This window comes from Pongo pygmaeus, chromosome 1 (genome assembly GCF_028885625.2).
Source record: "Pongo pygmaeus isolate AG05252 chromosome 1, NHGRI_mPonPyg2-v2.0_pri, whole genome shotgun sequence".
NCBI lineage: Eukaryota > Metazoa > Chordata > Mammalia > Primates > Hominidae > Pongo > Pongo pygmaeus.
The window spans coordinates 36374559-36479406 of NC_072373.2; the positions used below are offsets into that span (position 1 = coordinate 36374559).

The window sequence follows — 104848 nt, forward strand, 5'->3', positions numbered from 1 at the left end:
CGAGACCAGCCTGGCCAACATGGTGCAACCCTGTCTCTACTAAAAATTCAAAAATTAGCCGGGTGTGGTGGCTCATGCCTGTAATCCCAGCTACTTGGGAGGCTGAGGCAGGAGAATCCCTTGAACCCGGGAGGCGGAGGTTGCAGTGAGCCGAGATCGTGCCATTGCACTACAGCCTGGGCGACAAGACCGAAACTCCATCTCAAAAAAAAAAAAAGAAAGTTTATTTCTGTTTCTTTAAGACGAAGGTCGGGTGTTTTGCCCTCTTCAGAAATGGTTGCTCGCGCGTCCCACGCTCTGCGCATGCTCCTTGAGCAGAATTCCGGGTTAAGGCATTCAGGGACTCTCACTGCGCAAGATGGAGTGTAGGCCGGCCGGCAAGACTGCACCTCCCAGCATGCCTTGCAGCCGGGACTGGAGTCCGTACTTAGAGTGATGGGGTTCCCTAGGTACTTTAGGCCGTCGCATCGGTTATAGAGATTGAGGTGGAACCCGGGGCTTGGGAACTGGACGCACGCGGAGGGCGAAGATGGAAGCCTGGCGCTGTGTGAGGAAGGGCTACGGCCACTGTGTGGTGGGAAGAGGCCGGTCAGTAGGGCTGGATACTTGGAGGGAGGAGAGAGGGGCGGGCGGCCTGAGGGCGCGGGCGGGCGTCCGGGACTAACCCGGGGAGGGGCGGGGCGGGGCGGGCTAGGGGAGGAAGGAAGAGGAAGAGGGTCTGGGCGATGGTGCATCCGGGACGAGCCTCCAGAGACCAAGTGGGATAGGTAAACCCGCCGCTCAGCCGGCGGGACGCTGGGCCAACGAGGTCTGGGGTCTTGGCGCGGAGTTCATGGGCCGCCGGCCAGGCTTGTGCCAGTGGCTTTGGATCCCTGGCCTGCTTCCCCCAACCCAGCCTCCAGACCAGCGCTGGCCTGCTCCACACACTCCGCAGCACTGTCCCGGGAACCGAGCGTCGGCGGGGAGGCCGCCTCTCCGCAGTAGGTCTAGGCGGGCCTGATCCCTTGGAGGCGCGTGTGTGGCACACGCCCAGGAGGGGCTTGATTTTTGCTGATGTGTTAGTGTCTTTCAAACTTTAGTCACTTGTATGTCATCCGTTACTGTTATGGCCAAGTTCTTGTTTCACGTGTATTATTTACTGGATATTTTTCTTTAAATTGACTCAGTTTTTTAAAAAAAGCACTTCAGTAGGTGCTGCCCACATTAGCTTCACCCTAAGCAGTGTCTGCAGAGTCTTGGATTTGATGTGCGATTATGTTTTTTCCTAATAAACTAACATAAGTATTTAGATATTACAATCAAGTAATTTAACTGTGTACCCTATGAAACCGACTCGTGTACCACCCACTACGCTTGGGAAACACAGCATGTATTATTACATAAGTGATGGGGATTTGGTTGTAACTCCCATAGGCCTGGGACTTGATGGTAATTCAGTTCAACAATGTTTCCTGAGTACCAGCTGTTTGCCAGGCACTGTGCTAGGCACTTGTGAAGATAACGGAATTAAAATGAATAAGACGGTTCCGGCCCTGAAGGAGCTTAACATCTTAAGAGAAAAAAAAAGTCTGAATAAATAACTGCAAATATAGAGAATAGCTTTTGTAGTACAAGTATTATATTTCAATACAGTGGCTTATTAGGATAGAAAATGCGTGGACCAAGTGCCCAAATTCCTATGGCTTTCAGAGTTATCACAAAGCAGTGTAGAATGCCCATGTTATGCCTTTAAAGATTTACAATTAAGTAGATTTTAGAGAACAACTAGCGAATACTTAAACTGTAAAAATATATAATAAAAATTTATTATATATAATAAATTCTTATTCGTTAAATAAGAATTTATTATTTAAATAAGAATTTATTCGTTAAATAAGAATTTATTATTAACGTTAAATAAATTCGTTAAAACGAGAGTAGCGTATAAAGTTAAATAACAGTAAATGCAACTTAAACAAAATTCCCTTAGGGATGGGAGCGCACATTATTGATACTGTGGTAGAAATGTAGCTGTTAAGAATTTTGGAGGAAAGGATAAAAGTCCTTCTCTGAATCTTAACATTTTGCCAGAGTAGTATAGTGAGAGGAACATGGTGCTTTATTAAGCTGAAGTGTTTCTTGAGAGCCTAAGAGCAACATATCTATTAAAAATGTTAGCGCCACTTTGGAGATGTTTTGGATGATGGGTTAAATTGAAGCTGTTGGTTTGGAGTGTTGGTGCATTCTTAGTACATAATCCCCATCCTCTTTCATTTCCCCCAAGGGGAATCATGCTTAAAAAAGAGTGGAGAAATAAATTATCCACCCGTTGATTAGTAAGAGAAGTAGTTTTGTGAATTTATGAAGTTGTAGATAGGGTTTTGTTTTCCTAGCTATACAAGTGTTTGGAAAAATCTGCCTTTGGTATAAAAAACTGTTCAGAAACTTATTACTCCAAGTGGGAGGAGAGATTTACTTTAATTGTAGTGTGATATGAGTTCCTTATTCGATTTCAGTATAATATTTGTTGTGTATTTTATTTTCTCATTGAGTTTCGTAGGTGCTTGAAAGCTACTGTGAATATCATTTTGATAGTTGATTCATCTCTCAGTTGAACTATGTACGTTTTGAGGGGTATGTGGTATTTTGGGAGCCTGGGAGGCATTCTGTGTTAAGTATTCAGAATACCATTCATGGTTTTTTAGGACGAGAGTATTGAGATATTGATGCTAATAGGTAAATCATGGGTGCTTTCCCCTTCATCCTTCACAGATTTAGAAGCCAGATTTTAAATATTAGACATTATCTTCCCTTGAGGAAACAGGCTTAGATTTTGTAAACTATAGCTGAACAAAAAGTGGTGCCTCAAGGAGTGTATTTATTTCTTTTAGATACCCCATGTTTCCCCATCACTCGAGGAGTCTGGGCAGAGACTGGACTACACCGTGGGAGAATCTGCAAAGGTGTTGCTGGAACAGACATATTTCTAGTTGTATGAGGTGGCCTGGACATTACTCTCGAGCTCCTTACCCATACTTCAGTAGTAGGCATTTTTCACTAAATTGGAGACCACCCTGTTTGTTTGAGTCTAGAACTCAGTTCCAGTACTGTAACTGGAAACCTGACAACCTGAGCCAGACATCTTTGATTCATCTCTCTAGTTACGTCATGAACGCTGAGGGAGATGAGCCTTCATCAAAACGAAGAAAACACCAAGGTAAAGGTGACATTTATCTTGGTGTAGAAATAGATACAAGTAATAGACTAAATTGAAACTTTCATATCTAATCCTTTAAACCTCCTAAGGTTTTAGAGTTGTTTGGTGTTGATTTTTAGCCAGTAGTTTTATGTTAGAAAAGAATGATTCTTCCTTAAATGAAGTCTTTATTTTTATCTTCAACTAATTGTGTATTTCTGACTATAAAAATAGAAATGAGTCTACAGATAGAATAAGATTGGCAAAGAAAGGAGAAATAGATTACAAAAGTAAGTTTTATTTAAGGATAATTTTTAAATCCAATGTTTTTGAAACAAAGGCCCTTAGACTTCTTAGAAATTGATGGCTATATGCTTAGAAGTCTAGAGATCTAAAAAAATTTTAGTGTTTTCATTTTTAAGCTAACATTTTGATGTAAGACGAAAGGACTCATAAATAGAAGCAATCAAATGAAAGACATGGTCTTATAGGATAAGATTTTCGTTTATTACATCTATATATCTCAAACTAGGGTCCATAGATAAAATCTTGAGAGTTTTCCAGAAGTATTATCTTTTAGAAAGGGAACCACATCTTATTCCACTTTGAGAAACAGTTTTTTAAAATGTGTTAATTTACTTCTATTTTTTCCGTATTCTTTCTACTCTGAACAATTCACTAGACTCCCTCTGTGCTTCCAGTCTTGCCCCCACCACAACCCCATCTCCTGAAAGTATAAGTGAGGTGTCTAGGTAGAATTTGGAATTGTCTTTCTTATTGAACCATAATTTTCAGTGAAGATAATTCCTCTGAAGATACTTGAGAGAAGGATGTGTGGGTGTTAATGTTTAGGGAGCTGACATGTGAGTTTGTCAAAGGAAGGCATTCAAGGTGAGTCTCATCTGGAAATCAAAGCTAGAATTAGTGCTCTTCAGGTTCCCTCTGGTTTTGTTATCAGAAAGTAGTCTACAGGCTTCAGCTGGGTCCCAATGAACTTTGCTAAGCTAATATTCAAATAAATGTGTAACTTATTGCTACACAGTTACAAAGAACCTAGTCAGAAAAAAACAAACACTTATAGAAATTCTTAACTATCCAAAAGTGAAAATCTGTTTGTGTGTAGTACTTAACCACAGCATAGGGATATAAACAAGAAATATTTGAATGAATGAAAGGTGTATTTAGAGGCATTAAAATTAGGTTTCTAAGAACAATCCTAAGATCTATAAATATAGGGCAGTATGATGATACCAGATTGCTTTTCATTCATAAAAATTTGTTCATCAGGTCAGCACACTCCTCTTTTGTTCAGCACACTCCTCTTTTGTTTAGCCTCTTAGAAATCTGGGATGCTTTCAGATGGAGCTGTGGCATAGCTACATAAGCATTGATTTAGGAACCACTCCCTGCTTTCTTTTCTGCCCCACCACTAATTATATGAACTTGGACAGCTTACTTAACCTCTTTGCTCCTTGATTTTTTCGTGTAAAATAATGCCTACTTGAAAGTCTGTTGAATGAAATGAGATACTGTATGTCAAAGTGCCTAACACACTGTTGGCTTCATAGTAGGTACTCAGAAAATTATGGTATTGTTTTCCCTTAATGGATGGGGAATTACATTTACCTACTGATAAAGCTTGATTACAACCTGACTTTCTATATGTCCATTCTTCCTAGGTGTTGTGAATAAGGAAAATGCTCTTCGTTAAGCCATATTTGTGACTTCCGATATTTCACTAATACTTTTCAATCAAGAAAACAGCATTGCTAACTTGCCTATCACTTTAAAGTGGTATTTGAAGGATTTGTGTGATACAATTATGACTTTGTAATTAGGCACCCTAAAAACCTGATCAGGCCTATTGCTTACTTTCTTTGATTCATCTGTCTTCTCTGCTGTGATCACCTTGTTCCTCCTGATATGGAAGGTATATAAGCTTTTGTAGTGTGAATTTATGTTGTGAAGCATATGAAGGCCAGAGACTATCCACTCTTATCAGTGGTTTTCAAATTGTCTTCCATGGAACCCTCACATTTGAACACATTTCTGTAAGTTTATTAAAAGCAAATATGGTCAGTATAAAATATGTGTTCACCCCATCATCCCAGCCCCAGTCCCAGCATGCCAGGGATTGGTGTTCCATGACATGAAAAGTAACGCAGAAGGGTTCTACAAGCTGTAGAAGTTTGAAATCCACTGTATTAACCAGATAAACTAATGGTCCTGGTTGTTTAAAAAATGGAATTGCAAAAAGAGTTGGTTACAAACTTTAATGACCAGGACAATAAAAATCTTAATGCATTTATATGCCATTACATGTACATGTTTTCTAAGGAAATATGAATAAGGTTTTTAGACCTTAACTTTCATATTTTAATATGGCAGTGAAACCAGGGTAGTGCTCCATCTGTGATTATAGCTTGTATGTTGTTTGCATGACTAGAACCCTTTCCATCTTGTATACATAAGAAGACTTTGATTTGGCTAAAACCATCATAGACAGTCTCCAGTTTATGAATGGTGTTCTACACATGATCAGTTCTTTTGTTTTTTTTTTTCTTTGAGATGAAGGCTCGCCCTGTTGCCTAGGCTAGAGTGCGGTGGCGCAATCTCAGCTTACTGCAAGCTCCGCCTCCCAAGTTCATGCCATTCTCCTGTCTTAGCCTCCCAAGTAGCTGGGACTGCAGGTGCCCGCCACCACACCCGGCTAAATTTTTGTATTTTTTAGTAGAGACGGGGTTTCACGGTGTTAGCCAGGATGATCTTGATCTCCTGACCTTGTGATCCACCCGCCTTGGCCTCCCAAAGTGCTGGGATTACAGGTGTGAGCCACCACGTCCGGCCAATCAGTTCTGTTTTCCCTATAGAAATTTTGTTATAAATCTGAATGGTTCTGCAGAGCCAGTACAATTAGCCTTAGTTCTGAGCCATTGGGGGTAGGATTCCTATCTTCAGTGAATGATAGGGAAGAGGACAGTTTCCTTTCCTGGGCATAGGATAGGCTCTAGGCAAAATTCTTCATAGTTGAAGACTTTTGTTTAGTTTAGTTTTGTTTCTTTCCATCTTTTTTTTTTTTTTTTTTTTTTTTTTTGAGATGGAGTCGCACTCTTGTTGCCCAGGCTGGAGTGCAATGGCGTGATCTCAGCTCACTGCAACCTCTGCTTCCCGGGTTACAGCGATTCTCTGGCTTCAGCCTCCTGAGTAGCTGGGATTACAGGCGCATGCCACCACGCCCAACTAATTTTTGTATTTTTAGTAGAGACAGGGTTTCACCATGTTGGCCAGGCTGGTCTTGAACTCCTGACCTCAGGTGATCCACCCGCCTCAGCCTCCCAAAGTGCTGGGATTACAGACATGAGGCACTTTGCCTGGCCTAATCATACTTTAAAATGGTTACTTCATTGGCATTTTTAAATAGCATATTGATATTTTGATTGTAAATGTATTGTGCAGAAGATTTGCAAAAATATTTCACAGTCCTAACACTCAGAGATAACTACTCTTAAAAATACTGATGTGTTTCCTTTTAGTCTTTATTTCACCCTCTGTATAAGTGTATAGGATATTTTAACTTCAATTTAATTTTTGATTGGTGGAATTCCAGGCATTGTATTCCAGTGAAGTGAAAACCTTTGCAGGGTAGAGGGAGATATTCTAGGGGCTGAAATTTTTTATATAATTTAATCATACTTAGAAGTCCATTTCCAAATCTGTTTTCCCATGTTCTTCCCATTTTTTGTTTTCTCTTTCTTTTGAGCTCATAAATTCTCAAAAAATTCCGTGTTTCTCTTCATGGTTTCCATGGCAGTAAGAGCATGCTCTTTAATGATGGGATGTAGGAGACAAGGTCAAAGGTGAATACACACACACACATCACACACACGGTTATTTCTAAGTCAGGGACTGCCTATGATTGCAAAGTCTCATTTTTTTAATTCTCTTTTCATCACTTTTGCAGAATGCGTGATGTGTTTGCAGAATATGAACTATGACACACTCGTGGTTGTTGCATGCTAGGTTTGTTGGTTAGCCATCATTTACTAGCATTCTGTAGCTATGTCATATTTAACTTTTTCTTTGTTGTACATTTAAAAGATTTCTTTTGTTATTTTGTTTGCATGTTCCACTTTAGTGTTTTAAACACTAAAACTTCTTCCATATATTGCCATTATATACACTTCTTTCATGTATAAACTAGAATTCTGAACTAAAGGTTGCTTCTGGAACTTAGTTAATCATTTGATGATCTTATCTCATTAATAGGGAATAAAATACAATGTAAAATCATCTTATTGAAAAGCCAACTTTGACATACAAATATGTTGTTATGGTTATAAAACTGCCAATCACATCTGTGGCAGAGCCACTTCTTAACTGTAGAGAAGTGAGAAACCACAACCTCTGTATAGTCTTAGCTTTGTTAGCACATACTCTCAGCCTCCAGAATGACTTGCAAGATTCTTTTAAACCTGTTTGTCAGTCAGTATATTGTGTTACCGCATTTGTAACCAATTTGATAACAGTTCTAATTATTCAGTGCTATATTGCCACTTCCTAGGGAAAAACATTCTATTCATTGCTTATGGGAATTTTTAAGAGGCTGAAAAATACATATATGTGGGAAACTGTATGGTCTGCTTTTGATTAATTCCTTATATTTGTGCAATATATTTTAACAGGCGTGATAAAGCGGAATTGGGAATATATATGTAACCATGATAAAGAAAAAACGAAGATCCTAGGAGACAAAAATGTTGATCCCAAGTGTGAAGACAGTGAGAACAAGTTTGACTTTTCAGTGATGTCCTATAATATACTTTCACAAGATTTACTGGAAGATAACTCTCACCTTTATAGACATTGCCGGCGGCCAGTATTACACTGGAGTTTTAGGTTTCCCAATATTCTGAAAGAAATTAAACATTTTGATGCAGACGTAAGTGCAAAATATTATTGAAATTCTTCACATAAGAAAAAGTTGGGGCCGGTCACAGTGGCTCTTGCTTGTAATCCCAGCACTTTGGGAGGCTGAGGCAGGTGGATCACCTGAGGTCAGTAGTTCGAGACCAGCCTAACCAACACGGAGAAACCCCATCTCTACTAAAAAATACAAAATTAGCCGGACGTGGTGGCACATGCCTGTAATCCCAGCTACTCAGGAGGCTGAGGCAGGAGAATCACTTGAACCCAGGAGGTCGATGTTGCAGTGAGCTGAGATTGCACCATTGCAATCCAGCCTGGGCAACAAGAGCGAAACTCTGCCTCAAAAAAAAAAAAAAGAAAGAAAAAGTTCGGTTAAATGTTTCATTTGTGCATTTATGAACTAAGTGGTTTTATCCATTTTATTTGTGGGGTAAGAAAGGAATATGTTTAAGAATAATGATGGAATAAGTCTTAATAAGGTATAACTTTCAGAGAGGCATTTGTTAGTGGTAGCTGGTAGGAATAATCATCTAACTTTTCAAAGAGGGTCCAAAAAGTTTTTAAGTATGGGTCAGTTTTGAGACAGAAACTGGCAACATATTAAGTATTCAGTAAATATTAACTTTGATTTGAAATTTCAGTAATTCATGCAAAAATGTCACCTACCCGATAGCATTCAAAGAAATCAGCCTCTTAAGACCTGAAAGATAGTACCAATGAACATGTAAAACCCGGAAAAGTATCCTGACATGTAAGCTAAGAATATTTCCTTTTGGAAATAATAATTTTGAGTACTAAGGGAGCTCCATGTGGTTGAGGGCCAGAGTTTTGAGATTGATCAAAATTTGGAAACATTAATTTGGTAGATCTGTAACAAGAAAAACGGGTAAGTCTTTTATTTCAGTTCTTATCAGGTGTGGAATTTTAGAAGCTGCTTTTAGATATTTTAAGATAAAAGCACCAGGAAATTCATGATTGCATCTCTGTGTTCTAATTCAAGCTATATTTTTCTTCCAAGGTACTTTGTTTGCAAGAAGTTCAAGAAGATCATTATGGAGCAGAGATCAGGCCAAGTTTGGAATCACTGGGTACAATGCAACTCTTTTTTTTTTTTTTTTCTTTTCTGAGGCAGGGTCTCACTCTGTCGCCCAACTGGAGTGCAGTGGCACAGTCATGGCTCACTACAGCCTCAACCTACTGGGCTGAAGTAATCCTCTCATCTCAGCTTCCTGAGTAGCTGGGACTAGAGATGTGTGCCACTGTGCCCGGCTAATTATTTAATTTTTTTTGTAGAGACAAGGCAATGTAAATTTTAGCCAAATTTACTTTTGAAAATTCATGTGTCATTAAAATATAACTTGCTAACAAAGATGTGTGGCATATTTTGGCTAAAAATCTTAATTTTAAAAACTTAATTTCAAAGAGGAAAATTCATGTGTCATTAAAATATAACTTGCTAACAAAGATGTGTGGCATATTTTGGCTAAAAATCTTAATTTTAAAAACTTAATTTCAAAGAGGAAAAGATTGAGGTACTCACTGGAAACTTCTGTGTTGGTGTATAATTTTAATTCAAACAGAAAGATGTGTAAGAATATCTTAGTAGCTCCCTTTCCTAGGAGTTGTTCTCTCCACCTCTAGACCTATAAGATTCTGAGCTCCAGGAGACCATTTTGTCTCGTTCATCATTATAATACCAGTGCCTGCCAGTGTCTACCTAATGGATAGATGCCAAAAACCTATTTGATAAATAAACACTTCTAGAAACAAGTTATCTGTGGTCCCATATACTTGAGAAGTGTGCCTACTTTGCATTCATTCATTCAGCAGTTTTTTTTTTTTTTTTTTTTGAGACAGAATCTCTCTCTGTTGCTCAGGCTGGAGTGTAGTGGCACAATCTCGGCTCACTGCAAGCTCCACCTCCCAGGTTCACGCCATTCTCCTGCCTCAGGCTCCCGAGTAGCTGGGACTACAGTCATCCGCCACCATGCCCAGCTAATTTTTTGTATTTTTTTAGTAGAGACGGGGTTTCACGATGTTAGCCAAAATGGCCTCGATCTCCTGACCTCGTGATCCACCCACCTTGGCCTCCCAAAGTGCTGGGATTATAGGCGTGAGTCCCCATGCCCGGCCTTCATTAGCAATATTTTTTTGAGTGCCTACTATATACCATGCACTGTTCTAGGGAATGAGGATATAGCGTTGGGCTAAAAAGATTAAAAAAATTTCTCCCTCGTGTGGAGTGTGCCTTCTGGTGGAGAAAGGCTAACCAAATAAATAAGTAAATAGCATATTAAGTAATGATGGTTTTCTGGAGAAAAGCAGGAAAGTGGAATGGGAGAGGTTTCAGTTTTAAACAAAATGATCAGACAAGGTAACATTTGAACAAATATTTGAAGGAGGTGAAGGAATAAGCCATGCCTAGAACATTCTAGGCAGCAGAAATAGCAAAGGAAAGGCCCTGAGGTTGGAGTGTGTTAAGGCAAGTGAGGAGGCCAGTGAGATTGGAATGAAGTGAGGGGGAAGGAGTTACAGGCAAAAAGATCAGGAATATAGGGTGGAGAGAGTGAGAGAATAGATTATTATAAGGCTTTACTGTTACTGCCATGACTGAGTTTTACTAGGATGGCAATGGGAGACTGATAGTACACATTAGCATATCAAGGGCTGAAGTCTGCGCATAAAGAGGCCTGTTAGACCCAGTGTCAAACGTTTTTTATTCCAATGTTTATTGACATCCTACATTACTAATGTTTTGCAGAAGACACATTGTTCAGAAGTATCAGGTGAGCTGTGTTTTGACAAATATATAAAAGCAGTCATTTGTTTTAAATTCATTTGTTTCTTGTAGGTTATCACTGTGAATATAAGATGCGGACAGGAAGGAAACCTGATGGCTGTGCTATTTGCTTCAAACATTCCAAATTTTCACTCTTGTCAGTGAACCCAGTGGAGTTCTTCCGCCCTGGTATTTCTCTGTTGGACAGAGACAATGTTGGATTAGTTTTACTCTTGCAGCCCAAAATTCCATGTGCTGCCTCTCCTGCGATCTGCGTAGCAAATACGCATCTGTTGTATAATCCAAGACGAGGTGATATTAAGCTGACGCAATTGGCAATGCTACTGGCAGAGATTTCCAGTGTTGCCCACCAGAAAGATGGCAGCTTCTGCCCTATTGTTATGTGTGGTGACTTTAATTCTGTTCCTGGTTCTCCATTATATAGTTTCATAAAGGAAGGAAAATTGAATTATGAAGGACTTCCCATAGGAAAGGTAAGTGCTTTCTTCATTGTTATTAGGGAGTGGACATAGTTGCTCTGCTCATGATAATGTGAAGATAGTCATTACATGGCTGTTTGAAAACCTTGGATGATCCAGTACCCTCACTGTATCAAACTATGATTTTCCATGACTTCTTTTTTTTTTGAGACGGAGTCTCACTCTGTCGCCCAGGCTGGAGTACAGTGTCATGATCTCAGCTCACTGCAAGCTCTGCCTCCCGAGTTCAAGTGATTCTCCTGCCTCAGCCTGCCGAGTAGCTGGGGTTACAGGTGTGTGCCACCACACCTGGCTAATTTTTGTATTTTTAGTAGAGACAGGGTTTCAGCTTGTTGACCAGGCTGGTCTCGAACTCCTTAATTCGTGATCCACCCGCTTCGGCCTCCCAAAGTGCTGGGATTACAGGCATGAGCCACTGTGCCCAGCTTCCTCTAGTAAGTAATTATTTTCACTTGGTTGATTTATATATTTTTCATCTATCTGTGGCAACATACTGCTTGGAGGAATTAACAGGCAGCAAAAAAAAAAAAAAAAAAGTATTGACAGACATGGATACTTCACAGATAAGTAACACAAGGTGGCAGGATAGAATTTTGAATGCTGGTTATGGGCAAAATGGTAATTTAACATTTATTATATAAGTTTCCGTTGTATAATAATAAATATTTTCTTTAGCTTAGCACAATTTATCTCATGTGATTATTTTTATTGTGCTGTCCTCTCCTTACTTTAGATCATTTGATCTTCAGTATATTTACCAAAATAAGCTCTCCAACACTGGAGTTTTGATTAATAGTTTAAAATTATTTATTTATTTATTTTATTTTTTTTGAGATGGATGGAATCTTGCTCTTTCACCAGGCTGGAGTGCAATGGTGGGATCTCGGCTCACTGCAACGTCCGTCTCCCAGGTTCAAGCAATTCTCCTGCTTCAGCCTCCCGAGTAGCTGGGACTACAGGCGTGCACCACCACGCCCGGCTAATTTTTTGTATTTTTAGTAGAGACAGGGTTTCACAGTGTTAGCCAGGATGGTCTCTAACTCCCAACCTTAGGTGATCTGAAGGTTCACCTCAGCCTCCCAAAGTGCTGGGATTATAGGAGTGAGCCACTGTGCCCAGCCAATAGTTTACAATTTTATAAGAGTTAATCTCTCTTAGTATAGGTATACCTTATTTTATTGTGCTTTGCTTTATCAAGCTTCAAACATACTGCATTTTACAAAATTGAAGTTTCGTAGCAACTCTACCTTAAGCAGCTCTATCATTGCCATTTTTCCAACAGCATGTGCTCAGTTCCTGTCTCTGTCACATTTTGGAAACTCCTGCATTACTCAAACATTTTCATTATTATTACATCTATTATGTTGATCCAAGATTAGTGATCTTCGATATTACTATTGTAATGGTTTTGGGGTGTTATGAACTGTACCCATATAAAATGATGAACTTAATCGATAAATGTGTTCTGACTGCCCCACTAATCATCTCTCTCCCCCTACTTGGGCCTCGATATTCCCTGAAGCACAACCATATTGAAACTAGGCCAAGTAATAGCCCTGCAGCGCTCTCTAAGTGTTCAAGTAAAAGGAAGACTCACGTGTCTCACTTTGAATCAAAAGCTAGAAATGATTAAGCTTAGCAAGGAAGGCATTTTGAAAGCTGAGAGAGGCCAAAGGCTAGGCCTCTTGCACCAAACAGCAAAGTTGTGAATGCAAGGAAAAGTTCTTGAAGGAAGCACTTCTTGAAGGAAGTTAGAAGTGCTACTCCAGTGTATGAAGGCATAATAAGAAAGAAAAACAGCCTTATTGCTCATATGGAGAAGCTTGAATGGTCTGGATAGAAGATCAAACCAGCCACAGGATTCCCTTGAGTCAAAGCCTAATCCAGAGCAAGGCATTAAGTCTCTTCAATTTTATGAAGGCTGAGAGAGATGAGGAAACTGCAGAAGAGAAGTTGGAAGTTAACAGAGGTTAATTTGTGAGGTTTAAGGAATGAAGCCATCTCTATAACATAAAAATGCAGGTAAAGCAACAAGTGCTGCTGATGTAGAAGCTGCAGTAGGTTATCCAGAAGATCTAGCTAAGATCATTATGAAGGTGGCTGCACTAAATAATAGATTTTTTTTTTTTTTTTTTTTTTAAGACAGGGTCTCGTGCTATTGCCCAGGCTGGAGTGCAGTGACACGATCTCGGTTCACTGCAACCTCCACCTCCTGGGTTCAAGCGATTCTGCTTCAGCCTCCCAAGTAGCTGGGATTACAGGTGCATGCCTCTACACCGGGCTAATTTTTTAATATTTTTTGATAGAGATGGGGTTTCACCATGTTGCCCAGGCTGGTCTCAAACTCCTGAGCTTGAGCAGTCCTCCTGCCTCAGCCCCTCAAAGTGTTGGGATTACAGGTGTGAGCCACCACACCTGGCCAACAATTTTTAATGTGGATGAAACCACTTTATGTTGCAAGAAGATGCCATCTAGGACTTCATAGCTAGAAAGAATAAGTCAGTGCCTGGTTTCAAAGGACAGGCTGATTCTTTTGTTAGGAGCTAATATAGCTTGTTACTTTAAGTTAAAGTCAGCATTCATTGACCATTCTGAAAATCCTAGGGCACTTAAAAATTATGTGAAATCCACTCTGCCTGTGCTCTGTCAGTGGAAAAACAAAGCTTGGGGATGACAGTGCACCTGTTTATGGCATAGAATATTTTAAGCACACTGCTGAGACCACTACTCAGAAAAACAGATTCCTTTCCAAAGATTACTGTTCGTTCACAAGGCACCTGGTCACCCAAGAGCTCTGATGAAGATGTACAAGGAAATGAATGTTGTTGCATCCCTGCTAACACGGCATCCATTCTGCAGCCTATGGAATCAAGGAGTAATTTTGTACCTACAGGTCTCCTTATTTAGCGCACCAGCATGGCACATGTATGCATATGTAACTTACCTGCACGTTGCACACATGTACCATAGAGCCTAAAGTATAATAATAATAATAAGAAAAAGAAAAAAAATAAAATAAAAGAAAACCAAAAAAAAAAAAAACAAAAAAAAACAAAATATGGTACATATACACCATGGAATACTATGCAGCCCTAAAAAAGAATGAGATCATGTCCTTTGCAGGAACATGGATGGAACAGGAGGCCATCATCCTAAGCGAAGTAGCACAGAAATAGAAAACCAAATACCACATGTTCTCACTTATAAGTGGGAGCTAAATGATGAGAACACATGGACACAAAGAAGGGAACAACAGACACTGAAGATTACTTGAGGGTGGAGGGTAGATGGAGGGAGAGAATCAGAAAAAATAACTCTTGGGTACTAGGCTTAGTACCTGAGTAATGAAATAATCTGTACAACAAACCCCCATGACACGTGTTTACCTAAATAACACACCTGCATATGTACCCCTGAACCTAAAATAAAAATTCAAAGAAAAAAAAGAAAAAAAAAAAAAGAAATACATTTCATAGGCTATAGCTGCCATAGAAGTGATTTCTCTGATGGATCTGGGGAAAGTAAATTGCAAACCTGGAAAGGATTCAGCATCCTAAATGCTATTCAGAACATTTGTGATTCATGGGAGGAGGTCAAAATATCACCATTAAAAAGAGTTTGGTAGAAGCTGATTCCAGCCCTCATGGATGACTTTGAGGGGTTCAAGACTTCAGGGGAGGAAGTAACTGTAGATGTGGTGGAAATAGCAAGAGAACTAGAATTAGAAATGGAGCCTGAAGAATTAACTGAATTGTTTCAATCTCATGATAAAACTTAAATAGATGAGTTGCTTCTTATAGATGAGTAGAGTATTTTCTTGAGATACAGTCTATTCTTGGTGAAGATGCTGTGAACATTGCTGAAATTACAACAAAGGATTTTAAATGTTACATAAATTTAATTGATAAAACATTGGCAAGGTTTCCAATTTTGAAAAAAAGTTCCGTGGATTAGGTGCTGTCAAATAGCATCACATGCTACAGAAAAATCTTTTATGAAAGGAAGCATCAATGGCTGCAGCAAATTTCATTGTCTTATTTTAAGAAATTGCCACAGCCAACCCCCACCTTAAGCAACCATCACCCTGATCAGCCAGCAGCCATTAATATCTAGGCAAGACCCTCCACCCGTAAAAAGATGATGACTCACTGAAGGCTCAGATGATTGTTAGGATATTTTAACAATGAAGTATTTTTAAATTAAGGTATGTATTTTCTTAGGCATAATGCTATTGCACACTTAGTAAACTACAGTATAGTATAAACACAACTTATATGCACTGGGAAACTGAAAAAATTATGTGACTTGCTTTATTGAGATACTCACTTTATTGTGGTGGCCTGGAACCAAACCCGCAGTATCTCTGAGCATGCCTGTGTTTGATACAATAGGAACTATACTGCACATAGTAAAAAATGAGTAGTGTTAGTTCAAAGCGATAGATCATTTGTATGTCCAAATTAAAGAAAAACATGTATGGGAAAAAGATTGTCATTTTTATGTAAATGATAAGTGCTTTCTGAATCGTATTTGAAGAAAAGAAGATTTTATAAGTCCAAAGAATCACTTAATATAATGAATAAAGGGTAATAATTTACCACTTTTGGATTACCTTTTATTTAAGACATAAACTTTTCAATTCATAAACTATTTAAAATCTTTTCACTTAAGATACCTGTTGAAATTTTGTTTAGGTATCTGGCCAGGAACAGTCTTCACGGGGACAAAGAATTTTATCTATTCCAATTTGGCCCCCAAACCTAGGTATCTCACAGAACTGTGTGTATGAGGTACAGCAGGTACCAAAAGTAGAAAAGACAGGTAAGTGTTTGTAATACATTTTGGCAGTCTGCTGGGTAATCATGTTCCCTTTGAAGACATAAAACTAAGTTTTTAAAAAGAAAAAATCTCAGAGATGAATATTCATATATATAAATATATTGTTATTCATTCTTTTTCTGAAGACCTCTAAATTTACCTTTTTAAAGTTGAACTTCCAGAATTATCTGTGCATGATTTACTTGCATGTTGCTTTGGAATTGTTTGCATTTTTCTATTTTTCCTAATTCTGGAGGCCATCGAAATATATAGATTCCAGAATGAATTATGTAACTAGGCATCTTTCTAACCTAGATAAGTCTTAAATATTGTTTCGAGAGTAAGATGATGGTATTAAGGCAAACTAGAACAATAACATTAATATATTTTCCTGTATTCTTACAGACAGTGATCTGACACAAACACAGCTGAAGCAAACAGAGGTCCTAGTGACAGCTGAAAAGTGAGTTCTGGAAAGCAAAAGGAGACATTTGCTTACTTTAGTTGAATAAAAAACCCATTTCTCAAAAATCACTTGGATAAAAGAATGAAGGTGATAATATTCCGTGCTGGTGAAGAGTGCTGGCCCTTAAGTCAGACAGGCCTGAGTTCCAGTCCTGACTCTGCTGTGTTTTAGCCGAATGATTTTGAGCAAGAAACTTAACATCTCTGAGGTTCAGTTTCTTTGTCTATAGTTTGGATTGTTGTGAGGATTAGATGAGACAAAGCATATAAAGCATAATGTTTGAAACATAGTTAAGTGCCTAGGTAGTGTTAGGAAGGGAAACAGCTTTTCTGTGGACCTGGACCAGCTCAAATACTCTTTGAAATTCACATACTTAAACAAAGGTCAAGATCACATAAAAATGTCTTTCAGATCTCAGGAGGATCTTTAGTTGTCTTTGATTTACTAAATCTCAAAACCATCTATAAGAGAATTGATCCAAAAATGAATATGCCAGTTGAAAATATGATCATTTTAATTTATCTCTTGAACTGTAGGAGAAGATTGTCAGAGGAGTGAAGATGCTGGGGTTCTTCATTAAAGAAATAGGAATATTTGGGGCTATGGTTGAGAAATTGATACATGTTAATAAAACAGGACAGAAACTTAAATCTTGTCTCAGGGAGATTCTTGAAATATCTTGATTGTTTTATATTGTGGCTGTTTTATAGTTTTTTGTTTTAACATTTAAATTTAGGGACCAATTCTCATTTATTTTGTCTGGTTCTCAATCTTTATTTTGTATACCTTGTTTTGAGAAAATATTACTACATAAATAAGAACTAGTAAGAATGGAAGCAATTTAAAAAAATTTTTTAAAAATATTTAAAAATTCATGATTAAACCTTTCAATATAGTAAAAACTTCTTTGAATAAGATTAATAAGGAGGCTAATCTAACAAGTACTTTGTTTTGAGTAATTCTTAAATCTTTTTATAACAATATAGGATATAAAAAAGATATTGGCTGGGCGTGTTGGCTCACGCCTGTAATCTCAGCACTTTGGGAGGCCAGGGCGGGAGGATTGCTTGAGCCCAGGAGTTTGAAACCAGCCTGGGCAACACAGTGAGACCCTGCCTCTATTTAAAAAAAAAAAAAAATTAAAACATTCTGGCCGGGCGTGGTGGCTCGTGCCTGTAATCCCAGCACTTTGGGAGGCTGAGGTGGGTGGATCACGAGGTCAGGAGTTCAAGAGCAGTCTGGCCAAGATGGTGAAACCCGATCTCTACTAAAAATACAAAAAATTAGCTGGGCGTGGTGGCAGGCACCTGTAATCCCAGGGAGGCTGAGGCAGAGTATTGCTTGAACCTGGGGGGGCCGAGGTTGCAGTGAGCCGAGATCGCCTCATTGCAGTCCAGCCTGGGCGACAAAGCAAGACTCCATCTCAAAATAATAATAATAATTTTAAAAAATAAAACAGATACCTTACTTGCCCTTGGTGTCTAAAAATTAAAAGAAAAAAAGAGGCCGGGCGCGGTGGCTCACGCCTGTAATCCCAGCCCTTTGAGAGGCTGAGGCGGGCGGATCATGAGGTCAGGAGATAGAGACCATCCTGGCTAACATGGTGAAACCGCGTCTCTACTAAAAATACAAAAAAAAATTAGCTAGGTATAGTGGTGGGCACCTGTAGTCCCAGCTACTCGGGAGGCTGAGGCAGGAGAATGGTGTGAACCTGGGAGGTGGAGGTTGCAGTGAGCTGAGATCGTGCCACTGCACTCCAGCCTGGGTAACAGAGCAAGACTCTGTCTCAAAAAAAAAAAAAGATACTTTTTTGTATCTTCATGTAAATACAGAGTGTTTATATGCATAGCTTATATCTGTAAACTGAAAAATTGATAGATAACAGTTTGCAGAAGACCTATTTTTATTTATTATTTTTATTTAAGAGTCTATCTCACTCTCATCCAGGCTAGAGTGCAGTGGCATGATCTTGGCTCACTGCAGCCTCCACCCAGGCTCAAGCAATTCTCCTACCTTAGTCTCCCAAGTAGCTGAGACCACAGGCATGTGCCTCCATGCATAGCTAATTTTCTTGATTTTTTTTTTTTTTTTTTGTAGAGATGAGGTCTCTCTGTGTTGCCCAGGCTGGTCTTGAGCTCCTGAGCTCAAGCAATCTTCCTGCCTTGGCTTCCCAAAGTGCTGGGATTACAGGTGTAAGCCACCGCGTCCGGTCCCATTTATGTTTAATATTATAAATCCTTAGACATAAAAAGTTGCTAATAAAACTTAGAGGGCATTTTTAAGGATTTACCTTTGTTCCTGACATATGAACACTTTAAAAGCAAGGGAAACATCTTCATCTATGTATTCTCAGCACGTGACATATTGTATGTATCTTCATCTATGTATTCTCAGCACGTGAACTTAGAAGATGTTTGGTAAATGTTTGTTGGATAAGTTTTTTTAAATTTTATTTGCCTTCAAGGCATAAAAGATCCTTAAGATTCATAAAGTATCACTAGAAAATAATCTTTAAACCTTTTACTCATAACATCACATATATTTGTGCATGGGGCAAATATAAACCATTAGAGAGCTGTTTTAAGATGCAGTACAAAATTATCTCATATGTCATAGCAAGAAAAATTAGAGAATATGGCCTCTCTGTGATCAAAAGTCTAGAGGGTTCCAAATAGTGTTCCTGAAGACCCCCTTGATTCTCTTTCTTAAAAACACAATAAAACTTGTAAGTTGTTTTAGAATACATGTTCTTTAGTAAGTGGAGGCATTCACACATGTTATAAATAATGAAAAAACACATTAGTATGTTAATTATTGAGCTTTTTTTAAAAACCACATTTATAATGGCTTTATTGATGGGTTTTAGATATCACTGCATAAATAAATTAATACTAAATTATGATATGGTCTATTTAAATAAAGCTTGTCCTAATGTCTGGTCTTAGTCTAGAAATTAAATGAAAAAGAACTTCAGATAGGAGGAATTCTTGAAGTTACAAAAAACTTGGATTCTAAACACTTCTTCTTTTCTATTTAGATTATCTTCAAATTTACAGCACCATTTCAGCTTGTCATCTGTTTATTCACATTACTTTCCTGACACTGGAATTCCAGAAGTGACCACCTGTCATTCCCGAAGTGCCATAACTGTGGATTATATTTTCTACTCCGCAGAAAAGGAAGATGTTGCTGGGCACCCAGGTAAGGAATGCATGTAGTCTTAAATTCTGCTAGAGAGCACAGTAGCTAAAACCTCAAGGTTAAAGTTAAGAAAGCTCTCTAAACATCCAGTTGAAGTTCTAGATCTAGAAGGTAAAAATATTTCGAAATAGATTGGTAATGTATTTGAATAAATCAGTTGATTGCTTGCATATGAGGGAGGCAATAAAACAAATCCAAGCAAATTATTACCCAAGAATTACATTATCAGTACTACCCTCCAGTTCCAGTCAGCCACTGAGTTATAGGTCTTTCATATTGCCCTTTCTTTTTCCTTGCCATAAATTTACTGTTTTTCCTGTGACAGGAACTGAGTATGTTGTTAATGGTCATCATAGTTTTGTGCTTAAATTTTACTGAGGCGTGCTGCCTTCATTGGAGGACCATAGTTACACTGCCAGCAACACAGCTTATGCTGTCACGTTGACTCTGGAATATTGGATTTTTCTGAAGAGGAAAATTATATATATATATATATATATATATATATATATATATTTTTTTTTTTTTTTTTTTTTTTGAGACAGAGTCTCACTCTGTTACCCAGGCTAGAGTGCAGTGGCATGATTCTCGGCTCACTGCAACCTCTGTCTCCCGGGTTCAAGTGACTTTCCCACCTCAGCTTCCCGAGTAGCTAAGACTACAGGCACAAGCCACCATGCCCACCTAATTTTTGTATTTTTTGTAGAGACAGGGTTTCACCATGTTGCCCAGGCTGGTCTCAAACTCCTGGGCTCAAGCCGCCCACCTCGGCCTCCCAAAGTGGCTTGGATTACAGGCATCAGCCACCACATTCGGTCAGAAAAGTGTATATAATTTTTTTTTTGAGACAGTCTTGCTCGTCACCCAGGCTAAAGTGCAGTGGCGCTATCTCGGCTCACTGCAAGCTCCGCCTCCCGGGTTCACGCCATTCTCCTGCCTCAGCCTCCCCAGCAGCTGGGACTACAGGTGTCTGCCACCATGCCCGGCTGATTGTTTGTGTTTTTAGTAGAGACGGGATTTCACTGTGTTAGCCAGGATGGTCTCGATCTCCTGACCTCATGATCCGCCCACCTCGGCCTCCCAAAGTGCTGGGATTACAGGCATGAGCCACTGCACCTGGCCGAAAATCAGGTTTTAAACATTAGCCAAAGGATTTAAAGTGGAGAAGAAAATGCAGTTTAAGATTACTGGTAGTACGAAAATATCATTAAGAAAACTTTGGAATATGAGCAGCTGTTTTTTTCTTTTCTGATTTTTTTCATTTTTTTCTCTTCCGTTTTTTTTGATGCTTCTTTTTCTTTACCCTTTTCCCCTCTGTTTGTTCCCCACTCCTTTCTTCTGGGAATAACCTTGTTAGTAACACTCAGGAGATGACTTACTCCTGCCAATAGATCTACTCTACAAAAAATAACATGGATGAAATTGGAAATCATCATTCTCAGTAAACTATCGCAAGAACAAAAAACCAGACACCGCATATTCTCACTCATAGGTGGGAATTGAACAATGAGAACACATGGACACAGGAAGGGGAACATCACACTTCGGGGACTGTTGTGGGGTGGGGGGAGGGGGGAGGGATAGCATTGGGAGATATACCTAATGCTAGATGACGAGTTGGTGGGTGCAGCGCACCAGCATGGCACATGTATACATATGTAACTTACCTGCACATTGTGCACATGTACCATAAAACCTAAAGTATAATAATAATAATAATAAAAGAAAAGAAAAAAAAATAAATAAATAAATAAATAAAAAATATGCCTTCTGCTTTGAATTTATAGTAAGGTTTTTGTAGTTGTCATGCTGACAGAAGTTCACTAGGTGGCGGGAGAGTGTTACAGCATTTCAAAAAGAGCATGTCATCTTTACTTCTGTGGGTGCTGACTCTCTGGGACTAAATTATACTAATTTATTCTCCATTCACCTTATAAACTTCTATGGGGCTGTGGCCCGGTGTCTCTGGCTTTATGCAACTACAGAATGGTTGCTGGATGAGTTTCTTATGTAGTTGTCAACCACAAATTACTCTTAACATTCTTAAGTATTACATTTATATTTTCTTCTAAAGATTGTTCACAGAGCTGGAAATAGAAAAAATATCTCAAACTGCTGTGTGTTTGATAATTATAATTAGGTTATAACTCAATAAAGCTTAAATATTCTAAAAACTGTTTCATAGTTTTTAGTCTTCTGCAGGGGCCTCAAGTTCTACATTTGTTTGGAGAAAAGACTTGTATGATTTATTTACAATAACTTGTTGACAGTTTTACTAAATATGTATGTGCTTCTTTAATGTAGGAGCTGAAGTTGCTTTGGTTGGTGGCTTGAAACTTCTAGCTAGACTGTCACTTCTTACAGAACAAGACTTGTGGACTGTTAATGGACTTCCAAACGAAAATAACTCTTCAGATCATCTGCCTTTATTGGCAAAGTTCAGACTTGAGCTCTGACTCTCTTTGATCACATACTAATTTTCTTTCCAATTTGTATTGTTTTTCAAAGAATGTAAAGTTCTTAAGTGTATGCATGTCGTTTATTTTTGCACTGTGGAGATTCTGAAGCAGTTATGTTAGATGCTTTGAAACTCCATATCAGAAGAAACAACTTTATAACAATTTTTTTAATAATGAAAAATATTTTCCTGACAAGTGAGATCCAAATACTCTTTATTGTAAAAGAGATGTAAAGGTTTTATATTCTAAATCCTAGTAAAATTGACAGTGATTTTTAAATATAATGCATCTTCCTTTGTCTGCTTAGTAAAAAATTTCATTTCATAATTTTGGCAAGCTCTGTAGTGGATCCAAAGTATCTTTGAGTTCTTGCAAACTACAAGTTGTTTCCTTTCCAGAAGGCTTGATTTCATTAGGAGATCCCTCTATTGAGTTCTAAATAGTTTATCTTAGAAATCCTTGGGTCATTCACAGGTATCCAACCAGCCATTGTTTAGTTTGTTTTTGAAGGGGTTTGATAATGCTTTTTAAGTTGTACAGAATGCTTAATCCATCTTATTACTGTCCTGAGCCATGTAATATGCCTGCATCATGTTGGGGAAATGTTTGGGAAATGTAAGTCAGCAGAATGTATAAAGCTTACTCTTTCATCCTGGAGCAGACAGAGGTGGGCTTAATAGAGGCAGAGACTGGGGATATACCTTTGTTTCCCTAGCATTTTTATTTATTTATTTTTATTTTATTTTATTGTTTTGAGATGGAGTTTCACTCTTGTTGCCCAGGCTGGAGTGCAATGACATGATCTTTGCTCACTGCAACCTCTGCTTCCCGGGCTCAAGCAATTCTCCTGCCTCAGCCTCCTGAGTAGCTGGGATTACAGGCATGCGCCACCACTCCCAGCTAATTTTGTATTTTTAGTAGAGACAGGGTTTCTCCATGTTGGTTAGGCTGGTCTCGAACTCCCGACCTCAGGTGATCTGCCCACCTCAGCCTCTCAAAGTACTGGGATTACAGGTGGGAGCCACTGCACCTGGCAACATTTTTTAAAAATTCAGTTTTAAGATCTCTGGTTTAGGGGAGAGATTTTATTTTACTGAACCAGTTCTATAGAAATTTATTTTATTAGGAAATTTGTCTTTGGAACAAAGTGGCAGCTATAAAATTATTTTTGTTATGCCTCAGAAATATGAGGAAGCCTGTAAAACTCTAGTGGGGAGATATTAACTTGGAGACCTAATACTCTGTAAATAGTCATTTAAACTGTTGGTGTTAGTGGTTTTGTTTCTAAAATGTTTTCTTTTACAGTGATGCACCAGTATGAGATGGTGCTGACACTTTCTATGAAGTGGTTATGAGCAGGTTTAATAAATCCTCTATACAAGTGTTTGAATCAATTTTAAAACATAAAAAGTGGAAATTTCCTTTTTTGTAGACAGTAGGAACAAGGAATTATATGCATTTTTACTAAGTAGTAATTTTACACTGAATTATAAATGTTTTTACAGTGAGTTTTATTAATAGAATGCTTCACCTTAAATTGGAAAACAATAATAGTCTTGGACTAAGTCTTTGTACTAAAGCATTTGCTATAATTATTTTTTAAAAAACCAAACAGATGAAAACCTCAAAGAAGGCATGTGGATTATAAGATTTGTCTAGTAAAACTTGTAATTGAATATGTTTAAATATTTAATTTCTCACTTTGGGGGGGTTTTATTTTTTTATTTTTTAGATGGCATCTCACGCTATCGCCCAGGCTGGAGTGCAGTGGCGTGAACTCAGCTCACTGCAACCTCCGCCTCCTGGGTTCAAGCAATTCTCCTTCCTCAGCCTCCCAAGTAGCTGGGATTACAGGCGTGCACCACCATGCCCAGCTAATTTTTGTATTTTTAGTAGAGATGGAGTTTTGCCATGTTGGCCAGGCTGGTCTTGAACTCCTGACCTCAGGGGTGATCCACCCGCCTCGGGCTCCCAAAGTGCTGTGATTACAGGCATGAGCCACCATGCCTGGCCTTTGGGGGGATTTTAATTACAGTATTAATTATAGTTCCAGGATTTCCCACATTTTATAGTAGTAGTTTGCAGAATATTATGTGCCCTAATTAGCAGATACAGACATTATCAAATTATAATGATAGTATAATTATCCCTTTTTAATACTGGGGAAAGAAAAAATGAAAATTCATTAGTTAATTACTGCTTTGTGTTGTGTGAATTTATTAACAAATAACATTATTACATATAGGTCATTGTTAACAAACATCCCTGAAAACCTCTGTGAAAATTTAATTTTTTATATCCTGATTAATATATTGTGACTTTAGGCCCATTTTTCATGTGCTTCACTTTGATAGAGTTAATCCATAAAATTGCTGCCTACTTTAGCTTATCAAATGAAGTATTATTTTGTGGACTGGAAGCCAAAAAGTCAATGTGAGCTTCTCACAGGTTTTTAAAGCTCCACTAAAAATAATTATCCACTTGTCTTTACTTTTGTTGACCAGAATAGTTGTTAACTCTGCCAGAGCCTGTACTTACCTGCCAAAAACAATTAAATCTGGTTAATGCCTGAAACCAAATCTCTCAGTCTCAAGTGTTATACTATCCAAGTTTTAAATGGAAAGGTAAACTGTGGAGTAATGAAATTTTGGTTTTACTGTACCTTTTGCTATCAAGATAATATGCATGTTTGAAATCTTGTCTTTATTTGGAATTTAGTTACTGTCTGCTTTTAACCATTTGCTTTCCTAAAGAAAGTTTGAGATCCAGAGAGTTCAAGGGATTGGGGAAAGAGAGGCGTCAAGTCATTTGCACTTTGTACCTGTAAGTTATGTAATAAACTATTATACTCGTACTTCTGTGCCTGAAGGTTTTGTGGTAGGTATACTGAGATGTATAAGCTGTCCTGTTGCCTTTACTAAACTATTTCATTGTTCTTTTCAGCCATTTTTACTTAGGGGTGATGCTAAAAGATGAGTGAATTGAGATGTGTCAAAATAGAGTAATAGAGTAGTTTTTAATATAGAGTCTGCAGATTGTGAAAGAAGGGTGAAAGAATGATAAATAGGTTCACTAGAATAAGTATATAATAAGAGGACCAAAAAAAAATCACATCATCTTACTTTTTTTTTTTTTTTTTGAGACTGAGTCTCGCACTGTCGCCCGTCCTGGAGTACATTGGCGGGATCTCAGCTCACTGCAACCTCCGCCTCCCAGGTTCAAGCGATTCTTCTGCTTCAGCCTCCCTAATACCTGGGATTATAGGCACCCGCCACCATGCCCAGCTAATTTTTTGTATTTTTAGTAGAGACGGGGTTTCACCATGTTGGTCAGGCTGGTCTCAAACTCCTGACCTCAGGTGATCCATCCGCCTTGGCCTCCCATAGTGCTGGGATTACAGGCTTGAGCCACTGAGCCCGGCCACATCTTACATATTTAGAAGAAAAACAATCCTTAAGTTTCCAGGATGGTTTTATTAAAGTCCCATGCTGTGTTAGAAACATACAAGTGATGAGAAAAACATTAACTCGAAACATGCACTTATCTGGCATTCTCTAAAATACCATTATACAAGTTTTCATTTACTTAGAAAAATACCCACTAAAACAATCACAGTTCTTCTTAAAGATTTAAAAAAAATGTATTGGCCAGAACAAAGTCCAAGAGAATAAACAAAGTTCTGAATTGTATGTCAAAAAAACTGTACAAGGTTGTACATAAAACTATAGCTTACAAAAGCCTCAGGTATAGTAAGAATTCTGAATTAAGATTTCCAAAGTTCTATTTACCAATATCTATTAATAAAATCCTTATGAAATAATTGACTTAGAAAAAGTGAAATGCTCATGATTTCAGAGTGTATAGAAAATACTAAATACCACTTTCCGAAATAAAGTGTACTCAAAACAGCACAACATACAGTCTAAAATCAAGATTTCTGTCATTCATTTAAACTTTGCATATATTGCCATGATGGCTTAAACATGAAATTTCTCTTGCACTAAGAACTTTTTAAAACCAATTTCAAATCACTTCATAGTTTTATTTTTTATATGTTGAATTCTAGCCAGTCTTAAAATCAGCTTTGGGAGGGGAGTGCATATAACATGTTGGGTTTTTTTGTTTTGTTTTGTTTTTTAATTATTGCACTAGAATTTAGGGGTTTGGTGCCTTTCCCATATTTTTTTTAGAAATTAGCATATTCCATAGGCAATAAAAGTAGGATGACAACTAAGAACATTTTAAATGTACTTTCAAGTTTGTGTGACTAAACCTTGCTTTGGGAAAATTAGTCTAAAAATCAAGGAGCGGGTGTGGGAGAAATTAGCTTACTAATTGAACCATCAAGCCAGTTGGCAGTTCTAAGGCTTCTATATCAGCATATTACAGAGTTTGTTATTCCTGTTCTTTTCCTCCTTGTTGTGGGAAACAAGGTATGCAACCATTTGACATTCTGTATTTTAGATGTAACAGTACTTAATACTTGGCAAAAATAAATTCTAACTCTTAGAATGGTTGCAGTGTTATAAGAGGTCTACTTATTAGATGTAAGCAAGTTTCAGATTGACAAACAGAAGGTATATGGCTAAGTCAGTATTGTTTTAGAATGAAAATGAAATGATTCACTATTTCAAACATCTGAATACATGTGGCCAAGGGGCTGTGAATGGGTTTTCTGTGTGAAGATAAACAGAGCTAACTCATTTTAAACTCTGATAATACTGTTCTTAAAGAGATTAAACTGATAATTTTTAACCCTGTGCTACATTTTAATCTAATGGAGATGTATACTTGAAGGTCTTGTTCATCTAAAGGACATTAGACTTCTTTATTTTAAGAAAACAGTACTTTTCATTAATAATACTGATTTTCAGGGTGAAGTAAGCTCTTTTTGCTTTGAAGTCCTTCTGCTTTCCCTGTCACTCCCAGAAATCTTGTAAAGAATTGGTAAAGAATCTCAGTGAGGATTTTTTTTTTAACTTCCTTCCTATAAACATCTTCAGTCAAAGAAAGCCAGAGGAGATGCACTGAGACTGAAATAACATCTGTTGACTACCAGACTTCACTGAAATCAGCCGTCTGGTCTCCTGAGTTGGCATTGTTGCTAAGATAAAGCAAATGAAATCGAAGCTGTACTCTTGATACTTATACCATACAAGACTAGGCTGTTAGGGTTGTCCTGTGTGGTCTGCAGCCAGAGGTTACACTAACTACCATATGCAGGCCAGACATTCATTCTGTGCTTAGGGATTTAATCACACTATAAGGTGTAACACTGGACCGAAGACTTTTCCATTTAAAAAAAAAAAAAGTGCTGCTTTTCTAATTCTTTATATTTTCCAATACTCATTCCTAAAATGTCATGAAATGGTACCTAAAAGCAAAGTACTGGAAGATAATCACATCATGTCACATTTGGTCTTAATATAAGACATCAGAACACATCTTTAACAGTGAGTCCTCCCTTAGTTTGATTCTTTTCATCCTTCAGAAGAATCAAAGCCTGCCTCAGTTTAAAAATCAGATGATGAAATGTGAACAGAAAGGTTTTTTGGTTCTGAAGACCTGCTGATCACTCCTGGTCTCTGCCTGAGTGTGTTAGTGTCAGAGGTAATCCAGTAGTGCTAAATTTGTATAATAGTACGTGACCTCTTGTGCTTTTTGCTAGAGTCTGCAAAGTTTAAATGTTAGTGACAGAACACAGACTAGCTTCTCAATGTGATATTTTTGTTTCATTTTGAAAAAACAAAAACATCAGTGAATGCTTTAAGAAGGATTAAGAAGGAAGTAACTCCAAGATCCTGAAAATGGTTCTTGTATTGCCAGAAGAATTTCAGTGCTTTTTAGTAAAACACTTGCATATAGTACCTTAAATCTCCTCACGTGTGTGCACCAGGAAAAAACTCCAAACTTGTGGAGATCCCCATGGGAAATACTGGGGAAAGAATACAAATAGAATATAAAAAAACAAAACGCCATTAAGTTTGCATATCTGATGTCAAAATGCTGAGGTAATAACTGCTTAAAAAAAACCCACCCATTTTTGCTTTCTGTTATTGCTGAAAAAGACAGTAATACTGTTAGAGTTACCTTACTATACCAAAAGTTCAAGAGATTATTTCATGAACATTTACTATTGGTGAGGCATAATGTTCAAAGCAAGTAAAAGAAAGTAGGTAAATGGAAAAATATAAAACTTCAGTTATGGTTGTTATCCTTAAGATCTTGAGTGAGGGACATAGTCCAACCCCAGTGGGGCTTATTACTTCAGCCTTTTCATGGTGCCTTTTAGTGAATTTTTTAAAGCTAATGGTTACCACCCACTCAGATTCTATTTCCAGGTGAATCCTTAAAAATAAAATTCACAAGTTCTTAATAAATAGTTGCAGTTCCTCCTGAAGATGCTGGGTAAAGTGCAGAGAGAAGCACCACAGAAACCCTCTTGCTGGCCGGTATGGCTTGGCTAAATTCGGATTTGATAGCCCACTTCATTCAGAGTGCTCAGATCAGCCACCTTCTTTTCAGGCAGTGCAGGCCTAAGGGTAAAAGACAGAAATATGGTGGAGGAGAGGGGATGGGACAAAGAAAGACAACAGCATTTTCAAGGTCCTCTACTCGGTTTTCCTAATCCTTCTGGTATTTGTCTCATCCTCCCATTCCCCCACCCTGCCAGCCTTAGCTCACAACTCTACTTCTTGTTCAAGTCCACCTTTAAAGGTTTTAAGGAACATTTTAACAGACTTTCAATGTAGAGTTCAAAAAAGTTTTCAGGGTGTCGAATGAGCTTCTGCAGCTTTAAGCCTAAATTTGGTCACACTATAGCTTTTGAAACCCAGTACTCTTGAACCTTGCAAGGGTCTAAAAGTCACATACACTACAGTAGAGCCAACAATCTGAGTCAAATTCTCCTTGAAACATTGGCTTCCTAGTGTTCATGTCCTGGAGGAAGCCCAGGAATCAAAGGTGACTCACGTTCCCAGGGAAAGGGTTAATGTTCAGGCTTGAATGTATAAAATCAAGGTGAATCTTAGGATTCATCTGAAAAACCATGTCAGTGTGGAAAATCACTCAGTGGCAAAACATCTCTTCCCTAAAAACGTGCTAAAGTCACTTCCAACATAAAACTACAACTAAGCAATTATGCAAAGTCATGTGAGAAAGTACTTCAAGCTGGGAAATACAACATTCACATCAATAGCACATCATCTGTCTTCATTAAAGATGCGTCCTAAATGACTTCCAATATACATTTATGCCTCAACAATCTCACAATGTATCTTACAACTTTTCCATTTCTTAATGAGCCTCTTCTCACCTTAGATAAGAGAACTGAGATCATGAATCAAGTTTAGGATGTTCAATATGGCTAGTGAGTTCTAATTCAAAAGTTTCACATCCATTTTTGCAAGAAAAAGACATGTTTAGGTTAAATATAAACCTTGTTTTTGTTTTTGTTTTTTTTGAGACGGAGTTTCGCCCTTGTTGCCCAGGCTGGAGTGCAGTGGCGCAATCTTGGCTCACTGCAACCTCTGCCTCCCCGGTTCAAGCGATTCTCCTGCCTTAGCCTCCTGAGTAGCTGGGATTACAGGCATGTGCCACCACACCCGGCCAATTTTGTATTTTTGTAGACATAGGGTTTCACCATGTTGGTCAGGCTGGTCTCCAACTCCTGACCTCAGGTGATCTGCCGGCCTCGGTCTCCCAAAGTGCTGGGATTACAGGCGTGAGCCACCGCACCCAGCCGAACCTTGTTCTTAAGTATTTAAAAAAAAAAAAAAGACCAAAGAGAAAATATAATTGTTAGAAGGTTTCTTATTTTATGCCCTTGAAAGATTTCCTAACATCTAATGGTTTTTCCCTGGCATAAAAGTGGTCCAACTAATTCAATGTTGATAGAACTAGAAATCAACAGCTAGCTTCTATCTAAAGCACAGCTCAGTGAATGGCATTAATCTCTGCCAGCAATTCCACTACCCCTTCTTTCTCTCTCTCTCTCTCTCTCTCTCTCTCTCTTTCTCTCACTGTCTCTCTCTCTGAAATGGGAAGGAATAGTCATCAATAGTCTGATCATTCCCTCTGAAACCTGACTGCTCAAGGTGGTCAAGAAACCATCCCTGACTAGGCCCTACTCAAATAACTTGTAACCTTACTTATCTGTTGCATGGGCCTTATTTCTTAGCTTGACCATGTGCCCTCCTTTATTGGTCAGGAATTATGCCTCTTATTTCTTTGTGTCTCTCCCCATAGCGACTGACATACACATGATGCTAATTAACACAGCTGACTGCCAGTAGAAATCCCTACACTTCAGTGTGTAGGCTCCTGCTCATTGTATCAGAGCTCAAGGCTTCCATCCTTCAGGGGATGGTGTCCTCCAGCCTCTGCATGCCCTGGAGATTAGCCATTCCCTTAAACAAAGCCACTGCTACAGGCCTGGAGGAGTGGCCCCCAGAGGACACTATGAGGACCATTTTTGGATTGACAGGAAAAGGAACACATGTTTGCTTGGGGATTCAAACTTATATTCCTACCCTAGCCCTCAGCCCACTAATGTGGACAGAACTAGGGTTCTTACACACAAGTCAGGTTTAAAGAGTCCATATGCATCTGGTTCTCTCATAAAGCCTGAAGTGAGCCTCCATTTTGTCTCCTTGCCTGAGGTGGTGTCATCTTTACAAATAGCTAATTTGAGACTTTCTCAAGTAGACTCCCCATACATTAGCATCAGCCTGATGCAAATATGGTTAGAAAAGTAAATCACTTCTCCACAGTGTGCCCCACTTGTAGAAAATTCAGCAATCAAAAATTCAGTTTGCCTGCAGGATGAGGCAAAAGGGTAAACCTGCAGTACCTATGTAGTCCTTGCTTTAGAAAAAGATTAAATGCGGGTCATTTCCTAGAGCTAGTAAAATATTATTTCCACACTACATTTCCTGGTTTTGTAATTAGGTAAGCATATTTTTTTATCCAAATATAAACTACATTTGTATTAGACTTTCATAACTGATTTATCTAACGATCTGTGTGCAGCAGCATCTATTAGTTGCCCCTCAACATCCACTCTTCCCTTCTTTAGTATAAAACACCCCTGTCTCCCATCCCTGATTTTTAGCTAGGTACATAGCTGCCTTGAATACAAAGTACATCTTCCAGCCTCCCTGTACCCAGGCATGGCCTCAGACTAAGTTGTAGCCAACTTAAATGGAAGTGTGGTGTGGCAGTTAGCAGGACACATCTTCAAAAGACAACTGGTATGTGCCCTTCATCTTTTTCTTTCCTTTGTTCTTCCTGCTGATGGGAACATGGAAGCAATGGCTGGAGTGGAGACCTCAAGATGGTCTCTAGGGCTGGGCACAGTGGCTTAGGCCTGTAATCCAAGCACTTTGGGAGGCTGAGGTGGGTGGATCATTTGAGGTCAGGAGTTTGAGACCAGCCTGACCAACATGGTGAAACCCTGTCTTTACTAAAAATAAAAAAAAACAGCCAGGTATGGTGGCGCATTCCTGTAGTCCCAGCTACTTGGGAGGCTGAGGCAGAATCACTGGAACCTGGGGCGGAGGTTGCAGTGAGCCAAGATCACGCCACTGCACTCCAGCCTGGGCAACAGAGTGTGATTCTGTCTCAAAAAAAAAAAAAAAAGATGACCTCTAAAGATGGCAGCGCAGCAGGAAGCCTGTTTCCACCTCTGTTGAGCTGCTTTTACATAAAAGTGAATCATGGCTGGGCATGGTGGGTCATGCTTATAGTCCCAGCACTTTGGGAGGCTGAGAAGGGAGGATCACTTGAACCCAGGAGTTTCAGACCAGCCTGGGCAACATGGTGAAACCCCTTCTCTACAAAAAAATGCAAAAAAAATTAGCCAGACATGGTGACGTGCGCCTGTAGTCCCAGCTACTTGGAAGGCTGAGATGGGAGGATCGCTTGAACCCAGGAGGTGGAGGTTGTGGTGAGCTGAGATTGCACAACCGCATTCCAGCCTGGGCAACAAAGCAAGACCCTATCTCAAAAAAGAAAAAAAAAAGTGAATTATGTTTAAGCTACAGCTTACACCTAACCTTAGCCAAACCTGATCCACTAACAGTGGGTGCTAAGTCAACCTGAGGAAGGTTACTGTGTGGAGTATGGAGAACATGTTCCTAGCAAGTTCTAATTCGGGAGGAATGGCCACAGTCCAAATGAAGTCAGGAGTCATACTCACTTCTAAGAGTCAGTCTTCTTCCCTGTAACCCTGCAAACTATGTAGGACGTAAGCCATGGTAGCTGTTTAAATCTCCTGTTGTCTCTGAAAATTAAGCAGTGCATGTGCTTAACAAGAGACTCTCTTGTTCCATGGTCCTTGTAGGACCTACCAGTTAGCTCATCCCAGTTGCTGAAGCTTTCTTACATATGCTTCCTTCCTGGCCTGGCATCTTCCTCAACACCAAGTCACACCTCTCCTCCTTCTGAAACTCTAAATATGCTGCCCTTCATATAAGAAAATAAGACACTAGCTTCATAGTATTTTCAAGTTTTTGGACTAGATCTGCACTGACCTGTTCTCTCTCCCTCAGTCCTGTGCCTGACAGTCTCTCCTAGAAAGTCAGTGGCAAGAACAGCCTACAGGGTAGGCTCAGGGAGAAAACAAAGCCCATCTGCTCATCCCTGTCATAGAGGCTCACTGGGATCACTGTAGCTAACTAGCCACAGGCCTGCCACCTCCTTGAGAAGCCACTTTTTGGCCACTCACCTTAATTCCTCACTTTGGAGCCCCTCAGCCCATAAATTTTTGTAGTTTGTGTGTTTCTTAAACTTCACTCTTTACCATTACCTGTGTTCTGCTACTGGCACATTTGAAAATAGATGAAATTTAATTTGGGAACCTTTGAACTCCTTTTTTTAGTCTTTTCCCTCACACTTGCACCAGTCTTCCCATGCCTTCCAGGTACCAGGAAATCACCATTATAAATAGCTTTTATTTATTAGGCACTTAATGATGTGCCAGGCATCGTTCTAAGAGGTTTCTGTGGATTAATTAATCCTCACCATAACCCATGGGGTTGATAATGGTATTGTCCATTTTATAGAAGAGAAAATGGAGGTACAAAGGTAGGGAATTTGCTCAAAGCAAAGTCACGCAGTTAGCAAGTGTTAGAGCCAGAGTTGGTCCCCAGAATCTAAAGCCCACACCCTGAACCACAATGCAAACTTCCCCCTTCCTCTGCCACCTCAAAGCATCTTTCCAAGTATCTGAGAAGGACACCATGGCCACTCCTGCCTCTGCACCTTGGCCTATGCTGTCTCCTGTCTAGAATGCTCTCCCCGACATCTCCTCATCCTTAGAAGGCAATCCCAAATGTCACTTACCTCAGGAAGTATTTTCTGACTCCCACCATCACAATCCACTACTTGCTCCGTATGCTCTGGCATTTTCTTTGGTACATTTGCTATGGCTTAAATGTGTCCCCCAAAGTTCCTGGGTTTAGAAACTCGATCCTCGGTGCAGTGGGGTTGGGAGGCAGGGCTTAGTGGGAGGTGTGTGGATCCTGGGGCGTCACCCTCATGAATAGATTAGTATTTTCTCAAAAGTGGGTTTCTTATAAAAGGATGAGTTTGGCCCCTTTGCACACTTGTGCTTGCTCTCTTTCTTTCCTCTCTCCCTCTGTTTGCCCTTCTGTCATGGGACAGTGCAACAAGAAGGCTCTCACCAGATGTCAGCCACTTTATCTTGGGTTTCTCAGCATCCAGAACCATGGGCCAATACATTTCCTGTTCATTATAAAGGACTCAGTCTCAGGTATTCTGTTACAGCAGCACAAAATGGACTAAGACAACATCTGTTCAAGAATCCTGCCAATTCATAATCCTTATGCCTGCCTCAGAGACTGTGAACAATTTGAAAGGAGGGACGAGGGAAATTCATCTATGAATCCCACTGTGGAATATGTACTTATCAATCAAATTCTCACTAACATGTAAATGGATAATAGGGAATCATCTGTTACCTTTATCATGAGATATTTTATTTTAGAGACAAAGTCCTAAGCCAGGAATTCAAGTTACCATGACAACATTTTCAGAATTAACAAGCAGGAAGAACATTTATTTTCTGTATTGGAGTGGGTTTGCTTTACCCCTGAAAGCCATGTGGGGAACCTGCCTACTCATTAAGCTGAATGCATCAACAGCTTGAGCGCTTCCAAAGGAAAGGGACTAGGTCATCTTCTTCTTCTGTATCCCCACCCCTGCCACCTTCCACTAAGTACCCATAACCCAGGAGAAGAAAAGGGCTAATACTGGCAGAAAATGAGCTAAACTGAGATTCCTGGTGAACTGCCCAGAAGACGAAATCCTTTTCTTTTACAGCAACCGTGGCTGCAATTTCCTTGGCTGGCATAGGGCAGAAGTAGGTTATCACAGCATGCCACCTGCCTGTGGGGCCCAGCCAGAAATGTCGTTCAGTCCTTGCCAGCTCATCTCAGGGCCAGAGTTGGGTGAGCTATTGTGTATAGAGAGGACTCTTCCAAGTGCTCCCCCAGCTATAATTAGAATATTGCAAGGGGGTTTATTTTTAAGAAACACGAGCACTAGGATGATGATTCAGCCAAGTCTGCACTTGCCCAGAACCTCTCATCAGATCCAGGGTTATTATTTTAGACTAATATATTTCTCCAACCCCACCTCCCTGCCATCCTCCTCCAAACAAGGCAAAGAAATGAAATAATTTTCTTTTTTCAAGGTTCTCAGGCAACATTTTGTTTTAGGGGAAAAAGAGTAGAAAACTTTACTTTGACTCACTTTGCAGGAGGAAGGATATCCACATGCACGGACAGTCCCAGCCTCACCTGTTGTGGTGTAAATGGACTCAGAGTGAACTAGGGTGAAAGCTTGATGGCCTGGCCCCAAGGCTACGCTTAACCCCAATGACAGGTCTGCATTCCTGGAGCCAGCTGGACGGAGGCTGCTCAAAGCAGGAGGTAGGCTGGGGAGAACAGGGTGGTGGTTCCACAGAGAAGTTATTCTGTCAAAAATCCTACTACTCTCCGCCACTGCTGTCTCAACTTTGACAGCTGCACACCAAGTCCTTCACACTCTGAGGCAGCCTCGGTGCAGAGGGGGAGCTCGGCCTGACCAGATGGTGCCATCTGTGCAGCCACAAGAAGCCTCAGAACCAGAAAATGATGGAGTGGAGACATCACCACATCCCAAGGCTGAACATGCATAAGGGTGTATCTGGGAGAGATGAGGTTTAAGAAAAGAAACAGGACGGAGAGGAAGTTCACAGGGTTCCCTCAACCACCCAGTCTCTCTTCCGCACCTCTGACTGAGGGCCATGTCTGGGCACATGTGCCAGCAGGCGCTCACCCTCACACAGAAACACAAAGGCCAGACTGGTGGTACAGCCTGCAGGCTGGGGAGTCCAGGAAGGGAAGTGTGGGAAAAGTGCCACTCTAAACGTTAGACTCTTAATCCCGGATGTTAAGAGTGTGGAAGAGACTAAACCAGGGGTGCTCTCGGTCCAGCATTTACAAGTTTAAGCAAAGACCCCAGGGCCCCCCTTCTTGTGGAGTCTGGCCAGAATCAGGTCAGACCAGGCACCGATTTAGGATTCACGGCCTGTCTGGGTAGGCCACCGAGGCAGAGCATGGCCTCAGCTGGACGGACACAGGGAAAGGGAAGCTTCATTCACACCTGTCACCTTCATTCCAGGCCAGTCCGCTCCTCTCTCACATTCCTTGCTTCCCCTGATGGAAGGCACCGCTGCTGGCAGCTGCCAGGGCAGACAGCTGACGTTCTATGTAAACGGAGGTCTCAGCCAAGACAGATTCAGCCCAGAAGAGCTTTTTCAGCCGGTGCCCATCCCTTTGAGCCCTCCCCAGGCAGGAGACTCTGGCCATAGGCCAACTGTTGGAGATTCCAGGGCACAGTTTCCAGGCTCTGATGTCACTTCTCCTTTCTGGGACAAGAACCCCTCAGCTCTAGGAAACCTCACCCTGTCTGCCCCTGTCTGACCCTATGTGACCCTGGGGAGCTCACAGAGGCTCCTGGCTCACTCTGCCTGAGGTGGTCTTTTCTGATGAGGCCCATCATTCCATCTTGGTTTCTGCAAGCATCCCTGGAGACTCTGTGTCATATGAATTTCCCTGGGGGAACTGACCAGGCAGTCATTGGAGTAGAAACTGCCCCTTCACCATCTTGGAGGTTTAGCTTTTCCCTTCATAGCCTTCCTAGTGTTCTTTTTTGTTTGTTTGTTTCCCTCTACTTTCCACCCTAAGGAAATCTCCTTTTCCCACTGGGGATATTTCTCATTTGGGATCTAAGGAGAATTACTTCTTGGGCACCAGTCAATGTGATTAGACCATGGAATCAAATTTGTTTTCAGTGACTTCATTAAACAACCTCTGCCCTTACTCAACCAGATGTCTGGACATACGTAATCCTTCCTGACAGAATGGAGCAGGAATTCCATTGTCCAGCTCAAGGCCCTGCATTGAAAGGAGATGGGCTTTCAGGGCTTACTAACCTCTGGGACCCCCAGGGTGTCCAGCAGGGCAGACAGAGCCTGCTGGAGCCATGAACTGCCACAGAGATCAATGATGAAGAAGGGAAATCAAAGAGAAAGAAAAGGGGAGGCAAAGAAAGATGACCGGCAAAGAAAACAGGAGAGACAGCGGGGAAAAAAAGCAGCTGCACAGAGAGAGAAGATGAAGAGGTTCTCATGGGTCCTCAGGAACACTGGCCTCAATTGAGAAGAATGTTCCACGTGGTCGCTCTGGCTGCAAAACCAGAAAATCACTATCTGCTCACTCCAATTCACCCAGGGCCAGGTCATAGGCAGCAAGCCAAGAGTCATGAACTGCCAGAAATGGAAAGGACCTCAGAGAGCGCTGAAGCTTCCCAGTGAGGGCGCTGTTGGCATTTGAGGTGGAACGGTTCTTTACTGGGCAGGGTGGTCCTGGACTTTGCGGGGCATTTACCATCTCAGGCCCCCGGCCCTAACAAGGAGCCTCCTCACTTACCAAGATGTGAGAAGCAAACACTTCCACCCCCCACCACACTTCTAACCCTCCTCTCCCAGAGCTGACCCAGTTGAGAACCCCTGGGAACACCCCTCATTGAAGAGCTGCAAGGGTTCTGAGGCCCAGGGCTGGGAAGGAGTTGGTTTAAGTTCACAGATGGACTTTGAAACATGAATCTCAACCTCCCTCTCCCTTTCTCTTTACGAACCACAGGAAAAAACTTGACAATTCAGTGTAGTAGGTGCTTTAAACACTCCCAGAGGAGAAGAGTGTGAGAAAGGACCCGTGGGTGGAAGGGTGGGGGAGTCCTGGTTTCCCTCGTGAAACTTGGTCTCAGCGGATGCTACGCAGTCATCGTCACCTGCCCTCCCACTCAGCTGATTCTTGTCAACCCAGTGACACTGATCCTCCTCTCCAAAGGGATTATTTAGACAAGTGCAAAAATGGAGAGGAATTCAAGGCTGGAAGTCGCTCCAGCTGGAAGGAGGAGGTGGATGGGGATATAATGCCACTAAAATTATCCATGGCAGACAGGGACTGGGACCCTACAGTTGATGGGCCTCTCGCCTGTTATGGTAATTTTCCACCCTTTGGGCCCCTCCCAAGCTTCCTCATGACACCCAACACATTTAGAAATGATGCGATGGCCTTATGTAATGCTGACAGAATAGCACGGGGACAGAGTCACCAAACCCTAGTCCTGGCCATCTTACACTAAGATTCCCAGAGTTTGTGGAGTGATTGGGTCAAGACCATATTTGTCACTTTCTCATTTCCTCGCCAAAAGCAAGATTACCTGGAGAAAAGCCTGCTTGGTGAAGGCCATGGGTGGAAGCTGAGGAGCTGCTTCTCTCCAAACATACCTCCAGGAACGCAGCTGTCCTGAGTTCTAGTGTGGCAGAATGGCCGGAGCTGGAATCTAGAGAGGGAAGCTGGGGCTTGGCGCTCCAGTGCTTGTGGCCTCTCACAGCCCTTCTTCTTATTCTCATGTCCCGCACCTCTCTTCCCTCTCCTCCTACACAGTAGCCCCTGCAATCCCTTCCCCAGCCCTGCAACTCAGAAGTCAAGGTTTCGGAGGAATTAGGGAGAGAATCTTCCCTCCTCAAACACCTCAATCCATTTGAAACTTCAGCTGAGAGATCTGCCCTCTAGAGTTCCCTCCCAACCTCCAAGTGCTGGAGAAAGAGAAAAGAAGTGGCAAGGGTTTCTGCCACCAAGAATAACCATGGTCTTACTGGATTTGCTCATACAAAATTGTCCACAGGCACCTACAAGCCAACTGGGCTCTGTGGATGGTCAAACTGTTCCAAGGCCACTCGGCCCTAGTTGTGGGGAAAAAAACCCCAAAGACTCTGACCTACTGAGTGCAGTTTAGGAAGGAGGACTTTTGGGAATCAATGTTTACCCGGGAGGAAGGGCTCCAGGGCAGGGGCATGAGTCAGGGGGATTCTGAGGCAGGTGGCAGTCACTCTTCACCTTTTTTGAAAAGTTAATGATTTCACTGAACCATGAGCCATCATCTCCGTGCTCCTGGGGCTTTCCCCACTGGGGCTGGGATCGACTTTGGGGCATGGAGGGAGGAGGGTGATGGAAGATAATTCCCCTCTTCCTGCAGGTCTTCCTTCCTTACCTCAAGTGACCGACCACTCCCTTCCCCCAGTCTTTCTCCCCACTCCCAGGCCCACTCTGATGTGCCGGCAGGGTAGGAGGGGAGCGGGAGAGTGGATAACTTTGCACTCACAACTGACGCAGTCTAGCAGCTGTCCTCTGCAGGCACAGGGGTGGTCACTTGCCTTGGCTGCATGACGAAGTAGTCAGAGATTAGCATATGGGCATGGACTAGGGGATGAAGGACCGGAGGCCCGGTCTGGCACCCAGGAGAGTGACCAGCTGGGCTCCTCCCAGAATAACTTCACTGGGGCCCAAACATGGGAGCCAGCGCAGGGTCAGACCCCCTAACTTCACCTCCACAACCTCGTTATCCAGAGATCCAGGCGACACTGGACAAGGCTGAGCCCCTAAATAACACCCAATGGCTTTATCTGACCCTCTCAGCAGACCCAGTACTTTCAGCCAGTGACTGTTATTTTTCAGGGCCAACCGCCAACTCAGTTTTCCCATTCTGATTCATCAAACACAGGTGGAGGCCTGCTGCTGAAGCAAACGGTAGATGTCAAAGTGTGGTCCCCGGACCAGCAGGATCAGCATCATTAGAAACACCAGTTCTCAGGCTCCATCCCATATGTGCTGAATCAGAAGCTCTGGGAAAGGGGTCCAGCAGTCTTCTATTTCAACAAACCCTCCAGGTGATGCTGGTGCACACTCAGAGTTGAGAAGAGGACTGCAGGGCCTATCTATCTGTCCTCAGCTGGGCCCTTTCTTCAACTCCTTCACTGGCAGGATAAAGGCCACTTAAGGTACAGTCCTTCAACTTCTACCTCCTCATGTATGTCAAGCTCTCCCTAATGTCCCCCCTTCCTTTGCCCTACCCTCTCCCCCACCCCCACCACCTTCTAAACCCTCTCTGTAGCCTTCCATACCATGTGACCCCAGCTGCTCATGTATCTTCCTCCATTAATCCCTTTGTTCTTGAACATTCATTTCTTTCTCCTGGTTATTTTCTCTGTGTGTCCAAAGACACTCTGGTCTCTTCCAATTCTAGAAAGACAAAAGCCCCAGGAGAACTCTATAGAGTTTACAAACTACCTAGAGTAATCTGCTCTAAGTCCCCTGTCCCCTTACACAGGTATAGGCACAGAGAAGCAGCTTGCTCAAAGCCGCAAGCTGGTTCATGGCAGAGTTGGAGTCAGAAATCAGGTTACTGCATCTCTGTTCAGGGCTCCTTCTTGATAAACGAATCCTGGCCTGCATTAGCTCCATCAGCTCTCACTCTCACTCCCTTTCGCAGGCTGGTTCCAGCCCCTCAGCCCTCTCAACACTGCCTCTCTAAATGTCACCCCAGTCCATAGCGCTTCTCCTTCCCCCACTACTTTCCCTCCTCCCCCTTGAAACCCACCCCTCCTCACCTTGTTGCAGCCACTTCTCATCGTTTTTGAAAAGCTTATGTTTTCACTGCTGAGCCCTGAGCCATCACCTCTGTGCTCCTGTGCTTCCCCCAGTGGAGCTGGGGTCGACTCCGAGGCATGCGGGACAGAAGGTAATGGAGGAGAATGCCCTCTTCCTGCAGGTCTTCCTTCCTGACCTCAGGCGACCACTCCCTTTCCCTGGTCTTTCTCCCCATTCCCAGGCCCACTCTGGTGTGCCAGATGGGCAGGAGGGCAGAGGGCAAGTGGTGCCTCAACACCAGAAGGTAGCTTTGCACTCACGGCTGCGGCACTCTGACAGCTAGCTGTCTTCTGCAGGTGCAGGTGCGTTCACAGTCCTGATCCATCCTCTCCCTCTTTGACTGTTCCTTTTCCATCTTCTGTTCTGGCTCTTTTTCTTGGGCTTCCTCAGGGCCTTGACATCACTTTTTTTTTTTTTTTTTTTTTTTTTTTTTTTTTTACAGGGCCTCACTCCTTCACCCAGACTGGAGAGCAATGGCGCTATCCAGGCTTGAAACGCCAGGCTCAAGAAATCCTCCCATCTCAGCCTCCCAAGAAGCTGGGACTACAGGCATGCATCACCATGCCTGGCTAATTTGTTGTTGTAAAGACAGGGTCTCCCTATGTGGCATACTCATGCTGGCCTCAAACGCCTAGACTCATGCAATTATCTCTCCTTGGCCTCCCAAAGTGTTGGAATTACAGGCGTGAACCACCATGCCCAGCCATTTCTTTTTTCTCTTCCTTCTTTGCTCACAGACTTATCTGGCTGTCATTTCAACTGGCAATTCCAAGTAGATGGCTCCAATACGACTTTTATCCCCCAGCTTCCTCAAACTCCAGGTCTGCATTTTTAGCAGCTCCCCTGATGCCGAAGATGCACCCCACATCCCATCATCCAAACTCAAACTCTCCTTCCTCCACATTTCCCAAACCAGCCACCACCACCTCCTGACTCCTGACATCATCCTGTTACCATGGTTTCTAAGATCTTTACCATCCCCTCGCATTTATGGTCACGTTTCCTGGTTAAAAACTCAACAATGCCCTGTGAATGCAAAGTCCCTGTGGATCCAAGTAAAATGGATCCACCAGGACTAGTCTTCAAAATCAATAGCCACCATTCTGTGCAGGAATCCATTGCCATGCGGAATGCTTGGGCCTTCATGTCCTCTGGACTCTAGAGTCTAAAGGGAAGGGCAGGCTTTTATAGACTCTGCTCGACATTTGCTGAAGACTGGGAGCTCCTCAGGGAATGACTCAGCCCTCCTTGGGCAAAACAGATAATAAATCAGACAAAATCAGTTGTTGTATGAGCAACTTGCTATTGCTGGGTCACTCACTCTATGCTAAATGACCCTCTGGGAAGAGTTTCTATGTTCATAGTCCTCTGAGACAACCGCTACTTTGTGCAGTGACAGCAGTTAATGGATGTTTGAATCAAAGACAGAGAGAGAGAGATAGGGTAAGGGCTAAGGTTAGGGTCAAGGGTCAAGGGCAGTGGCCAGCATCAGGGAGAGGATTGGGGTCAGGAAGCCATGTGTGAATGGTTGGAAGCCATCCTGCTCCCTGCAAGGACAAACCTATGCCAAAACCGTTCTCATCTTCAGCCTCTCTTGCTACCAGGAACACCTGACCTCTCACTGCTTCACACCTCACACCCTCCTTTCCAACCCAGAACGACAGCCATTGTCACCAAGGCCCTCGTGGCAGTACCTGCTGAACCCAGGACTGGCTGTAGGACGTGGAATGGGGCAAGTAAAGAACCTTCCTTGGAAATGAAAATACTTCATCCCGTCCTGTTCTTCCGAAACAGAACCCTCCCCGACTCTGCCCTGCCACCTCCCAGAATCAGAAGACCTGGGTTTCAGCCCCATTTCTCACTGACCAGCTACAGAACTTACTACAAGATAACAAGCCCTTTTTGTGTCCTGGTTTCTTCACCTGAAAACAAAACTCGTAAAATGTTCCCTGCTCACTGTACAGGATTGATGTGATGATGATAACGTGCTTGTGTGAAAGCAGTTCACTGTTGACAAGTCACTCTCGTTACATCATCTACTTGGATCTTTACAAACCACCGTGTCAGATAGGCAAGGAGAGCATTTGATACTCTTTTATGGATGAAGAAACCAAGACTCCCCAAGGAGGAAGGATGTGCCCAGCTGCACAGCTAACACGTGGCAGAGTTGGGATTCAACCAAGCCCCCTATGCACTGTGCCACATGGTCCCAGCATGGCAAGAGGCTGGGTGACACAGCATGCTGCTATTATTAAGAAAAGCAGTATTTTTTCCCAGGATGGCTATAGTTCAAATATTTGCCAGCGGATTATCACTGGTGAATTTGGGCATCCCCAGCATCTCCAATCTGTCATTGCTTTAGTGGGTTATTTTGATCTAAGAAGTAGATGTGGGATCACTGGCCTCAGGGCTGAAATGGAGAGTGTAGAGTTAGCCAAGGAAGAAGCTTAGCCAGCGGGTGTCTCTGATGCCACCGTCCACTGATGGTAATCACACTTTCTGCTGGGTACAGAGGACTACAGAATTTCAGGAAAGTTCATAAATTCTAACAATCCCATTTTATGGGTGAGAAAACTTATGCCCAGAAAGATAACAAAGACATCCCCAAGCAGTTGAGCTGGTTCCAGCCCCAGTTTTCCTAATTCTAAGTCCAAGCCTCCCTCTGGACCACCTGCATTTCAGACTATTCTTCACCTCATTCTGCCTGGGGCTTATCCCTCCGTTTGTGTGCAACTAACAGCAGAGAAGTGGCAATGGGGGTGATGTGCACAGCGGATCCTTTTCCACAGACGTCCCCTGAATGAGGAGCAGTCCTCTTGGAGATTGCTGTCTAGTTCAAATGCCAGGCCCAAGACACAGCTTTGCCCCCATGGGCCAGGACAACCCCTTGAATGTGTGTGTTGGGCTTTGAGTTGGGGAAGAGGAAATATTACTCACGATTTGTCTCGCTGGCTGAGCCTCCTCGGGGGGCTTGCCTGTCTCCTTCTGGGGGACAGGGATTTTCCCCGGCTTCTCACTTGGGTCGGAGAGTGGGCACTTGCAGGTTTCAGGATCTGAAGGAGATGTGAGGAGTTAATCACCCTGGTTCCTAAGGGATCTCCACCCTCAGGTCTTCTTCCAGCACCACATTCCACCCCCCAGCCCAATCATGATGCCATGGTTTAGAAGGCATTGAGCAGGAGGACTTCTAAAAAAGGAGGCTGGAGACACACACATTCCTCTCTGGTCCTGTACTGTCAGGCAGCAAGGGCACCACTTCCAAGACAGATATACAGATGGTCACATTGTGCTCCCTGTGCTGTGTAGAGAGAGGAACACCGCCCAATGCCTCAGTCTCCCCGGGGCTGTGTTTGTTTGCTTGGCAAGTTCCTCTCCTCATGAAGGCAAAGTCCCATCTACATTGCCCCAGAAACCAGCTTGTTCTTCCTCTGATGCTCCCATCCCACACATATGACAGAATGGTTTTAATTGATCAGGAATCTCCACTCCAGGTCCTGCAGAGTGAAGATGAGAAGTCCACAAGTGCTAAACATAGCCAGGCCTGAAGTCAGCATAATCCTTTTCTCTTAGTGACTGCACAAGCCCTGGAGGGACATGGACAAGCGGGAATCACATCACTTTGGAGGTAAAACTGAGAGAGAGAAGAGGGACGTATGAGTATAGTCTATATAAGGCCAGCATATAAGGTTTTCCAGGTTTTAATACTGAAAATCTCATGTCCTGGGAAAACCCGCAGTTCCAGGCAAACTAGTACAATTGGTCACCCTATTACATCGACAAAACAAAACAAACTAGAGCTTCAATATAAAATGACTAACACTTTAGATCTGATTTCATAGAAGGAATTGCAGGACAAGACGTTGTTTTAACTGTCACATCTAAATTGATTTTAGATGGCTTTCTTTGCAGTAGTATGTGCAAAGAGAGACTTTAACCTCAAGAAATTTTTGACCATCCTAGAAAAAGGAGGCCTGGAGCAAGAGGCAGAGAGAAAGGAATGGGAAAAGAGCTCTCCTGCATGGCTTCCTTGTCTTCCCAGCACCCACCTTCATTCTCATGTCCCTGGCATATTTCTCCAGCTCCTTCCTTATGTCAGCCCTCAGCATCTTTGAGACGTTGAGGACCAGCTGCTTCCACTCAATGGGCTGGAAGCTATGAGGCTCATGGGGGACGTACAGCCCAATCTTGACCTTCTTGACTGTGTGCAGGTATTTCTTGTAGGAGTCCTCAAAGTCAAAGATGAGGTCACTCAGAGTCCGAAAAGTCAATGGCTTGTCCATCAGCTCAGCCCTGCGGCTCATGCCCAGTGAGCCATAGCGGCCATTGCAGTAAATCCCCAGCACAACATGGTGAAAGTAGTTTCCTGAGAAGTAGGTTTTAAAGCTGATGGGGAACCGCTCGATGGAAGGCTGTCCATTGGTTAGGTAGCTTAGACGATCTGAGTCAAGGAAGAGAAAGGAGGCCTTGAAAATTCGGAGCCTGGATGCAAAGGAAGGGAAAGTGTCTCATAGGGGTCAGTGAGTCCATCCCCCTGCCTCTGAGCAGGCCTACATCTAACTTTTCCAGACTAATCCTTTTATAAAGGATTCGCTTGTTATCTTTGACTGTCTACTATATGTTGTATATCCAAACCAAGTTAATATGAGACAAAAAGAAAAACTTGTCATTTTCTTCAGTAATTACATACATGCAAAACAAAACAATAACAAGGCACTTTTTCCTCTGCTCCTGGGGCTCACATAGGCTGCACCCCGGCCTGGAACAGCCTCGTGACCATCCCTTCCCCTCTCTTGGGTGTCTTGCCTGCCTGACCTTCCTCGTTCTACCTTAGGTATTCTTGCTCCCCGCCCCGCCCCAAGTCAATTGGTAAAGCCTTTGGACCTGGAACAATTGGGAATGCAGAAGGAGGTGACAAGGAAGTGTGAACGCAGGCAGGGGAGTATAACCTGAGCTTTTCCAGGGAAGGGGGAGCAGCAGCACCAAGCCTGGGTTCATCTTTCCAAAACACACAAGAACCCCCATGGCACTTGGTGCTTAACCCATCCTGTACTGTAATTGTTTGTATCTTGTGAGGGCAGGGGTTGTGTCTCACATCCTGGCATTCCCTGGGCACAGCACTGGCCTGGTACACAGACAGGTTTGTTTAATGCTTACAGAAAGAATGAACCTTAGATTATGGATGCGCACTGCCTTACACTTAAAAGGGGTGCTCTTGGTGCAGAGCTAATCCAAGTGTCCTGAAGAGAAGGATGCTGACAGAATCCATCCACAGCACTGGTGGCAGCCTTGTCCTCTGCTCTCGGTTTAATCACGGATGCCTCCACTCTCTAAAAAGAAAGCAGTTTTGTACCTGCTTTCTCTTCACTTTATCATGTGAGATCAACTGGCAGTTAGGGAGTGAAATCACATCCTTCTGAGTCCTCTTACCTAAATTCCTAGCTGCTTTCTGGGGCAAGTTCTCTGGGGCTGGAACAAGGGCATTCCTTAGCTGCTTAAGTCAGTGTGACAAACACTTACCCTGAGTGTCTGCTGTGCCCGACAGCCTGCCAGGTAGGGCTGTGGAGCCAAAGATAAGAACACAGCCCTTCTCTGGAGGTCTGGTGGGAGACGGACTCAGAATGCACACAATGTGATCAGTATGGCAATTCCTCAAATAATTCAACAGGATTACCCTAGGACCTGGCAATTCCACTTCTGGGTGCATACCCAAAATAATTGAAAGTAGCGACCCCAACAGGTATTTGTACACCCATGCTCTGAACAGCATTATTTGCAATAGCCAGAAGGTGGAAACAACGCAAATATCCATCGATGGATAAAGGGATGAACAAAATGTAGTGTATACATGTAATAGAATTTATTCAGCCTCATAAGGGAAGGAAATTCTGCAATGTGCAGAATGAGCCTTGAAGACATGCTGAGTGAAATCAGCCAAATACAAAAGGACAAATATGGTATGATTCCACTCATCTGCGGTACCTGGAGTAGCAAGTGCATAGAGACAGAGAGTAGAACAGTGGTGGGCAGGGGCTGGAGGGGGGAAATGGGGAGTACTGTTTAACGGGTATGGGGTTTCATTTCTGGGGAGGAACGGTGGCCTGTTTAACGGGTATGGGGTTTCATTTCTGGGGAGGAACGGTGGCCTTTTTTTTTTTTTTTTTTTTTTTTTTTGAGACATTGTCTCACTCTGTCACCCAGGCTGGAGTGCAGTGGTGCAATCTCAGCTCACTGCAGCCTCTGCCTCCCAAGTTCGAGTGATTCTCCTGCCTCAGCCTCCTGAGTAGCTGGAATTACAGGCACCCGCCACCATACCCGGCTAATTTTTGTATTTTTAGTAAAGACGGGGTTTCACAATGTTGACCAGGCTGGTCTCGAACTCCTGACCTCAGGTAATCTGCCCTCCTTGGCCTCCCAAAGTGTTGGGATTACAGGCATGAGCCACCGCGCCTGGCCGGAATGGTGGTCATTTTGCAGAGCATTATGAATGTACTTAATGTCACTGAACTGTGCCCTTAAAAATGGTTAAAATGGTAAATTATGTTATAAATATTTTACCACAATAAAAACCAAAACACAATGTGAAGTGTGCTATAAGAAAGGCAAGTCCAGCAACCTCTGGGTGGACAGAGGAGGGGCCTCAGCAGAGTAACACTGGAATTCGTCTTACAGGATAAGTAGTCAGTCAGGTGGAGAAGTGGGGAGGAGACAAGAGAGAGCACCAGTCCCTCATGTCACGAGTCACTGATCTTGAGGATTTCTCCCATCATGATGTTAACTGGTAAAGCCTTGGGACCTGGAGCAACTGGGAATGGAGAGGGAGGTGGTGAGGTAGTATGGAGGCAGGCAGGGGAGTAACCTGACCTTTTCCAGGGAAGTGGGAGCAGCAGCGCCAAGCCCGGGATCATCTTTCCGGCATCCAGCCTCCTGGGGCTATTCCTAACCTGCCTCTCATAATGAACCTGTTTCTTTAATAAACCACAGTGCTTTAGTACTACAAGCGAGCCCCACCATGGCCAGTGAGGCCTCCCCAAAATACCTGCCATAGTTCACAAGATAATTTGGAAGCAAAGATCTACCTTTCTAGCATGCATGCAAAAGCATGCACATGCCCTTACACAAGATAAAAAGAAGCGGCTCAGAACTAATGAATCCTGAACTCTGGGCCAAAGTCAAAAAAAGAGAAAGCAAGGAAGGGCAGGCCAATGGACACAGGCGTCCAAGCAGCCAAGCCAACCAGTTTCAAAGTTGTTGAACCAGGACCTGCAGAAGGGCCTGTGGGAGACACAGATGGATGAACCCATTCATATCCTTCACTATCCCCGAGTGGAAAGCAGGACCCAGGGATGCTGATCAAAGCAAAGAGAAAATACAAAGATGCTGTAACTTTTAGAATCCAGGTCTGTTTGGGAGGCTGAGGCAGGCAGATCACCTGAGGTCAGGAGTTCAAGATCAGCCTGGTCAACATGGTGAAACCTCATCTCTACTAAAAATACAAAAACTTAGCCGAGATCATGCCACTGCACTCCAGCCTGGATCACAGAGTGAGACTCTGTCTCAAAAAAAGAAGAATTCGGGCCAGGCACGGTAGCTCACGCCTGTAATCCCAGCACTTTGGGAGGCCGAGGCGGGTGGATCACGAGGTCAGGAGATTGAGACCATCCTGGCTAACGCAGTGAAACCCCATCTCTACTAAAAATAAAAAAAATTAGCCGGGCGTGGCAGTGTGAGCCTGTTTGTCCCAGCTGCTGAGGAGGCTGAGGCAGGAGAATGGCGTGAACCCGGGAGGCAGAGCTTGCAGTGAGCCCAGATCGCGCCACTGCACTCCAGTCCGGGTGACAGACCGAGACTCTGTCTCAAAAAAAAAAAAAGAAGAATTCGGGTCTGTGTTTCCTGTCTGTGTGCAAGAGTCAAATTTCCCTGAGTTCAGCAGCGTGAACTGAAGCTTTCCACCTTCCCGCACTTTTCTGAAATGTCAGAAGGATAAGAACAAAGGAAAACCACGAGCACACTGTCTTTGATTTGGACAGGCTCAAAAGTTGTTCCTGGGTCTATCCCCACAATTCCAAAAGGTTGTGGGTGATTCCAATGGCATGATGCGCAAATGTATAAAATTGTGCAGGGATGAGACTATTGTGTAAGGGAGGTGGTCATTTCAATGAACTAAATCCAGAGGCACTCAGACACCCCTCAACAAAGAGTCTGAAGTTAGCTTGTCTACCCCATGAAGGGCCTGGGCTTGTGTTCCCCTTCATTGACCTCTTCCACCAGCAAATCCCCAGCCAGTCATCTGCCCCCATTAAACTTGCAGGAGGCTTCGCTGAACAGCTGTGGCTGACTCCTGCCACTAAAGAGTTGGGGCCCTGAGCCATCTGCTGCCCCGACCCCCATTCCCAGCCTCCTGCTGGGTTCCCCAGGCACATGTTTCATCTCCTTTGTGGGAAACAGGGAGGAGGATGACAAGAGGGTTCAAGTAAGGTTCAAGTTTCCATTTTTCAAATGTCAGCCAAGGCACCTGTGGTCAATCTGGTTTCAGATCAGGGCTGCAAGTGTTCCACAGACTGCAGAGAGGTACAGAGATTCTCCTTCCCACAAAGATGTCCAGGAGACCCAGAAAACGGACTAGACCAATCCTCTGTCCCCAGTCTAATTCTGAGCCACATGTCCTTCCACTGACCTCTCCATCCTCTTTCTCTCCCGGTTTTCTTTGTACCTCTCTGACTTTCCTTCTTAAGTCTCTTTCATGGGCTCTTTGTGCCAAACTAGACCAAAAAATACTGATTTCATCTTTGATCTTTTTCTCCTCTCACTTATTGAACAGTAAGCACAACCTCCTAATCACAGCTCCTAAATTCGCATTTCCAGTGCAGATTCCCCTGTGAGCTCCACATTGCAAATACCTCATCCCGACATCCCACAAGGCACCTCAAATTTAACATGTCCAAATCTGAGCTCATCTTTTTCTAAATATGATCCTCTCCTTGAAGTCCTTCCCTTGTGGCATTATCATGTAAGCCAGAAATGTGGAGTCACTGCCTTTCTCCAATAACTCCTCCTATCTAAGCAGTCCCCCCGTGGTGGTGATGATGTATGCCTCCATCCCTTCCCTCCACCTTCACCAGCACTGTGTTAGTTCAGGTCTGCATTGACGCATATCCTTTCTCTGCCACTCTCATTCCTCCAGCTAATCCCGCAGTCGATTGCCCAATTCAGAAACCTGGAGACGTTGACTCCTTCCTCATCAACTCTTGTGTCTGGTTGGCCTGCAAGTCCTATACACTCTAACTCCTTGATAGCTCTTCAAATCATTCCCTGAAATCCATTCCCATCCCCAGGGCCATGAGTCTAGCCTCACCGTTCCCTCATGTAACAGCTCCCAACGGGCTTTGCTGATCGAGCCCAGCCTTTCCCAATCTGTCCTTCAGCCTGTCCTTTGGAGAACTACCTCTCTAGAGCATATACCTAAGCATGCCGCACCTCTGCTTCAGAGCTTTCATCTGGGTTGCCCATTGCCTTTTGGAAAAAAGTCATTTCTCGGCACAGAGCTCAAGGACCTAACTGATCTTCCCTGGGACCATCTCTCAAGCTCCTGTCTTGCAGTGTTTCCTTTTCCACTGTCCCTTCCAGCCAGCCATCCCATAGGACTTCGGAGCATCTTTGCTCTTCTATCTGATTGTGGCAGATCAGGCTCAAAGGCTGTTCCTGGGTCTATCCCCACAATTTCAAAAGGTTGTGGGTGATTCCAATGGCATGATGCTCGAATGTATATAATTGTGCAGGGCTGAGACTATTGTGTAAGGGAGGTGGTCATCACCACCAATATGTTGATGCCATCACAGTTTCTCTGCACCATATTCCTCTCAGGCTGAAGAGCCAGGAGTCTGGTGAAAAATGGAACAGAAAGTGTAGGAGAAGCTAGACCCTTGTTTTAGCTGTAGGTTCTGTCATGTCAGGATACACCACCACTGCTTGGTCTCCTCCACACGCCACTCTTAGAATTTTCCCTGGCAGGCCAGGCGCGATGGCTCCTGCCTGTAATCTCAACACTTTGGGAGGCTGAGGTGGGCAGATCACTTGAGCTCAGTTTGAGACCAGCCTGCTGGTGAAACATGGTGAAACCTCATCTCTACCAAAAATACAAAAAAAAAAAAAAAAAATTAGCCAGCCATGGTGGCATGTGCCTGTAGGACCAGCTACTCAGGAGGCTGAGGTCAGAAGGTCACTTGAGCCTGGGAGGCGGAGGTTGCAGCAAGCTGAGATCACATCACTGAATTTTCAAAGACTTTTCCCTGGAGATGGGTTTGGATACTAGCACTCTTGGCTCTGATTGCATTTCCCCTTGACTGTCTTTCCTGCTGCAATGTCATGTTAATGCAAAGAACAGCCACATACACATTCTCTCTAGTCCCTCCAAGTTAGAATTCTCCTTGTGATTAGTGAGTCTGCAAGGTCACTGGCCTGAGAGCTGGCCCTGATGGAGGCTGCAGCTCACAGGTTAGACTAATATTGGTCCAAGAAGCCAAGCATTGATTTGATTCAATTCTACAGGGTGAAAGTTAAAGAGGTGAACCAGAGGAGTTTGACACTTTCCTCAAAGGAGATAATAGGCATCATCTCTGTGAATTTACTATGTTAAAGGCACAACCAGCCCCACTGTGAAGCCGCCATTTATGGAGTAAACTAAGCATACAAAACTTAAAGGATACATGCCCAGGATGACAGCTTCAAGGCATTTGATAGGCAAGGACTCTCGGGTCATTTCTTTTGCTGTTTCCATTAACCTGTAGGATAGAGCACAGCAGAGGATCTCAGAACCTATTTAATTACACACTCGGTCAATCTGTCAATCCATCAGTATGCCTGTCCCCACACCAGGAACCACGCAGGAGCACGGAGGGAAAAGGGAGAAGTCGTCTCACAGGAAGGCGCCAAAGCACAAGAGTTAATTCCTGGAGTTAGTGCCAGTATTCCATAGCACCCTCCCAATGCCCCAGGACGGGGACATTACAATAGAACAAATAAAGGAAGCCTCGAAAGGCACAGTTTACAAGCCTCCTCCACCCTGGAAGTTAGAATTCACCACTGAGCTCCACTGTCAGAGTTGCTCAGTCCTCAGTCCCACCTCCAACCTGGCCCTGGGGCACCCTCCGCCTCCACCCCTTACAGACTAGGATACCTGAGCCATGGGCTACGGGAATAGTGGTTGGGAGAGGAAGCTGGCAGCTCGAAGGTAGGAGAGAGGTCATCTGGCCCATAGATCATGCACCACTTACCCGCTCAGCGGTCTCATTTTCCTAATTTCAAAGAACTGGGTCCCTGTGTGATTATATCTGTGTAAAGTATGTAAAGGGAAAGTGACAGAAAACTCCAAAGGTCCCAGTAATGTGGCAGAGAAAGCTATGCATTCTGATTTCTCAATGAAATGAGGATGTGAGGGCTTTCAGAAGTCGCCAGCACCCGGAGGGTAGCTAGTAGCCTCTAACTCCTCACTATCCTGCCCTGGAAATCTAATTTCTAACTTAGGCTTCAAAGTACCATGGACCTTTATAATAGCTCTTTTCAATCTGCTCTGTATTCTGGGTAGTTGACTATTTGTCTTAATTCACCTACTAGACTACAAGCTCTTTGAGAGCTGGTACTATTCTTTTTAAAAAAAAAAAACAGTTTTTTTAAGACATGAGCTTGCTATGTTGCCCAGGCTTGTCTTGAACTCCTGGGCTCAAGTGATTTTCCTGCCTCAGCCTCCCAAGTAGCTGGAACCTCAGGTATACACCACCATACCCAGCTAGAACTATTCTTTCATTATCTTTATATCACCCATAAAACCTAGCAGAAGGCCAGGTGCAGTGGCTTATGCCTGTAATCCCATTGGGAGGCTGAGGCGGGTGGATCACCTGAGGTCAGGAGTTCGACACCAGCCTGGCCAACATGGCAAAATCCAGTCTCTACTAAAAATACAAAAATTAGCCAAGTGTAATGGCATGGGCCTGTAATCCCAGCTACTCAGGAGGCTGAGGCAGGAGAATCACTTGAACCTAAGAGGCGGAAGTTATGGTAAGCCGAGATCTCGCCACTGCACATCAGCCTGGGCAACATAGTGATACTCTGTCGTCTAAAAAAAAAAAAAAACCTGGCAGAAACCCAACATATGCAAGTTAACAAATGTTACTAAATGAATGAGGAATACATGAATGGATGGATGAATATATGGATGGATGGATGAATGAGTGGATAGATGGAATGGAAGGGTGGATGGGGACGGATGGAAGCAAGGATGAAAGGGTGGATTGTTAGCAGTAGGGCTTTTCAGTAGTCCATAGACTCTGTAGCAGGGCTTACTGTGGAGATGTCACTTTTTTTCATGCCTGTGCTGGCACTTGGCATTGATTACTAAATCTGAGAAGCTGCACCATTATTCACTATCTGGCATTTATCTGACTACCCAGAAGGTCTCAGGGACTGACCAGCTTGCACCAAGTTGTTCTGAAGGAGATGGAGAGTTCCCTGATGCCGTGCTCTCTAAGGACCGGGTTTTGATTTTTCTGAGCCTAATGAGAAATTGCTTTGTAGGTTTTGCTCTTCTGCCTCAAACAAAAGCCTATAGGAAAAGTGCACATCGGGAAGGTGCTAATGAAGCCTGAACTTCTATGCCCAGAGCTGCTGCAGGCCAAGTGGGGGTGGGAGAGTCAATGGGTGCCCCACAGTGACAGGGGCGCCTAGTGGCACTTCGATCCCTCCTGAAAAGGGCTGGGATTCCTCTCCTGGCACAGCTGTGCTTGGTCACTCAGACACGAGCACACGTAACCCCTTGAAGAGCTCCGTATAAGCAGATTCTGGGCTCCAGCCCTGGAGAGTCTGATTTCAGGCTGTGGTTCATAACCCCGGATGCTACTCAGAGTCACCTCACCTTAGATGACTGAGCAGGAAGCTCCAGGGTGAGGGCTGGGGGGCCTCCCAAGATCACCGGTTTGAGAGTTACTGACCTGGGCCATAAGAACAACAACTAACCATACAGGCTTGACCAGTTTTTAAAACATACAACATACAAGATCCTAGAGGTAAAAGAGGAAAATGAAGGGCTAAATATTCTCATTGTGAAATGATTTCTTTACCTCACCAAAAATTTTATACAAGCAATGAGGTTCCTGGTACATAAAGTAGAATTCAATTGGCAAAAATTCAGTTCTATGCCCAACTTTCCTCCGCTCACATATCTAATTTATACATCTAGTGTAACAAATGAGACAAACGTAGAGTAAAATAATAAAAAAAAGTGTACCTGAACGTCTTCTTTCAGTTCCTTAGAGTTAATCATTGAGTCCCTGAAAGTGGGCTGGGGAGAAGTCTGCCCTAAACACGCCACTGAGCCCGAATTTGCTGTTAGAAGGCTTCTCCCCAGTCCAGCAGAGCTCACATGGCACCTCTCCCGCCAGAACCCCATGCAACACCAGCACTCTTGTTGGTTGCTGCTGAGGATGTCTGAGGGGAAGGCAGGATTTGTCCTTTCCTATCCCCACTGCCAGCTGAGCACATTCACAGTCAGGACTGATGCCAACCAGTCCCCATATCCTGGCACCTGTCACTGTGTCCAGGACAAAGCAGTAGGAAGTCCCAAGGAACTAAATAAAACTCAGGTCAGCAGGTAGAAGAGTGGGTGTCCTGCCTTCCTCGTGCAGTGGCCCCAGTGGGCAGGGGGCTGGGAGCAGGTCCCCGCAGCCTGCTGGTGCTTCCCTTCTCTGGCCCTCTCTGCAGTCAGTGATGCTGTTGGTCATTCACCTTCGCAGTCATAATGGGTCAGAGAAGAGAAAAATGGAAAAACAGATCCTTCAGGGTAACCATGAAAACGTGGCAGAGAATATGCTGTCAGGTTTACAGCAGTGTGAGCAAATGATATGTAAAGCACATGCAAATTTGCCCCATCAATGCATCCCAGTTAGGCTAATTCTCTTAACTCTCAGACAGATGATCCTTGTGAAGACCATGTCCTAGATAGAAGTGGGGAGCCTTAAAGCCTATAATCAGTTGACTTTAAGTTAAAAAAAAAAAAAAGAGGTGGGGAGGCATTCTAATTGCTGTCACATTCTAGAATAGCCTATGAGGAGTCAGTCATATCCAGAAAGGGCCAGCTCTTGGGGTCCCGGTCTGCTCTGGCAGGAGTTTGTGCCTTGGGACCATGTGGAACTCCCCATGCAGATCCCAGAGTGGGGATCAGCACAAACACCAGATAGCCTTCCAAGGGCTAGGGCCGCCAGCCTCACTCTTGGAGACTGGCGCTACCTCCTCCTCCTAATATTGCCTTAGGATTTTACTGGAAAGATGCCATGTTGGGGAGTTGATGATCCACGAAGTGAAAACAGAGAAGCCAATCAAGTAATCTCCCTACCCAAATGAGCAGAAATTGGTGTTTTCCGATCTAGTAACACCAAGCCCTGTGGGGGAGGTGCTAGTGTTTGGTCCCTGCAAGGAAGACACAAAAATCCGCCAGAAAGATTTTTGCCATAACACAGAACGGAGGGGCTTTTATGGGACACGTGGGACATGTGCGCAGTGCCCCCTGAAATCCTTTCTGCCTTAGGGCTGGGTATGGACAGACAAACAGAAAGCCAGTCAATGGGCCTGGGACCTTGTAGAACAGGCTATGTTTTATACATTTACGGAGGAAGGATAGCGGTCCACAGAAGCTTGAACTCCTGGGCGATGTGCTAGGGTCCAGCTTCCCATCTGACTCCTCTATAAAATACCAGAAGGGGCAGGTGGACCACCCGCTCCTGCCCCTCTGTCCCTACAGCATTGCTCCTGGGAGTTCTCAGAACTGATCTAATCCTGACTGCGAACAACCTGCGGATATGGAGAAGAAAGGGACCAAACCGGCTGGTCTGAACTCAGACTGAACCCAGTGAGTTTCTTAGGTCTTCTTCAAGCTCGAGTCAGGGGAGAGGGCCCCCAATCCCAGAAGCTGAACCATTCATGTAGAACCAAGCAGGTCACTGAGGAAACAAAGGCAGCACCAGGTGGGCCTCTCGTAGATCATGAGCAGTTAGGGATGAGGGCAAAACAGAGAAAGAGAAAAGGAATGGAAGAGTAGGAGGGAAGAAGGCAATAGACAGTGGAGGGCTGGGTGTGGTGACTCACACCTGTAATCCCAACACTTTGGGAGGCCAAGGTGGGCGGATTACTTGAGGTAAGTTTCAGGCCAGCCTGACTAACATGGTGAAACTCTGTCTCTACTAAAAATACAGAAATTAGTCAGGTGTGGTGGCAGATGCCTATAATTCCAGCTACTCAGAAGGCTGAGGCAGGAGAATCACTTGCACCCAGGAGGTGGAGGTTTCAGTGAGCTAAGAGTGCACCAACGCACTCCATCCTGGGTGACAAAGCAAGTCCTCATCTCAAAAAGAAGGACAGTGAAGGAGAACAGGAAGAGGGGAACAAAGATGCCCAAGAGAAAGGAAGTGGAGAAAGAGGAGAAGATAGAAGGAAGAGGGGTGCTCAGGGGAAAAAGGGAAAGGACAGGGAAGAGGAGGGAGAAAGAGAAGCCAGAAGGGCTCAAGGGGAACCAGCCTGCCCTATGGGGTCACTGCAATTACAACCTCCACGCACACTCTTTCTAGACTCCCACCTGAGACATCCCTCCATGCCTGGCCTCACCAACCTTAGAGAGCTTTGGATGACCAGCTGGGGACAGATTTGCCACCAGGCTTGCGATCACCATGCCTGTCCCCTGGCTGGGTGTGCTCAGACCTTGGTTGGAAGGATACTGTAGGGTCTTCATGTAATTCTGGATTGCCTGGAGCCAGTCTGGGATCGTCATCGACAGCCTGTAGTTTGGGACCTGGGGTATTGAAGGCTGCAGAAAAATAAAGAAGAGGTGTTTATTAAGGAGGTGCTCTGGGGCCCAGCTTCTGGGGACAGGCAGAGGGCTGAAGCCACCAGAGAGAGAGGTGCTCCTGAGAGCTGATGGCAGCATGGTCACCCTGGTGTGGCTACCTGATTGAGCAGTGCTTCCTCCATGAGGTCTCCCAGGAACAGTGGGTCCCTCATTGAAGCTCTGCCTTTCTGAGTTCCCTCTGAGCCATGGTGGTTCTCTATGGCCCTCCGTGCTGTGTGAATACACCTTTTTCCCTGCAGGAGGCTAATGCCTCCTTGAGGCGAAGGACTATGTTCTATTGTGTCCCCCCACCGAGCCTGGCCCAGGACGGACACGAAAGCATTCTATCAATGATTGCATAATGCCTGCTGCATGGCAAATGGTGATCCACTACAAGTGCTCTACTGCAGGGCAACATTAACACAGAATATAAAGTGAATGGATGCCCGGCACCGTGGCTCATGCCTGTAATCCCAGCACTTTGGGAGGCCAAGGTGTGTGGATCACGAGTCCAGGAGTTTGAGACCAGCCTGGGCAACATGGTGAAACCCCATCTCTAAAATTTAAGTAAATAAATAAATAAATAAAGTGAATGGTGCCCTAGAGAATTGCAACATGGCACTACGAGTGCCACATCTCAATACTACCCTCCCTGCAACACCTAGTGTGTCCGTTTCCCTGAGTCCCACGTCAGAAGGATTAGGGAAGATCCCTCCTCTTGCCTTGACTCTCCCCAGACAAGTGCAGCTCCTCTGACTCACACGCCATCTTACCACTTTACCCCTCACAGCAGCTCCATCAACACACTCACTTCCTAGTCCGTCCCTCAATCAACACTCCCTGAATGTCTACAACATAGCAAACGAAGTCCTAATCCCTGCCAGGAAGAGAAAGAACCAAAGTCAGGCAAGGACTGGAAAGGGGGAAGCAGGTCCCTCTTCTCAGGAATTTAGAGCTAAGACACCCACTCGGCTCTGAGCAGCTGTACCCTGAAGGCCAACAGCAAGAACGGACAGGGACGTCCAATCAAGTCACTGCTGAAAAGCCAGGCACGATTTGGGGTTTTCTTGGCTGGTTTTGTTTTTTGCTTTATTTCCCCTATATGTTTCTCAGTCTTCTGACCTCTGTCTCCCTGGGGTCCTTGGTGACAGAGAATCTCAGCCCACGTGGGTGGGGCTCCGGCAGTGCTGCTGCTGGGAAGGAGAAAGGAGGCTCCTCCAGGCCAAGCCACTTAAGGAGAAGCAGAAAGGGCCTGAGGACAGGTGAGGCCCATCCTCAGAGCAAACAGGGCAAGGGCGGCCCTGGGGATTTGGTGCTCCACTGATGGAAGGGGACTCTGCTGGGGAGATGCGGGGATGGCCCTGTGCAGCCAGGCCAGGCAGCAGAGCCAGACACTGCCTAAGGCTGTTCGAGGCTCTCTCCCTGGCTCTCCAGTCGCCAGCCCCGGTGTGAGGCTGAGGGCACGCTGCCCCCCGCCTGGGCATTGGGGTCTTTCCATACTTTCACCCCGCTGGCTGCACTTACTGCAAATACTCCTTGACATTCCTTTCCTCTCACTGCCTCAATTCTCTCTTGGCTTTGAAATGTCCTACTTCACAGCAACTGCCTCCTCAGCTGGAAGGAAACTCATCAGAATCACGCTTCCTGCATTACAGCCAAGGTATTGTGTGTGTGTGTGTGTGTGTGAATGTGCATGTGAATGTGAGTGTGTGTGCACACTCAGGCACAGCTATTCTGCAAGCTCCATTTTGTTTACAACATGTCAACCCAAATCAATCACATTGCTGTTTGAGAGAGTCATTTCAGGGAGCAAGGCACTGAATATTTGCTCCCATGACACTCACACAGACACACACACACACACACACAGAGCAAGTCAAAATGTAAAGTGTATTCTGTGTTTCTGCCCTAACATACACTAGAAAGTGTCCTATGTAAAAAATGTGCCAGAGATTTCACAAAGTGAGGAGAGAAGGGGAGACGCGAACAAGTATGTCTTTAGCACCTCCTATGTTTCAAGCTTTAGGCCCTGTAAGAACGGGAGAGAAAGCCCAGGAGCAGAGGCAGAGAGGAGGGGAATTCTGACCTGCGTAAGACATACGCAGGTCAGGCGCAGTGGCTGATGCCTATAATCCCAGCACTTTGGGAGGCCAAGGTGGGCGGATCACTTGAGCCCAGAAGTTCGAGACCAGCCTGGACAACATGGCGAGACACCATCACTAAAAAAAAAAAAAAAAAAATGAAAAAAGAAAATTAGCCGAGCATGGTGGTGCACGCCTGTAGTTTCAGCTACTCAGGAGGCTGAGGTAGGAAGATGGCTTGAGCCCAGGAGGTCAAGGCTGCAGTGAGCCATAAATGGGCCACCACACTCCAGCTTGGGTGACAGAGCAAGACCCTGTCTCAAAAAAAAAAAAGACATAAACATTTCTGCACAGAAAAGCACAGTCTGAACCTCTTTAAGAGAAAAGCTGGTAAGCGTGGGAAAATGCCCTGAAGAATCACCAGCCACCTAAGAGACCCCCAGAGGAGTGTCCCTAGGCCAGAGCCTTACTGTAGCCAGTGACTTGGTTCAAGAGTCTGCTGAAGGACTGACCACCAAATTATTTCAACCCCCCTCAAGCCCAACAGAGCCCACAAGAGCTGGATGGCACGGTGGGAGCAGACGGCAGCTGGTCCTCAAAATAGCAACCCGATGGCGCCCAAGGGCTTTTAAAAACAGCTGCATGGTTACCTCAGCCTGGCTGTGAGCAGAGTGCAGGAGCTGTGGCCACACTTCCTGCCCAATGGGAGGACAAACGTATACATTCCCCAAGTCCCAGCTGGGGGCAGGGCAGTGGCGGGGAGGCGCTGAGCGACCACAGAGGGAATGATGTCATAGGCTACAGCTCACTCTGATGTCTGGGAGAGCTGGCTGGGCTCAGCCTGGGGGGTCCACTTCCAACCAGCATCTCAGGCTCCCAACGTTCCCACTGGCCATGGACTGTAAACCAGGTGGGCTTCCTGGAGTGTCATTAGGAGACACACACAACCAGGTCCAAAGCCCTGCTCCGCCACCTACTAGCTGTGGGCCCTGGTCAAACTGCATGACCTCTCTAAGCCTCTGTTTTCTTCCTGATAAAATAGGAATAGTATCACCTACTTCCAACCTTCCAAGCTGGTTGTAAGCATTACATGACCTAATGCAAAAGTAGGCAACTTGGGGCTTGGCATATGGTGCTCATTAAGTGTAAGCTGTGTTGGCCGGGTGCTATGGCTCACACCTGTAGTCCCAACACTTTGGGAGGCCAAGGTGAATGGGTCACTTGAGGTTGGAAGTTTGAGACCAGCCTGGCCAACAGGGCGAAACCCCGTCTCTACTAAAAATACAAAAATCAGCTGGGCATGGTGGCGGGCGCCTGTAAACCCAGCTACTCGGGAAGTTGAGGCAGGAGAATTCCTTAAACCTGGGAGGCGGAGGTTGCAGTGATTGAGCCACTGCACTCCAGCCTGGGTGTCAGAGCAAGACTCCATCTCAAAAAAAAAAAAAAAAAAAAGTGTAAGCTGTGTTATTATTCATCACCAATATATTGTCAGGGGTCTAGGCTGGGGAAACCTGAATGATCCATACTTTCTGGAACTGGGAAACAGAATCAGCAGCAGCAGAGTCCCTGGACACTCAACTTGGGAGCTTCACATCATGAAGATACCTTCTCACCTTAATGGAGAGGATGAAAACGTTCACTGCTCCCTGGGGATGCATTGGTGACAATGAGTTAATATCCTTAATTCATTATGAGCTCATGCAAAGTGACAAGAAAACTCTTTAGGCCTCAGTGAAAATAAAAATGGCCCCCAAAGGTGGAAGTAACCCAAGTGTCCATTGACAGATGAATGAATAAACAAAATGTGGCGTACCACGGAATATACGATGGTATACAACGGAACATGATTCAGCCTTTAAAAGGAAAGACGTTTTGACACATACTATCACGTAGATGAACCTTGATGACATTTTGCTAAATGAAGTAAGCCAATCACAAAAAGACAAATATTGAATAATTCCTCTTATATAAGGTTCCCAGAGTAGTCAAAGTCATAGAGACACAAAGTAGAATGGTGGTTGCCAGCGGCTGGGGAGACAGGGAAATGGAAAGTTAGTGTGGAATGGGTACAAGGTTTCAGTTAGGAAGATGAAAAACGTCTGGAGACGGATGGTGGTGATGGCTGCACAACAATGTGAAGGTGCTCAATGCCACAGAGTTGTACACTTAAAAACGGTGAAAATGGTAAATTATATAATATCTCTCTCCACAATTTTAAGAGTCATGAAAAGACAATTCACAAAAGAAGAAACGCAAATAACCAAATACTTGAAAAAATTGTTTAAGTGCTCTAATAATATAAGAAATGCAAATTAAAGCCACTGCAAAATGTCATTTTTCACCTCTCCAATTAGCAAAAACATGCTGAAATGCAGATACCCAATGCTGGTAAGGATGCTCTCCTACAGGACTGAAGCAAACATAAATTGGTGCAGCCTTTTCAGGAAAAGCCCAGGGCATATCCCTTTTTTCTGTTCGTGACTGGGGTCCGCAGAGTCCCTCCTCATGCTATTTTCCTGCCAGATTTCATCAATTGCTGTACTACCTGAAACTCCAACTTTGATTTTCTGTAGCCCTTCCCCTCAGGGGTCTCACCACCTGCTGCCTACATTAGCCCCACAGCCGTGGCCAGGCTGATGAAGGCAGAATCTAGAGGAAACAGATTGAAACCAACCTCTTCACACAGGCACTGTGCCTGTTTTCTAGGGGTGGGGGCCCCAGAAAACTTGGAGGCTACGGGGCAGGAGGAGGGAGTGGAGTGGACAGAAAGATGGTGTTCAAGAGAAAGAACAATGAAACAAACCACAGGCAAGGCTCTTGTGAGCAGCCTCTCTTCCACTCTGTTCTTGTAAAGCACAATTGACCTGTGGGAAGAATGCAAGGGAAGTGATATGGATGGACAGTTGTGTAACTGACACTGCCGTGTGGGAGAGAAGGGAAAGACCAGGAAAGGAGCCAGAGAGGCAGCAAGAACCCCAGGCACTAGGAATCTTTAACAAGAGCAAGGAGAATTCAAAAACTTTTGTCATCCCTACTCTGAAAACACTATGCAGGCACCAGGCAGAAGAATCTTCTTTGGCAGCTTGGGAAGAAAAGCACAAAACAGTACCCATGAGCCCAGGATGAGCCCCAGGCTCCTGCAACAGAGGCAGCCAGGAATCTGTGAAGGGCCTGGGACAGAGGTGCAGGACAGACAGACAGACAAAAGGTTCTCAATCCAGGACTGGGGAGGGAAGGAGCAGCCCGCAAGAGCTGGCAGCAGGCAGGGACAGCCCTTGACTGCAGCCAGGTCTCTAGTACCAAACACTCCCGTGTCTTCACTCAGGTGAAGCTCAGTCCCCTAAATGTGAATTATTTTCCAATTGGGAATCAACTCGAGAATAAGGCACAAGAAGTGAGGTCTGCAAGAAACCGACTGCTGCTTCTTGCTGAATCCATCCTGGTTTTCTGCCCCAAGGAGAGTCCAGTTCCAGGCTGTTAAGAAACAGGAGGATTATCCTAGAATTTTCCTAGAATGCCCACTGTTTTATTCTGGGCTGGCCACTCTCTCTGAGCCTCGCTTCCCATCTGCTATTATCCTCCAACTGACTCTTGCTGTTTCCTTAAAGTCTGTCTGAAAAATCCTGCCTTTGACCTGGTCAACTGCTGACTTCAGACCCAACAACCACCAGGGGAGAGACCTGCAGTCACAAATTTAGAAGGAGGCTCTCAAAGCAGGGGAACCCCTGCAAGATGGGGACATCTGGACCTTCAGGCAGAAGTTACCATGGCTGCTAAGGGAATGTCCTGTAGTCAAATGAAGTGTCATTTAGTCCTCCATGCAGGCCCTTGAAAACCTCCCCCATCCACTTCTTTTGCTTCTTAGCCTATATTCAATGGCCAAAAATAGTTAATCCCCCTGAAGCCTGTCAAACTTTTACCACCACCGCCACCCTACCACCCTTCTTCTGTACAAATTCCTCAGTAAGATATTGATTTGGTTGATGGAGAAAAGGACTTGACCACAGAGGGAAGAGTGCCATGCTGAGCACAGGAACAACCCTCTAACCCAAGACGAGTGGCCCCTGGAAAAGGGAGCTTTTGAGGCTCTTCTCATGTTAAGGCCTAGGCAGGGGTCAGGGCTTGGGGAATGTCAGGGCCAGGGGAGATACCATGATAGGATTGGGGATAGAGAACCAACCATTAAGATGCAATGTGAGAGAAATGTTAAGTTCTTTATATTTAGGGCCAAAAAGCTGACTATCCACATTTGGGCTGGGGATTCCTGGCTTGAAAGCAGTTTTCACGTGACCTTCTAGTTACTATGAAAAGTACAATATGATGTGGCCACTGTGTAAAAAAGGGAAGACCGGCTGGGTGCAGTGGCTCACACCTGTAATCCCAGTACTTCGGGAGGCCGAGGCAGGCAGATCATGAGGTCATGAGCTCGAGACCAGCCTGACCAATATGGTAAAACTCCGTCTTACTAAAAATACAAAAAATAGCTGGGCGTGGTGACATGTGCCTGTAATCCCAGCTACTCAGGAGGCTGAGGCAGGAGAATTGCTTGAACCCGGGAGGCGGAGGTTGCAGTGAAACGAGATCGCGCCACTGCACTCCAACCTGGGTGACAGAGCAAGACTCCATCTCAAAAAAAAGGGAACACTTTCTTAAGAACACAGCATTCAGCTACAATAATGGAAAAATCAGGTACAGGTCTCAGGAAGTAGCAGTCTGTGTTCTAAACTGCTCAGACATGATTTAGAATACTGTGTTTCATATGTGCTTGCAAATGACTAATGACAAACTAGGAATTGTCTCAGAAGGAGGAGGGTGAGTTGGTCTGGGAGCTATGACATATAAGAAAGGGCAAAAGGCCAGACACAGTGGCTCACGCCTGTAATCCCACCACTTTGAGAAGCCAATGAGGGAGAATCGCTTGAGCTTAGAAGTTCGAGACCAGTCTGGGCAACACAGTGAGACCTTGTCTCTACAAAAAAATTTTTTTAAGTTAGCCAGGTTGGGTGGTACGTGTCTGTAGTCCCAGCTACACTCAGGAGGCTGAGGTGGGAGGATTGCTTGAACCTGGGAGGTTGAGGCTGCAGTGAGCCATGATCACACCTGCACTCCAGCCTGGGTGACAGAGGAAGGCCTTGTCTCCAAAAAAAGAAAAAAGAAAAGAAAAAGGGCAAAAGGAGCTATCTGTGGACAAAGAAGGCCAAAGGAAGAAGCAGAAGCAGAATGATAGAAAAAGTCACAGTCCTGAGGGCTCATAGTCCAGCAGACCTCTAGCATCACATAGATCAGCATTAGTGACCTGGAGACTCACGGGTCATAACATCATGAGATTTTAGAGTTGGAAAGAACTTACAAAGTCTGGTCTATTCCCATTTTGTAGATGAGAAAACTAAGGGCAGAGATTTTAAGTGAATGACCTCACTTAAGTGAGGCACAAGGCTAGATGTCATACAACCAAGACTAGGATTCAGTTCCTTGATTTTTACACCAAGTCCCTTCCATCCTAAGAGCACTCTCTCATAACATTCAAGGGTGCTGTGAGTAGCAAAGGAAGTTGACAATGCTCTGCCCTGATTCAAAAGGCAAGAGGAACACAACAATCAGTGATGAAATGTGATTTGGGGGTGGGAGGGTGCTGCGAGGAGGATTTATGGTTGGTCTAAGAGCTTCCTAACAATTAACTCTGGCCAGGCCTAAGATCAGCTGCCCTGGGAAGCAGCAAGCTCCCCATTCCCAAGAGGTCTTCAGAAAGAGGAGGGGATTCTGTTGAGAGGTGGGAGACTGGTCTCTACAAACAGCAAAAGTCCATGATTCCCACATAGAGAATGCACCCCTCCGCGCGCCCGCATACATTGTTGGGGGAAGGATGAAAGCACAATTAGAGGCAGGGCTGGTGCTGGTGCTACTAAGAAAGGCAGCATGGGACAGTAGGAACAGGCGTTTTTTTCCTTGTGGTCACTTTTCTTCCAAGTTTAAGGGCTCTCGGCTCCTCACTGGAGGAAAAATTCTCAAGTCAGAACTGCAAACCAGGAACAAGATTGTTCTCATGTTCAAGAACTCAGCAAGGGTAATTATGGTTGACACTAAAGCAGGCAAGATTCTAGTTGGGCACAATGAAGATCTCCTTGACCAGCAGAGTAATAGAACACTGTAATTGACTGCAGCAGGAAGTTTAGAGGCTCTGTCACTTCCCCAAGGACACACACAGCTTTCTGGCCTGCAGGCTCAGATGCTCAGCTGTCACCAGGCTGGGGACTCAACCAGATGGCCTTCCGGGTCTCAAGTCTGGCATTCCTAGACCTGCCCAGGAATCTTCTCAGCCGTACCAACGTCCCCAGGGTCCAGGGGAAACCATCCGCCACGCTAAAACCCCGAGGCTCGGCAGCATTTCTCCCCAGTTTGCATTTTGATGTTTCATATAACATATCTACTCCCACCAGGGGACATCTCCCTCCCTCGGTAAAGATATCCTTAGCCACCAAACCCAAATGGCTCACTGGCTTCTCTCCAAGGCAAAAAGAGAGTTTCACTCCTCAGCCTCTTTTTCTATCCAGTGAGACTAATTCATCATGTGTAGTGGAAAGTCCCTTTTAAGTCTCAGCCAAAAGTCTTTCTTTTTTCTTGGAGCCCAAATAAGCTGGGAAGAGAGAGAGAGAGAGAGTTCACTGTTTTGCAAGTTTCAGAGGTGAAAGTCACTGTCATAAAAAAAAAAAAGAAAAGAAAAAAATTGGCAAAAAGTCTGGAAATGATTCACACTGAGAAGTCTGACTGGTTGATTTCAAATTCATTCACAGCTTAATAAATCATTTGCTGGGGGAAGAGGGGAGCAGAGGAGGAGCAAGACACTCCAAAGAGAACAAGCAGGGTGGGATCCCTGGGGTCTACGCATTCTTTGGCATCGCTGGTACCTGGTGGCTCTAGCTTTTGCTGAAGGAGGATGTATGTGGGGGTGAGTAAATAATAGTTTGGCTGGAGGTTCAAAGACACCTTGGCACAATCCAATTACACAGTCCCAGGATAGCAAGCCCGCTACCTCTCCCTTCCCCATTTCTTAGGCTTCCAATCTAAACATCTGAATTAGAAAAGGGCTGGCAGTGAGGAATGGGGAGAGGAAGGGAGTTTGTAGCAGGACTAGGAAAATGGAGATTGCCTCTATTTGCTATGTATAGGCTGAAACGGTCCCATCGGTGTCTACCTACTCCCAGCCCCCCAACCCCGCCCTGGAAGCCACTGACCTTTGCCAAGAAGGCGGCGTTCCTGATGGCACCCACCATTTCTCCCCCCTTAGGGTGCACCTTGGCCACGTGCATCCACATGCGCTCCCAGGTGTGGCTGTCGATGGGGAAGCCGCTCTTGTTAACGTGGAACAGCACCCCGCCGTCTTTGTCCTCCTCCTCCGAGCCCCCGCTGGTGGCGAGGCTCACGGGCCGCGCGTGGCTGCTTCGGGACCGGGTGCCTTTGGCGCCTTTGGGGTGGGGGCAGCGGTGAGTGTCGGCCGCGGAGCCGGTCATGGTGGGGCCTGCGCGGGGAGCGAGGTACTGGGGGCGCGCGGCGGCGGCGGCGGCGGCGGCGGCGGCGGGGGGCGTGTGCGCGCGGGCGCGGCGCGGGGATCAGCGCCCCGCGGGGGCGGCCTTCTCCATGCCTCTAGCTGCGGCAGGACGCACCAAGGGGGAGCGGCGGCGGGAGCTCCGCGGAGGCTCCCTGCTTACCGGCGGTGCCTGAAATCAGCGGAGACACAGCTGACACCACAGCTAAGTGGACGCACAGAGGAACCGAGTGAGGGGCCCCGGAGTGTTTCCACGACACTCCCCGCTCCCCATTGCGCGCTGACAGCCTCCCTGGGAATCGATGACGGGCTTCCAGCCTTGCGATTACCTAGAAAGGCAGCTCAAAATGTGCCACGAAGCTTCACACACACCTAAACCCCCGGGGGTTGGGGATGGAGGGGCACAAGGAGCTTGGGGGATACGGAGCGCAAGATGTGGGGAGAAGAAAGACAGCTTGTGTAGCATGAAGGAACAGGAGGTTCCCGCAAGGCTGCACACATTCCTGGGTCCTCAGATGTGGCCGAGAGAGGAGCGGAGCCACCAACGTGCCGGCACGTGAGCGCCCAGGGCTGGCGCGAGGGCGCTGCAGCAGGCTTGGCTTGCAAGGCGGCCCGCTTTCTTCCAGGAAGCCCTCCCGGACCCCGGCGGGGATCTAGTGGAAAGAGCTCCATCCGCCCCCTTTTCCCCGAGTTCCAGCGCCTAGCACCGGGAGGGACTGGCTGCAGGCGGGCGGGGCTCAGGAAGGGCGCGCGGCAGCTCCAAGATCTTACCTCGGGACGGTTGGCTTCATGGCTGCAGAGCCTCTCCGGGCGGCGGGACAGCGGGGGTTGCTGCTGCTGCTGCTGCTACTGCTGGGCCCGGGGATGGGGCTGGGGCTGCTGGGGCTTGCTGGGGCCGTCGCCTCATTCCATGTCCCATTCTCGAATGTTATTCTGTGACATATAACCAAGTCACCCGGGCAGCCGCCGATGTTCCGAATGCGTCTATTGGCCACCGCAACAAAGAGGGGCGGGTCCCGGGCTCGGGACTCTACAACCCCGAGCTCCGCGACGCTCTGATTGGCTCCAGGGGTTCTCTGGCGGGAGGGGACAGGAGTAGGGGGAGCCTGGCGGCCACGCGAAATCCGATCGCTGTCGTGTCCTGGGAGCCCCGCGGGCTAGAGCGTTTGGCCATGGAACTTAAGATCGAGTTTCCCCAGGGGTCGTGGCACTTCCAGGGTTTGCAATTGTGGAAGCAGAGGAGAAACAAAACCACCCGAGAAGTGACCCGGCGGAAGCAGAGGGTTTGGCATCAGAACAGCATTCCCTGAGGGACGCTGGACACACTTACCGGCCTCTACCCGGGATGATGAGTGGTTCATCCTCTACCCGGGATGATGAGGGGCTGTTCATACCTATGCGTGAAATTAAATCTTTTTTTAATCCCGCATTTAAAAATTCCTCAAAATTAACAAGTGGGTGCAGCTTTGGATCCTCTGGTATTAGTCATGGTTAATAAAGTCCCTTTAAGCCCAAGTTGAGAGGAGACAATAAAACCCAAGAGGTCAGGCAGGCCTTGGCTGTTCTGCCACAGCTGTCGAGTGAGAGAAGGGATGGAGAGATGCTTCCAAACCATGGTGAAGTGGATGGCTATCCCACACTCACTACTGAAACACCTTCTCTTTCTTTTTCTTTAAGAAAGAGGAGAGCAGGTTGAGGTGGGAAGAGCACCAGACTGCTGACCTGAAGGCTGGCTCCAAGTCCAGGTTTGTCACTTTGCTCAGCTGTGTGACCCTGGACAAGCCACTTCCCTGCTCTGGGCCTTAGCTTCTCTTTCTGAAAGGAGAGCAGACCTCCCGCTCTCCAGGGTCTGTTCTGGCTGTAAGGTTCTATGATTCCCTGACTTCCTCTCTTGTGACACTGAGGATCCTGGCCATAGCATCCTTTCTCTTTAAACTGCAGGTCAGCAGGCCAACTCTGAGCAAAGCAGTTATGAGAGCTATGCTAAGTGAACCTTGAATTAAGAAGACAGTTGTTAAAGAGACACTGATGGCAGGTCAGTTTCTGGATGCTTATCCTGACAAGTTGCCCGTCATGAAACTGGAACTTCTCTTCCACAGGAGGGCAGAGACCCCTGAGGGGTAGTTGAGAGCCAGGGCTTGGGTGAGGAGACCTGGATTCTGGACTTAGCCCTGCACTGCTCCCTGAGACAGAGCCCATGCCAAGGACTTTATAGATTCAATAATGAGAATAGGGCAGATGCGGTGCCTCACACCTTTAAACCCAGCACTTTGGGAGAAAGAGGAGGAAGGATTACTTGAGGCCAGGAATTAGAGACTGGACCAACATAGTGAGACCTTGTCTCTACTAAATAAATAAATATTTTGAAATTAGCCAGATGTGGTGGCACACGCCTGTAGTCCCAGCTACTCCAAAGGCTGAAGTGGACATGTAGAATGAAACTGGATCCTCGCCTCTCACCTTACACAAAAATCAACTCCAGATGGATCAAAGACTTAAATCTAAGACCTGAAACCATAAAAATTCTAGAAGATAACATGAGAAAAACACTTCTAGACATTAGCTTAGGCAAAGAAATCATGACTAAGACCTCAAAAGTAAATGTAACAAAAATGAAAATAAATAAATGGGGCCTAATTAAACTAAAAAGAGTCTGCACAGCAAAAGAAATAATCAGCAGAATAAACAGACAATCCACAGAGTGGGAGAAAATATTCACAAACTGTGCATCTGACAAAGGACCAGTATCCAGAATCTACAAAGAACTCAAACAGATCAGCCAGATAAAAACAATCCCATCAAAAAATTGGCAAAGGACATGAATAGACAATTTTCAAAAGAGGGTATACAGTCAACAAACATGAAAAAATATTCAACGTCACTAATTATCAGGGACATGCAAATTAAACCACAAGAAGATACCATCTTACTCTTGCAAGAATTGTCATAATTTAAAAGTCAAAAAAATAATAGATTTTGATGTGGATGTGGCAAAAAGGGAACACGCCTAAAACTGCTGGTGAGAATGTAAACTAGTACAACCACTATAGAAAACAGTGTGGAGATGCCTTAAGGAACTAGAAGTAGAGCTAAAACTACCATTCTATCCATCATTCCCATGGCTGAGTATCTACCCAAAGGAAAAGAAGTCATTATATGAAAAAGACACGTGCACATGTATGTATTATAGCAGCACAATTTGCAATTCCAAAAATATAGGACCAACCTAAGTGCCCATCAACTAATGAGTGGATAAAGAAAATGTGGTATATAGGCTGGGTGCAGTGGCTCATGCCTGTAATCCCAGCACTTTGGAAGGCCCAGACAGGCGGATCAAGAGGTCAGGAGATCAAGACCATCCTGACTACCACGATGAAACACCGTCTCTACTAAAAATACAAAAAATTAGCCGGGCATGGTGGCGGGCGCCTGTAGTCCCAGCCACTCGGGAGGCTGAGGCAGGAGAATGGCGTGAACCTGGGAGGCAGAGCTTGCAGTGAGCTGAGATAGTGTCACTGCACTCCAGCCTGGGCGACAGAGCAAGACTCTGTCTCAAAAAAAAAAAAAAAAAAGAAAAAGAAAATGTGGTATATATACACCATGGAATACTACTCAGCCATAAAAAGGAATGAAATAATGTCTTTTGCAGCAACTCGGATGAAGCTAGAGGCCATTATTCTAAGTGAAGTAACTCAGGAATGGAAATCCAAACATCATATATTTTTATTTATAAGTGGGAGCTAAGCTATGAGAATGCAAAGACATAAGAATGATATAATGGACTTTGGGAACTCGGTGGTGGGCCGGGAAGGGGAGGATGAGGGTGAGGGATAAAAGACTATATGTTGGGCCTGGTGGGGTGGCTCATGACTGTAATCCCAGCACTTTGGGAGGCTGAGGCGGGTAGATCGCCTGAGGTCAGGAGTTCGAGACCAGCCTGGCCAACGTGATGAAACCCCATCTCTACTAAAAATTCAAAAGTTAGCCAGGCATGGTGGCACAGCGCCTGTAATCCCAGCTACTCAGGAGGCTGAGGCATGAGAATCACTTGAACCCGGGAGGCAGAGGTTGCAGTGAGCTGAGATTGCATCACTGCACTCCAGCCTGGGTGATGGAGTGAAACTCTGTCTCAAAAAAAAAAAAAAAAAAAAATAGGCTACATATTGGGTACAATATACACTGCTCAGGTGATGGGTGCACCAAATTCCCAGAAATCACCACTGAAGAACTTATCCATGTAACCAAAAACCATGTGTACCCCAAAAACTATTGAAATTAAATTTTTTTTAAAGGCTGAGGTGAGAGGATTGCTTGAGCCTAGGAGTTCAAGATTATAGTGGGCTATAATCACACCACTGCACTCCAGCCTGGTTGACAGAGTGAAACTCCATTTCTAAAAGTAAAAGAAAAATAAATAATGAGAATAATACCTTAGGTTCATAGAGACAAAGGAAATGGGCCAATTCATGAAATTGTCTGACTCATTTGACTGCAAGAAGAACACCTGGAAAAAAAAAAAGCAAGAGGTGAAAGAAAATTATCCCCTTACCATGTAATTGCCTCAGTTTTCATTTCCTGATTAAAACAAAACATGCCTCAGAGAGTGATCTATTTTCTCATCTTGAACATTCTTCTTCCCTTTTTTGCATTCACCTCTCAAATCCACCCTTTTCTCCACATTTCCCGGGAGTTTCAAGTCCAGGAGACTAGAATTTCAGGATGAGGACCTGTATGCAGAGAATGAGGATTTGACCTGACAGTCCCTCCAGAGAAAACTGAGCTCTCAAAGCTCAGGTGAACAGACCAGTTGGTGAACATCAAAGAATGTCTGGCAAGGGTCACCTTCCTTGGAATCACTTCCCAGTGTCCCCACTCAGGTCAAGTCCAAGCTCCTACGATTACCCTGTTAAGCCAGAGCCTGCATCCTGCTTTACCTGAATTAAAGTCCTGGGGACCTGAGAGGGTTATCAGTTCATCTTCCTGCCTCCAAGCACCTCAGGACCCCCTGACAGTTGAGGAGAAGAGCTTTTGCTGTTCATCTCCAATATTCCAATTATCTTTTCTTCTCTTCCCCAGCAGTGGGATGGAGTGGAGAGCCAAGTGGCATGGCACATGAGTATAGTTAGGAGATTTTGCTACTTCTCCAAAGAGCTGGTAAGGAAGCTTCTGAAGTGAATTGTGCTGTCTCAGCAAGGGCCTTGTCAGGCAGAAGGGCTGTCTTGTTCAGAATTCCTTCTCATTTGACAGTTGAACTAGGCTGCATGGGCCAGCCAACTTTGTTTTTCATTTCCTTGTGTATTTTGTGTTATATGACACTCCAGTGAACCCAGGTAAGTTAGATTAAGGATTTTGAATGTTCTGTTAGTTAGTAAGACTGACACAGCCACATATACACACAGTGGGACAAGGCCAATTTGCAGTTTGAGCAAGGACATGGTGACTGGATGCTCAACCTCTGAGAGAAAGGCCACTTGTATTTGTTGGCATAACTACCGGTATAGCAGGGAAGCATAGTGGAAAAGTCTGGAATGAGAACTGGACTTAGATAATATCATATTATTCAAATGCCAGCTGCTGTCGTGACGAGAAATAAGGCAAAATCCTCCCCTGATGGTTCATATTTCTAGCTCTACTAGTTATTAATGGTGCAATTTTGGGTAAGTTACTCAACATCTATGAGCCTTAATTTCCTCATGAAGAAGATATGATACTACTCTAGAGGGATGTTGTGAGAACAGAGAGGTAAGGTATGTAAAAACACATGCTAAATTCCTGGTACATGTGAAGTTGGGCTTTCATCTGAATCTGAGACAGTGACACAAACAGATTTGGAGACATCTGTTCCCAGCACATTTCACTGCCTGGGAGTCAAGACTGAGAAATTACTGCAGCTGCCCATGGAAAGGGAAGTATATTTCAAACAAGCCATGGGTGTATGGAGGGGAAAAGAAAAAGCTGGGAGGCACAGGAGTAGGCAGGCAGTGGCACACAGGAACAGGAAGAATTTGTTTCTGCCTCTATTGACAGCACAGATGAAGATCTACCCAGTTATGGGTTGAATTGTGTGTCCCCATCCCCAAATTCATATGTTCATATGTTGAAGTTCCAACCCCCAGCACCTCACAATGTAACCTTATTCAAAAATAGAGTCTTTGCAAACATAATTAATTTAGATGAGGTCATACCAGAGTAGGTTGGGCTCCTAATCCAGTAAGACTGATATCATTATAAAAGGGAAACTTGGATGCAGAGACAGACATGTGCACAGAGAGAACACCATGTGAAGATTGGAGTGTTGCTGCCACAAGCCAAGGAACTACCAGAATCCAGGAGAGAGGCCTGGAACAGACCCTTCCCTGCACCCTCAGAGGGAGCCTTGCCCTGCGAATACCTTGCTCTCAGACTTCCAGCCTCCAGAAGTCTGAGATGATAAATTTCTGTTTAAGCCACTCAGTTTGTGGCACTTTGTTTTTTTGTTTGTTTGTTTTGAGACAGAGTTTCGCTCTGTCGCCCAGGCTGGAGGTGCAGTGACGCAATCTCAGCTTACTGCAACCTCCGTCTCCTGGGTTCAAGTGATTCTCCTGCCTCAACCTCCCAATTAACTGGGATTACAGGCACCCACCATCACGCCCTGCTAATTTTTGTATTTTTAATAGAGATGGGATTTCACCACGTTGGCCAGGCTGGTCTCAAACTCCTGACATGAGGTGAACCACCCTCAGCCTCCCAAAGTGCTGGGACTACAGGCATGAGCCCACCGTGCCCAGACAGTTTGTGGCACTTTGTTATAGTGGCCCTAGCAAACTAATACACCCCATATGAGGCTGATGGAGGTTCCGCCCATGTGTTCAGGGCCTATGATCATCCTGATGAGGGATGTTACCACTGCGCTGAACTAGTGAACTGACTTTTTCACTAAATATCAACACTAACATTCTGTAAATCATGAGATTTAGCAATCCTGGTGTTGTTCTAGGACCACAGAAGAGGATGCCAAATGAGGAACTTCAGCATCTTTCCTGGAGGTCTCAGAAAAATCAAATAGCTTCTTCATCTCTCACTTCCCTAAAGAATATTTTGCATATATTCCATGGTAGTATCTGAATCACGTGAATTGTCACCTATTCATAGGCGCAGGCTGGAGTGCAGCGGCGCAATCTCAGCTCACTGCAGCCGTGACTTCCCGGGCTCAGGTGATCCTCCCACCACAGTATCTTGAGTAGCTGGGACCACAGGTGCACATCACCACATCCAGCTATTTTTTCGTTTTATTTATTTATTTTTTTTGTAGAGACAGGATGTATTCGTCCATTCTCACATTGCTATAAAGAACTGCCAGGCCGGGCGCGATGGCTCACACCTGTAATCCCAGCACTTTGGGAAGCCAAGGTGGGTGGATCACGAGGTCAGGAGTTCGAGACCAGCCTAACCAACATGGTGAAAGCCTGTCTCTACTAAAAATACAAAAATTAGCCGGGCATGGCAGCAAGCACCTGTAATCTCAGCTACTCAGGAGGCTGAGGCAGGAGAATCACTTGAACTCGGGAGGCAGAGATTGCAGTGAGCTGAGATCGTGCCACTGCACTCCGGCCTGGGCGACAGAGCAAGACTCCATCTCAAAACAACAACAAAAACAAACAAAAAAAGAACTGCCTGAGACTAGGTAATTTATAAAGAAAATAAGTTTAATTGGCTCATGTTTCTACAGGCTGTACAGGAAGCATGGCTGGGGAGGCCTCAGGAAACTTACAATCATGGTGGAAGGTGAAGGGGAAGCAGGCACATCCTACTTGTCTGGAGCAGGAGGAAGAGAGCAAAGGGAAAGGTGCTACACACTTCTAAACAACCAGATCTCATGAGAACTCACTATCACGAGAATAGCAAGGGGAATATTCACCCCCATGACCCAATCACCTCCCACTAGGCCCCTCCTCCAACACTGGGGATTACAATGCGACATGAGATTTGGGCAGGGACACAAATCTAAGCCATATCACGGGGTTTCACCATGTTATGCAAGCTGGTCTCAAACTCGGGCTTGAGAGATCCACTGGCCTCAGCCTCCCAAAGTACTGGGATTATAGAAGTAAGCCACCATGCCTGGCCTGTTTTGTACCATGTCTAATTGGTTTGAATCTAGTTCTTGCCACAGAAAGAGCAAAACAAAAAGTAACACTTATCGAGTACTTTATGCCAAGCACAATCTAAGCACCTCACCTGCATTATGTCATTTAATGCTCACAAGAAATCTATGCTGTAAGTTTTAAATTGAAACTGGAAAAGGTTAAATAATCGGCCCAAAGTCCAGCCAGCAAAGGAAAATCACAAAAATAACTTGTCCATTTCAGCCTCAGCTCTGAATAGAAAAAAGCATAATAATAAAAAGGGTTCCTTCAAGAGTTTGTAACTATATTATCTGGCCTTGCATTTAACTTACACTATCCGGATAGTTCAGGAAAACCCAAGCTGAATTATGTTTAAATAGGGCCAGGTTGAGAACGTCCTTAGGTGCCTGGAAACTGCAAATGAACATCTTCTCTGGATAAACACATCCTCGACCCAGGCCCACAGGTAATCCTAAAGAGCTCAGACAAACAGAAACCCATGTCTAAAAATTACCAAGTCACAAGGAAGCAAGCCACCAAAACCAAGAGTCAGCATACACAACTAGAGTTAAATCTCTAAAGACTTCAGATACTAAAATTAGATGCAGGCTGGGCGTAATAGTGGCTCATGCCTGTAACCCCAGCTGTTTGGGAGGCCAAGGTGGGCAGATCACTTGAGGCCAGGAGTTTGAGACCAGCCTGGCCAACATGGTGAAACTCCATCTCTATAAAAAACACACAAAAAATTAACTGGGCATGGTGGTACATGCCTGTGGTCCCAGCTACTCAGGAGCCTGAGGTGGGAGGATTGCTTGAGCCTAGGAGTTCAAGGCTGTAGTGAGTAGAGATTGCAACACTGCACTCTGGCCTGGGCAACAGAGCGAGACTCTGTCAAAAAAAAAAAAAAAAAAAAAAAAGTCACTAGAACTTATCACTTACACCCTGAGAAATAGGCCTTATAAAGTCTGCCCTGAGGATAGGGAAAGTTCCTTCATTAGACCCTGATTCTGCTTTCTGGAAAGATTCTTTATCCTGTGTTATCATGGCCCCTCACTCTGCTCTCTGGTTCTTCTATGGACACATCTGAAGTGGCTACATCCTTGAGGGGCTGCAGAACTCTTACAGCCAATGCCATGGTGGTGTGAATTTAAGGACTTTTGGATTAATTTAAAGTTTAAATAGTCAAAGCCTTTCTCAATGTTGCATTTGCGATTTCCTTGGCTATACAATTCCTTACAAATTTTGTAGGCTTCTAACCTATTCGCTTCTAGATAGTTCCATATGCCAACAAGCACATCCAAATTTCTCTTTTAAATAAAATTCCCAAGCCTGATTAATTTTTTTGTCCCCATGCCTTTCTGTTTCACCTAATAATGGTTATTTTGAGGCCATCTGAAATAATAGGCTTGAGTGAGAAGTCTAAACTTCCAATCTGATCTTTGCCATAGACTGAATCACTTTGTTTTTTTTTTAGAAAGTGTTAATTGGCCTTAGTCACTCAAAACTTTTATCAGTCTTACTTTGTATTTGGGGTCTAAAAGCAATTTTTTTTTAACACAAGAAAGCCCCAAATATCTGCACTCAGTCCATTTTTTTCCATTTTTCATGTATTAGTCAATTCTTTCCAGTGATCATCTCTTTATCTAAAAACCTTGCTAAACAAAGCAAAAGGCAACCAAAACATGCTAACACTCTGGCTCTTTCCAACAACTTCCTTTGAAGCAACTGAATCAGTAGTAGGCACTTGATCAGATTTGCAATCATGTCACTGCAAGTAACCATTTTACCAAGTGTTTTGTTACTACACAACCTAGGTTGCTATCTTCCCAGCCTATAATGTGTATTTCCTTGCCATGTGCCAACAGATCACTGTGATAGGATCACATGTTTAGGATCCCACTTCTAGTAATGATAGGAAAGGCTAAAAAGTAGTGAGTTAAGTATGCAACATGAAAAGTTACAAAACAGCAACTGAATTAACTTAAAGAAAATACGAAGGGAAATAATAAACAAAAGAACAGGTATAAATTTAAAAAAAGGAAGAAAGTTATGGGAGACAGGATCAACAAAACCAAAAGTTGATTTTTTTAAAAGACTAATGAGCAAATTCAACAATTTAAATTTCTTTTCCCCCTCACATCTCTACTAAAAGTAAAACAATAACAAAAATTAGCCGGACATGGTGGCATGTGCCTATAATCCCAGCTACTCCGGAGGCTGAGGTGGGAGAATTATATGAGCCCAGAAAGTCAAGGCTGCAGTTGATTGTATCACTGTACTCCAACCTGGGCGACAGGAGTGAGAGCCTGTCTCAAAAAACCATTTTTTTTTTTTTTTTTTAGATGGAGTCTTACTTTGTCCCCCAGGCTGGAGTGCAATGGTGTGATCTCGGCTCACTGCAACCTCCGCCTCCTGGGTTCCAGCAATTCTCCTGCCTCAGCCTCTCAAGTAGCTGGTATTACAGGCGTCTGTGATCACGTCCAGCTAATTTTTGTATTTTTAGTAGAGATGGGGTTTCACCATATTAGTCAGGCTGGTCTAGAACTCCTGACCTGAGGTGATCCACCCATCTCAGCCTCCCAAAGTGCTGGGATTACAGGAGTAAGCCACCACACCCGGCTAACAATTTAAATTTCTAAGGAAACATATTTTCAAAACTGACGAGAAAAAATAGAAAACCTTAGCAGTCCTATAACTGTTAAAATTTACCCTCCAAAAAAATCACCTGACCCAGAGAGTTTTACTTGAGTCACATCAAATATTGAAGAAACAAATCCTCAATGAAATCTCTGAGAAAATAGAAAAAGAACCATTCCCCCATTAATTGTATTAAGCTGGTAAAATCTTGGTATAAGACAAAGAAAGTACAAGGTAGGAACATTATTGATAATCTTACTGTTGAACATAAGTGAAAATATCCTAAACAAAATATCCACAAATGGAATCCATCAATGTATAAAAGCTATCATGCCTCACAACCAAATTGAAGCTGGATTCCTACCTCCCGCTATATAAGAAAATTAATTCCACGTGAGTTTGTCAGTCACAGCATCATCACTATGAGCCTTATGGTGTTGTGCCATAGTAAGTATACAATAGCACCTATGAAGTGTTCTTGCCTTAAAAAAACACAATTGAACCTGTAATTAAGTGTCTGGATCTAAAGAGCAACTTTTAGGAACTAAAAGGGATATCTGAGGAGGGCGAATTACTTGAGGCCAGGAGTCTGAGACCGGCGTGATCAACATGGTGAAACCCCAAGTCTACAAAAAAATACAAAAAAAAATTTTTAATGGGGATAGAAGAAATAGTTGAGTGACACCAGAAGGAAACAATCAGTCAAATTCAGAATGTGAGACAAATGTTACACTGTCTCTAACAAATCAATGGCAAACTGGTGGCAATGGGGAAAAAAAGTGTGGGATAGGGTGGGCAATTAACCAAATAGAACTGAAAAGATTTAAGATATATAGCAATCAAATGCAATGTGTGGACTTTGCTCTGATTCTATTTCAAATAAACAGCTATAAAACCAAAACCAACCAAAATAAAACAAACTCGTATGGGAGAATTAAGGAAATCTGAATATAGACTAAGCATTATATAATGTTACAAAACTATTGATAATTTGTTAGCTTTATCAGTGACATGGTGGTTATATAAAATCTCAGAAACACATGATAAATATTTATGGGTGAAATGATACACTGTTTAGGACTTGCTTTACAATGTTGCAGTAAAAAAACAGTTAGTAAAATGCTCATAATTGTTGAACTAAAAGATGAGTACACAGAGTCGCTAAATGATTTTCTCAATTTTTATGAATGTTTGACATTTTCCATATAAAACAAAGAATGTGTGTATTAATAGCTTATTAATAAATGTATCAGACACATCCCATGTGCCGCCTCACATTCCTTCCCTAGGTCTAGCTTTTCTCCTTGCTCCACAGCTACCTCCATGGCCAACTAGATCTGTGCATTCAGCCATCTGCGACTGACTAGTCACTTGCCCAGAAGTGCTCAGCTCTCCATTTGGCTGCTGCTGCACAACAAGGCTGGCCAGCCACCTGTCTGGAGTCTCTGGTCCTCTACCACTTCTGGACTCATATGAAACGCCACACTGCAGGATGTGGGATCTGGCTTCCGAGCAGCCAGAGGGGCTGGATGATGCAACCTAGGGAATTAATTCCCTATGGGGAGCATATTGACCAATGAGAAACAAGATGGGAAAGGAGGCCAGGCGCGGTGGCTCATGCCTATAATCCCAGCACTTTAGGAGCCTGAGGCAGGTGGATCATTTTGAGGCCAGGAGTTTGAGACCAGCCTGGCCAACATGGTGAAAAACCTGTCTACTAAAAATACAAGAAATTAGCCCGCTGTGGTGGTACACCCCTGTAACCCCAGCTACTCAGGAGGCTGAGGCATAAGAATTGCTTGAACCCGGCAGGCAGAGGTTGCAGTGAGCCAAGATTGCCCCACTGCACTCCAGCCTGGGGAACAGAGTGAGACTCTGTCTCAAAAAAATAAAATTAAAATAAAATTAAATAAAAATAAAAACCAACAAACCAGGATGGGAGGGAGCTGGTCAGATAAATTCCCTTTCTTCCCTCTTATGAACTGTTCTGAGTTATGGTTTTCCAAAATAGCCTGTCCAGAGATGTCTTGTATGGCTGAGCAGACATACCTACTAAGTAACCTGCCATGGCTCTTTGCCTCTGGTCATGAAGCAGTTGCCTATATGATAACATGCCACCTTGCATTGCTTCTCATCCTAGCCAATGTCATTTCCCTTTTTACTCACTCTGTCTGCCTTCCCAATCAGCGTTTAATCTTTGTTTCAGATTTTGTTTTCTAGAGAAAATGAGTTAAGACAACTGGGTCCACAAGTAGTTCTAGAAAGCAAATCCTCAAGATAAATTTTGGTTTTGTATAGCTCACCTTCCTGAAATCAATAGAGACCTCTCTAAGGCAGTTGGTGATAACCCTGATATGCAATAGCACCATAGCTTTCACTTGGGTTTAATTGGGGTAAACTGTATGGAGAGCAAGACATTGGAAGATCAAGTGGCTGTGATAATCAGCTCAGAAACAATGATAATTATAAGGCACTGGAGATCTTGGAAACAAAAAATAGCAGGCTCAGAGCCAAGTCATACAATGTTTTAAAGCCAGAAAGCCTCTATGGAAACTTTAAGAGAAAGTCTTATTTCCTGTATTCATAGGATAGGCTCTTAAAATCAAGCCCAAGATCAAAGGGTAGCAGAACGGCAAAGGAAACTAAACGCATGCCCTTGACAGGCTGCCATGTCAAAGTGAGAGCCCAGATAGGAAAAGATTGGGACACTGAGACCTGGGATAGGGATATCAGAGTGGATGAGCGTCTTGACCATTCAAGTGCCCTGAAGTCTCCTGCCCAAAGAAGACCCATTTCCTCATGACTTGTTCTCCTCAAGACCTGGCCCCACCCCTTATTGCCTCCAACAATACCAGAGTCAGATTATAGCACAGCCCATACTGGGAAGAAAATGCCCTGCTCCAGGGAGAAAAAAGCATACTTGCCAAAGATATTGCAGAGCTTGGCTAATGTGGACTGGCAGGAATTGTGGAAACGTGTGTGGACTTGACTGGGTGTCAACTTGACTGGGTTAAGGGTTATCCAGATAGGTGGTAAAGCATTATTTCTGGGTATTTTTGTGAGGTTGTTTCCAGAACAGATTTGACTTTCTTACTCCCTGGACTGAGTAAGGAAGATCTGCCCTCATCCAATATGGGCAAGCATCACTCAATCCATTGAGGGCCCTCACAGAACAAAAAGGCAAAGCAAGTGCAAATTCTCTCTCTCTCTCTTCGTGAGCTGGAGCATCCATATTCTCCTGCCTCCAGACATCAGAACTCCATGTTCTTTGGCCTACAGACTTTGAGGCTTATACCCAAGCTGCCCTCACCCCCTCTTCTCAGGCCTTTGGGCCCTGGACTGAGAGTTACACCATCAGCCACCCTGGTTCTCAGGCCTTTGGACTCAGACTGAATTACACCACCAGTTTCCCTAGTTTCTCCAGCTTGCAGACAGCAGATTGTGGGACTTCTCAGCTTTCATAATTGCCTGAGCCAATTCCCATAATAATTCCCTTATATATCAGTGTATATATCCTAGCAGTTCTGTTTCTCTGGAGAACCCTGGCTAATACACACATACAGAACACGAGAATTAACATTCAGCAGGGAAGGCTGGAGCTTGTCCTAGTTGTTTTCTGGGATGGCTCTTGAAAGGCTGGTCTCAGCAATGGCCTACAATAAGCAAAGTGGAGAAGCCAGATTTCCTTATGTATTGCTGAGGAAGGTGTCAGAAGACTCAGGGAGGTGGGAGTATTTGAAGTGTTTCCTAGGTATGGCTCAAGAACCCACCACCTGCCTGGTTTCCTGGGCTGGCCCAGAGGACACTCCCTGCTAAGCCAATAAAGAATGCACTATTAGCCAGGCACGGTAGCTCACACCTCTAATCCCAGCACTTTGGGAGGCAGAGGCGGGTAGATCACCTGAGGTCAGGGGTTTGAGACAAGCCTGGCCAACATGGCAAAAACCTGTCTCTACTGAAAATATAAAAATTAGCTGGGTGTGATGGCACAGTCCTATAATCCCAGCTACTCAAGAGACCGAGGCAGAAGAATTGCTTGAACTCAGGAGACGGAGGTTGCAGTGAGCCAAGATCATGCCACACTACACTCCAGCCTGGGCGACAGAGCGAGATTCCATCTCAAAAGGAAAAAAAAAAAGAATGCCCTATCGAGGAGGCTTTTGGAGGCATTGGGTTGGGTGGTACTGGCTCTCCTTGTAGTCCAGAGTTGTTGGTAAGGAAAAGGCTGCTATGGAACTGGGTTCCCTATTGTTAGTGGAGATGATAAAAATCCCAGAATTTCAGGGGCCAGGTGGGAGCACTTCACCATAAAGGACAAGGCAGCCATACTTACCACAACAGACAGCAAGGTAGAGGGGCAATCAGGATGACCTTCTCTGCAGGGACTCATGGTGCTCGGCTAACATAGCGTGGTGTTCCTAGGGGAAGGGTAAACACAGAATTTATTTGCCAAATTGGGTCACTGTTGAGAGCAAAAAGGAATGCTAGTCATGATTACACAGGAACAATGGGTAAATACCAGTGGGTGTAAACCAGGACCATCCCAATCAAACTGACACCTATGGTCACCCTACCAAGGGGTGAGGTAGAAACACAAGGGATAAGATATAAACACGTATGTTAATATTAACATAATACATGGGTTTGCCTTTCCTGCCACAGACTGCAGAAGTACCACCATCTGAGAGCTCATAGACATCTTATCCATTGACATATTAACCCATGTAACACTTCCTCCAAACAAGAGAGCTATTTTATGGTGAAAGAGGGAGTGAAAATGGGCTGATGACCGTGGTCTACTGGCCTTACCATGTACCACACATGCAAGAACAGCTGACCTGATAATATTGTGGAAAAGCCTGTTGAGATTCAGATAAGGCAAAGTGAGGCAACAACATCTCACAGGGTTGTGGCACAGTCTTCCAGGTTATAATACACTTTGAACGAAAGACCAGTATATGGTACTAATCTGTAATGGCTAGAAAGAATGAATCCAGAAACCAAGGGATGGAAGTAGAAGTGGCGCCTTTCACTATTATACCCTGTGATACATTTGAGGAATTTTTGCTTTTTGTTCCCGGAACTTTGGACTCCGTTGTGTTAGAAGTTCTGGTTTCCCAGGAGATATCTCTGTGAGGGCACATACTCAGGTTCCACTGACCTGGAAGCTGTAACTACTTACCTGGCTGCCTTGAGCACCGCGAGTCGGTGGGCAAATAAAGGAGTTAAAGTACAATAATTATTATAATTGGCCAGGTGTGGAGACTCATGAATGAGCCTGTAATCCCAGCACTTTGGGAAGCCAAGGTAGGAGGATTGCTTGAGCCCAAGAGTTCAAGACCAGCCTGGGAAACATAGTGAGACCCTGTTTCTACAGAAACATTAAAAAATTAGCTGGGTATGGTGGTGCACACCTATAGTCTTAGCCATTCAAGAGGCTGAGGCAGGAGGATCGCTTGCACAGGAGTGCAAGGCTTCAGGGAGCCATGATCATGCCACTGCACTCCAACCCAGGCAACAGAGCAAGACCCTGTCTCCAAAAAAATTATAAAACCTTTAGCAGCCTGGATTATTCCTCTTGGATTGCAGGAAGTCCAGGGGATTCACTGAGATACCTCCTAGTACTTCCACTCCTGGTAAAGCAATTATAACTCAATAAGGGCTGTTCAACTAAGAGCTTCAGATCCCCACCTCCTCCCCTAGATACGAAGATCATCCAATCAGGCAACCAATCTAGATGAATGAATCAGCTGAAGTGTTGGACAAGAAGGAAGTCTAGCATGGGTGGTGGAGAAGGGAGATGATGAATATAAATTATAGCCTTAGGACCAGTAACAGTAGCTTGAATCAAGCCTTCTGTAGCTTGATACATCTATCTCTTCCATTAGGCCTTCCAGAAAATGGCAACTGCCCACAACCTTAAAGGAAACTTTATAAATAAATGGATTTGTATTTCCTCTCTTAGAAAAGAGGTGAAGAGTTTTTATTTTATTTTATTTTAAAGAATTGCAGCTCCATATTCTAATGTGGGAGCCACCTATAATGGAAAGGCATGCCTTCCACTCTGGGGCAGTGATTTATTTTTACCAGAATCAATATGCATGGCATATATGAGTTTGCTTTGTCTACAGGGCTTCAACCAGCACCACCATCTAAAGCTTACAGAAGGTCTTATCCACTGGCACATTACCCCACACAACTTTTCTGATTGGTGAATGGGTAAGCTGTATTGGATATGTCTTCTGATATCTTCTCAGATTTCCTTGGCCTTGACTGCTGCTGTAGCAAATCACCTCCACCCAGTCCCACTGCCCAGGCCCTTCTCTCTGGCTGCTGTTGTATAACCAGAGTGACTAGCTGGTGGATGTACTCTCTGGCTCCTCCTGCCACTTCCACACTTAGATAAAACACTATGCAACAGGATATGTAATCTGGCTTCTGAATGGCCACCAAAGGGTCTGAGTGACATGACCCAGAAGCATAAGGGTTAACTCCCTGTGGAGCAACCATTGGGAAACAGGAGTTGGGAGGTTTATGAGGATAATTCCCTCACCTACCTCCATTGGTGGATTTCTCTTAGGCAGGGTTTCTCCATACGGCCTGTCCAAACACTTGCCACATGGTCAAGTGTGCACACCTGCCAAGAAAACTGCAGTGTCTTTTAAGTCTCATTATAAAGTAGAGGCCAGAGTAGAAACCCACCACCGTGCATTGCTTCCAGTTTTCCTTGCCTCAATTCTCTTTTTTCCTACTCTTTTATTCTGAGTTAACACCCCCCAAATAAAGCATCAGCACTTAATCCTTGCTTCAGGCTCTATTTTTAGGGCAGTGGTTCTCAAATTTTGCATCCCCTAGGGGGCTCATTAAAATGCAGATTCTGATTCAGTGAGTCTGGGGTGAGGCCTATGCATCTACATTTCTAATAACACTCCCTGTTGCTGCTAGTTAATGACCCCACTTTGAGAAGAAAGTTTTAGGGAATCTGGGTTAAGACATAGCCTTAAGAAAAAAAGTTTAAGGCTAGGTGGGCTCATGCCTGTAATCCCAGCACTTTGGAAGGACAAAGCGGGTGGATCACCTGAGGTTAGGAGTTTGAGACCAGCTTGACCAACATGGTGAAACCCCATCTCTACTAAAAATACAAAATTACCCAGGCATGGTGGCGCATCCCCATAATCACAGCTACTTGGGAGGCTGAGGCAGGAGATTCACTTGAACCCAGGAGGTGGAGATTGCAGTGAACCAAGATTGCACCATTGCACTCAGCCTGGGCAACAAGAGCAAAACTCCGTCTCAAAAAAAAAAAAAAGAAAGTTTTAAAATTGTAGGTGAGTTAATTATTTAAATGGTAAACAAAGCTGGGTGTGGGGGTTCATTCCTATAATTCCAACACTTTGGGAAGCCAAGGCAAGCACATTGCTTGAGCCCAGGAGTTTGAGACCAGCCTGGGCAACATGGTGAAACACCGTCTCTACAAAAAAACATACAAAAATTAGCTGGGCATGATGGTGCATGCCTGTAGTCCCAGTTACTTGGGAGGCTGAGGTGGGAGGATCATCTGAGCCTGGGGGAGGTTGAGGCTACAGTGAGCTGTGATGGTGCCACTGCACTCCAGCCTGGGTGACAGAGTGGGACCCTGTCTCAATGAAAAAAATAATAACAATAAAATAAAGAAAAACAAATGTAAAATTTTTAGAGGAAAATGACCCATGATCAGAAAAACTTATGGGGCAGAATTCTTCATAGTAAGTATCAAAGCTGACTCTGTTTGCCCATGTAGGAAAAAAAATTCATTTATTAAAGAATGCTGAGTAGCTCACAGAATTTCTGGTAGGACTAGAGAACTATGCTTTAGGCTAAGCTTCCAAGGTCAATATCCAAAACCACATTTCAGCACTGGACTGATGAGGAATTTCTGCTACCACCTTTGATTCTAGACCACACAACTTGCATTGCCTCCAACTTGACTTTGCTGGAGTGGCTCTTGCTGCCACTTCCAATGCCATCTCTGTGTAGAGCTCCACCTAACACACTCAGTGGACTCTGAATTCCAGACTTTCAGCCATCAGCCATTCTAGCCAGATAAATAGATGTTTAGGGCAGAGCCTGTTTCCTCCCATTGCTTTATTGTGGACCAGCATCCCACATGGATGAAGTTAACCGGTGGAACCCAGGTAACTTATTTGTGCCCTACCTACAAAGAAGACTGGGAAGGGAGTTTTTTAGATTTTATCTTAGGGAAAAAAGACTCACACGGTAGGAAATTCCACAGACATAAAAAGAGTGTGTTCAAAAGAGGTTGCTTCCCATTACAGGGTTCTTATATGAAAAAAATACATTTAAAAAAAGAGGTTGCACAATTCTGAAACTATTCTAGATGTCTTATAGGATTGAACAAATAAATAAATATACCGATATTGTTGGGAGACAGTGTTCTCACTATGGAAGAAGAGATATACAAATATGGAATGCGGGGAAACAAAAAAAAAAACAAAACAAAAACCTGTGGCTCTGAGTCAAGCAGCAGAAACAGAAATTTTTAAACGAATTTAAAATTTAGAAAAAAAGAAACCCTGTAGGATGAATTGGAATTGTAGGTATTCATAAGAACTCATTTCTAAAATATGTATATATGCATGTATATATCTACATATTTATGCATGTTTGTATGCATTATATATTTACATTTACTAGTGCCATATGCTGAAATAGCCAAGAAGCAAAGATGCTCCAGTAGCAATGAGCAAGCCTGGAACCCATACCTTGGTTTTTAAATACCATTCCCCAACCGTCAGAAAACAAAACAAAACCCAGGGCTCCTTGGTGAAATGGCCATTTCCAGGGCCAGGTGCGGCGGCTCACGCCTCTAATTCCAGCACTTTGGGAGGTCAAGGCGGGCAAATCACAAGGTCAGAAGTTTGAGACCAGCCTGGCCAACATAGTGAAACCCCATTTCTACTAAAAATCCAAAAATTAGCCAGGCATGGTGACGTGCGCCTGTAGTCACCACTACTCGGGAGTCTGAGGCAGGAGAATTGCTTGAACCCGGGAGGTGGAGGTTGCAGTGAGCCGAGATTGCGCCACTGCACTCCAGCCTGGCGACAGAGCGAGATTCCATCTCAAAAAAAAAAAAAAAAAAAAAAGGAAATGGCCAGTTCCATGGCTGGTGCAGGGTAAATACAAGATGAACCTAGATCGCCTTTGTATTAGGGCTCTCCAGAGAAAAAGAACCAACAGGTTATGTAGAGATAATATTAGAGGCTGTTTATTATAAGGATTGACTCACATGGTTATGGAGGTCAAGAAGTCCCATGCTCTGTTGTCTGCAAGCTGGCAAGCTGGTAAAGCAAGTGGTATAATTCAGCCCAAGTCGGAAGGCCTGAGAATTGCGGAGCTGATAGTCTAAGTCCCTGTCTGAGTCCAAAAGTCCAGGAACCAGGAGCACTGACGTCCAAGGGCAGGAAATGATGAATGTCTCCACCCAAACAGAGACAGCAGATTCACCTTCCCTCTAACTTTTGGTTTCACTCAGGCCCTCGGAGGATTTGATGATGCTACCCACATTTAAAATGGCCAGGTGCTTTATTCAGTTCACTGATTCAAATGATAATATTTTCCAGCAATAACTTCATGGACATACGCAGAAATAATATTTTATCAGCTATCTGGGCATCACTTAGGTCAGTCAAATTGACACCCAAAATTAACTATCACAATCTTATTCTGTCAGAAATTAGCTGCTTAAAAAATAATAAGGGCATTTCACAAAGGCACAAGGACAAAGAGTTAGCTTCCACCGCTCAAATCTGGGACACTTTCAGTACAAAATATCAACAGTAATGAATTACAAATCATTGGGAAAAAAATAGGAATTCATAAGTCCGTATTGGTTATAAATAGATAAACAAATAAATTGGGAAGAAGGGAAGATCCTGTGTAGAGTACAATGCCAGTGTGGAGAGAGTGCTAGAGTTAGAAAATCATCATTTGGCAACTATTGCAATAAAGATTAGTTCAGGCAAGACTCAGAAACGGATCCTAAATCTAGGGGGGATATTCGGATGAGGAGTAGGCTATGCATGATATTAAAGTGTCTTCCTCCAGATTTCTCATTTGTTGCAAGGGGAAAAATAGTAACTATTCAGTCAAATAGTAATACTACAGGTGTAACTTTTGACCATGTGATCAAAATTAACATCACTGTTGATGGACAGATGGACATCATATGTATACAGAAGTGATGTCCTGGGAAGAACACAACATTCCCCATGCAATATTCTGGCTGATAATCCATAGCATGAATCTAACCATAAAAAAACATCAAACCAATCCAAAATAAAGACGTTCTATATTTTTTAAAAACTGCATTTTTTTTTTTTTTTTTTTTGAAATGGAGTCTCGCTCTGTCACCCAGGCCGGAGCGCAGTGGTGCGATCTTGGCTCACTGCAAGCTCCGCCTCCCCGGTTCAAGCCATTCTCCTGCCTCAGCCTCCCGAGTAGCTAGGACTACAGGTACCCGCCACCATGCCCGGCTAATTTTTTGTATTTTTAGTAGAGACGTGGTTTCACCATGTTAGCCAGGATGGTCTCAATCTCCTGACCTCGTGATCCACCCGCCTTGGCCTCCCAAAGTGCTGGGATTACAGGCGTGAGCCACTGCGCCCAGCCCAAAACTGCATATTTTAAAACTGTCAATGCAATAAAAGACAAAAGCTGTAAAAGTGTTTCAAACTGAAGGAGACTAAAGAGAGATAACTGAATGTAATAGATAACCATAGACTGGAACCTGACCTGCAGGAAAAAATATAAATGATATTATTTGATCAATTGACAAAAAATTGAAATACACATATTAGATTAGATAAAAAGTATTGTATCCATGTTAACTAATAACTATCCATTCATTAACGACATTAGTGATATAAGAATATTCTTAGTCATAGGAAATACACACTGAAATATATAGAGAAAAGGGGCATGATATTTACAACTGGGTAAAGGGTATATGGGTGTTCTTTGTACTATTCTTATTCTTGCCTCTTTTCTGTAAGTTTTAAATTATTTCTGAAAAGGTCTTTTTGTTTTTGTTTTTGTTTTTGTTTTTGTTTTGAGACGGAGTCTCTCTCTGTCACCAGGCTAGAGTGCAGTGTCGATCTCGGCTCACTGCAACCTCTGACTCCCTAGTTCAGGAGAGTCTCCTGCCTCAGCCTCCCGAATAGCTGGGATTACAGGCACACGCCACCACACTCAGCTGATTTTTTGTATTTTTAGTGGAGACGGGGTTTCACCATGTTGGCCAGGATGGTCTTGATCTCCTGACCTCATGATCCGCCCGCCTCAGCCTCCCAAAGTACTGGGATTACAGGCTTGAGCCACCATGACCAGCCTTCTGAATGAAAAGTTTGAAAGTGTGGGGACTGAAAATACATAATAAATATCCACTATAATAACCTTGTGAGATACATATTATTATTTCTGTTTTACAAAAGAAGAAACTGAGGTTTAAAAAGTTAGGTAACTTGCATGGTAATGTAACTAGTAAGTGTCAGAACGGGGAATTAGACCTAGATCATTTTAATATAATTATTTCCTTTTTCCTTTTCTTTCTTTTCCTTTTTAATAGCAGGAAGAACATAGATTTAAGTGGTAATAACAGACACTTCCCAGACGTCCTGATGATCAAAGAGTTTGTACTGCCCTGTTACTTCAAACTTTTGCCTCCAAGGGAAGTGCCTGGAATTTCAGATTCATCTACATCTCTGACCTGTGTCTTGGAGGTGGGGATGCCAGAGGAGGCGGGAAATGGCAGAGAATTAGAAACTAAATGACCACGGCCAAGGGAAAGAGCCAAACTAGGATCTGAATAATCCACTGGAGAGCCTCAGGCCTGGATAATGGTCCTTCCTGCAGGTTTAGGGTTCTAGGGTGCTTTGAGGACATTTGGCGAGAGGGAGCAGAAATTTAAGCCTTTGTTGGATGACAGCTCCTCTTTGTCCAGAGAAGAGGATCATCTGCTGTAAAATGACTGCCTTCTCTTACAATGGCAGCCTTCAGGGAGAAACCTGCTGTCACCTTTTTAACAGTACAGCCGCAGGCTCTGTGCCTGGCCTTCCTAGGAAAGCAGCCATCCTGCAGCCGCTCGGGCCTGGCCTCTGCGAGGGTTTCCTGGACAGATTTATACAGAGATGAGCTGTTGCTCAGATGCCTTGGGACAGCACTGGTGGTATGGGGAAGTTCCCCTTTGGGATCCCTGGCACTTCAGAAAGACAAAAATGAAATGAGATTAATAAGATAGCATCTTTATTCCAAGAGAAATGAGAACACACTGCTACAGGCCTGTCCAGTCAGATGAGCAAGACCTCAAGCAGTTAAGCTGAAGGCATGGCATTGGGATTGTACAGGAGCCAGGCTGGGTTCTGAAGGTCCAGGAACCTGTGTGCTGTGAAGGGAGCTATACCTGCTCATCTCAGCTCAGCCTGGAATGTCCTGGGTGAGGCAGGTAGCAGTCCCTACCTATTTAGTGAATGCCAGAAGATTTGTATTATGAATAGTCAGCAAAATTAGAGTCAGAAACTCTTCCCTGAGCACAATGGGTGCATCCCCTTCATGTCTGGCCACTGAACAGCATTATCTGAATTCAGACTTCTCCACTATTCCCCAGAAAACTATATACAGCTCAGATTCCTCCTGTATCAGTCAGGGGGCAAGCAGGGTGCAGGTGGAACTCTGAAAAGGCTATAAGTGAAATAAACTCGTGAAGGGAATGTTAACAGAAGTATAGGCAGGATGAAGGGAAAGACCAAGGATGACGAAGCATCTAGTACTGGAAACATCTGGAAAGCTCTCCCACCGAGGCCTGGAGGAGCCAGCAAGGTCAGGAGCCCCACCCCCCTGAGGGCAGCCTCCTGTGCACAGAGCAGGGAAGAAAGTGGATTTGGGGAACAGACAGAGACTATCTCATGCATCCCCAATCTTCAGGACACTGGCACATACCCCATGCCTTCTGGGGGTTTTTCACACAGAGATAAAAGGGAAAAACAGATCAGACATCACAGGACTGAATAATACATGAGGGAAAACAAGACATTGGTGCATTCAGACTGTCGATGCCAGCACATTCAGAGGCTGAATCCACTCCTGGATGTACTGGATTGAGACCATGAGCCCATGGCTGTATAGGAAGGGAGTCCAACCTTCTTTCTTGATCCTCCCTGAGCATCCAGTTTGAGGAGTGAGTTCAGCATTAGAAATGTGCCAACAGGCTGGGCACGGTGGCTCACGCCTGTAATCCCAGCACTTTTGGGAGGCCAAAGGCTGGCGGATTACTTGAGGTCAGGAGTTAGAGACCAGCTTGGCCAACATGGTGAAACCCTGTCTCTACTAAAAATACAAAAATTAGCCCGGTGTGGTGGCAGGCGCCTGTAATCCCAGCTACTTGGGAGGCTGAGGTGGGAGGATCACATGAGTCCAGGAGGTGGAGGTTGCAGTGAGCCGAGATGGTGCCACTGCACTCCAGTCTGGGTGACAGAGGGATAATCCGTCTAAAAAGAAAGAAACGTGCCAACAGGTCTTCCTTAATCATAACGCTTTCCTAGGCCTCATGAAAGATGGCAGCTATTTGGGGAGTAGAGTGAGTGCCCAGGACAAATACATCTTTTGACAGAAGAGGTGCTGCAAAAAGCTCAGGAGGAAACCCTTCCCCTCGATATGACCAGTATGTATTATTGCTGACATTCACCAAGAATGTACTGCATGCCAGACATTGTTCCCTGTGCTTCTCATGGACTCACTCCACCCTCACACAACCTCCCTAGGAAAGGGGTGCTGTTGTGTGTCCTCCCCCACCCCACATTAATGTGTTGAAGCATTAACCCCCAGAGCAACTATATTTGGAGGTAGACCCTCTAAGGTTGTAATTATGGTTAAGTGAGGTCATAAGGGTGGAGCCCTGATCCAATAGGATTAGTGTCCTCATAAGAAGAGACACCACAAAGCAGTTTCTCTCTCTCCTCTAACTGTGCCTCTCTTTCTATCTCTCCCTCACACTCTGTCTCTCCACACACATGCCATGTGAGGACATAATGAGAAGGTGGCCATCTACGAGCCAGGAAAAGAGCCCTCACCAGAAGCCAAACTTGCCAACCCCTTGATCGTGGATTTTTGGCCTCCAGAACTGCGAGAAAGTAAATGTCTGTTGTTTAAACCACTCATCCTGTGGCACTTTGTTATGGCAGCCTAATACAAGTACTATCAATATTCCTCATTTATTAACGAAGAAATTGCATCATAGGGAAGCTAAGTAGCTTTCTCAAACGCACCCATTTGCCTTAGATTTTGGTCTCTTCATCTCTCAGGGTCCTGCTTTTCTTACAGGAAATGGGTGGGTAGAAATAGATCAAGGGTCATAGCCTCAGATGTCAACTGGGAGGCAACAGATAACAGAAACAAGCAAAGTTGTCTGCACAGGGGTGTGGCAAACTGGAGAGGGCAGGCCCCCTTAGAAAGAGACAGCCTCTGGCCAGGCGCCGTGGCACACGTCTGTAATCCCAGCACTTTAGGAGGCCGAGGCGGGCAGATCAACTTGAGGCCAGGAGTTCGAGACCAGCCTGGCCAACAGTGAAATCCCATCTCTACTAAAACTATAAAAAATTAGGCTGGGCATGGTGGCGCACACCTGTAGTCCCAGCTAATCAGGAGGCTGAGACATGAGAATCACTTGAGCCTGGGAAGTGGAGGTGGCAGTGAGCCGAGATCATACCACTGCACTCCAGCCTGGGCGACAGAGTGAGACCCTGTCTCAAAAAAAAAAAAGAGATGCAGCCTCTAGTCAGCGTCAACCAATCGCTGGCCAAGTGCCTCGTGTTCTCAGAGCTACACTTTTTCAAGATATCTGGATCTTTTTAGGAAGTGTTTAGGTTTTTCAACTGTTAGCAAGAAATTCCATCACAAAAACAGTGTACAGGCCAATGAAGACACATCTATGGGACGTCTCAGTGTGCAGTGGCCAGTTTGTCCTTTCTGGGTTAGATTATTTTTCTAAACACCTTTCTCTTCCTGCCTCTCCCCTCGGCCATCATTCTCTACTTTCAGTATCGTCCTTCGTTCCTTCCTTCCTTCCTTCCTTCCTTCCTTCCTTCCTTCCTTCCTTCCTTCCTCCTTCCCTCCTCCTTCCTTCCTCCTTCCTTCCTCCCTCCTCTTTCTCCTTCTTTCTTCCTTCCTTCCTTTTCTTTCTCTTTCTTTCTTTCTCTCTCTCTTTCTCTTTCTTTCTTTCTCTCTCTCTCTCTCTTTCTTTCTTTCTTTTTTTAATGGAGTCTCACTCTGTTGCCCAGGCTGGAGTGCAGTGGTGTGATCTCAGCTCTCTGCAGCCTCTGCCTCCTGGGTTCAAGTCATTCTCCTGCCTCAGCCTTCCAAGTAGCTGAGATTACAGGTGCCCACCACCACGCCCAGCTAATTTTTGCATTTTTAGTAGACATGGGGTTTCACCATGTTGGCCAGACTGGTCTTGAACTCCTGACCTCAGGTGATCCACCTGCCTCAGCCTCCCAAAGTGCTGGGAGTACAGCTGTGAGCCACCATGCCCAGCCATGATTGGCAAAGTTCTAAAAGGCAGCAGGGGATGTTCCACCGAGCCCAAGGGCATGGCTGGGAGGTGAAGAAATTGTCAGGAAGCAGTGAGAGCAGCAGTGATCTCACCCCTGGAAGATAGGCACAAAACAGCCTCCTCCTCTGCTCATGAGGGATTGGGAGGCATAATCAGTAAGAGTGTTTGTAATAACACACTCAAAGTCCTACTCAATGCTTAATAGCTGTGTGCAGAAATTCCAGTGGGTCCATTTTTAGTTGGGGCTAATGAGGGTTAAAAACTCTCCAGGCTGCCCAAAATACCCTCAGCAAGGCTCCCCAAGAGGGGTTTTATTTACCACACTGCTGATTAAGGAACAGTTTATCTACTCTGGATCATCTTTCACCAAAGCTTTTATCAGTGTGTTGTTTTGACTGCTGATGGTTTGTTTTATTTTTTAAATAAATGAGAACAGATTATTTGTGTTCCAAGGCCATGACTCAAGTTAGCTGTTTGCCAGCTGTGAGGGAGACAGAGCCGGATCCTCTGGGGCCAGCCCTCCCTTTGCAGAGCCGGAGGGAAGTCACAAGGATGAAGGAGTGAAAAATGAGGAGTCAAAAATTCACTTATTTCCAGGTCTTGCTGGGGAGCAGCTCAGTGGGGCAGTGATGATCTGGGGAGGACTAGCCCAAAGAAGAATGAATGGGCTAGAGGCCAGGTGGAGGAAGGAAGGCCAGAAACAAAGTGGCAAGGGACAAAGAAGTAGAGCAGAGGGAGGCATCCAAGGAGGTGCATGATCGGAGACTTCTCCAAGAAACTGAATACATCAATGCACAGGATTTTATTTTATTTTATTTTTCAGATGGAGTCTCGCTCTCTCACCAGGCTAGAGTGCAGTGGCGCAATCTTGACTCACTGCAACCTCTGCCTCCTGGGTTCAAGCAATTCTCCTGCCTCAACCTCCCGAGTAGCTGGGACTACAGACACATGCCACCACGCCCAGCTAATTTTTGTATTTTTAGTAGAGACGGGGTTTCACTATGTTGGCCAGGGTGGTCTCGATCTCTTGACCTCATGATCCACCCACCTTGGCCTCCCAAAGTGCTGGGATTACATGCTTGAGCTGCTGCACCCAGCTATGCACAGGATTTTAAAGGGTGGACAGAACTGAGCAGGGGGGAGGACCCCAGTGAAGCTGCACTTTCTGCTGGATTCAAACTCAATCTACCCTGGGCAGATCAAGGAAAAGCCTGAAGGATGTGACTTAAGGAAGAACCTTCTACTGAAAAAGCCAGGAGACCCTAAAATGCATTTTCTGAACAGATGATGGAGATGCCTTTTGGGTAGAGAGCAGCACTCACTAGATTTGGGGTCAGCCCTGTCAATAACCCATGGAAAATCCTGGGCATGCCCCTCCCCTCTCTGAAGTTTGGTCCGTAAAAGGAGGGGACTGAAAGACAACCCTTTTTCTAAAGCTTGGCTGCACATTAGCATCACCTGGGAGCTGCTAAAAATCCTCATGCTTAGGCTGCAACCCAGTTTCGATCAGAATCTTTAGGAGTGGGGTCCACAGCTGGAATACCGTACATGATCAAGTTGGAGACTTGCAGAGCTAAATGGTATCTAAAGGTCTCCATTAGCCCTGACATTCATTAAGTTGGTTTTTTTTTCTTTTTCTTTTTCTTTTTTTTTTTTTTTTTGAGACGGAGTTTTACTCATGTCGCCCAGACTGGAATGCAGTGGTGTGATCTCAGCTCATTGCAACCTCTGCCTCCTGGATTCAAGCAATTCTCCTGCTTCAGCCTCCCATGTAGCTGGAATTACAGGCACCCACCACCATGCCCAGCAAATTTTTGTATTTTTAATAGAGATGGGGTTTCACCAGGCTGGTCTCAAACTCCTGACCTTAGGTGATCCACCTGCCCCGGCTTCCCATAGTGCTGGGATTAGAGGCATGAGCCACCACACCAGGCCTCATTAAGTCTTTAAGAAAAGGAAAGAGGGGGTGTGGCTGGCAGGCAGTCCTCAGTAGAAGCAAAGCATGGACCAAATGGCTTCTTGAGCGTTCCACGATCCAGAAGATTCAATGATTTGAGACCCTGAGTGGATGGGAACCTGCTGCCAAGTTCCAGCCAACTGTTTATCCCCATTAATTCACTCCACGAATATTTATTGAGCATCTACTATGTGCCTTGCACTGTTGTAGGCTCCAGGGATACAACAGGACTCTCTCCTGTGTTCAACTATTGGGAGAGATCTGAAACCACAAAGTTAAAGAAGAGTGCAGGGTGGTGCAGAGAACGGGAGGGAAAGGGAAATTTGGGAATGTGATTCACACGGAGTATTTCAAACTTACACATTATTTGCTCAAATCCATAAGGTTACTATGGACCTGTCCTTGTCCCATTAATCTCATTTTCCTTTCCTCCTTCAACTCTGGGGTCATATACATCTGAATTTAGCAAGCAACAGTAGGGTCAGAAAAATTCTGCTCCCTGATCCCAAATTCACGCTCCCAGGTATGTATCAGGTCTTCCCAATTGAAACACAAGTTCCTCACAGTTGAGGATTGGGCCTTGCATCTTTGGGGAGCAGACGGTGTAGTTTAGCATGTGAGGGCTAGAGACAGATGGCTTTTTACTAGAGACTATCGCTGTGTGACCTTGGGCACAATACCTAACAGCACCCAGCCACCTAACTCAGCTTGCATCTGCAAAACAGAGATTGTAATAGCACCACCTTTTACTAACCTTTAGATTGTTGTGAAGAGAATTGCCTGAATTAATACAGGCAAAGCAGTTATTAACAAAGGCTAGCACATGATCAACACTCAGTTTGTGGTGACTGTTATTATCCTGGAGCAGAAGATGTTAAATGTGCTTGTGATGAAGCTAATGAAGTATGGTGGTATCTGCTCTTTCTCATTTCCCATCAGAGCATGGGGCTGATATGCTGGTTAAGGTAATGGCAGATGCTGTCAGAAGTAGTCCCTGAAATCCCAGTGGCTTCATTCAATAGGAGTTCACTCTTCTCTCACATAAAGTCTGATGGGCCTGGGGAGGGGGTGCTGGGCTCCATGCAACCATTTAGGGTGCCAAGGTGCCATCATCTTCAAGGCATGAATCCCGAGGCATCCCAGGGCTTTGACATCCCAGTGACACACCACATGAGGGAGTGAGTGCAGAGTCACACAGAAGGCTTCTGCAGGCCAGGGAGTGGCATCATTTCCACCCACATCCCACCAACTAGAACTCAGTCGTATGCCACAGGCGCCTGAGAAAGGTACCCAGGAGGAAGTGCAGGAGGGGCCACCGTGGTCTGCATCTTATGTTCCCCCAAAATTCACATGTTCAGATCTAACCCCCAATGTGAAAGTAGGGAGAGAGGGGTTTCTTAGGGGGTCATGAGGGTTAGTGCCCTTATAAAACGGATCCCAGAGAGCTGGCTAACCCCTTCTACCATGTGAGGACGCAGCAAGAAGCCTCTATGAGGAATGGGCTGTCATCAGACACCAAAGCTGCCAGCAACTTGATCTTGGACTTCTCAGTCTCCAGAACTGCGAGAAATAAATGGCTAGTGTTTATAAGCCACCCAGTTTATGGTATTTTTGTTATAGCAGTCCAAACAGACTAAGACAGGGGCCTCTAGGACTCGGCCTCCAGGATCTTCTTAGTGGGCCAGACTGTCTCCCATCTCAGGCACCCAGACCCATGGTGGCTATCCTGTCTGCAACTTGCTCTAGGACCACTGTCCATGTGTGGGGCTCACTCCTCCTGTCTCCTTCTTCTCTGGCCTTCTCCAGTTACTTTTCTCCTCTTCCTATTCGCTCTCCAGGGCATCTACCCTCTATTGAGCTCCTGTGGTTGGAGAAAGGTTCATTGTTTGGCCATGGAGGCCTCTGGTGGTGAGGTTCCCTAGGGATTTAGCAACAAGGGATGTTGTAGGGTGGAGCTGGTAGAGGAACCTTCCAGGGAGGAGAGCCGTGGCCACGTCCACCTGCTTCCTGTGAGATCAGGAGAGCAAAATCCCAGGCTGCTGGGCTCCCAGGAGACTGCAGGGGCTCTTAGCCTCTGATGACCTCCCTGATCCGTAGCAGCCGTATCACCAAGGAACTTAGGAATGCAAACTCTCAGCCCCCTCCCAAACCAGCTAAATCAGAAACTCTGCTCAGAAAAGTCAGTAACCTGCCCCAAGTCACACGGCAAGTAAGGGACAGGACAAAAGCATTTGAACAAGACTTTCAGATGATTGGGGTGCACGCAGGTCTGACAGTCCCTGCTGTAGGGATGGATGGGGCCCACCGGAAGCGTGCAAATGGGAAAGTGCTTCTTACTGCCCTCCAGTGGCCATAAAGTGAACAACAGTCAAGCCTCCAGCTCTGGGGACAAACTTGGGGTTGAGGTGGCAGGAATGACAACACATAGATTAGGAAGCAAATTCTAGAAGGCACTGGGAACTCCACAGTCCCAGCATGGGGCTTACCTGGGTCTGCCTCTTGGACAGTTTTTAAGACTTGAACTAGAGTCCAGCCCAGAGCCAGACCCAAAGTCAGTTTCCAGAAGGGTGAACCCACCTACATTTACATTTCATAGGGACCAAGCACAGCTGGCTGGAAGAGGCATCTGTGGTTGGACCGATGAACCCATCAGGGTCCAGGCTTTAAAATGCTGCTGTCATCCTCAGGGGGTACCAAGGCAGGCAGAGTCCCCTCTTCCCTGGGAGAGCATAGAACTCCAAGCTAGGGGTGCAGAGCGGAGCTTGGGATGTGAGGGAGGAGGAGCAGCAAAGCCACTGCCCAGCTCATCCAGAGGAAGGACAGATGGGGCCCCTGTAGCAGTATGTGGCAGCTCGGCCACCACAAGCCCCAGATGCCAGTGCCCAGCCCCTCTGAGCCTGGGATGGTGGTCCTTGGATGCCCCACTGTTCTTCTGGGTGCACCACGTGGGCCACAGCCCCTCAGAGTACAGACACTCAAAAGTAAGCTGGTTTTTAAAGATACATTTCCAGCTGCAGACTTGAAAGTACATAACAGTCATTAAAATAAACATGAGAAAGCATGAATGGATCTGTGCTTTAAACTTTATTCAACACAAAATTGTCATCAGAGAACCCGACATAGATAACCTCAGGTTCTTTCCGGGTATCTGACTCAGGAGTCAGTGGATATGGCATGCTGGACTTTTTGCCTTGCCAGAAGATCCCAAGGACCCTCCAGTTTGGGAATTACCAGTCTGGCTATCATCATCATCATAACCAGAAGCCCAGAGTGTCCACCTCTCTACCTTGGTGTATCTTCCCCAGCCCGTGTCACTGGCCAGATCCTCACTGTGAGGCCCCAAAGATGAGGTGGGCACCTTGAGGGCACCAGGGCTGCTGTCCAACAGGTTGGGTGCAAAAGACCTCTCTTGAGGGTCTGCACAGGCCCCGGCTCCATGGAGTAATCCAGGTAATCGTGTCTCAGGCCTTGGGAGGCAGAAGAGCCAGCAGCAGTTCCATGCCAGGTGGAAAGACAGCCTACATCTGATGCCCTCAGGTTGGTCATCGGCATGGACTCCTCCTTGGAGACATCCCTCTGTGTCGTGCGGATGGACTGGCACCTGTCTGAGGCTGAGGCTGCTGCCAGCCACTCCCTGCTCAAGGTTGATCCAACCTTCCCTTTCCCAAGGAAGCCGAATGGGACAGCAAAGGCCTCCCCTGGAAATCTCAAGAGTGTGGCCCTCATTCCAACTCCACTCTTTTCTAGCCATGCATCTTTTGGTAAGCCTGGGTCTGAGTTTACTTTTCTGCAAAATGGTTGTTTGAGTGAGGCTCCAGGCTTCTTTATAGGAGGCACTTATGAACACCAGTGTACCCTAAAGAAGGGGAGTGGGGTGCTAGAAAAGGGCCTGAAAGCACAGGCACACTCTTTTGCTTAGATTTTTTTTTGGCTTTGCCATTTCTTTTTATTACAGATTGTTTATTATTTTTACACCAATACTTCTGGTACAGGTGAGTCTTCAGTTCTTCAGAGAAATAGCATGAACATCAAATGCAAATAATATTATTATATTTATGATTTGTTTTCATAATTGAATACTAGGTCATGATAAAATTGCTAACATTTAGGCAAACTCAGTATAAAATAGACATTTCAAACATTTAAGTATAGCCCAACAAGATAGCTCAGTAGACTTATCTTTTATTTAGATTATAGGCTAACTAGAGATGGCTCGGGAGCCTTGGGGACTGGGAACCAGGGCGATACTGAGCCCCTCCCAGACATCTCTTGGTGCTGCCACTGGTTACGTGGCTCAAAGCCTGCCTCCCTCATGGGGTGGCTGCAATGGTCAAATGAGATCATGCAGATGAAGATGAAGCCCTTCAGGAACTGTCATCCTCTCCACAGATGGAGCATATGCTTTGCCCCTCCTACAGTAGGACCCCAACTCTCCAGCCAAGAGCCTGACCAGCATTGCTTACTGACGGCACAGTGAATGATGTTCCCTGGGACCCCTTCTGCAGAAAAGCCACCAATGAGCACTTTCCCAGCCCTGCACCATGCACCAGCTGGTTGCCTGGGGGCTTCTTCCCAAGCCAGAGACTTGGTCAGATCTGCCAAGCCCCCTAGAGCACTATTTTCAGGAGGAAACTCATCAGCAGCCCAGGTGGTCCTCTAAATAGGTGGCCACAGCCTTCAAAGCCTTGAGGGCTTTATTCTAAGGGGTCAGTAGTCCTCAAAAGGTGACCACTGCCCAATTATTGCAGGAACATGGGGATGCTGGTGAAAAATGAAATTCCAGGGCCCCATCCTGGGTCTAAGGAATCCATTTTTGGGAGTGAGCTTGAGCGATCTGTGTCTTTTTTTTTTTTTTTTTTAATTATAAGCACTCCTGTTTATTGTTGTGCACACTTAATTTGAGTTTTGGAAAGGAACCGTCATGAGATCTGGTCCCCTGTCCAGAAAAGACTTCTTGTGAACCATTCAAATTCCAGAGAATCTTTCCCACTTCTAAAGAGCCCACCTTGTTTTGGAGGACAAGGAAGCGACAGGAATGCATTAAACTTATCAGCCAAGTGTCCTTTGGGAAGAGTCAGCTGAGACAGTGCAGGAAGAAGACCCAAGATAAAAAGGAGGACTGGGGAGGTCAGGTCTTAAATGCACTTGCAGCTTTTGCTAAGGGCGGAAACTCCTGTCTGTGGTAAAAGATAGAAAACTAGAGGAGGTCTCACTAGGGGGACTGGTGGGTGCCCCATTAGACTCAGCCCAAACTTCAGCTCCGCCATGCCATTTCCTCCATCACTCCCTCCCCAGCACACCCACCCCTCCGCAGAGCCGTCGTCACTAATGTGCCACACATGCTGTGTGGCCCCTGCTTAGCACTTTCTCACCTTTGAAGTTCTCCACATGTCTGTCCTCACTAGGCTAAAAGAGCTAGCATGAGGTCCTGCTTGGCTCTGCAACCCCAACCCCTGGCCCAAAGTGCTGTTAGATGTGTGTTGAATGAATAAATGAACCAATTCCATAATCAACTTGTGGGATGAACATCCAAAGGAGAGAATCAATTTTAAGAGATAATTTAAAGAGAGAAAGAAGGTCGGGCGCAGGGGCTCACACCTGTAATCCCAGCACTTTGGGAGGCCAAGGCGAGTGGATTACCTGAGGTCAGGAGTTCGAGACCAGCCTGGCCAACACGGTGAAACCCCGTCTCTATTAAAACTACAAAAATTAGCCAGGCATGGTGGCGGGTACCTGTAATCCAAGCTACATGGGAAGCTGAGGCAGGAGAATTGTTTGAATCCGGGAGGCAGAGGTTGCGGTGAGCCGAGATCACATCACTGCACTCCAGCCTGGGCGACACAGTGAGATTCCATCTCAAAAAAAAAAAAAAAAAAAAAAAAGAGAGAGAGAGAGAAAGAAAAAAGAAGTCTTTATCATACAACCCATTATCTTTATAAATAACATAGTGAAAACAAACAAATCAAGGGAGGCTTAAACGAACCCATCATCAATAGTTCTAGAAGTGAATAATTCAGGGAAGTAGTGTCCTGTGAGTCTGGCCCAGTGTGGCAGTCCTGGGGATCTCTAGGTAATTCCTGGAGCAAAAAAAAAAAAAAAAACAATCAACACAATGAACGTCTGTCTTTCATGCCTCTACTGTCTCAGAAGAACGAGGGCTGTGGTGGAAACCTAGGAATTAGGAATGCTCCCTGTTGGAAGCGGTGGATCTCCTGTGCAGTCTGGGGGGCAGAGCCTCTTCTCTCCTTCCCTGTGTCTTCTCTTTTTTGCTGCTCCCTCACTTGGTGGCCATCCCGGGACTGCATGGAGCGGGTGTCAGTGCTGCCTTCACTGGATGGGAAGTCACTTTTATTACCTCGAGGCCAGGTTTTCCGACCCGCCTTTCCCCATCCTCCACTCCCTTCTCACATCCACCTTGTCTTCCGTTTCTGAATTGCCCCAGAGGATAGGGGAGGGGAGGAAGACAAGCGTAGGGTAGGGAAGAGTGCTGGGCGGGCCCAGCGCCAGCCACTCTCGAGGAATCAGCCCTGCCTTTGCGGGGGCGCCCGTGGGTGGCTGAAGTTTGTTTCTCCACAGAAGCAGACGCCAGTGGCTTGTGGCTTCCACAGTCTGGAGACGGCCTCGCAGCACCATCTGTGTTCTTTCCCCACCACAGTCACAGATGCACCCACGGGTTTGGAACAGCCAGGCTGCCCAAGAAACCGAATCTCTATATTGTTCCTCTTCATGGGAGAAGTACAAAAGCCTTCTGTAAAGAAAAGAACAGCCGGGTCATCTTTCCAGTCAGGCCAGAGGGAGTGTTTCTGGGACAGCCCGGGAGCCACGGTGGGGAGAGGCAGTGGCTGTTCTCGGCTGCCTGGGGCAGCTACTGCAGGGCGATGCCTTCAGGGTATAGTCTCAAAACAGCAGCTCCAGCAAGATCCCAGGGTTCTTCGGGACCTTGTTAGGAATACAAAGTCTTGGGTCCCACCTCAGACCTACTGTGTTCCTACAGGCCTTCCGGGTGATTCCAAGTTTGGGAACCTCTGGGTTAAGGGATGCCATGAAGTGAGCCCTCGGCCCTGGGATGGGAGGCAGGAGCTGGGGTATGGGAGATCATGCTGGGGCCTCCACTTACAGACCTCATCCCTTTACCCCAGCGTTGCAGAAATACATAGTACTCGTGTGTGTGTGTGTGAAAGTCGTGTCCTTTTCTCCCTGAGAAGCATACAATGGGGGAGAAATGCTGAGAAATGGTGCTTTCACTCTTCCAGGCACAGGCGAGCATCTATCCCGACTTGGAGAGCTTGTTTTCACAGATTCCCAAGTAACCTGGCTCCGAGGCTAACACCGTGTCCAAATCCTGTTGCCCCACGTGCATCTGCTGTTTGAGCGCAGGGCCGCCATTTCTTGCTTGTTCGTCCCCAGGGACCTGGCATGGAGAAACCATGCGGGTGTGGCTGAGGGGTTCCTGTGGAAGGGAGCCCCTCACTGGGCCACTGGGTGGGGCCTGGAGCAGCACAGCCCGAGGGTGCCCAAGGGATTCCACAAAGGAGCAGCCTTTGGTGAAAAACAGCATGCTGTCTCCCATTTCACAGAAGTGGTGTCCTGGACAACTTCTACCTCCAGTTAGGCTGAGTCACTGGGCTGTTCTCGCATAGACCATCCCATGATTTGGCTTCATGCGTCACTAGAAAGGTCATTGATAGCTAACGTGTCACCACTGCCCCATGCAATGTGACCTTCCATCCAGGCAGTGGGAGGTCTCTGTGCGTGTGTGTCTGTGTGTGTGTGTGTGTGTGTGTGTGTTTGGGGCAAGTGACTGCTACAGGTTTGATGATATGGCTGAAATGAACTGGCACATCCCGGTCCCTTATCCTCAATACCCCCAACCCCCTCAACACAATCCAGTGAAATTTCAGCAATGAGTCTGCAACAGTTCATGAAATGACCAGTAGAGAGGGTGCTTTCCCCATCTGTGGAATGGAAATGGCTCTAGGCACAGTGCCAAGTGAGGGTCTAGCTGCCAGACTTTCAGGGCTTAGAAAAAGTCAGATGCACTTGCAAGCCAAAGAGGCACTGGTCTAAGGCAGAGTAACGTTAAGGACACAAGGAGAGCCAAAACCTCACCCCGTTTGTCTTACTGGACAATGGAGGCTGGCGGAGCTGTATCTATTCAGCCTAGACCACGTTAAAATGCAAATACAACTGGGATTATATTTGAGGTTGTTGCCTGTCTTTTGTATCTGAGATGAAAGGAGATGAGACAGTATTTTGACAAACTAGAAGGTGAGAATGAGTTCTGGGATGGACAGAGAAGCATAAGGGGCATAAAACAGTCAAACTGGGGCCTCCTGAGCAGCGCAATCCTCTGCTCAAACAATCAGAAAAGCCCTGCCTGATTCCAACACTGAGAACTGAGTCTGCTCCTGCATGTCTGTGTCTAGCAGAAGGGGCCGCTGCCCCCCTGGGGCTCCCGTTTCATTTGCACATGTATGTCCTCTTGGCAAGTGCTGTGGACTGAAATGATTTCTTTTCTTGTCTTTGAGCATCTTGAAAGAGGAACATTGTCTTTGCATTTCCAGCTCCTATCACAAACTGACAAAATTCTAAATGCTCAATGTTGAATAAGTGAATGAATGAATGTCCACGAGTAGAGAAGCAGTAGGTAAGGATGTTATGTCAGCTTATTGCAATATTATGTGGTTATGTAAAATAATGCTTATAAAGGACAATTGGAAAATGCTTATGGTCTTATGTTAAATATAGAAATTGCTTTATTCTTATGTAAAATTATGCATGCCTATAAACTAAAAGAGAACAAGAAAAATTGAGTTGTACATGGGTAGTGGGCTTGTTGGTGGCTTCCTTTCTACCTTGTTTTTTAATTTCCTTTGTGGAGGATTGTGCAATAAATATAGGAACCATTTTTCCTGCTCACAAAAGCAACTCAGTTTTGTTCTTTTGGTGCCCAAATCCCTTGGCTACCGTCTTATTTGCCCATATCTCCCCTGAATTCAGATATGTGCTGAATTCATTTTTGTTTCACCATCTTTGCACAGTGCCCAGCACTGTACCCACATGTACATGCAAGTGACAATATTTTGGGATAATAATAATTTTATTGGCAGCTGCTTATAAATAGTGTCAAGTTTGGACCTGGGGCGGTGGCTCACACCTGTAATCCCAGAACTTTGGGAGGCCGAGGTGGGCGGATCACAAGGTCAGAAGTTCGAGACCAGCCTGACCAAAACAGTGAAACCCCGTCTCTACTAAAAAAAAGTACAAAAATTAGCCAGGCGTGGTGGCGCACGCGTGTAATCCCAGCTACTCAGGAGGCTGAGGCAGGAGAATCTCTTGAACCCGGGAGGCGGAGGCTGCAGTGAGCCGAGACTGCGCCACTGCACTCCAGCCTGGGCAACAGAGTGAGACTCCATCTCAAAAAAAAAAAAATGTCAAGTTCAAACACTGGTTCTTTCAAATCGGGCTGCTGCTTCTCAAGTGTGTGTTATCAGTAGCAAGTTCCTATTCACACTGTTTTTTAAAATGAGAGTCATAATGGATCTGATTCATTGAGGACCTACTGTGTGCCTTCTGCTTAAATTTAACCCTCACCACAAAGCTGCAAAACAGGAAATATTGTCCTATTTAATTGAGGAGGAAACAGAAATTCAGAGGGTTTAAGTTACTTTCCCAAGATCATAAATAGGTTTCAAACTTAAGACTTTGGGCCCCCCAAAGACCATGTTTTTATCCTGTAATTCATGATGAATACTTTGTTTCTTTTCTTTTCTTTTTTTTTTTGAGATGGAATTTTGCTCTTGTTGCTCAAGCTGGGGTGCAATGGTGCAATCTCAGCTCACTGTAACCTCCACCTCCTGGGTTCAAGTGATTCTCCTGCCTCAGCCTCCTGAGTAGCCGGGATTACAGGCATGTGCCAACACGCCTGCCTAATTTTGTATTTTTAGTAGAGACGAGGTTTCTCCATGTTGGTCAGGCTGGTCTCAAACTCCCTACCTCAGGTGATCTGCCCACCTCAGCCTCACAAAGTGCTGGGATTACAGGCGTGAGCCACAGCACCTGGTCAATGAATACTTTCAAAGGGCTCATGGTACAGTTGAGGCAGTGAGATAATGCACATAAATAACAGAAGAAAACCATTCAAGGAAGCTACCTTATGAATAAGAGTACCAAGTATTGAATAACGTTGCAAAGAATGAGTCTATTGCTGTGTATAGCCTCTCCAGGGACATCTTTTTAAATTCTGAGCTCCTGATGACACAAAACAAAGCTCTGGCCGTGGACAAATTCTGCCCTAGCTGGAATGACCCAGAGCTTGTCTGTCTTGGTTTGGGGTCAAAGTATGTTTTGAAGAATTCAGCCTTTTAACTGAAAAAGAAAGCACTGCCACTCCTATTTCAGCCTCATTTTAATTTTTATGCATTATGAAACCTTATAAAAATCTAATTTATCATTTTATCTCAGGGAGTTTGGGGCCAGTTCATCCCTGGAAGAATCAAATGTTTTCCTCATTATGGGAATGAGAGGTATGCTCAAGGAGCATTTGTCAACCAAAACCTACGGCTCCAACCAGAAATCAAGTTTCCACTGGTTTCCGCCAGGTTGTTCTCTTTACAGTTACCATTTCATCCAGGGGTTAAAATAATCAAGATAAAGGGAAAAGTGCAAATGGG

At 44.7% G+C, this 104848-nt stretch overlaps 2 protein-coding genes across 11 annotated transcripts; one reads left to right on the forward strand and one right to left on the reverse strand.

Moving 5' to 3' along the window:
- Positions 1-334: 334 nt before the first annotated feature.
- ANGEL2 (angel homolog 2) lies at positions 335-25178 on the forward strand. 9 transcript variants are annotated; one of them, XM_054487607.1, is made up of 9 exons: positions 335-588; positions 2871-3196; positions 7858-8114; positions 9120-9189; positions 10953-11374; positions 16075-16201; positions 16604-16661; positions 19702-19865; positions 22170-25178. In XM_054487607.1, the coding sequence occupies exons 1-9, from the start codon at positions 530-532 to the stop codon at positions 22319-22321; spliced, it is 1635 nt and encodes a 544-aa protein (XP_054343582.1). In that variant the 5' UTR covers positions 335-529; the 3' UTR covers positions 22322-25178. The 9 variants fall into 9 exon arrangements, with proteins under 9 accessions (XP_054343582.1, XP_054343596.1, XP_054343614.1 ...); XM_054487621.2 differs by lacking the exon at positions 22170-25178 and adding an exon at positions 21223-22098 and having other exon boundaries at positions 346-588; XM_063672235.1 differs by having other exon boundaries at positions 360-449.
- Positions 25179-25777: 599 nt separating this feature from the next.
- VASH2 (vasohibin 2) lies at positions 25778-66879 on the reverse strand. 2 transcript variants are annotated; one of them, XM_054487653.2, is made up of 8 exons: positions 66647-66879; positions 65565-66047; positions 56142-56230; positions 51657-51713; positions 51090-51164; positions 44433-44814; positions 43324-43439; positions 25778-28860 (listed from the first exon to the last, which is right to left on the reverse strand). In XM_054487653.2, exons 2-8 carry the CDS (start codon positions 65838-65840, stop codon positions 28788-28790), a joined length of 1068 nt encoding a protein of 355 aa, XP_054343628.1. In that variant the 5' UTR covers positions 65841-66047; positions 66647-66879; the 3' UTR covers positions 25778-28787. The 2 variants fall into 2 exon arrangements, with proteins under 2 accessions (XP_054343628.1, XP_054343644.1); XM_054487669.2 differs by lacking the exons at positions 51090-51164; positions 51657-51713 and having other exon boundaries at positions 66647-66864.
- Positions 66880-104848: the final 37969 nt, after the last annotated feature.

Excerpts from the sequence above, each read along its gene's own strand:
- VASH2 (XM_054487653.2), bottom strand. The coding sequence starts at position 65,840 with ATGACCGGCTCCGCGGCCGACACTCACCGCTGCCCCCACCCCAAAGGC. Across the intron at positions 51,714-56,141 it reads AATTACATGAAGACCCTACA|ATATAATCACACAGGGACCC; the intron begins GTATCCTTCCAA and ends TACTTTACACAG. Across the intron at positions 51,165-51,656 it reads AAAATGAGACCGCTGAGCGG|GTTAATGGAAACAGCAAAAG; the intron begins GTAAGTGGTGCA and ends TCTATCCTACAG.
- ANGEL2 (XM_054487607.1), top strand. The coding sequence starts at position 530 with ATGGAAGCCTGGCGCTGTGTGAGGAAGGGCTACGGCCACTGTGTGGTG. Across the intron at positions 3,197-7,857 it reads AAAACGAAGAAAACACCAAG|GCGTGATAAAGCGGAATTGG; the intron begins GTAAAGGTGACA and ends ATATTTTAACAG. Across the intron at positions 16,662-19,701 it reads GTCCTAGTGACAGCTGAAAA|ATTATCTTCAAATTTACAGC; the intron begins GTGAGTTCTGGA and ends TTTTCTATTTAG.